The 144,179-nt window shown below is 40.0% G+C and overlaps 1 long non-coding RNA gene across 1 annotated transcript; it reads right to left on the bottom strand.

The window, feature by feature from the left end:
• Nucleotides 1–74,329: 74,329 nt before the first annotated feature.
• Nucleotides 74,330–121,835, bottom strand: LOC134297527 (uncharacterized). The gene is made up of 3 exons (XR_010004295.1): nucleotides 120,639–121,835; nucleotides 115,461–115,553; nucleotides 74,330–75,119 (listed from the first exon to the last, which is right to left on the bottom strand). It is a non-coding gene; the product is annotated as an uncharacterized LOC134297527 (long non-coding RNA).
• Nucleotides 121,836–144,179: the final 22,344 nt, after the last annotated feature.

Below are 144,179 nucleotides of genomic sequence, written 5' to 3'. Positions count from 1 at the left end.
GTGCTGGATTAAAGGGCCTCATGAGATTATTTGAGTAAGTCTGGAATGGAAAAGAAGCCACTCATCAATGTTTCACGTTAGCTGATCCCGATCAGTATAAGGACCAACTGACATGAAACATTGATGCGTGGCTTCTTTTTCATTCCATTCTTTCTTCTTTGGTCTTCTGCTACCTCTTCACATAGACCATTTTTGCCCCCATTTTCCCACATTTTCCTCCCCTTTTCCCTGCATGATGGGGGGAAGGGTGGCACCCTTTCTCCCATCTTATGTGGACAGGGACAAGGTGCCTTCTTCCCATCATGTGATAGGAAAAGTAAGAAGGGTATGCGAGGCATCACAAGCTACCCTGCACCCCTTCCCTTTCACTGGTGATTGCCAGCTCAAAGGCATAGCCCGAAAGAGCCATGTGAAGAGGGTGCAATTACATAAATTTGGCTAGGGTAACTAAGATTAATACAGTAATAGCAGCCTTGAGACTATTTTGTGGAAAGTGCCATCATGTTCATCCTGTTTCAGTACATACACAATGATGAAGCCATCCTTCAGTGAAAAATATTTATTATCTTCCTTCTTAAAGTATTTTACTGCTAGAGACAGCTAGGGAAGGTTGTCATGGTAATGAGGGTGTCCTTACTTGATTCAGGACATGGGACCCTAGTGAGAAAAAAGTTCTTTCTGTTCCTTGAACTGTTTGCATGCCTTGAGGTTATTTACTTTTTGTTTGTTTTGCTTTTGCTTTGAGTTTGATGCATCCTTCTGTCCTCCCCATTTCTGAGGGCTGTTTGTTGGCAGGCATCTGATATCTTGTATTTGTTTTGTGCATTGCAAGAACTGAAGCATTTCTGTAACTCCATCGATTCTTCTATGGAATGATATTTTATTTGGAAATAAAGTTTAAAGCAGAGTCAACAAGGAAAAGAAAAATTCACATAACAATAGAGTAAGATGCCTAAAGAAATGAAGAAACTCACTCGATTTATGTAATTCATAGCTGTTAACAAATATCATCATCATCATCATCATCATTTAATTACTTATTAATCGCCCTCCATCCACGATGCTCTAGGCGATTTACAAGATAAAATTGTAAAGGATAAAAATACATATATACAAATATTGATAAAAATTAAAATAGATTAAAAGCTCTAGTAAAGAGCCATGTCTTGAGTGCTAGGGTAAAAGGCCCTAACTCACGCATGGCTCTCATATAGGGCGACAAGGCATTCCATAAGGCAGGGGCAGAAACAGAAAAAGCTCTGCATCTGGTCCTCTCCAAGTGCACTTCTCTAGGACCCGGTACATACAGTAAGTCTTGTTGGGATGGTTGTTGCGACCTCCGATGATGGGAGAAGGAGAGACAGTCCCTAAGATACGATGGGCCCTGGCCGTAAAGAGTTTTAAAAGTCAGGACTAGCATTTTATATAGACCACGGTAATCAGTTGGAAGCCAATGCAGATGCTGCAGCACTGGTGTTATGTGGCATTTCATGGGTGTTCTTGTGAGTAGACTGGCTGCTGCATTTTGAACAATACGGAGCTTCCGGGTCGTGGACATCGGAAGGCCAACATACAGGGCGTTGCAATAGTCCAGCCTAGACGTGACCGTGGCATGGATGACTGTTGAGCCTCATCAGATAGATAGGGTGCCAGTTGCCTCGCTTGTCGTAGGTGGAAAAAGGCCTGTTTGCTGGCAGCAGCGACTTGAGCTTCCATTGTCAGCTGCGAATCTAAAACAACACCCAGGCTCTTAACGGTGGGCGAAGGAGATAGGGCAGCACCATCGAAGGTGGGTAGAAAGTGGGTCAGACCAGTTGAGCGGCCATGCCAGAGAATCTCAGTCTTCGCTGGGTTCACCTTCAATCTACTAGCACGTAGCCAGATCGACAGAGCCTCCAGACATAAGGTGAAATTGTCTGGTATTGACGTTGCTCTAGGCTCCAAGCACAGAAGGAGTTGGGTGTCGTCTGCATATTGATAGCAGTCTAGGCCAAAACAGCGAGGCAAACTAGCAAGGGTTCTAACGTAGATGTTGAAGAGAAGAGGGGAGAGAATTGCACCTTGGGGTACCCCACATAGGAGGGGAGATCTGTCAGAGACTTGATCCATATACTCCATGCATTGGCTCCGGTTTCGCAGAAATGAGTTGAACCAATTGAGGGCCTGACCGCGAACTCCAGACATGGCGAGACGGTGAATCATTAGAGCGTAATCAATGGTGTCAAACGCTGCAGTAAGGTCGAGAAGTACCAGTAGCGCTGATCCGCCGCTATCAGACTGGCAACGAAGTTCATCTGTAATGGCAACCAGGACTGTCTCCGTCCCATGGCCAGGGCGGAAGCCTGACTGGAAAGGGTCCAGGCCGGCTGTATCATCCAGAAATTGTTGCAATTGTCCCACCACAGCCCGCTCTATCATCTTACCCAAGAATGGGAGGTTGGAGACAGGATGATAGTTGGCAAGGGTCATGGGATCCAAGCTAGGCTTCTTTAGCAAGGGATGAACCCTTGCCTCTTTTAGGTTGTCCGGGAAGACCCCCTGTTCAAGAGAACCATTGATGATATTACTCAACAGATTGAGTAGACCTTCCAGGCAGCTCTTCACCAGCCAGGAGGGGCATGGATCAAGGGAACAGGTGGTTGGTTTTGCAGCAGCTAGGATTCTAGCGACATCTTCCTTGTCAAGCGGAGTAAATCAGTCAAAGATAGGCCCACTAAGCAGCCACAAAGTCTCAAGCTCACTTAAGGTATCAACTGTATCAACAAAGTCTCAAGCTCACTTAAGGTATCAACAAACCAGGTCCGCTGCTTGATCGAGAATAAAGTCAGAGAGGGTAGCAGTTTTGTTGAAAATAGACCTAGCATTGAATAGTAGCAGGGACAGGAGGGGCGTTGGTAGCACCTTCTCGGCCGTATGCCTAGGGATGGAACGCAAGTTGGAAAGAGAACGAGTTTCCAATCAACACGACCTCACTCTGGCACTTGACCTAGGACCACAGTTATCATACTTGGGAATATCACGTAGGACAGATGAAGGCCGAATCTGTTGCTGACTTTGTCTCTTTTTAGAGACCAGCATGCTATCATTCGCATATATCCCTCTCCCGATGATTACTGGGATCGTCCTCCCAGTTCTGGGTTCGTCTGTAGTGTCAGTTAGGTACCCGATGTTCAAACCACCTCCAGAAAAGGAAATGACGCAAGGCCCGAGGGGGTATGATTTTGAGCACCAGCCTGTGGGCACAGCGGAGTTGGAGTAAATGCGAAGTCTCCTAAACATCGTTTAGGACGTGCAGGTGTTCCATTGCACCGAAGGGATGAGCCCCCAGCCGCTGGGTTTTTGGAATGACCCTCTTCTGTGGCTCTATCTTCCCTGTTTGTATTAATAGTGGCCCTAACTGGAGAGGTATTCATCCTTTGTGTTGAAAGTGCCTTCGGCATTCTTGTCCTGGCCCTAAAACCAGCCCCCCAAAAAGTTCTAGTTTTGTAGCCTTTCTGCTGGGCTCTGTGTTTTGATGAACTAGGGCTTGTGGCTCTAACCAACACATGTTCAGAACGTTGACGCAGTTCTCTGTTCTGTATGTCAGCAGAAATGTTCTCTGCCCTCGCAAAAGCCCCTCTGGGTGTGATCTTACTCACTGGGGCATCCTGAGTTAGAGCTTCTTCAGTATTTTTCTCAGCATCGGCCCCCTTAAAGTTTCTTCGGCCGGAGGAGCTCCCACCGGAAACTACCACTTCATGTGGATTCCTCTCAAGAGCAGTTACTTTGGAGATGTCCTCACCGGAAATAGGGCCTTTCCCTAGATGGTGCTTCCGTCTCTTTCTCGTACGGCGTTTACACATGTGCTGTTTCTCTTTGGGACTTAGCCATAGGGAGGTCAATTCCCTTTTAACAATCCCCAGACCAGGCGCCATTTTCAAGGCCTTGATCTGAGCTTGTCTTTCAGACAAGGGAAGACAACGACGTCTGCAGCGATCTTCCAGCTTTTGGGCCTCGGTGATCGTCCTTGGATTCTTTTGCAGGATTGCAGAAATGTCCAATGGCTCTGCTTCCATCCACTGAGGCGGATCTGCCCCCATGGCCTTCCTAGATTTTTGGTTTGACCAGGGACAGGTGTTATCAGGATTTGCCCCAAAAGGGCAATATCCCCCAAATGAGCATTCCAAGACTATCGCCTCCTGGAAAACTCCCCCCGAGGGTATCAGGGGCCATGATGGTGGACTCAGAGGCTGCGATGATCTTGGCGAGGAACTTACCCCCCCCAAGGAACACCTCAGCTGGACTATCGTTTAGTAAGTACTTATCTGCCTGCAATATGTCCATGGATGCTCTTTTTGGTGATTTTGAGTCACTCAATCGATTTAGTAACACTCCAAGGCGGCCTAAATTTTCAGTAAGGCATTCGTACTCTAAGAACAAAAGGTCCAACAAGTCACGGTTTAGTTGGTTGGATCCCATCTCAAAAATAATGCAGATGTTTTAATGCCTTCTCCTCCAAATATGCTTTCTGGGAAACTAGAATAAAATAAGGAAAAGGTCACTGCACAATGAGTAGTTGGAGATAAAAATCACATTCTCTATGCAATTAGGTGTGTGTTTACTTTATGGAGCGAAATCTGTCTAATACAGTTGAATGACATCAACTGTGTCCTAGTCATGTGACATATCTGAAACAGAGAACCCCTTGTATGTATGGAGGCTCTCTGAACCTAAGGGTTCCAAATTATATGGGAAGTCCCACAGCATACAAGAAACTCTCTGGGCCCTTGCACACAGCCATATAACCTAGAATATCAAGGCAGATAATCCACAATATCTGCTTTGAACTGAATTATCTAAATTCATGCTGCCATATAATCCAATTCAATATGGATTTTATGCAGTTGTGTGTAAGGGGACTTGGTTCTTATTTATCCCTTTCAAGTAATTAAGACAACAATGGAAGCGCTTAACATTCACCTACCTCTTATTTACCTTTTTAAAAGAATGTCTCAATAGGCTTGTCATGATTTCCAAATTGTAAACATGGATATGAGGCAAAGAAAATAGTGTTATGTTAAGGGCCATGGTTTACGCTCAATTACAGCATGAACTCAGAATGAAATAAAAATTATAATACCTGTACATACATGTTTCAAGCACAGATTTTCATTTCCAAATGCTAGTACATATAAAAAGGATAGGACTAAATTCTTGCTTGAAGTGAAAAGCTACATATGAAATATGCCAGCTTTCTCATTTGCTTGTGATTAGAAGATCTGGTGTGTCAGATCATTGTGACTGAAGCTTAGGGCTCTTCCAGACATATGAAAGTTTAGAGAGCATTCAGGATATAAAATCTTGATTCCTTTCCGGACTTTGTCCTCACTCTAATCCCCTAATCCGGGCTTTCCCTGGGGGAGGGATGGATAAATGCTGTCCAGGGTCAACCAAAGGTTGACCCGGGAGTGTTCCAGCCCCCCCCCCCATCCTCCCTTCTTTGCCCCAAAAACTTACCTGAGGGCCTGAGAGCCATGCAGGCTCCTACAGAGAGCACTGTAGGTGCATCAGAATGATGCTTCAGGAGGTGGATGGGAGGAGGAATTTCCCCTCCTCCCCCCACCTCCTGAAGTATCACTCTGATGCAACTACAGAGCTCTTTGTAAGTGCCTGTGTACCTGGCAGACCCCTCAGGTAAGTTTGGGGAGGCTGGGAGGGGAGGGGATCTCCATCCCACTCCTCTGGGCTTTTGGGAGCTGCAAGAAGCAGGATGGCTGTGGGGACTGATCCAGGGACTGCGGAAGCAGTTCTGGGGGGTCAGTCTCTATAGGGCCTCACCTGTAAAGATCTAGACCTTATTTTAAGCTCTGGATCTTAAAAAGTGTTTTTAAATACTGGATTAAACTGAGTGAATTTGGTTTACGCCTGTTTGAAATGGATTCGCCTAAAACGTCATCTGGACACCTCAGGCTAATCTGGTTTTGAGCCCGAGTTTTAGGGTTATGTAAAAGAGCCTTTAGTCATGACTTACAAGAGTACCCATCACTAAATGTTCCTAACTTATTATGGGTCATAGAAACTTCCAAGAGCTGTTTTTGCTGTATTTTAATAAACCATGCTCAAATGGTATAAATATAGAAGCTACAAGTATAGGTTTTTGAAAATAGATAAATAATGTTGGAACTCTGCTCAGCTTCAGCAAGATTGTGTACTTCCCTTATGGACCAGCCAAGTGAGATTCCACTTTCTCTTCCACACATTGTGTAAATATGTGGAGGGAAGTTAAAGAGGTTTATGACATCTGCAACATTTAAAGATGATAAAGTGTGCAATCACTATATAATCCTACATATATAATGCTTACCCACAAAAGCAGAAGTAGTTTTCCCCATTAGAAGTTCAGGACTCAATAAAAAAGTCTGGTATCTCTCTCACACTGTACAATTATTGTCCAGTGGATCCTTGTTATCTGCTTGTGTTTGGTTCCATGACTCTCAGTTAACATCACAATTTTTGTATAATAAAGTGATGCCCCCTATGTAAAACTGCAAAGTCAACGTTTGCTTTTTGTTTTGTTTTTAAATATCCAATCTGTAAATAGTAGGATCTATATATAAAGAATCAATGGATGGGGGGGAGCTATATTATCTGTCCTATTTAACTACCATGTCTCCATCCAATAGATTTCTGGGCTTTGCCATTTAGAGAGATACTAGAACTCTCTGGCTGAATTTTTGAATGCGTCTAAACTGCAAATCTGGTGAGATCATCTGGTGAGGCTCTTCTCTCACTCCCGCCCCTGTCTCAGATGTGGTTGGCGGGGACGAGGGAGAGAGCCTTCTCGGTGGTGGCCCTCTGGCTTTGGAACTCTCTCCCCAGGAAGATCAGGTTAGCTCCATCACTATCCATCTTCCGCTGACAACTGAAGACATGGATGTTCCAGAATGCATTTGAATGAATAGCCCATCAGACTCAGTATCTGTTTTGTGTTTACAGATCTGCTTGGCACTTTACCTTGCTCCTCACTCTATTTGTTATAGCACTTTAAGTGGAATTGTTCCCATGTTCCACCTTCTTGCTTGGATTTTATCCTTGGACCCTGTGGAATGTTACATTAGTCTCCCTCTGCTGTGCAGAACAATTTTATGCTCAGATTTTTAAGTAATTGTGATGTTGTTTTATCTTGTGTTGCATTGTTTTAAAATCTTATTGTTTAATTATATTGTATGTATTGTAATGCTATTCTGTTGTTCATTTTTTTTTCTTGTGTAAGCCACACCAAGTCCCTCCAGGGAGATGGTGGCAGGGTATAAAAATATAATAATAATAATAATAATAATAATAATAATAATAATAATAATAATAATATCCCAAAATTCTATTGAAAGAAAAGCACAGTACTATACTTGTATATAGTGTGAAAGGACCCAATAATTCTGTTGAATTTACTTCAAGGGAATAATGTCAGTTCATGCTTAGTTCACCCATGCCTATTCTCATGTGATAGCTAATAACTGTATTGCATATGCTAGGACAAACTCTCTATCCCAGTGTCTCAGTGGACTTGTTATATTTGCCAATTGAACCCCCATCTTCCCCTCCTTCTCTGCCCTATGCTTTGTGGGTTACAGATGCATGAATATATCAATATTTCTTGCTCATGAAGAAAACCAAACATTCATCCTCTTTTTATCTTGCTCCTGTGACACTAAACTGTTTGATATTAACAATAAATCCAGAAGAAAGGACTGTGAAATATTAATCTTGCCTTTATGTATTCATGATGAGTACATGAGCAGGGTTTAATGCATTGAATATTGGTCTCTGAACCTTCCTCGCTGCTACTTTCTTCCCCAGAGTACTGACTTCTCCTAGTCCATTTTGTACAAATACCCATTCCTCTTGGTTGGGAGGAACTTTTGTTAATTGATGCAGTTAAGGGCAGGTGTGAGTCAAAGCCTGGGCCAACTGGACTATCCTTCATAAATAGAAAAGGGCAGGAGGGGGGAAGGGTGGCATAAAAGATTATGTTGCTGGCTAGCAAAGCCACTTTTTCAATGCTATTCATATTTAGAGCTGAAGGGCAAAGCTCAGGCCTTTGTAAAAGCAGGTCTCCAGCTGGCACTGTTGCTGATGGCAACAGCATATTCCCTTAAGGGATCCAGGCTGGTTCTTCTGGACCAATCAATAGCATTTGGGATTGTCCCTTCTGTTTTGGTGTATTCTTTTATAATTATTTTTTAAAAATTTCTTGCTGAATAGTAATTATTTTTAAACATATATATCAAAGAATATAGGGTAATAGTCTCAGTACTGTCTTATTAAGTGCTTATTTCCTGATAGCACTTATTTCTTGAGGACAACTGCAAACAATACAATATTTTTTCCTCAGGTTATCTGAAACATTTTCTATATAGACAATTCATGAAGTTGTTCAGGGAAGAAAGAATTGCATATCTCTCAATGTAATATATGGTAAATAAAGGCTCCCCATGCAAAGGATTGTTACCTTGACATGGTGCTGGGGCTTGAATGCCTTGATCATGACATGAGCTATTCCGTGCAGGGCCACCCAAGACGGGAAGGTCATAGCAGAGAGGTCAGACTAAATACGATCCCTGGGGAAGGTAACGGCAATCCGCCCCAGTATTCTTGCCATGAAAACTACATGGACCACTACATCCAGAGAAATGTCGGTATACCATCAGAAGACAGGATTCCCAGGTTGGAAGATGGTCAAAATGCTACTGGGGAGGAGCAGAGGACTAGTCCAACTAGCCCCAGATGTGATGACGCAGTTAGCTCAAAGCTGAAAGGAAGGCAAACGGCTGACGGTGCTGGAGGTGAATGACAAATCTGATGTTCTAAAGATCAACACGCTATAGGAACATGGAATGTAAAGTCTATGTGCCACGGCAAACTGGACATGGTTATTGATGAGATTTCAAGATTAAAGATTGACATTCTGGGAGTCAGTGAACTGAAATGGACTGGAATGGGCCACTTCACAACAGATGATCACCAGATCTACTACTGAGGACAAGAGGAACACCGAAGAAATGGAGTAGCCTTCATAATGAATAATAAACTTGCGAAAGCAGTGATTGGATACAACCCAAAAAATGATAGAATGATCTCAATTCGAGTTTAAGGCAAGCCATTTAATATCACAGTGATCCAAATATACACCCCAACCACAGCTGCTGAAGAAGCAGAATTAGATCAGTTCTATGAGAATCTGCAGCACCTACTGCATAACACACCAAAAAGAGACAATATTCTCACTACAGGAGATTGGAATGCTAAAGTGGGCAGTCAAATGACAACCAGGATCACAGGCAAGCATGGTTTGGGACAACAAGATGAAGCAGGATGTAGGAGGATGTAGGCTTATAGAATTTTGCCAGGAAAATTCACTGTGCATAACAAACACTCTCTTCCAACAACCTAAGAGACAGCTTTACACACGGACTTCAACAGACAGTCAACACTGAAATCAGATTGACTACATCCTTTGTAGCCAAAGGTGGCGGACATCCATCCAGTCGGTGAAAACAAGACCTGGAGCTGATTGTAGTTCAGATCACAAATTTCTTATTGCACAAATCAGAATCAAGCTAAAGAGAATGGGGAAAATACACAGACCAATTAGATATGATCTCACAAATATTCCTAGTGAATATGCAGTGGAGGTGAAGAATAGATTTCAGGGACTAGATTTAATAAATAGAGTCCCAGAAGAACTATGGACAAAAGTTCACAACATTGTTCAGGAGGCAGAAACAAAGTACACCCCAAAGAAAAAGAAAACCAAGAAGGCAGGATGGTTGTCTGCTGAGACACTGGAAGTAGCCCAAGAAAGAAGGAAGGCAAAAGGAAACGGTGATAGAGGGAGATATGCCCAATTAAATGCACAATTCCAGAGGTTAGCCAGAAGAGACAAGGAACTATTTTTAAACAAGCAATGCATGGAAGTGGAAGAAGACAACAGAACAGGAAGGACAAGAGACCTCTTCCAGAAAATCAGAAACATTTCAGGCAAAAATGGGCATGATCAAAAACAAAGATGGCAGGGACCTAACATAACCTGAAGAGCTCAAGAATAGGTGGCGAGAATATAAAGAAGAGCTCTATAGAAAGGATAATAATATAGAGGATAGCTTTGTCGGTGTGGTGAGTGAAGGAGGTGGGTTGAATGGGCCTTAAGAAGCATTGCTAACAACAAGGCAGCAGAAGACGACGGGATCCCAGCTGAGTTGTTTAAAATCTTGGAAGACGATGTTGTCAAGGTGATGCATGTCATATGCCAGCAAATATGGATCAATTTATATCCCCATACCAAAAAAGGGAAATGCTAAAGAATGCTCAAACTTCCGTACAGTGGCACTTATTTCCCATGCCAGTAAGGTAATGCTCAAGATCCTGCAAGGCAGACTCCAATAATACATGGAGCGAGAGTTGCCAGATGTCCAAGCTGGGTTTAGAAAAGGCAGAGGAATGAGAGACCAAATTGCCAATATCCTCTGGATAATGGAGAAAGCCAGGGAGTTTCAGAAAAACATCTATTTCTGCTTTATTGACTATTCCAAAGCCTTTGACTGTGTGGATCATAATAAACTATGGCATGTTCTTGATAGTACGGGGATACCAAGTCACCTTGTGTGTCTCCTGAGAAATCTGTATAAAGACCAAGTAGCCACAGTAAGAACAGATCACGGAACAACAGACTGGTTCAAGATTGGGAAAGGAGTACAGCAGGGCTGCATACTTTCACCCTACCTATTCAACTTCTACACAGAACACATCATGCGATGTGCAGGGCTTGAGGAATCGAAGGCCAGAGTTAAAATTGCTGGAAGAAACATTAACAACCTCAGATATGCAGATGATACCACTCTGATGGCTGAAAGTGAGGAGGAGCTGAGGAGCCTTATCACTGGGGTGAAAGAAGAAAGTGCAAAAGCTGGGTTGCAGTTAAACATCAAGAAAACCAAGATCATGGCAACCACACCTATTGATAACTTGCAAATAGAAGGAGAAAACGTGGAGGCAGTGACAGAATTTATTTTTCTAGGCACGAAGATCACTACAGATGCAGATTGCAGCGAAGAAATCAGAAGACGTTTACTTCTTGGAAGGAGAGTAATGGTCAACCTTGATAAAATAGTGAAGAGCAGAGACATCACACTGGCAACGAAGGTCCGCATAGTCAAAGCGATGGTATTCCCCATAGTAACCTATGGATGCGAGAGCTAGACTATAAGGAAGGCTGAGCGAAAGAAGACAGACACTTCTGAACTCTGGTGCTGGAGGAAAATTCTGAGAGTGCCTTGGACCACAAGAAGATCCAACCAGTCCATCCTCCAGGAAATAATGCCCGACTGCTCACTGGAGAGAAGAATACTAGAGGCAAAGATGAAGTATTTTGGCCACATCATGAGAAGACAGGAAAGCTTGGAAAAGATCACGAAGCTGGGGAAAATGGAAGGAAAAAGGAAGAGAGATCAACCAAGGGCAAGAAGGATGGACGGTATCCTTGAAGTGATTGGCATGAACTTGAAGGAACTGGGGGCGGCGACGGCCAACAGGGAGCTATGGCATGGACTGGTCCATGAGGTCACGAAGAATCGGCAACGACTATGTAATTCAGCAGCAGCAGCAAAGGCTTGATGTTTCCCCTCTGTGGTGGTCTGGACAGGCACATACCTTTATAATAAGCTCCTTCACCATTTTGCTTTCCTCATCATGTGATCCTGGCAGTATCTCAGGTGCAACAATTCCACAAATCATTCTAATTACTTTTATTCCAATGGGCCATGCTCCTTGTCTTCCAAGGGAATGCACTCTGGATTTTATTCCACACTTCAAAAGATCTGTCAAAATGTGGTAATTTTATTTCCAAAGTATATTCAGCATCTTGGAGGCTTTAACTTTTGTACTAAAAGATGTTGCATATTGTACTTTTCTCCAATAAGTCACCAAGTCACCAATTGCAACTGTCTGCCAGTTTCCATATCTTTAAATAATTTCAAAACACCTCACATAAAAGTTATGGCTATTTTTTGTTAACTTTGTCTCTATTAGAGTTTCAGAAACAAATATGTACCAAGAGAAGATTGGGATATTTATTTATTTATTTACATCATTTATATTCCGCCATTCTCACCCCGAAGGGGACTCAGGGCGGATCACATTACACATATTAGGCAAACATTCAATGCCTTTTTAACACAAGACAAAGACGAACAACATAGCTCCAAGCGGGCCTCGAACTTATGACCTCCTGGTCAGTGACTCATTGCTCTCCCGTCTGCGCCACTGTGTTCTCACCCAGTGCTAGAGGAAAGTTGGAGCAAAGACCCAAGTTAGGGATGACAGACAAAAGCCTAGTTATTCATAATACATGTATTTAAAAAAAATGAAAAGGGAAATCTTATTGCTATCAGGCAGATTCAGCATTTTAAAAATGAACCATTTAGAAAGAGAATAGGCCATGTTATTTTCTGAGGAAATGCAAAGTAAAAACTATTTTTCTTCTTTCTTTCCTGTTTCTTTTCTAAGGAATAGTACTATGGTCCACACAGAGAAGAACCAAGTCTAATACTAATACTACTACTACAAGTACTACTACTACCAATAATAATAATAATAATAATAATAATAATAATAATAATAATAATAACCCAAAAGGCCACCCTACTGGGATCTGCGTGCATCATCTGAAAATACATCACACAGTCCTAGACACTTGGGAAATGTTCGACTTGTGATTTTGTGAAACGAAATACAGCATATCTATCTTGTTTGCTGTGTCATAAAATAATAATAATAATAATAATAATAATAATAATAATAATAATAATAATTATTTTATTCCTCAACCGCCTCTCTTCATGGCTCGAGGTGGGTTACAACATTGCTAAAACATAATCGAAACACATAATCATTTAAAAACACTCTGTAGTATACACATATTAAAACATTTATATAAAATACTAGCTGTGCCCGGCCACGCGTTGCTGTGGCAAAGTGGTGGTGGTATTGGTTAAAAATTATTGTGGAATTTTTCTTTGATGTTATTTGTATTTTTTAATTAATTTTATTGTAACTTATATTTTTATTTATTATATTTTATTATTTTCTTGTATTTTTTAGTTATTTTCTGTTATTATAGTATTTTATTGTATTATTTTTTAGTGTTTTTTATTATTTTTATTATATTATTTGTATTTATTTTATTTTTATTCTTTTATTATTATTTGTGTTTTTATTATTTTATTTTATTATTTGTATGTATTATATTTTATTATTTGATTATATTATTTTTATTTATGTTTTTTAAATTGTATTATTTTATTTTGTTTTTTATTTGTTTTTTGTATTTATTTTATTATTTTTGTTTCTCATTGTATTGGGTTGCTCTGAGTTCTGTGGTGTGCCTGGTCATGTTCCAAATGTATTCTCTCCTGATGTTTCGCCTGCGTGTATGGCAGGCATCCTCAGAGGTTGTGAAATGTGTTGTAACGAAAGTAAGTGGGGTGTATATATCTGTGGAATGACCAGGGTGGAAGAAATAACTGTTGTCTGCTTTAGGCAAGTGTGAATGTTGGAACTGGCACTGAATAGCCTTGTAGCTTCAAAGCCTGGATAGTTCCTGCTTGACTGGAATGAACAAAATGTGACTCCCAGTATTAAACAAATCTGTGAAATCAGGACAGTTAACTAAAGAACAGTACTGAACAATCAGGGAATTCCAGACATGATGTACTGAGGGCCAGCTAACATCTCCCAACAAAGGATTCCTCTCTGAAGCAGGAAGTAGGCAGGCCTTGGAGGTGCAAAGGCATTCAATGGTAAGCAAGGTGGGCACGTGGAACATTCACAGTCACCTCAGACAGATCAGAGTTGTCCCATCCTGGATATCATTGCTGAGATGGAAATAAACATCCCACTTGTCTGTTTTCAAACAGATCTCATAATCTCTGAGGATGCCTGGCATAGACATGTGTGACAGTTTGGCAGCAGATAGGGTCGTGCGGGAATGGGATGTTTAATCGGCTTTTCCTGAATCCCTTCTTATTATCCAACATATTCATTTATCCAACGTTCTGCCGGGGTGTTTATGTTGGATAAGTGAGACTCTACTGTATATTTATCATCTTATATTATCTGCTTAGAACTGGATTATATGAGGCCCCTTCTACACAGCTGAAAAAAATGTGCACTGAAGTGGATTATATGGCAGTGTGGACTCAAGATAGTCCAGTTCAAAGCAGATAATATAAGATTATAAATGGGTTGTATAGCTGTGTGGAAGGGCCTTGAGTCTACACTGCCATAAAATCAGATAATCTGTATTTTATAGGCAGTGTGGAAGAGGCCTAAGTGAGGTCTAACTCTGCCTGTCCCCTGGGGTGAGTTGGTTGCTAGAAGACCAAGTGGGTGGAGCTTAGCCTTCTAACTGGCAGCAATTGGATAAAAACAATGATATCTCTCCCTCTAATTAGGACTATATTTTTCTTTTCTTTTTGTTGTCAGAACGTAGGGGCAAGGATGGTGGATTGTGCTGCCAAATTTCTAGGTTCCAGGGCTTGTACTTTTGTTGTTTAGTGGGAGGGGAGGACACCATTACTCATTTATATATATAGATATATTAAAATACACAAAACAAACATTAGACATAGAATGGAAGTTTAAAATTCATAATTAAAACTGTCTGGGTAGTCAACTTGTTATTTCATTTCCACTCCATGATATTTACCTGAGAGGAGCAGTTGTGACATGAAATACTGAGAGAAAGTGTCTGCACATGATGAAAGGAATTTTTCTCCATTATCATTTCACATACACCATGACATTTGTTCATTGTGTTAGTGGGAAGAGATTTTGGGAATGAGATATCATGTTAAGCCCTGCCTCATCCTGAGATACATGCTCTATCTCCACATCTTGAGTGCACCCTTGCACTTGAAGGGAAGATAAAATTTTGCTGTTAATAGAGTAATTTCTGCAACACCCAAAGGTTAACACCTCTAATCTCCCAACATTCCGCAGCAGGTTCTACCTCTCGCTTTAATTTAGTAACTTATCTGCTTGAAAATGAGATCAAGATGAGAGAAAGCATATTTATCTCTGGGCAGGTATAGGCAAGAAAATGGGCTTCTTCATATATTGGATACATAACATTTGCATGTAGATACAGCAACAGATTCCTAGCAGATAATGTTATCTCCACATCCATACTAAGTTTTTTTGCTAAGTCTAGTTGCATACTGATAAAAGTTCTATCATTCTTACACACACACAAAGGAATTGAAATGTTGGGTTTTGATGATAGGCCTTTGAGTCTACTTTACCAAACTGCTATCCAAAAAACTGTTTCTAGCACAAATATGCTCAATTGTAATCTTCTGGCTGTTTTTTTTCCTATGAACCTTTGAGTCTATTCTACCAAACTGCTATCCAAAAACTGTTTATAGCACAAATATGCTCAATTGTAGTCTTCTTTTTTCCCCTATGAGCCTGATTAGTTACAGTCTTTATTTTAACCTCTATCATATTAACAAGTAGGAAGTGGTCTCCTGTGCACAATGAAATCAATAAAACAAACATTTGAATTCACCGACTTTAATAGGTCTGGTGTAAAGTATGCTTAATATTACCATCAAAAATCTGTACAACTGCTCTGAATCTAGAATTGACCTGTTTACATAAACTATCTCAGATCAAACATTCCAGACAACATTTTCATATTGCCTGAAAGAGAACCCTTATTTTAATGGACTGTTGTTTAAATTAATGTAGTAGTCACCAGGAGGAGTCAAATTGATTTCCATGGGACAGAAAATTTATACCAACTGTTCTGTGGGAAGGATTCCAGGATAAAGAAACAGGCAGGCATAAACATTTTCTTCTAAATGAATTGTCCTTCTCTTATCTCAGGGTTTTCTACTGTCAAATACTATATGGGAAGAAGGTTGTTATTTTGACATTATTTATTGTAAGTTTCATTAGTGTGCCTTTATTTATGAACAACTTTGGAACATTTCTATGCTGAGTTTTTTCTTTTCTTTTTCATGTCAGGAGTGACTTGAGAAACTGCAAGTCACTTCTGGAGTGAGATAATTGGCCGTCTGCAAGGACGTTGCGCAGGGGACGCCCGGATGTTTTGATGTTTTACCATCCTTGTGGGTGGTTTCTCTTATGTCCCCGCATGGAGCTGGAGCTGATAGAGGGAGCTAATCCGTGCTCTCCCCTGGTGGGATTTGAACCTGGCAACTTGCAGATCAGCAGCCCAACCTTCAAGTCACAAGGCTTTAACCCACTACTCCACCGGGGGCTCCACTATGCTGAGTGTTGGGATATAAATAATTACAATAATTAAATAAGTTCAGTGGTATCCCATGTCTCAATAACCCACTTTTTTTATAACCCTGCTGTTTGTTTGTTTTTGTATATATTTTTTATTATGAGGTTTATAAGCAACTTGCACATTTCTTGTTACAATAATAATTCTCTTTTTCTCCATATAATAAAATACATACATGAAGTCAGGGTATTTGGGGGCGGGGGGAGAGAAAGGGTAGGTAACTTTGACTTAAAGGGAAACATTGACATAAAAGGTGAATGACAATATTGAAGCAACAGAAAAAAACAAAAACAAAAACAAAAAGACCCACAACAACAGCTTGGGATATACATGTATACAGTTTTATTTATTTATTTATTACAATATTTATATCCCGCCCTTCTCACCCAACAGGGGACTCTCAGGGCGGCTTACAATAAAACAGACATATAAAAACAGTACAATACACTATAAATCAGTTAAAAATTAACATACATAAACATTCATAAAATGCATTTATAAAATATAGATAGGCGTGTACAAGTTTAAAAGACTGGGTCTGTCAATTGAGTTCCAGCATACATAATAGTAATTAATGCTGCTGATTCTTATTCGAAAGCCGGGCCCCACAACCAAGTTATTACCTTCCTACGGAAGGATAGGAGGGAGGGAGCCTGCCTGATTTCAATGGGGAGGGCGTTCCATAGGTGGGGAGCCACCACTGAAAAGGCCCTGTCTCTCGTCCCCGCCAGCCACACCTGTGAGACTGACGGGACCGCGAGCAGGGCCTCATCCGACGATCTTAAGCTTCGAGGTGGGTCATAGCGGGAGACACATTCGGACAGATAAGCTGGGCCGGAACCGTTTAGAGCTTTATAGGCTAAAGCCAGCACCTTGAATTGTGCTCGGTAGCTAATCGGCAGCCAGTGGAGCTGACGTAACAGAGGAGTGGTACACTCCCTGTACGCCGCTCCAGTTATTAACCTGGCAGCATCCCGTTGGACTAACTGAAGCTTCCGAACAGTCTTCAAAGGCAGCCCCACGTAGAGTGCGTTGCAGTAGTCTAAACGCGATGTAACAAGGGCGTGGACCACCGTGGCCAAGTCTGGCTTCCCAAGGTACGGTCGCAGCTAGCGCACAAGTTTTAATTGTGCGAAGGCTCCCCCGGCCACCGCTGAGACCTGGGGCTCCAGGCTCAACGATGAGTCCAGGATCACCCCCAGACTGCGCACCTGCGCCTTCAGGGGGAGTGTGACCCCATCCAGCACAGGCTGTAACCCTATACCCTGTTCGGCCTTCCGACTGACCAGGAGGACCTCTGTCTTGTCTGGATTCAATTTCAATTTGTTAGCCCTCATCCAGTCCGACACAGCGGCCAGCCACCGGTTCAGGACCTGAACAGCCTCCTTAGTGACAGGTGGGAAGGAGTGACAGAGCTGGACATCATCTGCTGTCACGACCCAGGCTACAGAGCACCAATAACCATACGCAGAGGCCAGATTCTATCTAATATCTTTATTAAGGAAATATATAAAGTTAATAAAAGCGAATGTAAAGGTTAGTCCAGAAGCAGACCTTTCAGGAAAGGTCAAAATTAGTCCAAAGAAACAATGTCCAATATGAAATATTAAGGTCCAAAGTTGTAATCCAGTAACCGAAACACTCACTTTGCCAGGCAAAGTGAGGGGAGATGACAAGGTCCTTTAGTCCATGAACTTGAGCAAGGCTAGGAAATAACTTGATACTTGAAACAAGGCTTGAATCGTGGAACAAGGTAACGAGGAACAAGAACAAGGTCCGTGGAATAACTTGGTAAAATCCGTGAAACAAGGCAAGGTTTAGTCCTGGGAAACAAGGCAAGGTCCGTAGGTAAACAAAGGCTGGGAAACAGGAGCGAAGGCTGGAAACAAGGACAAGGCTTGAGCAGGAACGAGGCTTGAAACGGAGCGCGCTGTTCAGACACAACTCGCTCCGGAGGCTGACGAATTGACTCCGCAAAGTTACTCCGTGGGTAAAACACCTATATAGAGTCTAACTTTCCCGCCGAGAGCAGTTCTCTGGGAACCAGAAACGAAAGCTAATCTCTGAGACCAGATGTTTGACTCCTTAAAGATTCTCATGGAAAGCAGGCTTAATTGGCTAAATTCTTAGCAATTATTCTAGCACTCCTGCGCGAGGCCGCTTCCAAACCTCTCTGTTGTTTACAAAACTCATGGCGAGAAAACACAGGAGATGTAGCCTCAGTGTTTGTTTGACATACTTCTGGAACATAACCCTCTTGCAGGTGCAAGGTTCCCAGATCTGGCTGGGAAGAATCTGTCTGGGAAGAATCCAGTTCTGACTGGGAAGGTAAAAAACCCAAGTTTTCTTCTTCATCAGGCATCACAATGTCATGAGCAGGACTACAAGGCCCATGGGTCATCACATCTGCGTACAGATGACACCGGACCCCGAAACTCCTGATGATCTCTCCCAGCGGCTTCATGTAGATGTTAAACAACATGGGAGACAATACAGAGCCCTGCGGGACCCCACAAGTCAACGGTTGTGGGGCCGAGCAGGCGTCCCCCAATGACACCATCTGGGACCGACCCTCCAGGAATGAGTGGAGCCACTGCAGGACAGTACCTCCAAGTCCCATTCCCGCGAGGCGTCCCAGAAGGATACCGTGATCGACGGTATCGAAGGCTGCTGAGAGGTCCAGCAGAACCAGCAGGGACACACTCCCCCTGTCCAGTTCCCGGCGAAGATCATCGACTAAGGCGACCAAGGCTGTCTCGGTACCATGTCCTGGCCTGAAGCCAGACTGTGCCAGATCCAGAAAATCAGTGTCAACCAAGAATCCCTGGAGCTGTGAAGCAACCACATGTTCCAAGACCTTGCCCAAATAGGGGAGATTGGAAATAGGCCAAAAGTTTCCGAATTGAGTGGGATCCAATGATGGCTTTTTCAACAGCGGCTTGATCACAGCCATTTTTAGGCTCGCTGGAAACTTGCCCTCCCGAAGGGAGGCATTCACCACCACCTTCACCTACTCGGCCAAACCCCCTCTGGCTTCTCTCACCAGCCAGGATGGGCAGGGGTCCAGGATGCATGTGGTCGGTCTCGCCTCTCCAAGGATCTTGTCCACATCCTCGAGCTCAACCAATTGAAATGAATCCAACAAAACTGGACAAGCAGGTGCACTCGTTACATCCTCAGAGACTGCTGCTAATATGGTGTCAAAGTCGGAACGGATCAGAGCGACTTTGTCCGCAAAGAACCGAGCAAATGCTTCACAGCGGGCTGCCGAGTTATCAGGGCTCCCACCTTGATTGGTGGGAGTTAACAACCCTCTGATGACACGGAACAGCGCCGCCGGACGGTTCTGTGCGGACGCAATGTTGGCCGCAAGGTGGACTCTCCTTGCAGCTTTGATTGCCGCGGCATATGCCCTAAGATAGGAGCCTAGCCATGTTTGGTCTGACTCGTTATACTCTGATCGCCACACGCACTCTAGTTCCCTCTTCTTTCGCTTCATCGCTGCCAGCTCCTCAGTAAACCAAGGAGCTGGTTTAGCTCAGTTACTCGAGAGGGGACGCTCCGGAGCGATCGTGTCTATTGCCCTAGTCATCTCTCCATTCCAGAGAGAGACCAGAGCATTAACAGGATCACCTGCCGAGGAGGCGGGAAATTCCCCAAGAGCCGTCAGGAATCCTTCTGGATCCATAAGTCTCCTGGGACGGACCATTTTAGGTCCACCACCCCTGCAGAGGTTGGGGGGGCGCAGTAAGTCTAAACCTGATCAGGTGATGGTCGGTCCATGGCAAAGGAGTGATGGTGAGCTCCTCCACACCGCCACCTTCCTCCCATCCCTGACAGAAGACCAGGTCTAGTGTGTGCCCCGCACTGTGGGTGGGACCAGATACGAGTTGGGACAGCCCCATGGTTGCCATGGCGGCCATGAAGTCCTGAGCCGCACCTGAAAGGTTAGCCTCGGCATGGACATTGAAGTCCCCCAGCACTATGAGCTGCCGGGACTCCAACGCCAGGCCCGAGACGACCTCAGCTAGCTCAGGCAGGGAGACTGTAGTGCAGCGGGGTGGTCGGTACACTGACAGAATCCCTAATCTAAACAGTTGCTTTAATGTTCTTGTTACTTCCAGAGCTCTGGATATGGTCCTTTTGTTTTATTTTTCCTGTCTTTTAGTTTTGTAGTTACACATATTTAACTACCTTTATTTTATGTTGTTATCCCCTGGAATTTCCTTACTCAAACTTTATACAAAAGTTAATTTTCTCTTTTTGCAAGTACTGTACTTCTCTTTGGCACTCCTTGGTGTTTAGTTATTATATATGTTAGTCTGTCCAAATTTTTGATTTCCATTAACTTGATTAACCATTGGTCTACATCCGGTATTTCCTCCTGTCTCCAATACTTCGCATACGTAATCCTTGCTGCCGTCGTCATATAATTAAACAATAGTTCCTCATTTTCTTTTAACTTCAATTCAGTAATTCCTAAAAGGAAAAGTTCTGGTTTAAGTTGACAATTAATTTTTAAAAGTTTTTTGATACTTTCATGGATAGTTTTCCAATATTTTTTCGCCTTATCACAAGATTACCACATGTGGAAAAAGGTTCCTTCGTGCTGCTTACATTTCCAACAAGAGGTATTCATGTCCTTATAATAATAACCTAATTTCTGTGGCGTTATGTACCATCTGTGGAACATTTTAATCCAGTTTTCTTTCAAGTCGTATGAGTACATTTGCTTCATTTTCTGATCCCACATAATTTCCCATTGTTCCATTCGAATTGTTCTCCCAATATTGGCTGCTCATTTTATCATACATTCCTTGACTGTTTCTTCCTCAGTTGCCCATTCCAGGATATATCTATAAAGTTTTGTTATCAATTTTTTTCCCGAAGTCATTATTCTATCCCAGAATGTTTCTTTGTTCATAAAACCTTGTTTCTTACCTTTATTGAAGAACTCCCTTAACTGTCTGTGTTGGAACCATGAAATATTTGTGAACTTTGCTTTTATTTCCTCTTGAGGTCTCATTTCTGTTTGTCCTCCCACCTGTACTAATATGTCTTTATATAGGGGCCATTTCTCCATACCTGATAATCTCCTTTGACATGCTTCAAGAGGTGAGATCCATAATGGGATTTTCGGGTATATTCTTGATTTATATTTATTCCATACTTTTATTACCGCTGATCTTATAAAATGATTGCCAATTTTTTTTCTGATTTCATTTTATCATACCATAGGTATGCATGCCAGCCTGTACGTAAGTCGTGGCCTTCGAGATTTATTATCCAGTCTCTTTTTAAAGTGGTCCAGTCCTTGATGTACAGGAGAGCACAAGCTTCATAATACGATTTTAAATCCGGCATTCCCAATCCTCCTCTTTTTGTTTCGTCAATTAAATCTGTATATTTTATTCTAGATCTTTTCCCTCGCCACACAAAATTTGTTAAGTCTTTTTTCCATTTTTGAAGCAATGTCTGATTTCTAATAATTGGTAAATTTCGGAATAGATATAACATTTTAAGGAAAATATTCATTTTGATCACAGAGATCCTTCCCAAGAGTGATAAATTTAAATTTTTCCAGTTTTCCAGATTTTTCTTTATTTCGGCCCATTTTCCTTGTAATTATTCTTTAGAAGCTGTGAATTGTTGGCTGTAATTTTAATTCCTAAATAGTTAATTTTATTTGTAAGTTGTAAGACAGAGATTTCCTTCAGTTTTTCTTGTTCTTTCTTATTGATGTTTTTGGTTAGGACCATTGACTTTTTCTTGTTTAGCTTGAACCCCACTACTTTACCATATTCGTTTATTTTCTCAATCCATTTTTGAATATCTTCTATAGGGTTTTCAATTATACAAATCAAGTCATCCGCAAATGCTCTTGTTTTGTAATGTACATTCCTGATTTTAGTCCCCTTAAGATTAGAGTCTTCTCTTATAGCATTAAGAAGTATTTCTATAGCAAATATGAAAATAAGTGGGGACAAAGGACATCCTTGCCGGGTGCCTTTTTGTATTTTTATTTTCTTCTATTCTAAACCGTTAATTAATATTTTTGCTGTTTGTTCTTTGTATATAGCATCAATTGCATTTAAAAATTGATAGCCAATGTCTATTTCTTTCATTAAAATTTTGAAAAAGTCCCAATTGATATTATCGAAGGCCTTTTCTGTGTCTACCGCCATTAAGGTCATTTCTTTTTGACTGTTAGCTTCGTAGTATTCCAAAATATCAATTATTATTTTCATGTTATCTCTTAGATATCTATTTGGCAAAAACCCTGTTTGGTCCTCTTTAATCAAATCTATTAAAATATCTTCATTCTTTCTGATAGTATATTTGTAAATATTTTGTAATCAATATTCAAAAGGGTCTGTAGTTTTTGACATTTGTCGAATCCGTTCCTTCTTTATGTATGATAGTTATATTGGCTTCCTTCCATGTTTCTGGTATCTTCTCTTCGTTTAGAATACCATTCATAAGTTTCTTAAGATAAGGCATTAATTCCTGTTCAAAAGTTTTGTAATACGTAAATCCATCCGGGCCCAGCACTTTATTTGAGTCCAGTTTCCTAATTGCTGTCTTTATTTCTTGTTCATTTATTGGTTTATTTAAATTCTCTCTTTCTTTTTCTGAGATTTTTTGCAAGTTTCTCTTACTCAGGTGTTTAGTTATATCTTCCTTCTTTATTTGATCATTCTTATATAAATCTTTAGAAAAACTTTCGAACTGATTTATTATTTCTTTATCTGATCAGTAAATTTTACCTCCCTCCTCTATTTTGAAGATATGTTGTTTTTGTTTTTTCCTCCCAATTTTCCTTGCAAGCCATTTGCCTGGTTTATTTGCATTTTGAAAGTGGTCTTGTTTAATATATCTTAATTTATTAGCTCATTGTTCTAATTCTAAATTATTTTTTTTTATAATTTCAGCATTTCTAGTTCTTTTTTGTACTTCTGCTGCTTGGGAGATTTTTTAAGTTTACCTTCTATTTCTGTAATTAACTCTTGAACTTTTTGAAATTTCTAATTTTTTTGTTTATTCATCCATGAGTTTTGTCTAATAAAGTGACCTCTCATAACTGCCTTACTAGCATCCCAGATCATCTGTATACTTGTTTCCTCGGTGTCATTGATTTGGAAATATTCCTTAAGTAGTTCTTTATTTTTGTTAATTTCCTCTTCTGATTTAAAGAGGATATCATTAAGCCTCCATCTCCTCAGTCTTTTTGATTCATTGATTATTAGTTGGATTGGATTATGATCTAAGTGTGTTCTAGTCAGTATTTCTATTTTTGATATTTTAGTGGAAAGACAATTTGAGATCCAGATCATATCAATTCTTGACCACTCTTGATGCCTGTTTGAATAAAAAGTAACGTCTTGTAAGTTAAATTCTTGTTTTAAATTTAGAAACCCTTTGGGGAGATTACCCCCTCATTTCTTCTTTTTTCCCTTTGTATCTCTAGTTTTGTCAATTTCCGAATTCATGACACCGTTAAAGTCTCCCAAGATGATTAAGTCATCAAATTCCTGTTCCCAAATTTGTTCCTTTAATCTTTTAATGAATTGTGTCTTGGGACCGTTCAGGGCATAAATATTGCAAATCAATATCTTTTAATTTTTGATCTGGGCTACTATTCCTTCATTGTCTTTAAATGCCATATCCGCTAATATTTTTTCCTTGCCCTCAGGAGGGTCTTCCATTTCTGGAGATTCTTCTCCGAGTCTCTTTTTGTCTTTCTTGCCTTTCTTTACTTTTGGAATTACACCTTCAGTATCCTTTTTTAGTCTTTTGTAGAAGTCTCTTGCTTTTTCTTCAGTCATGAGCCAAAATTTCTCTTCTTTGTAGGTCACCATTATGCCTTCTATATGTTCCCATCTGAATCTAATTTGCATTTTTTTAATTCTTCTGTTAGAAACGTATATTTCCTTCTTTTAATCAAAATCGATGGTGGAATTTCCTTGAGAATTGCTATCATTTTGTCTTTGTAAAAGATGGCTTGCTTGCTGTGTTCTTTTAAGATGTTATCTCTAGTTGTTTTCTTGGTAAAGTGATCTATTACATCTCTTGAGACCTTATTTCATTTTGCAAAATTGGTAGATATCCTGTAGGTTCTATCGATCTCTCTATTCATGTCTTCATAAGTAGATTGTGTCAGTTTGGTTGTTAAATTATTTATCTTAGATTTCCTTTACTATCTTCAACTATGTGTCTGAATCTTAATTGGAATTCTAGTTTGTCTTTTTGTTCTATCATTTCCTGTTTCATTTCTAATTTTTGATTTTTGCTTACCAGATCTTCCATCTTTGGTTTTTGTTTGTCCGTTTTAATATCCAATATTTCCTGTTCTGTATTGTTTATTTCTTTCTTCATCTCTCTAAGTTCCTCAGTAATCTCATTCTTCATAGTTAGCATTTGGTCTTGGAATACTTTCTGATATACATCCTGTTTTTTAGCCATTTTTTGAATTTCTTTCATCAGTTCTTTCACCTCCTTCATCACATCTCTAAGGCTGATATCTTCAGATAATGAATATCTTCTTTGTGCCCCTTGTATTCCTTTTGCATCTTTGTTATCTTTATCCATCTTAAATCTAAATGTAGACATTGCCTTGAACAGGATTTTGGTCGCACTTATTAATTTAAGTCTATATTGTGATTGTATATTGCAGCCTCTCAAGATCTTTTGTATTCCTTTTCTCCTTCCAATCCTTATCCTCCTATCACTGATCTCATCCAGTCATTCAGATTCCCACAGTCTCCCAGCTCTATGCTCAACTCACTATTCCTTATCTCTCCACATACCTCTGCTTGGTCTTCTCTCCACTATCTGCCTCCTTATCTATTCTATATTTTTATATAGACTTTGTTTTAAATCAAATTTCTATTTTAGTTACAAAGTATTTAAAAAACTGAAAATGACTCTTAATTGGTAATTAATGGTTACAGAAGAATACCACAACATCTGTTGGAAAACTTAAAGACTGTGTCAATACACTTTGACAGAAATCAGGCTCCATAGATAAATTTCGGTTGGACACTCAAGAGTGCAGGTCCAGTCAGTCTTTCTTACCGCATTGTGCTTCTTATGTATGCTTTCAAACATTTAAGAGTTGAAAAACATGGCTGTTCTGTTGTGCTTTTGAGTCTGTTATAACCTGGTCCATATCGACATTGAAACTTGCCCTGTTTACTTTTTAGTTTGATTTCCATTCAGATTATCTTCCCTACCTTTTGTATCTATTTGATGTATGTCGTATTTGTAATAGACACTCCCTAAATCAGTTTGATTATCGCCCAGATGTTATCCTATATTGGACTTTTAATGCCTGGATGATTGTTTAACATTTTAACTATGCCGATTTTAACTATGACCTGTTTAAATTGTTTTTAAATTGTGTTGTCTGATGTCTAAATTGTTATTTTATGATTTTATGTGATTATATTGGTCTTGTTCCCGGTGTGAGCTGCCCCAAGTCCCCTGCTGGGGAGATGGAGGCAGCATACAAAAATAAATTATTATTATTATTATTATTATTATTATGTTTATTATTATTATTATTATTATTATTATTATTATAAAATGACCTTTCATTTGTAGCTGTCGACACTGGCAATGTTGCAGAAATCTGAAGAAGTTTCATCACATTTAGAAAAAACTGTCTATCACAGACAAGACTTTTTCGCATTAGTAATCATCTGGTTCATCTCAAATCCTCCCTTTCTTGTTTCTGTTGACATATGGCTTTTTTCCTGTCAACCCTGTTAGTCTTATCACAACTGAAATACCCATCTGCCAAGGGATAGTTCGACTTTAACTCTCCCAAGGAATGCAGTTCAAGTTGCCTGCTGGGTTTGCTCCTTGGTTTAGGTAAGGCCTGTTTAAGATTTCCTTAAAAACCTGAGAGTGAGCACTCTTTTCATAGATTGCCTACTCTTTTCTTAGATAGCCTTTAAAAAAAACCTGTGTCTGTTGGACTCTTTACCTTTAAAAACCTGAGTCTGTGCTGATACTTGAGTGTGGGCTAGCTGTAATTAAGCCTTGCTGCTCTGTTATTGCTGGAAGGTGAGGCGAGGCTATTGTTATTGAAAGTGTGGGCTTCCTGTTGAAGCTTTCTGAGCCAGCGTCGCTCACGCCTGATGGCGCTCGCGAACCCACCCCTACCACAAAACACGTTCTTACAGTATATACAATAAACAAAACAACATTAAAACACACACACACACAGGAAGGTGGATAGCATTCTGCCCATAACACACACGATCCTGCTCGGTCACTTCACTCACCAAGAGATGGATCAACAGCAAGTACTTTCCACCACATGCACAAGTTGCGGCATGTTCACCTTCTTTGCACAGCAACTACTCAACTACACCTGCACCAAGTGTAATCAGCTGACTCGGATGGAGCAGAGGATCCAACAACTCGAGGCCCGCATTAAGACCCTTAAGGACATTCAGGCACTTGAGCTCTTCTTGGACACTGCACAACACGCTGCTGTAGATCTGCAACCTGCATCACACCAACACCACCATGATCAGGAACTTTACGGGGAGAACAACTCAGACAACCCTCAGGCTTGGAAGGAGGTCACCCATACAAAGAGACACAGGACTAGGCAACCTCCGCAGAACTCCTCTTCTCAGCTGGATTTACATAACAGATTCCAAATTCTTACACAACTAACATACAATCAGGAAACACATCTTGTGGAGGACCACAGTTACTTAGATACCACTCAGTGGGCCACTCTTGATCAATGCACAGGGGATAGCCCTGACGGGGACAGTGCATCACCACATTCACACTTATGTAATGATGCAAATGCTCCATCCCCAATCGTAGACCAGGCACAGCAGGAACACCCTTGGGAGAGTGATGGGCTCTTGGGCGCATCTCAATGGATTGTCATTGATGAATGCACTGGGGATGTCGAGGAGGAGGACAACACTTTACACCTACATGATTCACTTCAACTGGAACACTCTTCAGGGAACATACACACTGTTTTGCACAAAAGGGACCCTGTCAATCCTCAAAGGAAACAGGTCTTGGTAGTAGGTGACTCCCTCCTTAGAGGAACGGAAGCCATCATTTCCAGACCGGATGGGATGGCTCGAGAAACATGCTGCCTCCCGGGGGCAAAAATACACCATATCACTCAGAGGCTCAGCAGGCTCCTAAAGCCCCATCACCCTCCACACCTTATGTTGATTCATATAGGTACCAATGACACCGCTAGGCATACTTTTCAAAAGATCACAAATGATTTTTGAGCTCTGGGAACAAAGCTAAAACTGTATAATGTACATGTGATCTTTTCATCCCTCCTCCCCATTGTAGGACACGGCTCTACAAGGGCTGGAAAAATAGTACAGGTCAATAACTGGCTCAGAAAATGGTGTCAAGAGGAGCATTTTGGCTTCCTTGACCATGGTCTACTCTTCCAAGAGGATGGCTTACTGGCAAGTGATGGGGTGCATCTCACACAAGTAGGAAAACATCTTTTTGCACACAGACTCACAAACCTCATCAGGCGCACTTTAAACTAGATCCACTGGGGGAGGGGAACAACAGCCTGGCGAACACTGTATTACCCACAACCACAGGGAACCGCCAAAAGGCTAAATGGAGGGCTGCACAAACACAGCAAGGACCAAGTAAAGAGAGCACAATAATCCCAAATAAACAGCTCGAGGGGAGGTCACAGGGGCTTACATGTCTTTACACTAATGCTCAGAGCATGGGAAATAAGCAAGACGAACTCCAACTCTTAGCACAGCACCACACATACGATGTCATAGGCATCACTGAAACCTAGTGGGATGACTCCCATCACTGGAATTTAACCATTGAGGGCTATAACCTCTTTCACAGAAATAGAACAAAGGGGAGAGGAGGGGGAGTAGCTTTATATGTCAAAAACAGTTACGTTGCAGAAGAAATGCAAGACTGTAATCCGGGAAACCAGCTTGAAAGCATCTGGATAAGAATCAAGGGAACCGGGACTCAAAAAGATCTTGTCGTGGGTGTCTACTACAGACCTCCGAGTCAGGATGAAGGACTTGATGAAGCCTTCTGTCAACAGCTGACCAAACAGGCACAAAGAAGAGATATAGTAGTCATGGGCGATTTCAATTATCCTGATATCTGCTGGAAAACAAACTCAGCCAAGAGTACAAAGTCCAACAAATTCCTCACTTGCCTTGCAGACAATTTTATGGTACAGAAGGTAGAAGAGGCAACAAGGGGATCAGCAACTCTTGATCTAATCTTAACAAATGTGGAAGACCTGATCAATGCAGTTGAAGTGGTTGGATCCTTAGGGGCAAGTGACCATGTGCTCCTGCAGTTTGCAATACAAAGGAATGCTGAAACTAAGACAAGTCAAACACGCATTCTGGACTTTAAGAGAGCTGACTTCCAAAAAATGAAGGAATTACTGAGCGGCATTCCATGGACGCCAATATTAAAATACAAGGGAGTTAAGGATGGATGGGAGTTTTTCAAAAGTGAAATACTCAAGGCGCAAATGCAAACAGTGCCAACAAAGAAGAAAAATAAGACAAGTGCAAAGAAGCCAGAATGGATGTCCAAAGAACTTCTAACTGAGCTAAAGCTCAATAGTGACATGCACAAGAAGTGGAAAAGGGGAGAAATCGGTAAAGAAGAATTCAAACGTATAGCCAACACCTGTAGGGAAAAGGTTCGCAAGGCTAAAGCGCAAAATGAGCTCAGGCTTGCCAGGGACATAAAAAACAACAAAAAAAGGCTTTTTTGCTTACGTTGGTAGAAAAAGGAAGAAAAAGGAGGCGATAGGGCCACTGCAAGGAGAAGATGGGGTGATGGCGACAGGGGATAGGGAAAAGGCAGAACTGCTTAATGCCTTCTTTGCCTCGGTCTTCTCACAAAAAGAAAGCCATCTTCAACCTCAGCAACATGGAATGGACGAAGGATTGGGGGAAATCCAACCCCAAATAGGGAAACAAGTTGTCCAGGAACACCTGGCCACTCTAAACGAATTCAAGTCCCCAGGGCCAGATCAGCTACATCCAAGAGTATTGAAGGAATTAGCGGAAGTTATTTCAGAACCACTAGCAATTATCTTCGAGAGTTCTTGGAGAACGGGAGAAGTCCCAGCAGATTGGAGGAGGGCGAATGTGGTCCCTACCTTCAAGAAGGGAAAAAAGAACGACCCAAACAATTACCATCCGGTCAGCCTCACATCGATACCAGGCAAGATTCTGGAAAAGATCATTAAGGAAGTGGTCTGCAAACACTTAGAAACAAATGCGGTCATTGCTAATAGTCAACACGGATTTACCAAAAACAAGTCATGCCAGACTAATCTGATCTCTTTTTTTGATAGAGTTACGAGTTGGGTCGATACAGGGAATGCTGTGGATGTAGCGTACCTGGATTTCAGTAAGGCCTTCGAAAAAGTCCCCCACGACCTTCTGGCAAACAAGCTAGTAAAATGTGGGCTAGACAAAACTACGGTTAGGTGGATCTGTAATTGGCTAAGCAAACGAACCCAAAGGGTGCTCACCAATGCATCGTCTCCATCATGGAAAGAAGTGACAAGTGGAGTGCCGCAGGGCTCCGTCCTGGGCCCGGTTATGTTCAACATCTTTATTAACGACTTAGACGAAGGGTTAGAAGGCACGATCATCAAGTTTGCAGACGACACAAAACTGGGAGGGATAGCCAACACTCCTGAAGACAGGAGCAGAATTCAAAACGATATTGACAGACTAGAGAGATGGGCCGAAACTAACAAAATGAAGTTCAACAGGGACAAATGCAAGATACTTCACTTCGGCAGAAAAAATGGAAATCAAAGATACAGAATGGGGGGCGCCTGGCTTGACAGCAGTGTGTGCGAAAAAGACCTTGGAGTCCTCGTGGACAACAAGTTAAACATGAGCCAACAATGTGATGCGGCAGCTAAAAAAGCCAACGGGATTCTGGCCTGCATCAATAGGGGAATAGCGTCTAGATCCAGGGAAGTCATGCTCCACCTCTATTCTGCCTTGGTCAGACCACACCTGGAATACTGTGTCCAATTTTGGGCACCGCAGTTGAAGGGAGATGTTGACAAGCTGGAAAGCGTCCAGAGGAGGGCAACTAAAATGATTAAGGGTCTGGAGAACAAGCCCTATGAGAAGCGCCTTAAAGAACTGGGCATGTTTAGCCTGCAGAAGAGAAGGCTGAGAGGAGACATGATAGCCATGTACAAATACGTGAAGGGAAGTCATAGGGAGGAGGGAGCAAGCTTGTTTTCTGCTGCCCTGCAGACCAGGACACGGAACAATGGCTTCAAACTACAGGAAAGGAGATTCCACCTGAACATCAGGAAGAACTTCCTCACTGTGAGAGCTGTTCGACAGTGGAACTCTCTCCCCCGGGCCGTGGTGGAGGCTCCTTCTTTGGAGGCTTTTAAGCAGAGGCTGGATGGCCATCTGTCGGGGGTGCTTTGAATGAGATTTCCTGCTTCTTAGCAGGGGGTTGGACTGGATGGCCCATGAGGTCTCTTCCAACTCTACTATTCTATGATTCTATGATTTGAAACCATTGTATGCTTGCTCCCAGAATCCCCAGGGACAAACTCTGGTTGGCCAGGAATAGCAACAGCATCCAATTCTGATTGCATGGAAATCCTAGGCCCTAACCCAGATTCATCTGATAGGTCAGGTACAGGTACAATCACAGCTTGAACAGGCCCAATCTCAGGCTCATCTGACAGCTCAGGTGCAGGCTAGGATACCACACAGAAAAGACCAGATTTGATGCCTTCTAGTTTGTTAGGCCACAAGCCTGACAAGGCAAAATCTGGCAATATCAGCCCAAAGGTATGAAGCACAACATAAGGTCTGAACAAAATGGAGATCTCAAAATGAAGGCTTCATTATATACTAGCAAAGGCTATAAAGCTAAACACAAGGCCTAAAACAAGATGGATGCTTCCCAATATAATGGCAAGATTTAAAGCCTAACATGAGGCCTGAAACAAAGAGAACTTTGCCCATATAACTGTAAGAGCTAAGCCTAACATGAGGCCAAAGCTTAACTCCTAACATGAGACATGCAATAAAATATAGGCCTCAGTATGTGATGACACAGTTAATGAGTAGAATTGCTTGTGGTTTCCTGGGGCTGAGAGAATGTGACTCTCTTCAGACAATAATTCATCAAGAATTATTTTAAAGGAAGGCGTTTTCTGCTACCTTCATATGTGGTCTAGCAATCATGACTTGAGGTTGAGATAGTGTGACTTACCCAGACAACAATTTATTAAGAGTCTATCCAATAAATGCCAAAGGCAGAAACTGCCCAAATTGTAGGATGGATTTCTGGGGCAAAGGCATATCAATGGGAACCCTTCTATCCTCTCGAAAAGAGGAGGGGAGGGAGCAAGGAGGGAAAGGTCTAATTCCCTGTTAGGAACTTGCCTCCCAACTTAAGCTGAAGAAAAGAGCACAACAGGGGGACAGAGCAGCCTCAAATACTCTGCTCCTGTCAACCAGCCCCACCAAGTCTAGTCTCCTTCATGAGGGCCTTCAAATTCCCCCAATGCAACTTAGGCTTTGCCTGCCAGTTGTGGATGGGCCAACTGGCTATTGCTGCTATTGTTGTGTAAATTGGTGGAAAGGTAGGTAATAGGCATGGGCGAATTAATCCGAATGATCATTAATCGTAATAAATTTGTATCTATTTTGGGTTCCAAACGGGGTTTCGAGGTGAAATCAAGAGGCTTTGTGGATCAGAGATGGGAAAGAGGTGTGTTTCTTGTGGGTGGGGAAACCTGCAATAAATGCTGAGTAAATACAAAATAAATTGTCAATAGCAGTTATAAGGAGGGGGTGGGCAGAGTGGGGGTTAAGCTGGGGAAAATAATCAGTGATAAGAGGTGAAACGGGAGACCTACGAAGTCTAGGAGAGAGCACAGTTGTACTTTCTGGTTGGTTTCTATGGGGCTCTTAAACCCGCTGATATCCAGGAGAGAAATTCCCCTTCCCTTCCTGGTTGGTTTCTATGGGGATCTTAAACTGTTGCTATCCAAGAGATAAATCCCCCTTCCCTTCCTGGTTGGTTTCTATGGGGATCTTAAGCATGGTGTAGTGTAGTGGTTTGAGAGTTGGACTACAATTGTGGCTTGATTCCCCACTCAGCTATGGAAACCCACTGGGTGATCTTGGGCAAGTCACACACTCTCACCCTCAGAAAACCCAATGAAATAGGAAATAACACTTTCAAACCAGGAACAGATTTTCTTATTCAGAGGCTGATGGCCATCTGTCATAGTGATTTGATGGTGTGCTATGATTTCTGTTCCTTGTTGATAAATGTCATATCCTAATTGGATCTGTCATAAAAACATGACAAAACTTGATTACACTGCCAAAACTTTGTCTTTGTGCAAGGGACATCATCCTATAAAAAATAGCACAATGTGGTTTGTTGAGTCAAATGTTCTTAAATTTGGTGAGCTAACAGTGGTAAATGTGTTCTACCATTGTAGCAAATTTCATTAGGATAGTACAAAAAATGAGGGAGAGAGAGGCCCCTCAATTTACCCCATTGACGATAAGGTTTTCTCTCATGCGCATGTGCATCCGCCATTAACGAGGTACATACAAAGATTACAAATTTTCGGAAAATTTTGATTTTTTTGCTTCAAAATTCGGAAATGACTTTAGAAATGACTTTAGAAACGAAGCCATATAGGATTAACAACGAAATATTATTTATCTAAGTATGTCAAAACAAATAAGTAGATATACAAGCCACTGCAGTTCTGGGAGGATTTCCTATAGATTTCAATCGAGTTAACCATGGATTGGAATTAAACAGTCGCAATTTCTCTATAGCCCTGGAGGGATTTCCAGTGGATTAAACATGAAATAGTACTAAACAGTCTCAGTCAAAAATCAAATCTGGTAAAAGTCTTACAAAGTATAACAAAAGTGAATTCCAGAACAATGGAAAGGGATCCGTCGTTAATCCCGGATGGTGAATGGCTGATGGAAGGCTGAAACTGGTTACGTCTTGGAAAACAGAGGTTATATGGTTGCTTACTACTGGTTTCCCGGGTATATCTCCAGTTTCGGTTGTCCTTCAGATAAGTGACAATATATTTCTAAATTCTTTTTGTTATGTTGATATATGTTGGCTCTGCTTCAGGTGTTCTTTATGAAAATAAAAATAAAAGGAAAGCTACCTAATATTGTAATCTGCCTGGAGGCTAAATGATATAGACCATATAGAAATAGACATATCAAAACACCCCAAAATATGCAGTATTTTAAATTAACACACATGCACCCCATTCTACCAAGTATAGGTAAAGGTAAAGGTTTCCCCCTGACATTAAGTCCAGTCGTGACCGACTCTGGACTCTGGGGATTGGTGCTCATCTCCATTTCTAAGCCAAAGAGCCGACGTTGTCTGTAGACACCTCCAAGGTCATGTGGCCGGTATGACTGCATGGAGCATCATTACCTTCCCGCCGGAGCGGTACCTATTTATCTACTCACATTTGCATGTTTTCGAACTGCTAGGTTGGCAGGAGCTGGGGCTAACAGCGGGCGCTCATTCCGCTCCCGGGATTTGAACCTGGGACCTTTCAGTCTGCAAGTTCAGCAGCTCAGCGCTTTAACACACTGCGCCACCACCAGGGGCATCTACCAAGTATACATGATTCAATATTTACTCACATGTCCGCAGTAAGTCTCTATTCACTGTTGTTAATCTTGTGTCACAAGCAAGTATTCATGGTCTAGTGAGGATTTAGTATCTTAACTTAATTACAAGAAACATTATTGGTAATTATTTTAGGTAAATGCTTATGGCTCCATGCAAATACACAATTAAAATCCATAATTTCTGCAATTGTATCTCAAGGCTGTTTCAAGAAATGGCTGCATGTCAAGTTGTTGGTGATAGAAAGAGAGAACCCAGCACATGAGGCTTTTTTCCTGTATTCCCCTCTCAGAATATCATTTTGACAAATTCAACAAGCCTTATCGAATCATGATGTGTAAATGCATTAAGGGAGAGTACTTAAGTTGCTTATTGCAATTTTAAAGTGATTATTGTAATGACTGGTAACCATTTTGTTCAATGAGAACCTGTCAGATTGAAAGAGTGCTATACAGTGCAAAATGGCTCTTGTAGCAACTTGTGATTAAGCCGTTGGATCGTTAAAATTCCACAAACGATGCTTTCTAAATCAGTTATAATGAACACAAACACTGCCTTTCAGAATCTCTGAGAAGACCTTTGACAGGTCATTTTGTGGATTGCTACTTGATACAGGGCTTTGATGGGTTGCTTGAATGCTTAAAAGATGCTGCTTGGCTGCTGCTGGGCATTGAGTTTTAGAAATACGACACTGAGAAAAGGTCATCTATTACCTAGGAATGAGATGATTGAAAGCAATAATGTGTAAAACTATATATTGGTAAAAGCCTGAAAGTGAGATCTGATGGAATTGATGATTTTGATGCTGGACTTGGTAGGCTCTTAAATGTCAAGCTTCCACATGCCTGTAAGATGTTATCTAACTGCCTCAATCAGCCAGAATTGGAGGAAGGATTTAGAAAATATATACCTTTGTACACTCAGGAGCCCCGGTGGCAAAGTGTGTTAAAGCACTGAGCTGCTGAACTTAATAATAATAATAATAAACTTTATTTATACCCCGCCACCATCTCCCCAATGGGGACTCGGGGCGGCTTACATGGGGCCATGCCCAGAACAATACAATATAACAAAATATAATAGAACAACAAATCATAGCACATTAAACAACACAATAAAAGAAAATATACACTACATTAAACAAGGTCAAAGAACAATAAAACCAAGGGCGGGCCACATGAACACTAGATTAAAACTCGAGGTGAGAAAGGAAGTAGGAGTAAAAACCACAGAGGACAGGATCATAAAGTGGCGGTGCGATCTGGAGGACAAATATTGAACTTGCAGACCGAAAGGTCCCAGGTTCAAACCCCGGGAGCGGCGGGAGCGGCCGCTGTTAGCTCCAGCTTCTGCCAACCTAGCAGTTCGAAAACATGCCAATGTGAGTAGATCAATAGGTACCGCTCCAGGAGGAAGGTAATGGTGCTCTATGCAGTCATGCCAGCCACATGACCTTGGAGGTGTCTATGGACAACACTATCTCTTCGGCTTAGAAATGGTGATGAGCACCAATCCCCAGAGTCAGATATGACTGGACTTAACGTCAGGGGAAACCTTTACTTTACACTCAGTTTGGGTAAATGGGAAAAGGAGGAATGATGTCAGCTGGGGCACCAAAGTGACACAGGAGAGGGCAGATTGATTACTTCCTTTCCCCCTCCCTTCTCTGATAACCCTTGTGCCCTAGCTGTCCTCATTCCAGGTGAGTGATGGTCACCAGTCATTTTGCATCCACTGGTCACTACTACAGTGAAAACAGGAGGAAGATGATAAGTGCTATCCCATGTCCCTGAGCCACCAGAGTCCAAGGAATATGGGATGGCCATGGAACAGGACTATTGGTGGCTGGGGCTCAGTGAGGTCCCTTTTTCCTAGTGTTGCCATAAGTTGAAGTTGACTGATGGCAAATCATAACAACATTGAATCAGGACAGACACATACACTTTAGCACAGCAGGTATTCACATATTTCTTCCAAGTATGTGTGTACAGATTTTAAGGTTTTTTTGGTTCATTATGTAATGTGCTTCTACGCAAGCTTTTAATCTGGAGTATAAAGAGTAGAAAGATAAAACCCATTGCCTTGTGGAGGGTCTCCATCTGGCTCCATTGCCCCAGAGCAATTCTTACAGAGTGTTTGCATTAATCTGTAACGATCTAATTACTGGGACATTCACCAGAAGTTTCCCCCCATGCTGCAGTGCATATGCAGAGTGCAAGAATTTTTTTAAAAAAAAATCAAATTTTTTAAGTTTTAAAATGCTTTATGTGCTAGTGCCAGCCACAATAACTCACCACATAGAATTCTCATGAAGTTTCACGTTTTTTGCATGTCTGGGATATAATGGGCACAGTTGCAGTGCATTTTTCACCCAAAAACATACTTTCTTCTAATTTTTAAAACAGGTTTCCCCTGTTTAATAGGGTTCTGCCCAGATTATGGGTGTGCATTGCTTGGCCATCCCTCCTATAATCCACTTCAATGTGGATTTTAAGGCCTGTGTAAATGGGGCCAAAGTCACGGATGACATGGGGTAAGCTAATAGTTATTTAGAACCTTCATTTGAATAGCAATGAAGGGAGATTTGCAACTTTATTATAAAACTGTTTGAAGATATTAATCTCAACTGCTCTCTTCCCAATATCTTTACCTTTTAAACTATGCCTTGCCTTAGTTATATACTTACATAACATTGTCCTCTAGATGTAGGCTGTAGTAATGGGCAAGGTGTTCTGTCATGATCCTCAAAATTGCCCAAGACACAAATATATATATATATTAAAAAACTCTAGAATGCACATCATATTGGTGGCTCTCTGTGTGTATACACATACAAAGGAGGCCATCTCACAATTATTCCAGAATAAATTCAAACCTATAAAAGGCAGCATTCTCCATGTTCTTGTGTGCTCAGACAAGTATCTGTTATTTTCAACAGCAAACTGCTTATGGTGGTTTGACAGAATTGTGGTATAAAAACGTATTTTTACAAACAAACACTGAAACATAAGTTATCCATTCTTTTTATTTTAATACATTTACTATCCTTTCACACAGGCATTTTTAAAAAAATCTCTTTCTTCCCTCTCCTCTCACACATTTTTTCCCTTCATAGTCCTTTTTTAAGACATGCAACACCTATTTTGAAAAATAGAAAATCATTTTCATAAAATTTGAATAATATACAAAAAAGTCTCTTTGGCTATTATCAAAAATGCATTAAGAAACCAGGTTGCCAAGTCAGGTCATTTCTGGCTTCACACCCATCTGATAAAGAATACACATTCAAAATATTTTTCCTCTGTATCTTTTACCTAGGTTGTTGTGACTGCGCCTTCGGGGACTATGGATGATGGTGGTGGGATCAGGAGAGGAAGGAAAAACCCTCGCGAGGAGGGCTCATTGGAGGAGTTGCGCAGGAAAATGATTAGAGAGCTTAATGGGGAATCTTCTGAGGAAGATTCAGATGGGGAGTTTGGGGAAGAAATGGATGCTGGTGAACAGGTGGTGGCTGAAGAAAGTGGGCACTGAATGGGCACGGCCACCGGAGATGTCTGGGGAATTGGGGCCTATGGATACGACTGAACCTTGGGTATCTTCAGGAGCAGATCCCACTTGGGCTGCTTGGAGAAAGGAGGATGGATCTTTAAGTGTGCATGGGGTTGAGTGTGGGCAGGATGATTGAAACTCCGACGAGCAATTAGGCACGCCTGATCCATGAGCCCTAGCTGTGTGGAGTTCCGACTCTGAGTAAGATCCGGGACACCTGCTGTTTGGGTGTGGGTGTTTGGACACCCAAGAGGAAGGGGAATAAATTGGAAATGTTTGGTCACGTCACTTTGCGTGTGGCAAGGTGTTGCTGAAGCGCCATTGGGATTTCTGTTCGTTCAAGAAGACTGGACTGGGACTTTGCTTCTGATGTAAGTTATCTAGGTTGCTCTGCAACGGAGGGCTGGAACTGTGTGGGTTTCCCTGGACTGCACTCTGATTACTATTTCCAGCTGCTGTTACCTTCGTTGCCTTGGCTCTTTGTGCCATTTCATGGACCTGGTTTTGATGACTGCACCCTTTTGGACCCTGGACTGGAACTCGACCTTGCTTCTGCCTTCGCCCTTTGATTGATGTCTACCCACAGCTCTTGACTACTGGCCTGCCCTCCTGACCCTGCTGCTGTCTCCTGTCCTGACCCTGGATCAACCTGACGATGCCTCTTCGCCTTTTCCTGGGAGCTCCTGGCATTATCTGCATCCTTGAAGCAGTTTGCTGCGGTTCCAGTTTATTTGTCCTCAGACCAGTTTGGTGATTCTTTTGAGAACTGTCTCTTTAAATCCCCAGAGCTGGCTGTTTGCAACAGAAAGGGCTTGGACCCACAGTGCATTTTGCACTGGCTCTAAGTTTGTTTTCCCTGGCTTTGTTTTCCTGTTTGGAGTTCCGGGTTTAGCTACTAATTGTAGCTCTTGGAAGGTTTTTGGAAGGTTCCAAGTCCTTGTTTGTTTTGTCTATTTTTCTAAGCCAACTCAATTTGTTTTAGAAGCTGAATGGAAACACCTTTTTAGTTTTATCTAAATAATTTGCGTGGATAATCCGGTTGGCTTGCTAAAACATACTTTTGATATATATTTTTGTTTGGACTGCTTTTAAACACTGATAGTTAAGTGTTTAAAGCCATCTTCTGTGTTTATGTTTACTTTTTGGCCTATCTCCTGAATAAACTCTGTTTTGTTCGCTAATTGGCGTCTGGCTCTTGACATAGGTGCCTCCTTTACTGTGAGTAATTTGCTGCTTTTGTTCCTCAGCATTTATAATTTACAAAAAGCAATTGCAATATTTTTTCTGATAATAGTTATTACATCTCCAGCTGTAATGTATGTGTGAATAGACAGATGTTTACTGTTGTCACCTGACTCTTATTATACTTATTATACTGTTCCTTCTTTTAATTTGTGAAGAAAAATGAAGTAGTAGATAAGACACACGTAGAAAACAAGCATCTCATTTTGTAGACAAGCTCTATTAACTAAATCAATCAGCAACCCTAGAAAGAACTTGTGAGAAAAGTCTACACACATTCCTGCCTCCTAACCCCAGCACTTGAAGCTATATCAAAATTGCATATTAAACTATTTTAAGACACTGCACTTACACATTCCCATGTGAGGGAAAAGGAAATTGTATGAAAATTTTCAAAATTGTATTGCTGTGATATTGTCAGCCCAGTCCAAAATGTACAAAATTATATTCCAGCTTTAGAGCTCTTCAAATGTATTTATTAAGTAAGATGTTACAAATTGTTGGCAGTGGAATAGAGATGAAGTTGATCTTTATCTTCTCATACTGTCTTTAGAAACAATAGGGAGGAACGGCTGCAGACTCACACATTTGTTGTTATTGGAAAACAAGAATCTAAATAACTCTTGGTCTACTGGGGGAAGAATAGAAAAATGTGATTCTCAATTTTGAAAATACAATTTTATTTATTTATTTATTTTATTACAGTACTTGTATCTCGCCCTTCTCACCCAACAGGGGACTCAGGGCAGCTTACAATAAAAATACATATATAAAATAATACAGAACATTCAATCAATTAAAATTAAATACATTAAACATTCATAAAATATACATATAAATATATAATTGGCGCATTTCGAGTCTAAAAACTGGGTCTGCCATTGAGTTCTAAAGCGTGTAGTAGTAATTGATGCTGCTGTTATTGTTCGAAGGCCTGGTCCCACAACCAGGTCTTAACTTAACTTTTCCCATTTAAGCAAAGAGAGCTGATTTCCAACTATTTTCCTCTGCTCTGCAACTCTCACAATGTTTTAGAGGATCATTTAATCTTCCAAAGATGCTTTTTGGATATAAAGAGGATGCAAATGAAGGGAGAATCTGCTGAAATTCAAACACTCTCTGTAACCAATGGCGTTTATAGGCAGAGTTCAACCTGTATCTTGTGTGGATACAATCTATAAAATACATTTTTTCAACATTTAATATGTTCCTCACTGACACAACTTTTAGTTTCCTTCCATTTAAAAAAGTAGAATTCACTGCTTCTCCAGCAGAAAGGAATTTTAAGGAAATCTGAATTGTAAAAATGTTGCACTCTAAGATATCACCCAACTATATATGCTAAACTAATGTCTTCATCTTTGATGACTTTAAAGATATGCAAACAAATAAAAACAAGAGATTTATTTCTTTGAGTACAAAGAACCTTTGCCTCCAGTGCTTTAAGCATCAACATGCCATTATGTTGTACATAATAGTTATTGGAGTAGTAAATTGCCTCCAAAGTATCTATCACTAATAACTTTTTAATTTATATGATTCTATGAATAGATATATTTCTATTGAAAAAGATATTCGAGATGATGAAGTAACAGCACAACACTGGATAAGCTCTAGAAGAAATATGCCTTGTAAATCTCAGAGAGAGGTTATAAAGTTATTTGAATTTTGCTAAATGTTGGCCCACATTCACCTGTTCAGATCTAAGAAGACAATATACTGCTGACAGGCATCAACTGATGAGTTAGATGCCAAGGTGAATTGCTATTCCAATTTTAAAGTATTGCCTTGAGTCTGAATGTTCTCCATGTAAATTGGCATGTTATGGTATCCATGGAATGTTTACTGATATTTCTCTGGATTGTGTTTTGGAATCAATGAAAATGCCATATGTCTCTTTGAAATGGGATACCAAGCTGTTAAAATCCAAGCAGCAAAGTTAAGTGCTCAGTTAAATTCTAATGCCAGATTGTCATAGTTTAATGTTTAAATTCTACAGGAAATTAATCAAATGGCAACAATTAAAGTTGCTTCTGTTTGCCAAGCATATATTAGAGGAGATAATACATCTTTTTTCATTGGTGGGTATACTAGTTGTGAATCCTAATTTTTGAATGATGAAGTGAATGTTAAATGAAATTCCAAGTCAGTTTTAGAAGAAGCTTACTACAGCACTGCCACCTGCCTTCTGTGGGTTCTGTTGATGGAGATTTGTGACGTCTGCTACAAGAAGGTACTACTCACATATATGGACAAACTATAATAATTTGTTTTAGACAAGTAGGAAAAAATAGGCTCTTGAATGTCTCCTAAGAGCTATACAACACAACTTGTAAATCAGAACAACACATAGCTTTAGATTGGTGTTGTTATGAACTGTGTTAAAAACAATGATTTTATACTAATTACTTTCTTGTGTACATTGCAGTGTGTGACATAGTGGTACTATTCAACTGAGTCATATGTTAGTAATCAATAGTTTGTTTGTATGCATTTGAATTATTGTGTAATTTTTCATTCTTGCATATAAGAAGATCCTTTTTAAAAAGGTTGCTGTAATTTTATTCCCAGTCAGTTATTCCAATGTAAATCTAATCACAGAATGAAGGAATACTTGGAGACACTGTTCATAATTAAGGTTAAAAAGAATTTGAATGGCAAATCTTTGGAACTCTCAGTTTGAATAATGCTGAAATCTGGCAAGCTAGGCCCAATCATTTTGAAATCTTATCCAGTTGAAAACATGATTGGTTCCATTCTTACCACTAGCCAACATTAGCCAATCCAGGCAATGCAAATCAGTTAAAAATTTGCCTTGCCATGTTTTGGAAATATCAATTAGTTAATGAGGGATGATGTCTACATCATGCAATTGCCACTTGATTTTCCAATGTGTTTACATTACTTTGTACATACATCAAATTTTGTATGGGAACCAGATGACGCACTCTACCAATTTTTGCCCTATTTCTAGAAGTGATGACGGAAATCTAATTTTATTTGTCAGGTCTGGGCAGTCTATTTCACCCACACCTTACTTTCTGACAATCAACAGTCTTTTTCCTCCTGCTGCCACCACCTAGTTTGCATAGTTAGGCCAGGGTGATCCAGCAACAGGATTCCAGCCAACAATTCTGAAAAGGAATCTACAGTTAAAAGCTGAAAACAGCTTTTCACTTTCTTCAAAAATGATTATGAAAACAAACCATTTCTCACCCAATCTAATTCCCAACCCCCCCCCCCCCACACACACACACACACACATAGAAACTTTAGAGATAAGATGATGAAGAGGTCACATGATAGCCATGTTTAAATATTTGAAAAGATGCCATATTGAAGACAGAGTGATTTAAAAAATGTGTATCCATATTTACTGCTCTAGAAATTAAGACATGAAGCAATTGATTCAAACCACAGGAAAATATATTCCATCTAAATACAAGAACGATCTTCCCAGTGGTAAAAGCTGTTTAACAGTGTATCATACTTCCTCGAAGTTTGGTGGATTTTCTTTCTCTGGATGTATTTAACATAGAGGCTGGATGGCCATCTGTTAAGAGTGCTTTAATTATGCTTTCCTGAATGGCGGTGTGTGTGTGTGTGTGTGTGGATTGGATGGCCTCTGTAGTCTCTTCCAACTCTTCTATATTATCTATTTACTGGATGTACATTCTACCTTTCTCCTGAGATGGGATTCAAGATAATGAGAACAATGAAGTTAAAAACTTATATTATAAAGGTTAAAAAGTTACTGCTCTAAATTTTGTAAAGCTCTCAAAAATACCTTTCCAAGTTCAGTGCTAAACTGTTCCTTATTACAGGCTACACCTGTTTCTACTTCAAGGCTTCATGTAGCTAAAGCAGTTGCTGCAATGCGTTTTCAAGTGGTTCATCTTTTTTGAGAATAGGTTTCTGGCACAATAGTGTATCTATTGAGAACTATTTGATTAGAGCCTCTCAGTGGTAGGCTTTGTCCTTGGAATAAGAAAGTCAAGTAGAACTCTGAGGATGGGGAAGCATATCACTTTCAAGTGCTACTTAGGAAAGCCCAAAGAAAAGAATGTGAAAATTGCTTAACTTGTTAAGAGAATTGAATGTCACTTTGCACAAAATGTTATCCTCACCACATGCTCAAACTGGCTCACTTTCCATTCTGTTTGTAGTCACGTGGGGATACTGATGTGTCAACTGGACATGCAGCAGCTATTTATAAAATCATCACAATCATACAAACATTGATGTTTAATACATGTATTTTTCAGTTCACATTTTTTCCTTTATGTGAATGTGTCTGTTATACTGTATCCATTTACCTTGGATAAACTCTGCTAAATTCCATGAGACTTACACTGCTTTGAGAGTACCTGAAGGCAAGTGAGAAAGGTCATGTGAGGTAGGAAATGTGAGGCAATTTCCTTCTCTCTACAATTACCTGCTTATACAAAAATAATTTCCAGAGGACTTTGGAAAGTACAGATCTATAAGTTGAATAGTCATGCCTCATACTATCAAGAATTGAATTTTGTTTGTGATAGAGAATGAGAGCAAAAGAGGATCACTCCCATTTTTAATATTTGGACCTCCTGACTTCATGGACATGGAGTTTATTAATTTCACTGATGCACAATTGGTCATTTGAAATTATTTGATTTTTGTAGGTCTATACCACAATACAAAAACAATGGAAAATCAAGGAGTGGAAAAATTGTGCCCCATGGCCACATGCAATCACTAAGACTGTAACGTCCATAGATTATAACATCTATAACGTGTAGTTTCTCTAGCAAAGAAAAGTGTGATTCCCCCCTCCCCCGCTTAAAAAAAAAAACTCTACAGGAATGGTAATTCACTTTTTATACTAGTTTTCAGACCCCCATAGAGGATTGTCAGATTGAAAACTAATGGAAACTCCTGCTATGCAAAAATTGTTGCTTCTCACCAGATAACAAGCAACATTCACTGAAATTGCCTCTTCCACACAAGATTACAGGGACAGAAGCTCTCCTCAGATTCCATTCCAGCAACCCTACCCTTCTACTATTTAGTGTCAAAAATATTCATTTTTCAAAACAGAAGGAGCTTGTAGTCACATTGAGGTTTTTTCCTCCCCTTCTTTCCTGTTCAGCAATTTTGCCAATCTGAGTATCTCCTTGAAGGTCCCAAGAGAAAATTGTCCACCCTGCAATTCATAATCTTTTCCTATTCTGAAGCATGATCGAAAAATGGTTTTCAAAACACTTTTCAACCTCTAAGCAGACTGTATGACAGCACTCTCTCCCAAAGGGAGCTTATTTTCAGGACCTATAAAGGCATCCTATTTGAATAGGATGTAGTTTTATTATGACGCTATACAAAATAAAAATATAATTTGTTACTATGATGTGTCTTGTGAAGATTAGATTTAAGTGAATAGTTAGATGTAGAGAAAATGTGTGTTATGGCTAAGGAACACCCGTCTACCAATTAACATTAGATTGCTACTGTTGCTTATTTGTACCAAGCTGCTGCCTAAGCTCTGTAAGGTTCATATTTTTTAGACATGGGTAATGGAATGACAAATTGTTCTTTATTTTCAAAGACATAGCCATGTTAGTCTAGAATGACAGTATGCAAAGGGCTCTTGTTACACATTAAAGACTGAGAGAATGAAGCTGGTAGCAAATGCTGTCATAGACTTAGGTCCCATCTACACTGCCATATATTACTGTTTGAAATGGTATTACAAGGTGGAGGAACTTTGGCCTCCCCTCTAGCTGCCAGCATAAGAAGGAAAACCAAAGTGAATGGGAATATAAAAAGGGCCCAGAATGTCTTTTATATAATAATAATAATAATAATAATAATAATAATAATAATAATAATAATAATAATAATAACCAGAACCAGCACCAGTCCTGTTGTTTAGGAGAACCTGAAGGACTCTAAAACCCAGAACTCCTAAAGACTGTCAAGTGTTGTGTTTGTTCAAAGAAAGATTGGAAAACATGTATCTAAGCGGAAGTGGTGGTTTGCCACTAGAGAGACTAAATTCTTCAAGCTACTCATCATGGGCAGTGAAACTAAAGTATTTTCTCGTTAGAGAAAACTTGTGGGATGTTGTGGAGAATCCTCCAGCAGCTGGGGCAAATACAGCGGAACTTAGAAATGATGAAAAATGTAAAGCAAATATTATTCTTTCTGTTGAAGATAACCAACTCACTTATCTGAGGAATGTTACAACAGCGAGAGAATGTTGGGAACGTCTGAAAAGTGTGTACCAGTCAGAAACACCTGGGATTAAAATTATTTTGACAAGACGTCTTTATAATTTAAAGTTAAAAAAGGGAGAAAGTATTTCTGAGCATTTGCAAAAGCTGAGAAATTTATTTGTAGAGCTGGAAGACAGGCAAATGACTTTTACTGAGACCCACAAGGCATTTATTTTGTTATCATCGTTAGACCAAAGTTGGGATAATTTTATTTATGCAATGCAAAACGTGCCTGAAGAGGACTTAACTTTAGATTATGTTTCAGCCAGACCGATTGAACAGGAGAAGTGTTTGGAGTTTGTTCAAGAAACATCAGCTGAGCATGAAAAGGGAAAGGATTGTGTTAAAAATGTTGGTGAGAAGGCTGCATCAGTGTTTTTTGTTAAAAGGTGTTTTGAATGCGAAAGCACCAAACATTTGGTTAAAGACTGTCCACAAAGAAGAAAGAAGAGAGAAGAGGAAAAGAGGCGAGGCTTCAAACAAAGAAAGAGTTTGGACTACTCAAGAGGAGCATACTCAAGTGTAAATACATTGATTAAATTTAAGGGACTGAGCAAAGGAACTTGGTTGTTAGATTCTGGTAGTGCTGAGCATTGTGTAAATGATATAGAGCTGTTAAGTGATACTTATAAAGCTAAAGTTGAACATGTTATTTTAGCTGATGGAACTTTAGCCAAATGCAACATGCAAGGGACTGCATTTATCCCAAGTTTAGGAAAAAGTTTTCATGAGGTATTACTAGTTCCAAATTTAGAGTACTGCCTAGTGAGTGCAGCTAGTCTTTGTTTGCAAGGTTATAAAATAAACCTGGATGATAGAGGTTGTGAGGTAGTGAAAGATGGCAAACTATGTGGTAAGGGAAAATTATTGAACAAAGTTTATGTTTTAAATGACAAGGAAAATGTGTTAAGTTTATCTAGAACAGGAAACAAGCCTTTACACCAAGATTGTGTGCACTACATGCACCGTGTACTTGGGCATTGTAGTTTTCCTTATTTACAGAAACTGGCTTCAGTTACAGATTTAAGTTTAAAACAGTGCAACAAGTTTTTTGGATTGTGCAGTTTGTTCAAGATCTAAGTTGAAAAAACATCCTATAGCTAAAAAGAGTTTTAAAACTACCAAAAGACCTTTTGAACTTATACATTCTGATCTGGCAGGACCCTTTACTCCGAGTGAGGGAGGTGCAAAGTGCATTTTTGTAATTGTAGATGATTTCATGAGGTTTTGTTATTGTATATTATTGAAATCAAAGCATCAAGTTTTTGCCAAGTTTAAAGAGTGGCTTGCAATGATAGAAAGAACATTTTCTTTTAAGTTAGGTTGCATGAGAACAGACAGAGGAGGTGAATTTATGAGTAATCAATTTCAACAATGGTTAAAAGAAAAAGGTATTTCTCATCAGAAAACTAATCCTTATTCTCCTGCTGAAAATGGAGTAGCAGAAGAAAGATAGGAGTACTAAAAGTAATGATGGATAGTATGTTGGATGATGCTAAATGTTGTATCTTCTATCTTGCATAAAGCATGTAGTGTCTGCACTACTCATAGACATGCAAAAAAAGGAAAATCCAGTTTTTCTCACCTTTCTACCTCAAACTGTATCTCACCTCAGTTTCCTGCCACAACAGAGTGGGATTGGCACTGTGTAAACCCAACCCAATCTGTGTGTATCCCAGTTACTTCCCTGGGAAACTCAGAGTCCAAAAGAAAATCTGCCACTTGCCCTTGAGTAATACATTATATCACTGATCATCTCACATTTATATAGAATTGCACACTTTCACTGATCTTTAATAATGGAAGAATGGGCGTAAATGCCAAACAAGTTCAAAAAAAAGAAAAAGAAAAAAAGAATGGGATAGAAAGTGTCTTGTAACAGCAATCAAGAAAAAGAAACTGGTAGCATAGATGCATTTGATGAAGTAGACGTAGGTCCCATCTTCACTGCTATATAATGCAGTTTGTGAAACTGCATTATATGGTCAGTGTAGGCTCATATAATGCAGGTTAACTGCATTGAACTGCACTGTATGAATGAACACTGACCATATACTCATATAAAGTCCCTTACCCAAATACCAAGTTTATATTCACTTCCAGGTCTTAGGGCTATATCACCAACCCTGTTTCCCCGAAAATAAGACATCCTCTGAAAATAAGACCAAGCAGAGGTTTTGCTGAATTGCCAAATATAAGGCCTCCCCCAAAAGTAAGACCTAGCAAAGTTTTTGTTTAGAAGCATGTCTGCCAAGTAGAACACTACGGCATGCAGGATTGGTAAATGTACGTACCATAAATTGTAGTACATGGAAATAATGGTAGTAACAAGGAATTCTTGATAGGAGTCACAGTTTGTCTGGTTATGCTGATTTGTGATGACAAGTACTGTATAGTATATAATAAATTATTATTTTTTTGTTCAACAATAAATGTGAATTCTTCTTCATTGAAAAATAAGACATCCCCTGAAAATAAGACCTAGAGCATCTTTGGGAGCAAAAATTAATATAAGACACTGTCTTACTTTCAGGGAAACACAGTATGTTGCAACATGTCATTTTCTGCACTCATATACACATCAGAACAGCCCTGCTGGGGAAAAAACCTATTTAGCCAATCATTATCTTCTGCATGTATATGGGCCTACCAAATGCCTCTTGGAAATCCACAAGCAAGACAAACATATAATAGTGAAGCCCCAATCATTGTGGCCAGTATCTAGTACTGAAAAGTATATTACAATTGGTATAGGGTGTAATGTATCACTGCAAAAAAATCTTCGCTTTAAAGGGAAATGGTTTTCCTTAGTACAAAAGAAAAGTGAAAGGAATATAAAAACCATGAATGGGGGTTAATTTCCTGCCATGGGTTGTGAGTACAAAAAGTGTTTAATGCAAAAAGATATTTTGTATAGCTTCGAGGTAAAAATTCCTGACCTTCAAGAATATTGGTTCACTCAATTTATTTGTCTCCCAGTAATCTCCACTATGCTTTCTGCATGATGCTTTTGAGGGAAACTCATTCACACTAGACAATATTATAGCCCTATTGTTTCACCGTAACATCCATAATTCCAACCTACTTCATTTCAGGTTTTTGCGGTTTAGAGAGCATCATTTAGAATCATTTAGAATTCTCAGCCAGAGAGCTTCAGTGCATCATCAAATTATAAATCCTACGATTCTATGGGATTCTATGGGATGTAGCTCTATAATTGTTTAATATCAATGGAAACTTGATCAGGATTCTAGTCAATAAGTGAATCGAGAATGTTAGCTTATGAAATGAAACATCCCCAGACACAACTAGAAAGCATGAGCTATCTATTTTTAGTCCAAGATCAAACCTGGGTTGGATTAAGGAAATGATATGGCACTAGTATTACAGTGGATTGCATTCATATCTGGAAGTAGACATCACATAGTGTACAGATCAAACTGAAATATTTTCTAAAACTATATTTAATGAGATGAACAGAAATGAAAAACATCCTTATATGTGTGCTATAGTCCAGGGGCTACTATGTTTTAAGTGTAGGTATCAGCCTTAACTAAAACACGGGGAACCAACATTGTGACCACAACAGAATAGTTAAAACTGTTAGGGCTATAAATCCTTTCAATCTTTCAAAAACCTAATTGAAAATGAAGAAATAGTTGAGTTGGGTTTTTTTGTTTTGTCAGAGTTTTTTAAAAACAATATTGTTCATACTTCTCAAAAATTGAATTATTGTTTATTATTATTTTACTCTACTGATTATAAAAGCATTGTTAGCATTTTAGATTTTGCATTTCCACAGCCTGAACACTAGCATTATCCATTACTGTGGTAAACGATATACAGAGGGTAATGAAATAGAATCCTAGCTATAAGTTTTGACTGATTGTAGAGATGAATTGGATTGAATAATCAAAAGAAAAATGCAGGCTGCTGCAAAATAAAAATAGAGCATTACTCCCCTTATGCTACATTAATTTGAGGCTATGTGCTGAACTGTTCTGCCATTTTCAACTTGCAAATACAGCATTGACATACTTAATTGCATTTATTAATAAGGCAGAATAATTTCAACTGATGGTAATTTGAATAAAATGTGGTTAGCCATTGACCTTCCACCAAGCCAACTTGCAGCCAAGATTCAGATATGATTGGCAACAGAGAAATGACTCGTGCTTAAAGTCAGTGATTTTTTTCATCAATATAAATAAATCCTTTCTAATGCTATTATTATGTTATTTCAAATTCCAGGGACAATTACATGTTATCTACAGCACAAGATATGTGGCAATATCAAAGTAAACAGTTAGGAAACATTATAGTTGTACAGTAATGGGAAGAATACTACTAGGCCTCTGTGAGGAGAAGATGGGGTGATGGCGACAGGGGACAGGGAAAAGGCAGAACTGCTTAATGCCTTCTTTGCCTCGGTCTTCTCACAAAAAGAAAGCCATCTTCAACCTCAGCAAAATGAAATGGATGAAGGATTTGGGGAAATCCAACCCCAAATAGGGAAACAAGTTGTCCAGGAACACCTGGCCGCTCTAAACAAATTCACGTTGCCAGGGCCAGATCAACTACATCCAAGAGTATTGAAGGAACTAGCAGAAGTTATTTCAGAACCACTGGCAATCATATTTGAGAGTTCTTGGAGAACGGGAGAAGTCCCAGAAGATTGGAGGAGGCCAAATGTGGTCCCTATCTTCAAGAAGGGAAAAAAGAATGACCCAAACAATTACCGTCCGGTCAGTCTCACGTCGGTACCAGGCAAGATTCTGGAAAAGATTATTAAGGAAGTGGTCTGCAAACACTTAGAAACAAATGCAGTCATTGCTAATAGTCAACATGGATTTACCAAAAACAAGTCATGTCAGACTAATCTGATCTCTTTTCGATAGAGTTATGAGTTGGGTCGATACAGGGAACGCCGTGGATGTAGCGTACCTAGATTTCAGTAAGGCCTTCGACAAAGTCACTCACAACCTTCTGGTAAACAAACTAGTAAAATGTGGGCCAGACAAAACTACGGTTAGGTGGATCTGTAATTGGCTAAGCAAACGAACCCAAAGGGTGCTCACCAATGTGTCGTCTTCATCTTGGAAAGAAGTCACGAGTGGAGTGCCGCAGGGTTCCGTCCTGGGCCCGGTTCTGTTTAACATCTTTATTAACGACTTAGACGAAGGGTTAGAAGGCACGATCATCAAGTTTGCAGATGACATCAAACTGGGAGGGATAGCCAACACTCCAGAAGACAGGAGCAGAATTCAAAACGATCTTGACAGACTAGAGTGATGGGCCGAAACTAACAAAATAAAGTTCAACAGGGATAAATGCAAGATACTTCATTTCGGCAGAAAAAATGGAATGCAAAGATACAGAATGGGGGACGCCTGGCTAGACAGCCGTACATGTGAAAAAGATCTTGGAGTCCTTGTGGACAACAAGTTAAACATGAGCCAGCAATGTGATGCGGCTGCTAAGAAAGCCAACGGGATTTTGGCCTGCATCAATAGGGGTATAGCGTCTAGATCCAGGGAAGTCATGCTCCCCCTCTATTCTGCCTTTGTCAGGCTACACCTGTAATACTGTGTCCAGTTCTGGGCACCACAGTTGAAGGGAGATGTTGACAAGCTGGAAAGCGTCCAGAGGAGGGCAACTAAAATGATCAAAGGTCTGGAGAACAAGCCCTATGAGGAGCGGCTTAAAGAACTGGGCATGTTTAGCCTGCAGAAGAGAAGGCTGAGAGGAGACATGATAGCCATGTACAAATATGTGAGGGGAAGTCATAGGGAGGAGGGAGCAAGCTTGTTTTCTGCTGCCCTGCAGACTAGGACGCGGAACAATGGCTTCAAACTACAGGAAAGGAGATTCCACCTGAACATCAGGAAGAACTTCCTCACTGTGAGATCTGTTCGGCAGTGGAACTCTCTCTCCCGGACTGTGGTGGAGGCTCCTTCTTTGGAGTCTTTTAAACAGAGGCTGGATGGCCATCTGTCGGGGGTGCTTTGAATGCGATTTCCTGCTTCTTGGCAGGGGGTTGGAATAGATGGCCCATAAGGTCTCTTCCAACTCTACTATTCTATGATTCTATGATTCTAGGTCACATAACCTTTTCAATAGCAAATGGTCTGGTAAACAATGGTTAATGGTTTTAAGAATGGAGTTAGCAAATATTAGGCCACATCAAACTAGTCTTTTCAACATGAGATAAATCATGATAATAAGGGGAGAGATTTGTTAATGATCATCTAATGACCTCTTCACATAACCCTTTCAGGCTATCCTGTTGCGTCAGCAATCACCAATGAAAGGGAAGGCACACAGGGCATGCATAAATTGCATGCATAAAAGACCAACTGTGAAGTTACCACAATCAATGTTTATCTCAGCATCTCTATGTTTCCAGGAACCCATTTCATATAATTGAACACCTGAACACCTTGTACCCATAAAGAATGAGGAGGTCAAAGGGGGGGAAGACAGGAACTACAAAGTGTTGCGTACTAATCTAAGACCAGGGGAAATGGCTTCCACATTTCTCAGTTATAGTTTCATATAGGGCAGGATTTGGTCATTGGACTGTTTGTTTGTCACCTGGGATGAAGGCAGGCACAACTACATATATATGTGTGCATATTCATATGTGTGTATATGTATATATACAGTAGAGTCTCACTTATCCAACATAAACGGGCCGGCAGAATGTTGGATAAGCAAATATGTTAGATAATAAGGAGGCATTAAGGAAAAGCCTATTAAACATCAAATTAGGTTATGCTTTTACAAATTAAGCACCAAAACATCATGTTATACAACAAATTTTACAGAAAAAGTAGTTCAATACACAGTAATGCTATGTAGTAATTACTGTATTTACGAATTTGGCACCAAAATATCATGATGTATTGAAAACATTGACTAAAAAAATGCGTTGGATAATCCAGAACGTTGGATAAGCGAGTGTTGGATAAGTGAGACTCTACTGTATGTGTGTGTGGAATTGTTTGCAGGTGCTAATTGTATCTCCAAGAATTGTATCTTCCCTGGTCCTGACAATGGAAAGTGCATGCAGGTCCTAGCAATGACAATACGATAAATGAGCAAAAGTAGATAGGTGAGGACTAGGCCAATGAGGCTACTACATCTGGTGAACATTTAAATCACTTCAGATATAGATTACAGACCTCACAATAATTTCAGCATTATGATACCAACCTATATAACTAATTACCCAGGGGATCTGTTTTCCTTATGTCATTTGATTTACTGGGATAGCCCACTGTGCATTGCTCATGCTGCCAAGATGCCTCTCACTAACTTCTCACCCCCTGCCCTCAAGAAGCCTAAACAGATGCTGATAAATAACTAACATACTACCCAACAAACCCTAGCCTTTTCCTGACATATGTGCAGATTTGTGTTTTAGTTCTAGAGAATCTGTACAACAGTGAATTCTTAAAATGAAGGAAACCACTATTTCTTTGTTTATAGAAGCATGGTGCAATTCTTTCTTATACTGAGATGGTATGAGGTTGTTTCTAAAGATTTTTTCTATATTTCCCATCTGTGAAAATGAGTGTGTTTCCTACCCTTTCTTGTTTTTGTTTTTTTATAAAAAAGGTAAGAAGCAGCAGAAAGAAACCTTTTTTATTTAATATGATTACATTGTAAGATGAAAACAGTTTGGCCATAAGTGTGAAAGGCTCTAATCAAAACAGGTTAGCTGAATCCAGTTGTGGAGGTTGTGAAGTGCTGGCTACATCTAAGCTAGATATTAGCAGTAATAGTCTTGTATTGATACCAATTAAAGGAGAAGCAGTGTGTATTAGTAGGTAATACTTCTGGTTGCTTGGCTCCCACTGAGAACACATATATTCTTACAGCTGGTGTAAAAGCAGTTATGCAACTCAAGCTTTGTTTAACAAGATACAACTGCAACAGAGTTTTTAAATGTACATTTCCAGCTATGCAGTCTTGCAATCTATAGCAATGCACTTTATGACATTGCTTTGCTCCTGTAACTGTAAATCACAATGGACAATGTACCTGTCTAGTATTTTATAGTGCAAAATATATCCTTCATAAGTACTGCTCAAAAGCTCTGAAAGGACCAGAAACTATTCTCATATCCAAAACCATCATAAATGACTACATTGGTAAAAGTATCATTTGTCTAATGCAGCCTAGCATGAAAAATATATGGCCTTATCATTTTAGTACTATTCAAAAATATTACGTTTTGCAACAATATGCATGTGGTAAGAAATTGTCTTACTACATACATATTGTTGCAAAACTTAATAGTTTTTAAAAAATATGTATGTGGTAAGAAATTGTCTGAAGCCCCCAATAGCACAGTGGGTTAAGCTGCTAAGCTGCTGAACTTGATAACCAAAAAGTTGGTGGTTTGAATCTGAGGAGTGGGGTGATCTACCGCTGTAAGCCCCAGCTTCTGCAACCTAGCAGTTCGAAAACATGCAAATGTGAGTAGAACAATAGGTACCACTCCAGTGGGAAGGTAACAGCGCTCCATGCCACACAACCTTGGAGGTGTCTACGGACAGTACCGGCTCTCCGGTTTAGAAATGGAGATGTGTACCAACCGTGATAGTTGGATATGACTAGACTTAATGTCAGGGGAAAGCCCTTACCTAAGAAATTGTCTAATGCAAATCAATTTGAACACCTCATAAATAATTGATCCTAAGGTACAACATGGAAAATGATTGAGTTCCACATATTACATTTTTTAAATTAATTTTATTTTTGTGATTTTTCCAAAGAATACAATAAAAGTGGGGGAACATTGTGGTTTATAGTAAAGTAGGAAATAAAAACAGGAAGAGAAGAGAGAAATAAGGAGAGAAACAGTAGAAAAAATAATAATATAATAACATATTACATTATTCATAACATGTGCAACACATATGTGAGATGTGGTCTAACCACTTCATGTCATGGAAAAAAGACCTATGGAAATAGCTAAAATAGCATCCCTTTGGTTATGTCAAATTGTGAATCCAGAAGCAACATCCAATATCATGCAGGCAAAGCATAATTCTCCAATCACACATTTTTCCTATCCCCCCCGCCCAAGATGATAGGTATCTGTAATGCAGTGCTGCAACTGTTTACTATCTACTTATTGGGGGAGGGGAGTCCTGGCAGCAGCTGGCTGGAAAAAGAGAGCTGGTACCATTCTCCTAAATCCCCAGAAAGCAATGCCAGCTCCCTGTTTCTCTCTGCTGAACTTCAGCCAGGAGTTTTCTGAGTTCCTTTTACCTTAATAATATGTTCTGGCTTTTTGGAAGCAGCCCAGATAGATAGATGATGGGCAAGGAGGAACTGAATATTTCCTTCTTCAAAGTCTGGAAAAGGATGCATGTGCATATAAACCAAGGTTATGTATACAGATGAACCTATGGGATTTAAGGCCAGATGCTATCTGCTGGAGTGGCTGTCTTGATATCATACTTTTAAGTGGAGAAATAGTAAAGCTATTTCATCCTCTCCCTCTCCCTCTCCCTCTCCCTCTCTCTCTCCCCCTCCCTCCCTCTCTCTCTCTCTCTTGTCTCAATTTCAAGAGCCTTATTGCTCCCAGTCCAAGTCATTAGGATGCACGACATAAAGCAAGTGGAACACTGCCTCAAATATTGGTCATCTGGGCTATCCTTTTCCTAGATATATTCCTCTTTTAACCTGCAGTTTCTTGCTTCATTCTAGACGAGGAATAACCCTCTTATCTCGGAGCAGAGATAACAGAGGAATTCTTAACACAGCCCACTCAAGTTCACAGTGGAAAATATCGGAAGAGGTGTTTGAAATCCCACTTTTATCTTTGAATGAGAATTAGAAATAATAGCAGAATTCTCCTACTTTCATACTGCTTTTGAAGTAGGAAAGTGAAATATGTATTTAACAAAGTTCTCAGCTTTGGGGTAGGGAAGTAGCTCTCTCTCTCTCTTCATTCGGTCAGTCGTTTCCTACTCTTCGTGACCTCATGGACCAGTCTGTGCCAGAGCTCCCTGTCCGCCATCGCCGCACCCAGTTCCTTCAATGTCAAGCCAGTCACTTCAAGGATACCGTCCATCCATCTTACCCTTCGTCGGCCTCTCTTCCTTTTTCCTTCCATTTTCCCCAGCATCATGATCTTTTCCAAACTTTCCTGTCTTCTCATGATGTGGCCAAAATATTTCAACTTTGCCTCCAATATCCTTCCCTCCAGTGAGCAGTCGGGCATTATTTCCTGGAGGATGGACTGGTTGGATCTTCTTGCGGTCCAAGGCACCCTCAAAATTTTCCTCCAGCACCAGAGTTCAAAAGCATCTATCTTCCTTTGCTCAGCCTTCCTTATGGTCCAGCTCTCACATCCATAGGTTACTATGGGGAACGCCATTGCGGACCTTCGTTGCCAGTGTGATGTCTCTGCTTTTCACTATTTTTTCGAGGTTGGCCATTGCTCTCCTCCCAAGAAGTAAACGTCTTCTGATTTCCTGGCTGCAATCTGCATCTGCAGTGATCTTCACGCCTAGAAATATAAAGTCTGTCACTGCCTCCATGTTTTCTCCCTCTATTTGCCAGTTATCAATTGGTGTGGTTGCCATAATATTGGTTTTCTTGATGTTCAACTGCAGCCTGACTTTTGCACTTTCTTCTTTCACCTTGGTGATAAGGCTCTTCAGCTCCTCCTCACTTTCGGCCATCAGAGTGGTATCATCTGCATACCTAAGGTTGTTAATGTTTCTTCCAGCAATTGTAATTCTGGCCTTGGAATCGTCAAGCCCCGCAAGTCGCATGATGTGTTCTGCGTACAAGTTGAGTAGTTAGGGTGAAAGTATGGAGCCCTGCTGTACTCCTTTCCCAATCTTGAACCAGTCTGTTGTTCCGTGATCTGTTCTTACTGTGGCTACTTGGTCTTTATACAGATTTCTCAGGAGACACACAAGGTGACTTGGTATCCCCATACCACCAAGAACATGCAACAGTTTATTATGATCCACACAGTCAAAGGCTTTGGAATAGTCAATAAAGCAGAAATAGATGTTTTTCTGAAACTCCCTGACTTCCTCCATTATGCAGCGGATATTGGCAATTTGGTCTCTCATTCCTCTGCCTTTTCTAAACCCAGCTTGGACATCTGGCAACTCTCGCTCCATGTATTATTGGAGTCTGCCTTGCAGGATCTTGAGCATTACCTTACTGGCATGGGAAATAAGTGCCACTGTACGGAAGTTTGAGCATTCTTTAGCATTTCCCTTTTTGGGTATGGGGATATAAATTGATTTTTTTCTAATCTGATCGCCACCTTTTCTTGATGTCTTCAGCTTCTGTTAGGTCCTTGCCATCTTTGTTTTTGGTCATACCCATTTTTGCCTAAAATGTTTCTGATTTTCTGGAAGAGGTCTCTTGTCCTTCCTGTTCTGTTGTCTTCTTCCACTTACAGACATTGCTTGTTCAAAAATAGTTCCTTGTCTCTCCTGGCTAACCTCTGGAATTGTGCATTTAGTTGGGCATATCTCCCCCTATCGCTGTTTCCTTTCACCTTCCTTCTTTCTTGGGCTAATTCCAGTGTCTAAGCAGACAACCATCTTGCCTTCTTGGTTTTCTTTTTCTTTGGGACGTACTTTGTTGCCGCCTCCTGAACAATGTTGTGAACTTCTGTCCATAGTTCTTTTGGGACTCTATTTATTAAATGTAGTCCCTGAAATTCTTCACTTCCACTGCATATTTACTAGGAATGTTTGTTAGGTCATATCTAATTGGTCTGTGTATTTTCCCCATTCTCTTTAGTTTGATTCTGAATTGTGCAATAAGAAGTTCGTGATCTGAACTACAGTCAGCTCCAGGTCTTGTTTTCACCGACTGGATGGATGTCCGCCACCTTTGGCTGCAGAGGATGTAGTCAATCTGTTTTCGGTGTTGACCATCTGGTGAAGTCCATGTGTAAAGCCATCTTTTAGATTGTTGGAAGAGAGTGTTTGTTATGCACAGTGAGTTTTCCTGGCAAAATTCTATCAGCCTGTGTCCAGCTTCATTTTGTTGTCCCAGACCCTGCTTGCCTGTGATCCTGGTTGTCATTTGGCTGCCCACTTTAGCATTACAATCTGTAATGAAAATAATGTCTCTTTCTGGTGTATTATCCAGTAGGTGCTGCAGATCCTCATAGAACTGATCTAATTCTGCTTCTTCAGCAGCTGTGGTTGGGGCGTATATTTGAATCAGTGTGATGTTAAGCTGCTTGCCTTGAACTCGAATTGAGATCATTCTATCATTTTTTGGGTTGTATCCAATCACTGCTTTCGCAACTTAACTATGAAGGCTACTCCATTTTTTCGGTGTTCCTTTTGTCCACAGTAGTAGATCTGGTTGTCATCTTTTGTGAAGTGGCCCATTCCAGTCCATTTCAGTTCACTGACTCCCAGAATGTCTATCTTTAATCTTGACATCTCACCAATAACCACGTCCAGTTTGCCCTGGCTCATAGATCTTACATTCCAGGTTCCTATAGCATGTTGATCTTTAGAACATCAGATTAGTTGTTCACCTCCAGCACCGTCGGCCGTTAGCCTTCCTAATGGCTGACTAGTTGGACTAGTCCTCTGCTCCTCCCCAGTAGCATTTTGACCATCTTTTGACCTGGGAGTCCTATCTTCTGATGGTATACCGACATTTCTCTGGTTGTACTGATCCATTTAGTTTTCATTGCAAGAATACTGGTGTGGGTTGCCGTTGCCTTCCCTAGGGATAGTATTTAGTCTGACCTCTCTGCCATGACCTTCCTGTCTTGGGTGGCCCTGCATGGTATAGCTCATGGCATCATCGAGGCACTCAAGCCCCAGCACCAAGTCAAGGTAACGATCCATTGCATGGGGAAGTAGACATTAGGAAAAAAAACAATTTTTGTGTGGGGAGCATTGATTGAACTGGTTGCCTCATTTTGGACTTTCCATACATGAATCAGATCCATAGGCCATCTGACACTGCATAACAATACAGATGCTACCTACAACACAGACTACTTTTTGTTTCTTTATATGTGGTTAAAGTATTTCTGTGAATCAAGTCCGACAGAGTTCACATAATTATGATGTCTATGGAAGTTGTCTCAAATGCTTTCTCTGCTCCAGATTTCATTGTTTCATGTTTTTGGCATAGTTTATAAGTTAGATATTATCCATATGGAATCCAATACTGGATTAGATACTGATAGCCTTTTTAAAATTGCCTTTTGAAACTGAACAATTTAAAATAATGTAGTTGAAGCTGGAGAACTGTGACATTTTGCAGCAATATAACAATTTCTGTATTACTGAATATTACTGTTGCATTGGTTCAAAATTAATTCTTTGAACATGCAATTGCAAACTACTTCTCAGACCAATTTGTGGTTTGGAATTGTGTTTATCTTTCAGATTTTATATTTTTCTGCATTTTTGTGATGCAGTTCTCTACTCCAGAATAATCAAAGTGCATTAAAATGAAACAAGATACATTTAGAAATCTTGAAAGGATTTCTAAATGTATTTTGGTGAGATATTATGTTCAAAATCAGTTAAATATGTAAATGCAAATTTGCATGCATCTTTTAAAAATAAAACTTCAGACTAATGTGGAAATGAGATTAAATGAACCCATGAATAAAAGTGCACAGAAGGAAATTGATCCATCCAGTTCTACTTGATGTTTTTAACTCCTTTGAACATTATATTTTGGAGTTCTCTTTGAATACTGCATTTTTTCAAATCACTTCCTAACTCTAAAAGGTGAAAATATGCAAATAAGTGCACATATCAAGAGAGACTAATGCAAGGATGGAATTAACTTTCAACCAGAATTTAACTAAGATATAACAAAACTAAGATCAGAACCAAAGCAATTACAGAGTAGAACTTCCTGCTCACCCACCTCATGCCCTGATTCGAACCTGCTAACAAACATCTTTTCCCCCACAAAGTAATTCAGTGAGATGGTTTAATCAATCTGAGAGGTGTGGGTACAAATAACCTATCATGTGAAACAGCATTCATGTATTTTGGACAATTTTTATAATGTCTGAGGCAAGACCACTTTGTACAATCCCAGGAAAGTATGTATTAAGATTTATTTTCCTTCCATTCTATATTGACTGTGTGTACTGTTTCTATTCTTCCCGGGCTATTTCTCATTCACATCCCATAGCAACTCCCCTGTGAAACACACAATATCGTTTATCTTCATTTTGTGGTCGAAATCTAATGTGACTCCCTTGTCTGTGTTTTCTAATGCAGCTTGACCAAGCTGGCTGAAAGTTAACTAGTCGATCAAATGAGGAAGTCTTGAGGTTTCATTAAAAGACCTTTGCGTTGCTTTGGGAATGGATTGGGGAGGGGGAAAATCCTTTAATTTCTTCCCTTAATATTTATAAACTAAAAATTCTAGTTTGGCCCAGAAAAAAAAGCTATGCCCACAATGCAAAATTATACCAGTTTGAGACCACATTAATTTCCATGGCTCAATACTATGGAATTCTGGGATTTGTTAAGTAAATGCTATAATGCTTTTTAGAGAGCTGTTGTCTTTTTAAGATTACATAGTTTCAGTCAAGCACTTTCACTCCTCTCATCACATTACATTTTTAGCAGTGCGATTAATTTTTAAAGCTATTTGAGCAACACTAATGCTAACATTCATTATGGGAACCCTAAATGGCCCAAAATGACTTTTTACACTAATTAATATCTTTCTCCTAATTCCTTTTTACATCACCATTTTCCCTTCTTTATAAATATATGTTTTAATTCTGTATACTTGGGTCAATAATGTATTAAAACAATTATAGAATTTAGAGTACATTTAGAAAACAAAGATATATCCTATTGTTATCCTTAAATGGTGGGATTTCTGTGTTGTGAATAAAAACCAAGGCAAATATTTACCATACTATGGGATTAAAAAAACCCAGAGTGATTCATTCAAAACATTCATTGGCAGTCCTAGTATAAATATGAAATCATCTATATTGTTTAGGATGGATGTTCAGGTTTGTGCTATTTGAAAGAACATATCTTCTCATGTAAACCTGCACGAGCTATGTCATTTTCAGGGGAGGAACTTCTCTCAAGCCTACCATATTCTCAGGGTTTGTTGTTTTTTTTGGGGGGGGGGGAGCATCTTCTTTGTGGCAGCTTCTTGGCTTTAGAACTTCCTCTCTAGGAAGACCAGATGACTCCCATTTTGCTGTCTTTTTTGGCAACTGGTAAAGACATTTCTTTTCCAGCAAGCTTTTGACAAATGATTATTACAAAGGAAGAGCTTTTCAATGGTACTATGCAAAATGTCCTAAAGGCGCCAGATACCATCTGATCTTGGAAGCTTAGCAGGGTTAGCAATAGTTTGTACTTGGACAGGAGACTACCAGTGAATACTACGTGCTGTAGAATGTTTTTCAGAGTAAGAACTGGCAAAACCACTTCTGACAATTCCTTGTTTAAGAAAACCTTATGAAATTCATTGGGTTACCATAGGTCGGCAGGCAACTTGAGAGAACATACTAACATTGAATGTTTTCAAACTTAGTTTTAAAGTTTTAAATTGCTTTTATACTGTTGTTAATTTGGGGCTGTTTTAACCTCAACGTTTGTATTATGATTATTATTTTGTTAAAAAGATATATTTGCTTTTATTATAGTTTTTATCTTGGATCCCCAAAGGGTAGAAGATAAATAATGGATGGGTATATTCACATAGACCTCAGGCATGTTCCAGAATACATATCATCAAGACTACATTTTTGGATTATGAAATAATAAAAACAGCACAAACACATTCTTCCAAAATAATGTTTCTCTCATCAGTGGGATGAATCCACTCAATTGATTGTACTTTTCCTGCTTGGCAAGGGATTGGACTGGATAGCCCATGTGGTGTCTTCCAATGCTATGATTATACGATTTGTTTCAACTACAATAGATTTAATATGAACTTTGTAAGTCAATATTTTTTTCATCTCATTAATTGATTGAATCACTTCTAGATGGCCTATCAAGAAACTGCTCCCATGTGGAAACATTCAATACATATACATCATACAAGATGTATATTCCAAACATTTAAAAACAATTAAATCAATAAATAAAAACAATTTCAATTGCACCCTTGGTATAAAGTGAACAAGATGGCAATATTGGCCAGGGTAAAACTAACGTAATAAAAATAGACATAAGCCAGGGGTGAAGTGTGACTGATAGCAAAGGAACCTAGGCCAGTGTTACACCACTTCAGCCTACTACATAGCTATCAGATAGAACTGAAAAACACCATAACAAGATCAATGAGCAGGAAAGGTCCAGGACAGAAGTCATGTAGTGGCCAGGGAGGCATCTAGGGATTACAGGATGATCACTTCCAAAACTTATCTAGACCCCAAATTTCTATCCAATGCCTAAAAATAGTGTCTAGGGTTCAGATTAGTCATTTCCAAAAACCTGTTGGAACCACCAAAATTTCAAGTCCTTTCGAAAAGATGTTATTGATGGAGCTAACCTTATCTCTTTGCGTAGGGCGTTCCAAAGGTGGGGGCCACTGCCGAAAAGACCCTCTCTCTTGTCCCCACCAGCCGTATTTGGGATGGCAGTGGGATCAAGAGGAGTGCCTCACTGGAGGATCTAAGGGACCGCACTGGGGCATAGGGGGAGATGTGATCATGAAGATAGGTGGAGCCTGAACCGTTTAGGGCTTTATATGTCATAGCCTGCACCTTGAATTGGGCCCGGCAGCTAATTAGCAGCCAGTGGAGCTGTTTTAGTAAGGGAGTTGTTTGGTCCCTGTAGCTAGCTCCTGTCAGGAGTCTGGCCGTGGCTCTTTGAACTAGCTGAAATTTCCAGACCATCTTCAAGGGCAGCCCCACGTAGAGTGCATTACAGTAATCCAGTCTAGATGTAACCAAGGCATGGCCAAGTCAGGCTTCTCGAGGTATGGTTGCAGCTGGCGCACTAGTTTTACCGTGCAAAGGCCCTCCCAGCCACCGCTGACACCTGAGAATCAAGCATCAGTGCTGAGTCCAGGAGGACTCCCAAGCTGCAGACCTGCACCCTCAGGGGGAGTGTAACCCCATCAAGCACAGGTTGCCACCTAATACCCCGATCGGCCCCACGACTGACCAGGAGGACCTCGGTCTTGTCTGGATTAAGTTTCAACTTGTTAATCCACATCCAGTCCAACACAGCTGCCAGACACTGGTTTCAGGTCCAGGAGGCTTCCTTGCAGTTTGGTGGAAAGGAGTAGTAGAGGTGGGTGTCATCCACATACAGATGGTAACCAACTCCAAAACTCAAGATGACATCACCCAGCGGTTTCATGTAGATGTTAAAAAGCAAAGGGGATAGAATGGAACCTTGCGGGATCCCACAGGTCAAAGGCCAGGGGTCTCACTTCCGGGTATGGCAGCATGGTGACTGGATGAGTGACCGAGGATCTCACAGTCACCAAGCTCTTCTTAGACCGGGTAGGGCAGATTTTTCGCCCCCCTCTCGGGCGGATTGAGTCCCGTGAGGCAGCGAACCCACCGAGACCCCAACCGCAGATCTTGAAGTTGATCTCCCTCAAGGAGGTTGGCTGAGAGATAGGCGACGGAGACGGGCAGTGGCAGCGGGTCGGAGAGGCTGAGGGACAAGATTGTCCGAAACAGATGCCTAGCCATACTTCCAAAGACTAAAGAAGGAACAGTTTATAACAAAATTCAATGACTAAAAGAACGGATCAAAACACAGCTACCATAAATTGGTGTCAGAAGAAAAGAAAAGAGGTTAGAAATTGGCTTAGTACTGAAGAATCTAGGGATGATTTCTTAAAATTAGGTCTTACTAATGCTTTTTAAAGACAAGATGGTATATATCCCTGTTGTAAGGAAGTGTTTATGATTCTCATGAACCATTCGGCCAACTCCTACCCACCAAGTTTGATTAGCCAAAATGGGCAAGGATCTAGAGCACAGGTGGTTGACCTCACAGCACCAAGAGCCCTGTCAACGTCATCAGGGTGAACAAGTCAAAACAAATCCAACAAAATTGGACAGACAGGTACCTCAGTTACATCCTGTGGCACTGTACTAAAACTGGCGTCTAAGTCGGGACGTATCTGAGCGACTTTATCTGCAAAATGATGGAGAAACTCGCCACATCGAGCTGTCAAGTGGTCAGCATTCCCCTCCTCCTGGTGGGGATGGAGGAGTTCCCTGACCACTCGAAACAACTCAGCCAGTCTATTATTTGCAGACACAATGCGAGTAGTTGAGAAAGCCTTTCTGGCTGCCCCCATTGCTGCGGAGTAGGCCTTAAGAGAGGCTCTAGCCCGTGACATGTTATATTTTCACATATTGGCTCTGGGATGCTTGATGTGCTGACAAATCATACAAAATCTGGGAAAAAAATAACAAAAGCATACCTGCAAAAATACAATATACAAAAAAACAAAACAGAAAAATAAACAAATTGGTGCAGCAAAGCAAATAAGAACAGTAATCAAGATGAAAAGTATAATAATTCCCAAACTTGGTCAGTCCTTAAAAAAATGCCTTTCCAAAAGGCAAAATGTGTCTCCAATGATTTCCCAGACTCTTTGTGTTTATTCATATATTGGATAAAGTGAGAGTAGATTTCTCAGCATACTGCTTTGTCTCCTTCTTGTATGACTCTGGATGCATGAGTTAATTATTTCATTTCATTAAGATTATGTGTCATATCTTCTTCCATTGGCTCATTATATTTTAAAACTTTCTGTGTACAAGCTATGTTTGAGTGAGCTTGATTGATTGTTGAGAAACTTGCCTCCTTTTTAATTTAAGGCTCAGGTTTACAAGTAGGGAAGCTTTGACCTTTTCGTGCCCCCCCCCCCCAGAGCCACTCCCCATTTTTGAAAAAAATACATTTTTGGTCAAGAATGAATGTAAATTTACCCCTGGCGAGGTGTAGGAGATAATTCTACCAGACTTCGTCTTCCCTATCCTGGATATTTTATACTCATTAGATACATTTTCCCTTTTAGGAACCTCTAGGTGTCAAGGAAAATTCAGACTGAAGAAGATTTATGGGGACGAAATACTGATTGATGAGTGAGGTTGCATATCATTCACTATAGGGCAAAGGCTGAATGATTTCTTTTAGGAATATTAAATAAATATGAATGGAATCCATTTTGTATTAAAATTTAGATGTTCTAGCACACTGGTTACTACATAGGGTCAAACAGAAGGAGTGCCTGTGAAATCGACAAGGCAATTGGAAGAATCACTGGTCAGCTAAACCTATTCTACAACTTACATAAATCATTCCACAAAAAGTAATATTGTGTTTGAAATTCCCATACCTTCATACAGAGTTTTCAATCCATCAGTGCCTGCCATTGAGTTAACTGTTTATATCATCCTCTATCTTCTTTTCTTCTCTCCTTCCTTCCCACTGAGATCCAATTTCTAAGCCAGCCCTCTGGCATTAACTTCCTGTTTAAAGCACAGAGCAAAAGATGCACAGCATATATCTCCACAAAACATAATGCTAGAAAGGCCAAATATTAGTGGTCTATTACAATAAATATTTAATTTAATGTGAGTGAGCACTGTTGAACTCAATGAGTTTTATTTTTAATAAACACAGAGACATTATTTAGGGTGATTGCATGGAATAATCTGGTGTCTATGCTTCACATGTCTATTTGTACTCATGTTTACACACTCATATGTATGAAATTTAATCTGTACTCTGCACAAATGAGCATTGCTTTATTCTTAAAACATGCAGAAAAATACATCCTTGAAACAGAGGCTCTCTCTCTCTCTCTCTCTCTCTCTCTCTCTCTCTCTATATATATATATATATATATATATATATATATATATATATTTATGAAAAAAAGAAAATGTTGCCAGTCTGAAGTTGAATACTATAATTTCACTCACAGAGAGGCACCAACTGATGTATGTTTATAGTTTTACCATCTGATAGTCCCTTAGCCTTCTATTAAATTCTACACCGGGATGTGAGAGGCCAGCTTCTCTGGAACTGGGTTTTTGATATGGCTTCCTCATTGATATGCTTGTAATACTGTATTTTAAATTTTCTGTTTCCTGTTCCTCACCACAGGAAGCAAGATGGAAACACATTGTTTAGTACAGTTTCTTCAATACAAAAGGTTGTAGATTACATACTTTACTTGTATACTTTCACAACTCTATGTCATAAAATAGGTAAAATAATAATTCTTACAATCCATGGAAAATTCATAGACAGAATGAAAGGAAATGATTGACCTGTCCTGCAGATGAGTAAGAATAGTGCCCATCCGTCCAGAAGACTCAGGGAGAATTTATACTGTAGAATTAATGCAGTTTGACACCACTTTTACTGGCTCAATGCTAAGGCAAAGGTAAAGGTTTCCCCTGACGTTAAGTCCAGTCATGTCTGACTCTCGGGGTTAGTGCTCATCTCCATTTCTAAGCCGAAGAGCCAGCATTGTCTGTAGACACCTCCAAGGTCATGTGGCTGGCATGACTGCATGGAGGGCTGTTACCTTCCCACCAGAGTGATACCTATTGATCTACTCACATTGGCATGTTTTTGAACTGCTAGGTTGGCAGGATCTGGAGCTAACAGCGGGTGCTCAAGCCGCTCCGGGGATTTGAACCTGGGACCTTTCGGTCTGCAAGTTCAGCAGCTTAGCGCTTTAATGCACTTCGCCACCGGGGCTATGGGAGTTTTAATTTGGTGAGGCACCAGCCCTTTTTGACTGAGAAGGTTAAAATCCTTGTAAAGTTGCAACTTCTCTAATTCCATAACACCGAGTCATGGAATTAAAGTGGTGTCAAACTGCATTTATTCTACAGTGTGGGTATAGCCCCCGTCATTGTTACTGATGATGTTTCAAGGTCTATCTTAAGGTCTTGTGTATAAAGTTTGCTTTCCTCAGTCAAGAATACCATCTAAAAACACTTCCAATTTATCATTGAAGAATAACATGTTGTCCCTATGACATCTTGAACTGGACCTTCATAGAAGCATGTTTGGCAGGTAAACATATTACCTCTAGCTTGTAAATGATGGAGAAAAAAGGGAAGTGCTTTCATTTACTTATTAGTTGTCAAAAATAAAATCTATTTGGTTGAGGCATAACAATTTGACATACTGAAACACTCTAGAACAAAATAGCCATATTAAAGGAGTGATTACCACAATTCCAGCAACATTATAAAGAACAAAATAATTATCATCATAAAGATAAAGTTAAATTATATTAATTTAATTATATTAAATTTGATACAAATAGTAATAAAATTATACTCAGGGTTTTGTTGCAGTGCACATGCCTGCATATGTGCATATGTGCACTCACACACATATTTAAAAAGAAACTAAATCTATACTATTTCTTTTGAAATATATTGACAAAAACAATTTAAAGTTGCTAGAGGCAGGAATGAGTGGTAGAAAAAACATTTGAAATGTAAGGCAGAAGAAAGGGGTGAATGAAGAGATGGCGAGAATACAGGATCAGTTTTCTCCATGTATTGAAGGAGGACACAGAATAGTTGTTTCTCTTTAACAGTCAGTAGACAAGAACCAAGAGTATGGGAGTTAGAACAACAGATTTAGAAGTGCTAAAGAAAAGCTACATTAGTAAAAGTGAAGAAACTGGGTAAATTGTGCTGGCTAGATTTTATGTAAAATGAGAGAGTATCTCTAGAACTGCATGCCAAAACTAAATTCCATGCTACATTAAATACCTAACATACAGCTTAAATGTATCTATTTCCATAAAAGATTGGGCAATCTTTTTCTGGACTGCAACAAATAAAGACAAGTGGAAGATATATTAAATTCTTCCCATTTGATTTGTATGTCAACTAACAACATTTACCTTGCAGTGGGATTAAAATTTAACAGTGAAAATAACAACAAAAACAGGTAAGTCAATTTTTAAGATTTGGTAAGGAAGAGCATATATTTTGAAATTTAAAATAAATAAATAAATAAAATGGTAGAAAAGTTTAAACTAATAATAGAATCATAGAGTTGGAAAAGATCACAAGGACCACTGAGTCCAACCCCCGCCATACAAGAACTCACAAAGCACTCACAACAGATGGCTACCCAGCCTCTGCTTAATAATCTCCGGAGAAGAAGATCCCACCAAACTTCCCACATCCGTGGATGGTGGGCCTACCCCTGATCAGGCCTCTGGGCTGTAATTTCAAGGGCTATGAACGTCCTCTTATGTATTTAATATAGTATGTAGTAGGCCACAATATCTGTTGAAAAAGACCAAATTGCATGGATTAATGAGCAGAGTTTCATTTGGTTGCATGGCAGCGGTTTGTGCTAGATGGCCCATGATCTTTACCAATTCTTTGATTCTATCATTTGAACAAGGAGACCTAGTTTAAATTTGTTCCTACCCATAAAGCTAACTAGAGGAGTTAAGATAAATTGCCCTTGTTCTCAATTTAACTCATAAAGTTAAGGTGAGCATAAAAGCAGAGAGTATTGAGATAAAAAAAATCCTTTTTAATTACAACACTTTTATTCACTTTCTGTTTTAATTCTATTTATTTCATTCAATTGTCATCTGTCTTGTGTCCTATTCATGGGTGGAATAGAAACTGATGGAAAGAATTAATAATTTAAAATAAAGCAAAATAATTTCAAATAAAAAAATTGGAGCTTACAAGGGTCTGCACTGTATTTCACACCCACACCTACCGCACTTAACAGAAGATAGGAGCGGGCTGTTAAGAGTCAACCACTGACAATTTAGTGCTCAGTGATGTAATTCGAAATCTCATTTGTGTATAGAATAGCTACTGCTAAACTTTGCTGAATATTCATGGTGGAATTACTTAATGAGCATGCTAACAAGTTAAGGATAACTGAAGTGTGACCATTTTTTAATCTCATACTAATAATAATAATAAAAAAGAACCCTAAGTGGCAATTTTAGAATCCTGTTCGGCTCCTTAATGGCATTTTAATTTAAATGACAATTTCCAATAATGTCCTGTCAAGACCTTTAAACAGGAATTATCACACATGCATATAATCATAGCTAGCTGATCAACCACAGTCAACTCAATTACATAGTAAGGATTCAGTCCTGTTACACAAAAGTGTCATTTGAGGAGACTGGCATAAGTTCATGTGTACTGACTGAGAGCATTTTTCTTTGCTAATTGCAGTGTAAACAGCTGTTCCCTTTTCTGGTTTAGCTCTGTTCCTGCTTGGCTTGTTTGCACACTGCATGGGGTGAAGGGTAATCCAAATGTTGAACTGACCTTTGTTTTGAATTACACATATATGCATGCTGAGGCAGTTTGGATAAATTCACTCGGCACAGCTTATTTTAGTATGTGAATACTTTTATAATGGGTAAAGATCAATTTCAGATGCTGTTGCACCCACTTTTCTGTGGGTCGATTAGGAACATTTCATAAATTAGATATTACATTTTAATATTCTTGAACTGATGTGAAACTAGGAATATGCAAAAAAAAGATCAGAATGCTGAAAGACAATTCTTAATCTTAAAATAAAATATATCAATTTTTACATCTTTTGAGGAAAATCCTTTTGGAAATATGGACAAATTATATTCAATATTTAAACTGAAGTTTACAAAACAATTTTCTTTTAAAACTGCATTTGGAAAAGAAAATGCAATTTTCCATACATATTGAAATAAATCGCAGTGTAACTTTTGCTTGGGGAGGGTCAAAATATGACAGAAACAAGGATTCCACTAATCTGCTCCATATATAGTACAGTTTTTTCCTTTCCACTTTGAGTAGAGAAAAGACATAGTGGATGAAATATTCACTTCCCAACACAAGAGCACACATCCAATAGAGTGGGAGATTTATTTATTTATTTATAGTATTTATATTCCGCCCTTCTCACCCCGAAGGGGACTCAGGGCGAATCACATTATGTACATATAGGGCAAACATTCAATGCCCATAAACACATCGAACCGAGACAGAGACAACAGACAGACAGACGCAGAGGCAATTTAACCTTCTCCTGAGGGGATGTTCAATTCTGGCCACAGGGGGGAGCAGCTGCTTCATCATCCACTCTAATGGCACTTCCTCACTTCCTCATTCCAACGTTGTAAATTAGTTAAACTTGCCTCCCCACTTTTTATAAGTGGTACCTTATTTCCTACTTGATAGATGCAATTATCTTTCGGGTTGCTAGGTCAGCAAACGAGCAGGGGCTATATTTTATTTTTAATTGACGGGTGCTCACCCCGCCACGGGCTGGCCTCGAGCTCATGACCTCATGGTCAGAGTGATTTATTGCAGCAGCTGTTTACCAGCCTGCGATCTTAAGATGGCTTTTCCCTCCCTGTAGCCTTTTGTTCTCATCAAAGTTGCTCATCCATCTAACCAAAGCAGCAATTAAAGATTAACAAAAATGCTGTGTATGTCTCTTCCTCTCTGTGTGTGAAAAGTGAAATGCTTCCTCATGATTCACTCCCACCATTGAGCTTCTTTAGTTGTCATGTGATTCATTGTGGTTTTGTTTTTTAATTTAGCAGCAAATAGATAACGTCAGCACACCGTGTGATTAACAGATTGATCTATATAAGCACTAAGGGGGACATAGGAGACAAGGGCTTGGTAACTCATATGGCTACCCATTATTGGGCAGCATAAGATGTTTTCAGAAAAGCAACAACCATGGATCTTATAGACCTTTAGAACTGTATAAAAACCAAAATAATACAGTGACAAAGATGGATCCAAGAATATCTCCAGGCTGAAAATTTGGTCCTTCAAAAGGAGTACAACCTAATCCAGAACATGCAGTCTGTCTTCTGGATGTGGAAATTACTCATATGCAAATATTCCATCATTCTGTCTGAAATTTGAAAACGAATGAAGTAAGGTGTCCTCCACTCATCTTCGGAACCAATTCAGAAGAATATTATAGTTCATGATACCAAGTGCCACTGAAATATCAAGCAAGAGCAGCAAGATTGCTTTGTCTTTCTCATGAGACATCTAATTCATCAGGGCAACTAAGACAAATCCAGACTCCAAACTGCATCTAAATGAGGACTGAAATAGAGATGATTGGTATCATACAAAAGTGTCTACAATTGTAAACAGTTCTCTTGACAAAAGTCTCAAGAAACTTACACCAACAAAGAGTGTTTGCAACTAGGAACCTCTCACATAGGAAATTTTAGCCCCATTTTGATGCTTTGTTTTGTGAGCCCCATGACGAAGTGTGTTAAAGCGCTGAGCTGCTGAATTTGCAGACCGAAAGGTCCCAGGTTCAAATCCCAGGAGCGGCTTGAGCGCCCGCTGTTAGCTCCAGCTCCTGCCAACCTAGCAGTTCGAAAACATGCCAATGTGAGTAGATCAATAGGTACCACTCTGGTGGGAAGGTAACAGTGCTCCATGCAGTCATGCCGGCCACATGACCTTGGAGGTGTCTACAGACAACGCCGGCTCTTCGGCTTAGAAATGGAGGTGAGCACCAACCCCCAGAGTTATACATGACTGGACTTAACGTCAGGGGAAACCTTTACCTTTTACCTTTCTGGCTTGGATGGGGCCTGCTGTGTGCCATCACACAGTGCATAGCAGGGCCCATCGACATTCCTCTCAAAATGGAGGGGAAGCACCAAAAGGTGGTTCCCCCACCACTCCAATGATGGGGGAAAGGGCAGTGGGGCAACATGCGTTGCCGCCCTTTCTCTCATTTGATGGGGGCAGGTCTCCACCGTATGATGGGGAAAGGAACGAAAGCATGCAGGGCACCATGAAATAGCTGTGTGAAGAGGTCCTAACAGTTACTGCCAAAGGCTTTGGAGCCTAAAGTGAATTTATTTAGGAGTATACATCAACGTGAGTTACTTTAGGGACAGCAAGCATCACTACCTCATGTAAATAAGCATCCCTCCTTGAAGTTATTAATTATCCATAAGGGACAAGGGTTAAATGATATTGTGAGGGGATTTGTTAAGACAAGCACTTTGCCAATGTCCTTAGCCTCATTAACTCAAACTGGTCTCAGAGAACAAGGCTAGACATGGTATTGGAAACCCTATTTGACCTGTCACAATGAAAGCATCTGTGGAAACAAGCACTTTCATTTTCAGGTTGCTTGACAAAAGGGTCATAATGGTCCTCTGAATAATCTAGACCTCTATTTGTTTGGGTATGTATTCCTTTTATTAAAAAAATTCAAGTGACTGCACAGTTTAATGGTTTATTCCAGGCACTGATATGGACGTCTTCCTTACTGTTTGCAAGACGTCAATTTTGCAAAAGTTTCAGCTCATGCATGCCCTCACAACTCAAAATAAACTTTGGAAATATGAGTGCAATGTTCCCTTGCACAATACACAAAACATGAAAAGGCTGGGAATTTCAACAATAATCTTTATTGTTTTATTATTATTTTAAATGTCTGTAGGAACAGTGCTTGTGCACTGTAAAAGTGTTGAAATAATTAACTGTGCATCTTCACAATGCCAAAACTTGTTTTTAGGTCTCCATGCAGTAAAGTCCCAAGATTCAATATTCCATCTAGTTGGTTTGTGTATGTGGCTGGGGAGGAGGTGCAGATGGCAGAATGTGTTTTTCTGTTGGCTTTAGTGCCTTTTTGTGCAGCTACTATAAATATAAATATCAAAGATTGTCAAAGCTAATCAGACCAACCCTTTCTCTGAAGAGTTTATTGATTGCACAGTCTTTGAAAGCTCCATATCATTTATTCCCATCCCCTGAAAAACTGGTCATGGACCAGGTATCAAAAATAAGAAAGTCTAAGGAAAGAGACATCACCAATTTATACATCCCTACTTAGCTCTCTACCAGGGGGTTGAACAGGATCTAAGATTAAACTCTGTGTATGTCTCTATTCAGCACATATTACTTTTTCTGGATAAGTTAAAATGATCATTGCTACATCACTCGCTTAATGTTATTCTGAGAAGTTTCATGGACTTCCAAGAAAAATATAAAAAAGGATGCAACTGTAAATATAAAATACCAATAATTTATGACTTACTTTTAGAAGATAAAAACTGCTACCTTATACTTAGTAGTTCAAAGGGCTTTAAAAGTATTCCTGTTTCCAGTGGTAATTGAAAGAAATCGTTTCCTCATATAATAGAGGCCATTATATATACAAAAATTATGCTAATAAGGGATTTGTGTTTGAAAGCCTCCATCTCTTGTTGATTTTTCATGGCTGCTCCCTAGCAGGCAACTGCTTTATTTTCACAGTGAGACAAAGGCTTTGTCAGATCCCTTTTGTCCTGCTGTTTTGTAATATAAAACAACCATATAAAAACATACTCCATCTATCAAATTATTGTTTTGTACATTCCTGCTGCATTTAGTCAGAACATGTGGAAAGCAGTGGATAATAGTGGGATTGCCAAATTAGGCCTCTTCATGTGGTCACTCTTTTTTATTCAGACAATGCTTCAGTTTGCGCAGCGTGGAGTATGTGCCTTCCTGTTCTTTGATGTGCAGGAACTGCATGCCACTTCACTGTTTATGGGGGCTTCTACACAGAATATCTCTATTAGCTGAGTTGTTTTAAATACAACTGAAAAGAGGAACGTATGGCAACACTCCACAGGGCAAATTGGAACACCAGTGCAATGAGTCTTTGATTTAGTCATATATTTGAATACCCATTGATGTTTTGTTTAGTTTCAGCATGGGAGTTAGAGCAAGGGTGGCTCATAGATCAAACAGGGAAGCATCTCATCCCAAAAAGGTTGCTGGGTGGGCTGTTTGATTCACGGGGTCAACAGTTTTTAATGGGATCTGAAACACATCTTTGCCATAAGTTAAAAGAATTACTACTTGCCCTGTTTCATTTCATTCTTCTAGGAAGAAAAAGCAAATGTGTTTACTGATTGCATACATCTACATTTACTGATTGCATACTGGAAGAGATATAAAGCTTTTGCTGCCTAAATATGATCATATTACACATGGATCCTCAAAATCAGAAGACAGTGGTCACCTGCCTATATAACATGATACAGTTTTCATAAGCATTGCTGGCACTTGGGAATATCTAGATGTGCTCTCCTATTCAAGGGAACAGCACAAGGGTTTTTTTATTCTTGTATTGTGATGTGTTCTCAAATTCTAGAGTAACTCTGCCCATACAGGAAGTGGAATATTCCTGTGACAGGAATAAAAGCTATTATGTTAGGGTCAGCCATGGCACGAGAAAGATACAGAATACTGCAGAAGCTACCATGTGTGACATTTGAGTACAAGTTTGTGCATCCTTCTCTCACACATTTCATCTTTATCTGAATGTCGGAGCACCAATACTTTCATGAATAGATCATAGCTGTAGTAGCTAGTGTATTGGGTTAAGGCTAGGAACATCTAAATCCCAATTCTGCTTTGTTGTCATTTTTCTTAGATCTTTTTAGCCAATGTTTTTTAGCCTAATACATTTGCAGTTCAATTCTTATCTAGGTTTAGTGCGAGGATATGAAAGAGGGGAAAAGGCATGTTTTCCTGAGCTCTTTAGAAAAAAGGTAAGAATAAAAATGTGATCAAGATGTGGCATTGGACTCCATTGTTAATTTGAAATGGATGCTCTTTCACACTGTTCTGCATTTTTCACTCTTTTAAAAAAGTGCAAATTGAATGATTTGTGTAGCAGAAACACAAGGATTTTCATCAGCCTTCTAATTTTAGCTCTCATTAAATATTAAAATAGATAACACTTGCCTGTTTATCACTTCCCAGCATTTCATTCATTGTCAGCAGACAAAGCTTCCCCAGATTATTTCATTAAAAAACAAATCATAACCAGAAAATGTAAAAAACATCATTTAGTAGCATAAGCAAAACACTTATTGTGTCTAAATGTCAAATGCCTCACATTGCAATACATTTATAGCTAAGATTCTATATGGAATTTAAACTTCATAAAAAGAAAATATTTCAAAGTTTTGATAAAAAGACACATTTGTCCTTTAATCAAGGCCAATATAGATTTACTTATGGGACTAATATTCCCATTCTGAGTTTTGCTGGCTCTAGCTGCTTCAACACCAGGTTTTTCCTCCCATTCATGTTTACACATCTCTAAGCAATGAAAACAAATAAAGTTGCCCATATTTCAACCCATATCTTGGACTCAATCTCTTTATTCCATTGACTGGTTAGCAATTATTTCAAAGAGTTGTGAGGGTAAAATGAGGGAAGGAGATATAAATGCACATTCTTTATTGGATACAAGGTAGCACATACAGAAGTAAAATAAATTAGTAAATAAATATATCTAGATGTCATTTCCAGTGTCCAACTATGTTTGCCAATACTTTAAGTTAAAAAAGAAATTATGCAAAATAGTTCCAGAGAGTTCAAATACAAAGATGTGAGTGGCACATATACTGTGCAGAAAAAAATAGATATGTTTTTGCATTAACTCAGATATTTATGTATTAAACTGCTAAGAACAGTAAAATGGACACACTTTTCATCCCTCTAGTTCACTAAGGTTATAGAAACTTTTAACTGTAAAGGTGAAATGAATGGGATTTAATTTTTAGGCTGAAAGTAAAGTAATGTCTTCTGACTGGCATGCTGTGGTAGGTACTGGGAAGAATATTTATCAATGTTTTTTGAAGCCAGATTTAAACAACATACAAAGAGCTGTCATGAACTAACAAACTTGAATGTTGGAGATGTGTATCAGTAATTGAGGTAAAACTAGCTAGAGATTCAAAGGCTGTGTTAATTCCACCCCATCTTTGGGCTCTTATAAGAATGGGATTAAATAATTCACAGTTAGTGCTGAGCATTCTAAGACTAATAGTTGAATGTGCTAATTGCTGCTCAAAGAAATGGGAAAGCAAAGAAAAGTGGAAAGAGAAGAGGAGGAAGAGGAAAAAGAGAAGGAGACTGTAATTCAAGGAGGTCCATTCCTGTTCAAATCTTCAGAAACCATATGGATGCCTGTGTGTCCAAGAAATGAAAATAATACAAATAGTGGAAGATCCTGCAGAAAGAAAAATAACAAGTCTGGTAAATGAAACCCTGAGATAGGTTAGCCTTAAGGTTACCATAAGTTACTTGAAAGCACACAACAGTTACACATCATTCAGAGTTTGTAAAGCTCATGTTACAATGAGCTTTAGAATTCTTTAGTGGGCTTTGTCCATGCTTGCTGGGGAAAGGAGGGAGATTCTAGGAGCTGTAGTAAAAAAAATCCAAATATAGTTTTGTTTGTAAAAATGGATGGAAGAATAAGGTGTTTCTGAGCACTTAAAACAGCATAAAACAATAAATCAACAGCTAGACTTTTAAAAATCATTTTCTAAATATGTGATCTTTTGACCTCATTAAATTATGGCAAATCCAGCAGAGCCCTGTGGGTTTTTTTTTCATGTCAGGAACAACTTGAGTCACTTCTGGAGTGAGAGAATTGGCCGTCTGCAAGGACATTTCCCAGGGGACACCCGGATGTTTTGATGTTTTACCATCCTTGTGGAAGGCTTCTCTCATGTCCCCTCATGGAGCTGGAGCTTATAGAGGGAGCTCATCCGCACTCTCCCTGGGTGGGATTCGAACCTGGCAGCTTTCAGGTCAGCAACCCAACCTTCAAGTCATGAGACTTTAGTCCACTATGCCATTGGAGGCTCCAGCCCGGTGGTGGAAAGTGGAACCCATCACCCCACACCCCACATTGCCTAGGTTCCTCCCACCTCATCCCACCAGGGAAAGTATCATCTGCCTGGATTTCCCCCATTGATCCAATGCAACATCGGAAGCCTCCTGTGTTGCTGCTGTGGTGGTGTATGTTGGTTTTTCAGCAGTTTTGTGATGGACCTCACCAGAAGTACTTCTACGTCGACTGACATGAGTTCGCAGGGTCCATCGCAAAACTGCTGAAATTTTGCAAAATTGCCGCCGAAAACAGCATAATCTCATCAGGTCATTAAACAAAACACCCCCTAATCAATTTCCTTATCCTTTTCTCATCTTATTTTTGTTGAATGTATTCTGGCATTACTGATGTGTGAACTATCAAAACATTAATTGCTGTTGTATCCTATATGGATCTGTTTAGGTCCTGAGTTTGTTAAAATGAGATTTGTTTGGATTAATTGACAATGAAGCTTCCACATTACAATTTTGATTTCATGGGATTAATTTATACCCCTAGTGAAAATGCAGTTTTATTTACTCCCAAAATAAGGGGGTATGATGAAAAAGGTTGGCTTGCCAATCTATTTAAGTTGGTATGGAACTTTCCATCCTTACTTGCCCTCTGTTATCTAAACTATATCTCAGTGTTTGGCTAGAAAAGTAGCTTTTTTGCTCTCATACAGTTCTAGAATGTTGATGGCTGTTGATTTAGAATCTTGTGGTGTCTCTATTGTCACCTGGGAAATCAAGGGGTGATGTCAGGCGTATTGAAACCTGCATGTTTGATCAGAGCTGATGATTGGATGTGGCTGAGCTTGTGGAGCAGGGAGCTTTTCAACTAAATCATTAGGGTGTTTGTAAGACACTCATCTGACACTGCAGGATTTGGAAGGGGATGAAACCTGTGCTATGCAATTGTAATTCTGTAGAAGATAAACTAGGGGCTATAAACGGGGTTTATTTTTAAATCACCTCAAAAAGCTTTTCAAACCATAGCTTACAAGATGTGTGAAATTGTTTACTTTGCAAAAATTTTAATGACAGGCAATGCTGCCTGCCTAGTCAGTCATTTTCAAGTTGCAAAACAGTTAAAATAGAAGCAACTTAACACTTCCTTTCCATCTGTTGTGTATGACTTGAATGTTAATTGTTAAACTATGTGCCATGATGCAGTATAATTGAAATTTTGGGATCATTTAAAATGTGTTTTCTAAAATTCAACAAGAAATTACTTAAACATAGAATCTAACATTCATTATTATTCACAAGGAACTCATATTGTTTGTAACCAGATGTTTTGAGGGCTTGTTATATTCCATATAAGACAAGGTGTTTGATCCTTAAAGATTCAGGAGGAAGCAAATGCTTAAAGTTATAACAGTGCTTTTCATACTCACAATTAAGGTGCATATAAGCACTTGCTGAGCCTTGGCCCATTTTTGGGGCTCCATGTCTAATCAGATCCATGTTGAAATTACATCTTCATATGATGGTTTCATCTCACCTTAGGTAGTCAGTGTAGATGTGTTCTCTGCCTTTATTGAATCCCACACATTATTTAAGACAATTAGCATGTAGTGAAACCCATGAATTAGTACTATAAGTTTTAAAACTGAAGGACATATCTAATTCGTATTTGGTCCAAAACACTCTGTGCAATGCTGTGAGTTTTCCAGGCTGTACACAGCCATGTTCCAAAAGCATTTTCTCCTGATGTTTCGCCCACAGCTATGGCAGGCATCCTCAGAGGTTGTGAGGTCTGTTGGAAACTAGGCAAGCAAGGTTTATATATCTGTGAAATGTCCAGGGTAGGAGAAAGAACTCTTGTCTATTTGAGGCAAGTGCAAATGTTGCAATTAGCCACCTTGCAGCTTCAAAGCTTGGCTTCTTCCTGCCTGGGGGAATCCTTTGTTGGGAGGTGTTAGCTGCCTCTGATTATTTCCTGTCTGGAATTCCTGTTTTATGAGTGTTGCTCTTTATTTACTGTCCTGATTCTTGCATTTTTAATACTGGTAGCCAGATTTTGTTCATTTTCATGTTGAAATTGTCCATATCCTTGCGAATTTCAATGGTTTATCTGTTTACTCTGATATGGTAGTTTTTAGAGTGATTTCTGGTGGCACAGTGTGTTAAAGCACTGAGCTGCTGAACTTGTGGACCAAAAGGTCCCAGGTTCAAATCCTGGGAGCGGAATGAGCACCCACTGTTAGCCCCAGCTCCTGCCAACCTAGCAGTTCGAAAACATGCAAATGTGAGTAGATCAATAGGTACCGCTCCGGCGGGAAGGGGTGATCACATTCCGGTGGGAAGGTAATGGCGCTCCATGTAGTCATGCCAGCCACATGACCTTGGAGGTGTATATGGACAACGCCGGCTCTTCGGCTTAGAAATGGAGATGAGCACCAACCTCCAGGGGAAACCTTTACCTTTACTAGAGTGATCCAGAATTTCTGTGTTCTCAAATAATATACTGTGTCTAGATTGGTTCATCAAGTACTCTGCTATGGCTAACTTCTCTGATTGAATTAGTCTGCTGTGCTTTTCATGTTGCTTGATTTGTGGCCCTGTTCCAGAGCATTCTCTCCTGATGTTTCACCCACATCTATGGCAGGCATCCTCATAGGTTGTGAGATCTGATGGAAACTAGGCAAGTGAGTTTTGCATATCTGTCGAATGTCCAGGGTGAGAGAAAAAAATTCTTTATCTGTTTGAGCATGCAGCTGTGGACTAATCTACATAGGGACCACCAAATGCAGTGCCCAAACATGAAAAAAAAAATCCAAGAGAAATAGGGATTTTAAATGCCACTTTCTCTTGGGATGGAGGTCACACATGTGGCCTAATCCCTGTGGTTTTGCAGGGGTTGTGTCCAGGTACTCACCCTTGCTGGTTCGAGATCAGCAGGGGTAGGCATTGGCACTTCTAGCCTCCCCTCCCTGCTCTCTATTTCCCCCTGCACTTACTGGGAGAAGACTCGACAAGGCCTGAAGCCTCTCTCCTTCCCCCCTCCCTTGGAATAGCAGAAGGAGGGCTTTGGGTAGGGGAGGGTGGGATTTCTCCTCCAAGACGCCCTGCTGGTTCTTCCAGGGTGGAAGGAGAGAGGCAAAGGCTGCAGGCTTGCATGGAAGGCTTCCTCTGATAAGTTGGGAGGGAAATGGGGGTCAGGAGAGAGTCCAGACAGGGAAAACACATGTCTTCCATGCCTGAAGGTTTACACAGGCATGGAAAGATGTGTTTTTCTCAGGAGGAACTGGGTTTAAAGGGCTGCTTTTAAACATGTGTTTTCTAGCTTTTAACCTGATTCCTCCTGATTGCTCTCACATTTTGGCTAAATGTTGTTTAGCCACCCACTCCCCTTTAACCTGATTTAACCCAGGTTATAATGCATGTGTAGAAGGACACCCAGTCTGCTGGATTTTTTGAAATAAAAGGAAAAACTTGAAATTGCTGTAGTTCTTTTAAGACACACTTGGAAATTAAAGAATCTACATTCAATAGTTGGTACATTTTTACTGAGATCAGAAATCAGTCCCCCATGCTGTTTACAAACTGTTGTAACCAAAGACTAGTCAATTTCTTTAGCAGTTGCAAAATACAATGTTAAAAATAGCAACACAAATGTTATCATATTTACCTCTCTCTCTGACACACACCACCTTAAAAAAAGAAAATGGGGGAAGGGAGAGGGAGAGATATGCTAATTTTCATTGAAACAAGGTGCATTCTGCTTACTAATTGTGTTATTACATGTATATGCCAATAAAAGCACTGAAGGCCTGTGTCATTTTAAAGGCTATTACATTTATTTTGACATGTGCATTCATTAGCAAAATACTAGCTGATAGATAAAATAAAAATATTAGAAAGTATGGATGATGTGGATATTTTAATGCAAAAACTTACGCACAAACATTTGTTGGGCCAGTAGAAATGAGAGGAATATTTTTTTGTTTTGCAATTTAATGCAGACTTGTGTAATTTGCATTTCTCAATCCAATTCATGATAAAAATACACTTATACTTCACTATTTAAATATCTCTGAATTTTGTGTACAAATTTGTGTATGCTAAGATAAAATGAGTACTGGCATGTAATCATTAAGGAAAATAATGTGGAAAGGCACATTGTCCAAAATGTTTATTAAAACATAGTTTAATAAGAATGAAATTTTGAAAGTAACAGGAAATTGGTGAATCAATAACTATCTAAGTTCCATGGATTCTAATTGGGATTAACAGTTGGATTTAGTGCATTGTATTAAGAAAATAAATGAATACAGGTCTAACTAATTCAGACCTTAAAAATGTGTCAAAAATGTGTTCTGGTTTCCATGCAGACTTCTGATTCTTCCTCTCATCAGAAACTAATGCAATACTAGAAAAAAATAATGTTGTAAAAGTGAGAAATTTAGTGAAAATAATATTGACAAATTCTCAATATGTAGTGAAAATAAGTACTGGTGCAGTGAGTTAAACCGCTGAGCTGCTGAACTTTCTGACTGAAAGGTTGGCAGTTCAAATCCGGGGAGTGGGGTGACCTCCCACTGTTAGCCCTAGCTTCAAAAACATGCAAATGTGAGTAGATAAATAAGTACCGCTCCAACGGGAAGGTAACAGCACTCCATGCAGTCATGCTGGCCTCATGACCTAAGAGGCATCCATGGACAATGCCAGCTCTTCGGCTTAAGAGTAGAGATGAGCACCAACCCCCAAAGTCGGATACGACTAGACTTAATGTCAAGGGGAAACCTTTACTTTTTTACTTTAGTGAAGTCCCAGATTAAACCCTGTGAAGATCTGGCACTCCTCATCTATAGATTTTCCTCTTAATGTTAAGGGGGTCTTAAATGTTCATAAAAATCATACAACTATTAGCTCTATCAAACACTGCCTCTGTTCTAAGTAATGGCTGCATTGGGTAGGAATGAAAAAAAATGATTAATAGGAATGAGAACTATAACATTAATCAAGGACACATGGCACAGCATTGTGAGACAGTCCAGGAAATATAATTCACCTGCTATGGATTCTAGTCAATAATAACCATTAGTATTTTTTTCTTGAAATTTAAAACATGGATTCCATCACTTTCTTGTCTTATAATTCCATCATGTTCTTATAATTCCTCTATCTCTGCTTCACAGAGGCAGAGAGGCAATGCCTTCTTATTTTCTTTTAACTGGTCATCCCATTATGTGAACACCTGTATGAATTTAATGGTGACTAAAATGATGTTGCCGTTTACTCTCTTTACCTTCAGAAATACACAGTGGAGTCTCTTCAATACACATAAAATGGCAAGGAACACTCTGGGGCTAACAACTGAATGACAATGTCCTTTAGGATATGTCATTGTAAATAGAGATTGTTGGCATACATCATCCTCCCATGGGCAGCGAGAAGGAATGAACTCTGCTGCTAAAGTGCATAAATCTGTCATACACCGTCATATTATAACACAACCTGCATCTAAGTTTGACATAAGAGTGACTTCGTAATTTATAAGCCAATATGAAACAGATATATCCATTAAACTAAACAGGTACACTGCAGTAGTGTGAAAGCTACCTAAAAGCAGATGTCAATATTCTCTTGCAACTTATTCAATTTATCACTTACATGTGGTCCTGTAGAAATACATTAAGAAAACCTATTTATGGTGGTAAGGATTGCAGTTTATTTACTCAATCTTTCTAGAATTTAAAAATAAATGTCATTTTGATTAGTATTTCACAAGCAAGCAACAAATGGTATATAGAGAAAAGAAACAAACAAAAAAGTAGAAAATGTATAGCAAAGGAAGAAAAGATGGAATGCATCTTATGTTTGTAGAATATAAGCCTTTTCTACACTGCCATCTAATGTAGTTAGAAATTATATGGTTAGTGTTCTGACCCCATGCTATCTTAATTATTTGAAAGGTGAACTGGTTGTGCAGGGAACAGATCAGAAACTATATAGTTGAATCAAACAAGAATTTATTAACTGACAAGAATTTTAGACTTTCTCTCTTCCTGAGTCTTTGTGAGGAGAGGTAAAGTCTTTGAGAGATAAACACAGTTCTGGTTGAACTGAGACTCTTGAATCTTTCTTTCTTCTTATTGTCTCTTTCTTATATGGTGTCTAATTGAATGTATGATCGTCTCAATATTTGACTCTCACTGGACTTGAATATAGCTCCGTCTGGACTTGAATCCAGTTTATACAGTTCTGTCTGGATATGCTATTTTATAGACTTTCCAGCCCTTCTCTCTCTTCACCATCCAGTCATGAAAAAGCAGACTCTTCCAAAAACCAGAAGTGCCTTTCCTGAGGCTCCGCCCCTGAAGGGATTCTTAAAGGGACAGGGCAATGGAGTCTTCAAATGCAAAGAGGCTGTCTAGACTGACCTCTCAAAAACTGTACATAAAATATGAATCCCTCTAACTAAAAAGGACCTAACTAGGGGTAAACAGTGAGGATCTTCATGGGGCAAGACAGTCAGTGTAGATACAGGCTGAATCTACACTGCCCTCTATCTCAGGTCCTGATCTCAGAGTATCTTATCCCAGATTATCTGGAAGTATAGACTCTTGATTTATATAATCCATTTCAAAGCAGCTAATCTGGGATCAGATCTTGGGATATAGGGCAGTGTAGATCCAGCCTCATATAATGCATTTCAAACTACATTATATGACAGTGTAGATAGGGCAGTATTTTCTCCACTATAATATTTTCATATAAAATTCAATGTATTACAATTAACATTATCTCCCCTTTCCATTTGTTTGCTGAAGATACACAAACTAAAATATTTGGTATATGATCTTTTTATCTTTATTTTGTATTGAATATTTTGTGTACATCTGAGTGGAGTACATTGGATGTTTACAGCTTGATGTACTTGGCACAAACCATTCAGTAAATAAAAAGAAAAGGGACAAATATTAACAAAGGAAAATAAAAGATTAACTATCCATAATCAACACTGAGCTAAGATGATGAAATGTTTTGTGGTTATTTTGAATTATTTTTGTGTTCTTTTAGTTTTAGTAGTCAGTTTCATAGCGTAGAGCATCCTTTGAGAACTTTTTCTCACCAGGTGGAGCTTGATGTTGCTACAGATGTTCATTATAATATTGGACAGGTCCTAAAACTATTGGTTCAAACCTATATGTCATGACTGGCTAAAATGCCCCAGTGCATTAGATTTTTGAAATGTTATTATGCAGCAAATGTCTTTATAACACAACAAACTGTGCATTTTATTTTGCCTTCTTTCTAACTTTCAATGTATATTATTAATAATAGACATTTTAAACACAAGACAGTAATTGCTTTTCATTATAGTTGCCCGAATGGAGATAACCAAATGCTGGAAATTAGATGAACTTGCATTAAACAAGTAGTGTAAAAATTGGGAATATCTCACTAATTCATCTCATTTTGTGTTTTTATGAATGTAAACAGAGTGAGGACATAAGCGTTTAACTTCTTTGCATTTCATTATTTTTTTATTTAATCTAAATATTTGGCTTGTGGGCTTCATATACTATCAAAAATACTAGAGCATTCTTTACTGTGGGACTGAAAATCTATCCTTTAGTTTTAACTGCAGCCCTTTGAATAAGCGGCCTTTGAGGGATTCAGTTATCGGAAGCCTTGTTAAAGTTAAGAACATGGCTTCTTTTGTTGAAACAACCCATCTGAAATATCGTTTTCTACTCTGCTACTGCCTTCGCTTTTACCAGCATTATAGTCTTTCTCAATAAGTTATGCCCTCTCATGTGCTATCTAAAATAAGTAATCTTAGATTATTCCTTTTGACTTTATTTGCTCTCAGACCCATTTACTTATATTTTCTCAATTTATTCACCCCTTTGTAATTGCTCTGGCTGGTTTTTAAGCAAAAGAAACCACCTAAATTCACATATTTAAAAAAATTAATGTTACCTGGCTGCTTAAGCAGCTGCAAAAATGGCATTGAGGGACACTAAGTGGCCTGAAAATACACTTTGCTTGCCCCAGTCTAACCAATCAAAAGCTTTGCAATAATTAATAAAGCACAGGTAGATTTCCTTCTGAAAAATTTAAGGTTCTGCATTAACGGAGTTAGAATCTCTACTTCTACAATTATATTGATATATTTTTCTTGAAATCTCATTGATATTATTAAATGATTTTGTATTTTCTTCCCTACGCTATCAAGGCCACTTAATTTCTCATTTGATTTTTATTTTCAGAATAAAACATTCCCTAATTAATTATCTGTCAAAACTGTCCCATTTGCATGTAAAGGGTTGAGTTCACTCCGCTTGAAACCAGATATAAGCATATACATGACAACATACTGATTTCTAGATATAAATTGATTGATTACAGATTGGTTTTGGATCCAGGCATTCAGGTCTGCTGTTGATCAATGAGCCAAATTTCTGAGTATAATCTGGGTCCAAAAATGATATATGAGGTCCAGCTGTACAAATGCCCAGCATGTTCTCAATGTAGTTCAGCCACCTCCTCCTGCAAGTGATGCCATGAATGCCACACCTTCTAAACCCCCACTGAGACCTCCTTACTCACCAATGCCCAGTGGACACTGGTTACCCAATCATGCAACAATCCCCACAAAATTGCATGCATAAAAATACAATCCTCAATAAGAAGGGAATTTGGGATAAAGTTCACAACACACTGAACAAGGGAGCCAGACCAACACTAAATATACTGTGGTGTCTGACCATAGTGAACACCCTCACTTGAGCTCCATGCCTAGCCAGCCAATGGATTCAAATCTAAGTGTTGCACCCCAAGGCAGAGCGAGCACTCGAAAACCAGACCGGAGCCAATATAACACACAAGCCATTTATTGAAGCAGAATATATATATATATATATATATATATATATATATATATATATATATATACACACACATACATACATACATACATACATACACACACACACATTTAAGGTGGAAAGTCAGAGTAAGAAATAGTCCTTAATATATTGTCAATAGCAAACCAGAAAGAGTTCAGCAATATCCAAATTGTAATCCACAAGTGAAGCTCAATAGCTACCTTTTCAGAAATCAAAGTCTGTCCATGAAACAATAGCAGGAACAAATTGTTGCAAATCCACTTGAAAAGTCCTGTAGCAGGATCAAGGAAGCAAGGTAAACAAAGCAGAGTCAAACTTGGTTCAGGAACAAGGAAGACGTGGTAGCAAGGCAAGGTCTATTCAGGAGTCATGGCTCGGTGCGGCTCGCTTGGAACTGGGAACTCGGCACGGTCAAGGAGCTGGAAACTGGAACCTCTTCTGAGAAAGGCAAAGTTGACACCGCAACAAGAATACAGTGAGGGGCACTTTTAAGAAATCCCGAGCCTGTGAAATTAAGGAGTACAGGACTCATAAAAACTTCCCATGCGAAAGTTAGCCATCCGACTTGTGAGCTAATCGTTGAGACCTTCTCACTTCCTCTTTCTTGCTTCAATCTCTAGTAACAAATTCCTTCCAATTAAAAGTCTCATCTTCACCCAGGTCAACACCATCTGGTGTGAGTAATGATGAAGAGACTTAGGAATGTTTGCCAATTAGTGGTTCTTCTGAAACCACCATATCAGGCAGTTGCAAGGTCATGGTGCCTCGGCCTGGAGCAGAATTGTCTGCAAAATCCTCAGCCTCATCTGTTTCCAAATCCATCTCTTGATGGAATACAGGCCATGATGGCTGATCTACAACACTAAGTTTGAATTGATTGCCTGTCTCTTCCCACCATCCTCAACCACTCATCCCTAAGCCATCAAAGGATTCATGAGAAGAAGACCACCCTAATGCATGCTAGGATGGTGCCTGCCATTCTATTCCTACCCCATTACCCAACTGATTCCACACATTAAGCCAGGCACCATGTTTTTGTTCACTTTAGCTTGGTCACATCAAATACTGCAATAACATTTACATTCCATTTCCTGTTTTCTTATTTCTGCTGCTGCTCAGTCATTTAGTCGTCTCCAACTCTTCGTGACCTCATGGACCAGTCCACGCCAGAGCTCCCTGTCGGCCGTCACCGCCCCCAGTTCCTTCAAGGTCAACCCAGTCACTTCAAGGATACCGTCCATCCATCTTGCCCTTGGTCGGCCTCTCTTCCTTTTTCCTTCCATTTTCCCCAGCATCGTGATCTTTTCCAAGCTTTCCTGTCTCCTCATGATGTGGCCAAAATACTTCAGCTTTGCCTCTAATATCCTTCCCTCCAGTGAGCAGCCACTGGGTATTATTTCCTGGAGGATGGACTGGTTGGATCTTCTTGCCAAGGTCCAAGGCACTCTCAGGATTTTCCTCCAGCACCAGCGTCCAAAAGCCTCTCTCTTCCTTCGCTCAGCCTTCCTTATGGTCCAGCTCTCGCATCCATAGGTTACTATGGGGAATACCATTGTTTTGACTATGCGGACCTTCGTTGCCAGTGTGATGTCTCTGCTCTTCACTATTTTGCCAAGGTTGGCCATTGCTCTCCTCCCAAGAAGTAAACGTCTTCTGATTTCCTGGCTGCAGTCTGCATCAGCAGTGATCTTCGCGCCTAGAAATATAAAGTCTGTCACTGCCTCCACGTTTTCTCCCACTATTTGCCAGTTATCAATAGATGTAGTTGCCATGATCTTGGTTTTCTTGACGTTTAACTGTGTGATGCCTCATGAGCCTTGTAGTCCTGTTCCTAGTACTATCGTGGCAGATGAAGATGAAAACATGGGGTTTTCGCCGGTTCAACAAGAGCCGGAGTCCCTTCACCTGCCGGATGTTGATGTTTGCCCTCAAGAATTCAGTAAAACAGGCCTTGGGCATTACTCCCCTCCGTTTCCCAGGAAGGAATCTTACTCTAGAGACAGAGGAGTCAGAGAAGCAAATCGGAGGAGTTTACGGATCGCTGCCAAACAACAGGATGATTAGGCCTGCTTGCCTTGGGAAATTCTAAGGAGTCATGCATCTGGACAGAGTTGGGTTTCGCTTCTCGTTCTCTAGGGAAAGAGATTGTTGGTGGGAAAACGAGACCCAATATAGGTGTTTGGCGCGGGAGATTCTTTGCAGAGTCAACAGATCAGCTTCAGGAGTGAGATCGTGTGTGGACTTTGTAACCCCAGTTCCTTGACTCCCAGATCACGTATTCAAGTTTATGCATCGCCTTGCTTTCGACCACGAACCTTGTTCCAGGATCCACGGATTACCTTGTTTCTAGTCACAGACCTAGTCAAAGAACCAAGTTATTTCCAGCCTTGTTGTCAAGCTTCATTGGACTTCTAAGACTCTGACATTTCCCCACACTATTGCTTGGCAAAAGTGTGTGTTTCGGTCAAGTGGATTAAAACTTTGAACTCTAATATCATTTATTGGACAATACATTTTTGGACTATATTTGACCTCATTTGAAAGGTCTGCTTCTGAACTATATTCTTCACTTGTTTTTATTGCCTTTATATATTTCCTTAATAAAGATATTAGATAGAGACTGGCCTACGTGTATGGTTCTTGGTGCCCAGCTGACAGAGGTCTGACAAACTGCAACTCAGCTTTTGCACTTTCTTCTTTCACCTTGGTGATAAGGCTCCTCAGTTCCTCCTCGCTTTCGGCCATCAGAGTGGTATTATCTGCATACCTAAGGTTGTTAATGTTTCTTCCAGCAATTTTAACTCCAGCCTTGGATTCTCAAAGCCCCACATGTCGCATGATGTGTTCTGTGTACAAGTTGAATAGGGAGGGTGAAAGTATGCAGCCCTGCCGCACTCCTTTCCCAATCTTGAACCAGTCTGTTGTTCCGTGATCTGTTCTTACTGTGGCTACTTGGTCTTTATACAGATTTCTCAGGAGACAGACATGGTGACTTGGTATCCCCATATCACCAAGAACATGCCATAGTTTATTATGATCCACACAGTCGAAGGCTTTAGAATAGTCAATAAAGCAGAAGTAGATGTTTTTCTGAAACTCCCTAGCTTCCTCCATTATCCAGCGGATATTGGCAATTTGGTCTCTTGTTCCTCTGCCTTTTCTAAACCCAGCTTGGACATCTGGCAACTCTCGCTCCATGTATTATTGGAGTCTGCCTTGCAGGATCTTGAGCATTACCTTACTGGCATGGGAAATAAGTGCCACTGTACGGAAGTTTGAGCATTCTTTAGCATTTCCCTTTTTGGGTATGGGGATATAAATTGATTTTTTTCCCAATCTGATGGCCAATCTTGTGTTTTCCATATTTGCTGGCATATGGCATGCATCACCTTGACAGCATCACCTTCCAAGATTTTAAACAGCTCAGCTGGGATCCTGTCGTCTCCTTCTGCCTTGTTGTTAGCAATGCTTCTTAAGGCCCATTCAACCTCACTCCTCAGGATGTCTGGTTCTAATTCACTCACCACACCATCAAAGCTATCCTCTATATTATTATCCTTCCTATACAGATCTTCTGTATATTCTCGCCACCTATTCTTGATCTCTTCAGCTTCTGTTAGGTCCCTGCCATCTTTGTTTTTGATCATGTCCATTTTTGCCTGAAATTTGCCTCTGATGTTTCTGATTTTCTGGAAGAGATCTCTTTTCCTTCCTATCCTGTTGTCTTCTTCCACTTCCATGCATTGCTTGTTCAAAAATAGTTCCTTATTGATTATTTCTAGTTTCCTGATTCATGCTTCTCACATTCCACATTTCTGTTATATGTCTTGTGAATCTTCATGTCTTTCCTTCTTTATAATATAAACAGAAATGCAATATATTTTGCCACATTGAGAAAGACTGTGAACAGCTGATGTATCTCTGCTATAGATATTAATTGTTGATAGGCAACTTCAGGGCTCCTCTTTTCCCTCCTTATTGTTCTTTATCTTTAAGCTTGATATAGATTGTACAGTCTTCAAAATGTAGACAATGTAGCCTTCACAAATCTTGCCTTAGTGCTTTTGTTGCTATGGCAACAACTTTATTTCCATATGCTTGGTGTTGATATCTAGTTAGTGTGAGATAGAAGAGTGAGTGGTTCTATATCATTTTTAAATGAGGATGTAAATTTTTCTAAACATTATCCTCACAGGCAAGAATAAATAATTCTACCATATTCTCCTCACTGTACAAAACTTTTCAAAATGCACAATTTCTAAAGGCTATATAAAATTCAAGCTCTACTCCCAGCAAAGCATGCATAGGAATTTGTACAACATTTTTAAAAATGTTCAGTTATATCTTCTGGACCCCCATGGATGGATACACAAATCTGTGAATAATCAATTACCATTATATAAAATGGCCTAGGAAAATTGTGTCCATTATATAAAAAGACAAAATCAAGGTTTGCATTATATATATATATATATATATATATATATATATATATATATATATATATTGTGCGATCCATGAAAGAAAATGGTTTAATACTCGCTTCTAAAGTAGGGGGCTGGATTCAATACACAAGCAGCTAAAGAAAACCATGTTTAAATGTCTTAACGCTTAATGTTTTATGGTTATGCTGATGATTTGTATAATTTTTAATGATTTAATTTATGGCTACATGTAATTGCTTTTAGATTTGTAATGTATTTAAATGGATGTGAGGCATTGAATCTTTGCTATTTACTAGTCCCCCAGGGGTGAAAAATGCAGTATATAAATAAATAAATAAATAAATAAGGGACCCCCAAAGGCCATCCAGTCAACCCTATTCTGCCAGGCAGGAACACAGTCACATTGGCTTCTGTTCATGTTATAGTACAGGCATATTGCTTTATTATACCACATCTCTCCATATCTGATTCTGGCTTTTCCTTAATTCCTCCTTATTATCCAACATTTTTGCTTATCCAACATTCTGCCGGCCCGTTTACATTGGATAAGTTAGACTCTACTGTAGATGTGCGATAGTGTCTGTCTTGAAAAACATGTTCTTTAAAATATATGCAAAAGAGTGTCACTATTCTGGACTATATGCTGTACAAATCAAAGGCATTTGCTATGTTTTTTTTTCTTGAGAAACTAGAGAAAGGGCAGAAAAAGTCTGTATTTTTTTATTCTATGGTGAAAGCCAGGAAATAAAAGGGAGTAGTTTTAATCAGTTCACTTGTTATCAATTAGATTGCTCAGAGATATAGAAAGCTACCTAGAAGTTAATTATAGACTGCAGATTGGAGGCATACATCTTCTACTTTCTATAAATCCATTTAAAGAATTTGCTCAATTACTCTAATATTCATAGACATTTTAGGAAGAAACCCATCATGTCTTATCGTAATGCCTCCATTAGTTCTTCCATCTAAAATCTGCAATTTAAAAAAGTCAATTGATTTCTAGTGTGCCCCAAATTCTAACACTTATTATGTCACTGGCAAAGTGTGTCTTTGAAAAAAAAACTAACACACTTTAACATTTGCTGAAAGATGTCAGATATAGTTACACGGATCGTACCTTTATGTAGATGCTAACTTTTTTCTTCAGTGATTTGAATTTGGGAGGCATGAATAGATCATTTTCTTGGTACGGTATTAGGTTTTGGGAGCTTATGGATTGGGATGTCAGGTGGCTAATAACATATTTAAAATCTCTATAAAACATAGTAACCTATCCATCATAGAGTATACATTAATTTATATCTGTTAAAACATTTTATAAATACCAAGTATTGTTATATAAATGTAACACTAAATATTAAAACATAACCTTAGATCAGGTTAACCCTTGAAGGCCTGAGAGCCTTACCTTCTATTGACACCAGCAAAGATGTAATTTTATCAGAACTTGGAAAATTTACTTTTTTAGACTGCAACTCCCACAATTCTCAAGCAAAATCACCATGCTGGATGGAGAATTCTTGGTGTTGTAATTTAAAAATGTAACTTTCCTAAGGTATGAATCCTATCGCATTTAAAGCAAACTTCACTGATTTTTTTTTAAAAAACAATAGTATCTCCATCTTAGGCTCTGCTATCAGTCACGCTCAACCTCGTCAATCTACTACCCCTCTGTTAACAGCTTTTGTCTTGCAGTATTCTATGCATATCAGAACAAGCAGACTGAAGTCCAGAGTTTTTAAAACAATTCAGACATTTCCAAACAATTCTTAGTCTCTAGGACTGCGTTAGTTTCATTGCAGAGGACTGCAACAAAAGTGAAACGAAAAGTTCAAGTCAAAGGTTTAAAATAGAAAATTTGCAATAAACATGCCCCTGAACTCAACTGAGGCTCCTCCTCCTCCCTTCACCGATTTAACTGAAATGTTGGATGGGAAGATGGAGGCAATTTGGAAAGGATCATCTGCCATGCACAAATACAAAACTAAAGCAGTCCTGAAATTTGCCCCAGACCCATCCAACACTGACCCCAGACGTCTGCCTTAACTCCTTTATTTACAGATGGCCGCACTGCACACCAGAGTCCTGTCCTATGAAGTTTCAGGTGCTGATACAAGGTCTTCAATATCACACCTAGCTCTGCCTCCTTCCCCAGAAAAAAAGACCCTAGACACAGCCCCACTTTAAAGAAATTGCAAATAAACTTGTTCTACTGCAATTGCATAGCCTTCTTATATGTTTCCCAAAAATGTCTGTTTAAAACAGTCAAATGTTAAATTGTTTTCTGTTTCTTTAGACAACTTTGCACATCCATCATTTCTATAGATTTTCTGTCTAGAATTTATTAAAAGCTCTTATGTCTACAGTAAGGACTAGAAGGACTGATACTATTTTTCCTTTTTGGAATATCCCATTTGCAAAACTGGCTTCACTTTTCTGAATTGAACCAATTTATAGCTTCCATATAAATGTGCTCTTTACTAACATTCTTGAATGGTGAGGCCAAGAGCTGATCTCTTTCTTGTATCTCCAGATTGTATACCATTTTGAAATATGTCCCTTTCCAAAACAAAATTTGCAATATAAATAAATGTGTGTACATTTGAATGGTTTCACAGGCTCAAGAGCCAAAATGAATTTTGATGGGCTATTTAGCACTCATCAGAAGCAATCTACTCTGAGTCTGAACCAAAAGTGAAAGTGATTGGAATTAAAATGTATTGCTTAGCTTTACTTTTTCATTTTCCTGATTGGAGGCCAGATTAGTACTGTAATTTATCAATGTTGCTTGAGGAAAGGTAGCAGGTCCTAGACAAGTGCTTTGGAAAATTATGGGCACTGTGATCTGGTATGCTATAATTCTTATGCCCCATGGGAAGCTTTACAGCAATGCCATACCAGTGATTTATAAAAAATATGATTTTTGGTCTTTTCCAGGAAAAAACAATGCACAAATTCTTTTTTTTATGTATCAGTGCCTCCAAACATAGGAGGCATTCATAATTGTGTTGCATTTTTCCATGGGATTTTAAATTTCAATGTATTATCAATATATAATCCTTTTGCAAAGGTGATGATTTGCAACAATATCTCTTCACACACACACACAGGACTCAAGGGATTAAAATTAATCAATGCCATATATCTAAAGGCCCTAAGGCTTTTCTCCATGATTTATACACCAAATCTCCATTAAAAAATGCATACAATCCAATCTCTTGCATGCTGTTATGCATCCAAGACAACAACCATAGGATGTAGGAAATTGTCTTATACTGTGTCAAACTATTTTTTTCATTCCAGCTGCTTCATCAAGGGCCTGTTTATATTGGTCCTTGATAACAATCGTATTCTTATAATAACGATAGTCCTATTATTCCACTTTATATATCCTGTGGAATCCTGGGACTGGCAGTTTACAGAGAGGTATTCAGAATTCTCAGCCAGGCAGCTCTAATGTCTCACTCCAAATTCCAATATTTCACAGGATGGAGCCACAATAGTTATAGAGCAATAATAGCTTATAATTCTGTAGTGTGAGTGGGCCCTATGTCTTCCAATGGTTTCCAAGGATTCCAGACAGAATATAGCTCTTCCTGGAGATCCCCCATATTCCCAGCTGCTCGTGTGTTCAATTATAGGATGAATATGCCTTTTCTATTACTCCTTCTCACCCCAACCAAAGGAAGCTATTCTGCCCTTAAACTAGTGTCTGCCATCAGTAATGGACTGGATCTGTACTAACCTGGTAAATGGGGTGAAAGTGGCATGTTCATTAGGCAGGAATGATCGTGTTCTCCATGAGTTTGTTTTATTGTAGAAAGTGGTAGTCAAGCATAGTCATACACAAACTCTAGACTTTAAGAAATCTGTCTTCAGTAAACAGGGAAAAACTAAAGCCCCTTCCACACAGCTGTATAAAATCCACAATGAATTGGATTATATGGCAGTATGGACTCAGATAACCCAGTTCAAAGCAGATATTGTGGATTATCTGCCTTGATATTTTGGGCTATATGGCTGTGTGGAAGGGCCCTAAGTATGAATGAAAAAACAGAAACCAGTACAGCTGAAAAGACTTCAGCCTGGACACAAGTCTAATTGAACTTAATCAGCTTCAATCCTAAGCCTCATCCTCTTCACCTTCCTCAAGTTGTTATATAGTTGTATATAAGTTGTTATATAGTTGTTCAGCTGTTAAGATTGTAAGGCATTTTGGGTCCCAGTTTTGGGAGTAAAGCAGGGTACAAATAAATATAATAATAATTCTGAATTACTCCAAAATTTTCCACATGAGTGGCTGGGATAGTGATCCTTTTGCTTTCTGATGATTTGGTGTACACAAACTTTGTTTCATGCACAAAATTCTTTAAAATATTGTGTATAAAATGATCTTCAGGCTGCCTGTGAGATATATATATATATATATATATATATATATATATAAAATGCCCTTCCTGTTTAAACATGGGTCAAAACACTGCTGGTTCCAAGCATTTTGGATAACAGATATTCAACCTCTATTGACCATGTTTTGCCTTATCTAGCTTCTGAAACAACACATGATTGAATATATTTAGGGTAGTATGGTGACCTCATGTACACAAAAAGTGAACATAAATCTGATGTACAGTTTATGCAAAAGGACTTTGCTTATTATGTTATATGAGAAATAGGATTTCCATATCTTTAATAGAGCAGAAGAATGTAAGATTATACTTGTACATTACTCCAGCCAGTAAATGTTAGAAAATTAATAGAAATATACAATAATAAATTAAGTATGTATTTTCCAGAAGTCATGGATACACTAAGATTGCAATAAGGGAATACAAAAAGTAATGCTAGGAGCTTTCAAAAGAAGAAATGTGGCAGGTTACAAAATTATTAACATAGAACTGTTTCTAGGATAACAGAGGAACAGGTGAATACAAAATGAAGCTTGGGATGACTAAAGATGCAATTATTTCTGTTCTTAAATGTGCTTTTTAGCAAGTGCAGCAACCAATATATATACCTACATTCTCAACCTGCAATGAAAAACATATAATACTTTTCTTGTTAACGCAACTTTACTGGTACACCCCTTTAACCCCCACAACAAGCTTTAATTTCCAATCACAGTAATTTTGTTTTTCAACAGACCTCATTTGAGTAAAATGTATCTTTGGAGCTGGTTGCAAAATTAATTCTGACTTGACATATTTCTCAGGGCAGGGAGAAGGACACTAGGAAGTATATCCATTGACAGGTTTAATCAATATCTAATTACCAGCAGCATATTACAGCAATTCAGCATAGATGAGAACCTGCAGCATTGTTTCTAAGGAAATTCCAAGGGTAAATTCAATAACAGCATGAAGATTACTTTTGCTTGTCATTTGCATGCCAGCCCTTTAAAATGAACTCTCTACAAAACTTGCAAAGCCACATGAATGTGTTCTGTGTCCAATCACCTTTGTAAAACAAGTAACATTTTAGTTTGCAATTTCTTTCTTTCTAAAATCACTTTGTAAATAGATGTGTTTTGGAAAATACTTGTTATTTATCCTTTCCTATTCCCTTCTCTTCATCAGCCATGATAGTGTCCTCAAGGTTTGAAGAGTACACCTAGATAATCTTTCATGGTGTCAGTCATTGATAATTTAGAGCTAATGGGAATCTTGAAGGGCAAGGGCCCATTTTCAGGGCCTTTGGGGAGTGCCATCCTCTTGCCATCCTCTGCAAATTTAGCAGGAGGCAATGGGTGAGTGACTGCCTTGCATTGGCTTTATGATGGTGCTACCCTTTGTTTGCTTCTCTCTCTCTCTCTCTCTCTCTCTCTCTCTCTCTCTCTCTCTCTCTCTCTCTCTGGTGTTCTAGGCCACAGAACCACTGTAGAGGGATCAAGATGGTAAGGCAAACAGTATGTCTGAAGCCAGCTTTCCTAGAATTTATTTTTGAAGCTTCAAGTTGTGTAGAGGATTTTTATTTTATTTTATTTACATTGAGATAACAGTGGGATTGCATCTGCTCTTCAATGTTACAGCAGGTTGACTTCACATTGCCATGACTGTATCCTACAGAAACATAGGATTTGTGATTTGGTGAAGTATTTAAAGTTGTATGCTGGAGAGATCTAGTACTTTAATTCAGGGGAGTGGACTAAAACACTCTAACAGAAAATTCCAAGTACTTCACAAAACAGCAATCTCAAGATTGTTTAGGGTGGATTTATGTAAGTTTAGGTGATGCGGAACAGCACCAATGATCCAGATCTATTCAAACCCAGGAGTTATTTTTTTTGTGTTGGTACCTCCAGCAAATGCACTTGTTGAAAACAGTGGGTTTTTTTCTGCAGAAGAGTAAGACAATAGTGAGCAATTTAGCATTCCCATGAAAACACTGGTCTTTCCCTGTATGGGGAGACATTTGTTTACTTTCCCTCCAAGCTGTTTATCTGGCTTCTGTCTGCAACTTGTGCAGCTTTAGCTATGTCCTGACAAACACTCCACGTGCTTCTTCTGATTTGCAGCACTGCACTGTTTATAGTGACCAGCTTCAGCACATTTTATGCCATGATACAGAATTTCTGGTGAGTTTTTAAAAACATGTTTCCAGCTGAAGATTAGAGGTGAACATTTTGTAGACACCCTGAGCTTGAACCATCTTCCAGAAAGTTTGCTGCCCCTGCAAACTAGTGTTCAGTGTCATCTCCTGAGGCTTCAGTGGATTCAGAGGATTGCAGAACCCAAAGATGACACTGAACATTAGTTTGCATGAGCAGAAAAACTTTTTGGCAAGGTGATAAGATCCTGTGCTCTTGACATATTACTAACCACCTCATCATACCTTTGGTGGTGGCTCTTGGCGGTGCTCCGTTTCACCAGCAGACATCGGGAAACCACTGCCACACACCCCACTTCGCCAGGCTCCTTTGGGAGCTCTTCACACAGGGGAAAGCATGGTGCATGCGTGGAGCATGCAGCTTCCCCCACTGAAGCAATTGCAACACAGGAAGTCTTCCGTGTTCTCAGGATGGTGGTGGCACACCGGTTCTGCCCTCTTTCACCCACGGAGTTGGCTTGATGTTGTGTGATCAGAGCCAGCTGACTCTGTGGGTGACCAGGGCTAGTTTGTCGCCAAATCCAGCCTATTATTATTATTATTATTATTATTATTATTATTATTATTATTATTATTATTCCTCACTTTATCTCCCTAAAGAGGACTCTAAGCATTAGCACAGAACCTAAAATATAAAAATATACAAAAATTAAAACAGAATTAAACACAAACAGCAGTTAAACAGCAGTTAAAAATTCAGTTAAAAATCCATCAAAACATAAAGTTAAAACCACAGCAACCCCTGACAATTTGAAAAACCTTCTTCTTTAAAAGCCTGCCTGAATAAAAAGGTTTTAGCCTGCTATTGGACAGCAAGGAGGGGCCCGTTCTGGCTTCCCTGGGCAAGGAGTTCCAGAGTTGAGTAGCAGCCACCGAGAAGGCCCGTTCTCTCATTCCCACTAACTATGTGTAGTGAACCTTACCTATTAGGCCTGGAATGAAGCCTTGGTAACAGTGAGTGAGGCAGCCTCCATTTTGTTGAGGAAGGCCAGGCAGCCATCTTGAGTGTGGTTAGAAAGGGGGAGGAGCTTAGAGAGAGATTCTTAGGATTGGCCAACCAGAGCAGATGGGAGGAGCCAAGTCTTAGAGTGCAGGAAAAAAAAAGCTCCAGGCAGTTCTGGTTTGAGGTTTGAAGAAGAGAGTTCTGTTTGAGGGTTTGAAGAGAGCAGTTTGGATCTCTTGACTCTCACTACTGGGCTGGTTAATAGAAGGACTCTAGGTTAGAGTTAATTAACAACCTAGGGGAACTCATGTCTATTCTCAGCAAATAGAGCAAGGGTTTTTGTGACCAATAGATAGATTGGTTGGTTGGAACTGTTTGAAACTAAGTGAAGTAAATCTGAAACATACAACTAAGTTAAGCTGGAGGAGTTACTACAATCAATAGTCAGAGCAGTTAAGGATTTTGGTAAAACTTCGGGCCTCACAATTAATTTAGGGAAATCAGAGATTCTACATAAAAATCTAACATGGGAAGAACTTAAGAAGGTTCAAAACATCATGGGAATAAAACTGAGGAATAAGAAGATGAAATACCTGGGAGTAGATATACCAAAAAAAATTAATAATATTATACCAATGAACTACAATCATTTATGGAAAAATATGAGCAAACAAATCATTTCATGGGGAAAGAAATTTCGAAATATCTCCTCAAGGCTAAAAATTTACAAGATGAAGATCTTGCCCAAGTTTTTATTCTTGTTCCAAACCCTCCCGGTGAATATCCCTATCTATTTGTTGAAGAAATGGGATAACTCTCTCAAAAATGGGTAGTGGGAGGAAACAAAAACAGAATTGCTAACTTCTTATATTATAGTAAACAAGAATTGGGTGGATGGGGGGCTCGCTCATTGGGATTATACTATGAGGCAAGTCAACTAGTGAGATTACTAGAATTCGAATTGGAAGGGTCAAAAAAATGGGTGCAAATAGAAAAGGAAGCAAATAATTGGCTAAAGGGAACGTCAATGGGAGAGAGAATAGATATAAAAGACCTAAAGAACATAAAAGCAGGCCCTTGCTTAACAATGTTGTCAATCTGGAAAAAATGGCAAACTAAATTACAAATAAATAAAATTGACCCTTTCCCATTAGAAACATTGGAAAATAAGGATAAGACATTTAGGAATATAATTAAGGCATTGAAGGAAAATGGTATTAAAAGGATTGGGGACCTTATGGACCCCAAAGGAGAAATATTAAAGTGGGATAAAATAAAAGATAAATGTGGCCAAGGGAACTGGATAGCATGGTTAGGTTTGTCCAGTAAAGCCCAGGCCATGAAAAGAAGAGAAGCAGGTGAAACCCCCCCCCCCCCCGATAGAATAATTAGAAGGAAATTAGAAACAGACAAAGGAATAATTGGGCTATGGTATGATGTACTAATTACCTTAACTTATAATACGAAAGAAACGCTTACAGAGATCTGGAAACAGGAAAAAAACTTCACTGAGAAACTAATTGGGTCATGGATCAATAATATTCATAAAATTAATCATATAAGGATCAAAGAAACACAAAGGAAAATAATCACAAAATGGTATAGAACCCCCCTACAATTGGCTCATATAACGGGAAGTACCTCGAACAAATGTTGGCATAAATGTGGGGGAATAGGTTCATTCTCCCACATGTGGTGGGACTGTAGAAAAATTCAAATCTTTTATAGCAAAATAAGAAAAGAAATGGAAGAAATAATAGGGAAAGAATTAATATGGGACAAAGCCAGATTTATGTCCCTCACAATAAAGGGAAGATAACAATAATTGGACCGAGATTCTAAAATATATGACAGCCGCAATATAAGCCACAATAGCCCGAGGATGGAGGGATGAGACAAAATGGAACGTAGAAATTTGGTGGTCTTATATATCAGAATATATCATCAATGATTTCATTAATCAAAGGAAAAGAAAATATACAAATTGTCTAAAATATCTAAAATTGACTGGTTCAGGAAATGGTCAGTCCTAATTAACAAAATAGATGGAGATGAAAGATACACCACCTTGAACCAGGCGTTCCACACAGTTAAAATGATACAATGATAATATATTGAATTGCTGTTCCAGGGGGGAGGGGAAACAGGGGAGGGGAGAGGGGTGGGTGTTACATTCCAAAGGATCGTTTAAAATGTCATTTAAGCATTACTTACTTTTGGTATTATGTATATTGAAATAAGACATGCATCGCAAAATTTTTGTTAATTGTTGGAATGTAATAAAAATTTAAAAAAACTAAGTTAAGCTGAAGAACATCTGTAACCAATTACGCTTATGAACCTCTCTGAAGTAATCATTTACCTGTTTTCAAGAAAATAAATTTTTGTTCTATTTTTCAACTTTCAAGAGCCTCCACTGTGTATATTTTCCATCAAGAAGTCTTAATAAAAGTTCCAGCAATACAAAAATAAAATACCACAGAAAAGCCTCATAGTGAACATCAGTTTGGGAGCCTGGGACGAAAATGGTGTGGGCAGAAAATGGAATGAAGTTTGCCTCAGACACATTTAACAACAAAAATCCTAAAGACATTTTAGGTTGGTGGCAGCTACCATTTTAAAAGAAAATCTGTTATAATTAGCCTCTCCCCACTCGTACATTTCCGTTATATTGGTGGCAGCGGTGGGATATTATAAAAGATTCCCCCCCCTGCCCCAATATTCCTTTATATTGGTGGCAGTGGTGGGATATTATAAAATACTCCCCCCTTGCCATCGTTGCGTTATACCATGCTTGAGATTGAAGTGGGACCAAGAGAAGGGCCTCTCCTGGGCTCGGGCAGGTTTTTACAAGGAGATGCAGTCAGCCAAATAGCCTGTACCTGTACCATCTAGAGCTTCAAAGATCATAACCAACACTTTGAATTGTGTCTGGCAGCCAGTGGAGCTGCTACAACAGGGGGGTTGTCTGTTCCCTGTAGCCAGTCCCAGTTAGCAAACTGGCTGCAGCTCTTTGGATGAGCTGAAGTTCCTGAGTCCTCTTCAGAGGCAGCCCTATGTAGAGCATGTTACAGCAATCCAGATGGGATGTAACTAAAGCATGTACCACCATGGCCAGATCTGTCTTCTTAAGCAAAGGGCACAGTTAGCACACAAGTTTTAATTGTGCAAAGGCCCTCCTGGCCATCGCAGATATCTGGGCCTCTAGATTCAGCACTGAGTTCAGGAGGACCCCCAAACGGTGTACTTGTGTCTTCAGGGGGAGTGTAATCCCATCAAGCACAGACCGGATTCCTATTCCCTGGTCTGCTTTCCAACTGACCAGGATTACCCCTGTCTGTTGTATGTCAGCCTGTTCAATCAGTGTCTGTTCCTTCTGTTCAGCCTGAGGCTGACTTTCATGCAGAAAATGATGTTTCACTTGAGGAATGTGGGCCTAAGCAGCCAGTCTTAAGTGTAGATGAGACAGGTTCAGATGACCCTTGCCTGAGTTTTACAGAATTACACTCTTGCAGTGATTCAGAAATTGGCAGCGAGGAGATAACCTTGAATCAAAAACAGTTTTATAACAAAGATAGAGAAATCTCAGGAAAGCTCAGATGATTGGCTCATTTATAATTAAAAATAACAATAAGCTAGTAGTCTCAGAATGAAGGAAAAGTGCATTTCTCATGGTTGGTGATTTTGGGGAGGGCTTTTATTGATTTCATGTTGCTTTAGTTTCTCAGTTGAAACAACTCAAGGTTCACGTTTTCCAAGTGCTCTCTGTTTCCAAGGATTTATGGTGTTCCAGTTGCCCATGGGATTTTATGTTGGCTTCCTGAATCGCTTTATCCAAGTTTTGCCAAGGATCTTGTTATGCTATGTTGCCTGTTTTTACCTGCCTTGCTCCATGGAATTTCTACAGCTTGATGTCATGCGACATGCGGGGCTTGAGGAATCCAAGGCCGGAGTTAAAATTGCTGGAAGAAACATTAACAACCTTAGGTATGCAGATGATACCACTCTGATGGCCGAAAGTGAGGAAGAGCTGAGGAGCCTTATCACAAAGGTGAAAGAAGAAAGTGCAAAAGCTGGGTTGCAGTTAAACGTCAAGAAAACCAAGATCATGGCAACTACACCTATTGATAACTGGCAAATAGAGGGAGAAAACATGGAGGCAGTGACAGACTTTATATTCCTAGGCACGAAGATCACTGCAGATGCAGACTGCAGCCAGGAAATCAGAATACTTCTTGGGAGAAGAGCAATGGCCAACCTTGACAAAATAGTGAAGAGCAGAGACATCACACTGGCAATGAAGGCCCGCATAGTCAAAGCAATGGTATTCCCCATAGTAACCTATGGATGCGAGAGCTGGACCATAAGGAAGGCTGAGCGAAGGAAGAGAGAGGCTTTTGGACTCTGGTGCTGGAGGAAAATCCTGAAAGTGCCTTGGACCTTGGCAAGAAGATCCAACCAGTCCATCCTCCAGGAAATAATGCCCAGTGGCTGCTCACTGGAGGGAAGGATATTAGAGGCAAAGCTGAAGTATTTTGGCCACATCATGAGGAGACAGGAAAGCTTGGAAAAGACCACGATGCTGGGGAAAATGGAAGGAAAAAGGAAGAGAGACTGACCAAGGGCAAGATGGATGGACGGTATCCTTGAAGTGACTGGGTTGACCTTGAAGGAACTGGGGGCGGTGACGGCCGACAGGGAGCTCTGGCGTGGACTGGTCTATGAGGTCACGAAGAGTCGGAGACGACTAAATGACTGAGCAGCAGCAGCATGTCTTGTCAGGATTAAATTTCAATTTGTTTGCCCTCATCCAGTCCATTACTGTTGACAGGCACTGGTTTAGGATCAGAACAGCTTCCTTGGCATTAGGTGGAAAGGAGGAGTAGAGTTGGGTATCATCCGCATATAGGTACACCATACTCCAGAACTCTGGATGACCTCTCCTAGTGGTTTCATGTATATCTTGAACAGCATGGGGGACAAAATAGAACCCTGATGAAACCCACAGGGCAACGACTAAGAGTTAGAATAGTAGTCCCCCAGCAGCACTTTCTGGGTACTACCCTCCATGGAGGACCGGAGCCACTGTAAAACAGTGCCTCCTAGTCCCATCCCAGAAAGATGATCCAGAAGGATACCATGGTCAATAGTATCGAAAGCCGTGGAGACATCCAGGAGAACCAACAGGGACACACTCCCCCTGTCTAGTTCTCTCTGTAGGTCAACTACAAAGGCAACCAAAGCTGTCTCTATTATATAGAACAGAAACCAGATTGAAATGGATCTAGATAATCTGTTTCACTCAGAAATCTCTGGAGTTAGTAGACCACCACACTCTCTAAGACCTTGCTCAGAAAGGGAAGTTTGGACACTGGTCAATAGTTGGCTTTGTAAATAAAGATCACATGACAGCCTCCTTTAGGCAAGTTGGAACTTTGCCTTATTCCAAAGAGGCACTGACTACCACCTTCACCCACTGTGCCAGTCCCCCTCTGGCCTGTTTGATCATCCAGGAAGGCCAAGGATCTAGAATACATGTGGTAGCTCTTACCTTTCCAAGGATCCTGTCCAAGTCCTCAGGCTGCACAAATTGAAAGGTATCCATCAACACTGGACAAGCAGGAGCCAGAGTTACATCAATTGGAACTGTATCAATAACAGTATCCAAGCCAAAATGGATCTGAGCAACTTTATTTGCAAGGTGCCATGCAAATTCTTCACAGCGAGTTGCCGAATGGTCAGGGATGTCTCCTTGAGGACCCTATGTAGTAACCTTCTGACCACTCGAAACATCTCCAGACAAGACAGAATCCAAACAAGAAAGAGGTCCTCCTGGTCAGTCGTAAGGCTGAACAGGGAATAGGGTTACAGCCTGTGTTCGATGGGGTCGCACTTCCCTTGAAGATGCAGGTTCGCAGTCTGGGGGTTCTTCTGGACTCATCGCTGAGCCTGGAGCCCCAGGTCTCGGCGGTGGCCAGGGGAGCCTTCGCACAACTCAGACTTGTGCGCCAGCTGTGCCCGTTCCTTGGGAGGTCTGACTTGGCCACGGTGGTCCACGCTCTGGTTACATCCCGTTTGGATTACTGGAACGCGCTCTATGTGGGGCTGCCTTTGAAGATGGCCGGGAAGCTCCAATTAGTACAACGGGCGGCAGCCAGATTAATAACTGGGGTGGCTTACAGGGAGCATACCACCCCTCTGTTAAGCCAGCTCCACTGGCTGCCAATATGCTACCGAGCCCAATTTAAAGTGCTGATTTTGACCTACAAAGCCCTAAATGGTTCCGGTCCAACTTACCTGTCCGAACACATCTCCTTCCTATCAGTCCACGAGAAAAATAAGATCATCCGGGGAGGCCCTGCTCTCGATCCCACCTGCCTCACAAGTGCGGCTGGTGGGGACGAGAGACAGGGCCTTCTTGGTGGTGGCTCCTTGGCTGTGGAACTCCCTCCCTAGTGACATCCGGCAGGTTCCATCCCTTCTGGAGTCCCAGTGAGTTTAAACCTGAACAAACAGTGATCAGTCCATGACAACGGAACTGCGACAAGTTCCTCCACACCACAATCACCATCATCCCATCCTGCACAGAAAACAAGGTCAAAAATGTGTGCGACAGCATGACTAGGGCAAGACACCACTTGGGACATACCTTGGTTGTCATGGAAGCCATGAAGTTTTGAGCCACTCCCAACAGGGCAGTCTCAGCATGGATGTTGAAATCTCCCAGCACTATTAGCTGCTGAGACTCCAGTGCCAACAGCGAGACCACCCAGGCAAGCTCAGGAAGGGAGACTGTTGAGCAGCAGAGTGGGTGGTTCACCAACAGAATCCCTATTCTGTCCTGGTTACTCACCTTTAAGACTTCCGGTTTGGTGTCGGAGCAGGCTGCTACTGCTGGAGGAGCTCCGATCCTGCTCATAAACAAATAAGACTTTTAATAGACTTCTAACGAGTTTACTTTCTGAGACGTCCAAATGAAGAAGAATAATGACAACTGTCTGATAAGTTTATATTAAGTTACTCTTATCATAAGGGAAGCTTTGAACTTAACTCTCAACATACTTCTAATTAACTCTGAAAAGCAAAAGAGGTGGGAGTGAGAAACTAAACTAAACTGACTTGTTTTGACATTCCAAGGAAGGGAGGCAGAAGCAAACACAGACTTAAAATCAGTGTAGTGGATACAGCAAAAATAACAACTATTCTATTACAAGTATTTGCTTGTAATTAGTTTTTCACCTGCTGGTATAGTCAGTTTTGTGGTGGCCACAGAGTCAAAAGCCTTTGTTTGCTGTGAGCTTACTCTAATGCTGAAGAGTAAGTAAGAAAGAGAAAGAAAGAAGGAAGATATAAGAAACAACCAAGCAAGTCAGAGCTTGAAGTTCCAGGATACTTACAACTTAAAGAATGTCAACACAAAGGTTGCTGGCCACAGGGACAAGTTCCTGGCGAGTCTGTCGCGCTGCTGCAGAAGGGGTCAGAATACCTCCAACCAGCCTTTCTGTTGCTGCCTTTGGAACTACTCGAGAGGAGACTAAAGCTCCAGGTCCCTTTCCAGCTGGGCGTGGAGCATTTCTTGTATTAGGTAATTTTGATAGACTTTACTATTTTGCCATTTTAGTATCTTTTAATCTAGCATTTTAGTATTTTTAATCATTCAGTGGGAGCCATATTTTTTGGAAAAGGCACAAAGCGCAGGAGGACTGACCCGTTCTGGTTTTGTTAGATTGAGAAGCTTTCAACCACTAGGATGGTTTCTACAAGGGCCCAGCTACGCAAAGCCTCCACTATGAACACTGTGCCTAACCTAGTGCAGAAGTCAATTCTAGAATACTATGATCCAGCAAACACTGGAAAAGAACCAGGAGCAAGTGAACACCAGCTGAATCATGAATTCATGAACTTGACTGCATTGGGCAGAGCGGGTATTTCAAAGACAATATGTACAACAGCAGAGAAAATGGATGAGGAGGACGGGGCTGTGCCTAGTGCTTGACTTTCCTTTAATGAAGGTGCCACTAATTGGTCCATTGACCCAGGTTTGATGGAACTGACCCCACCACCTCCATCGAAAAGACAATCGGCAGCTTACGTAGAAATTATAAACACTCTCAAAGATAGGATTGGCAGACTTGACGCGATACCACCAGAGAACGCCATCCCCTCATTGCATGACGTCATGCGAGACCAATGCTTCCTAGTAGAGCAGACAGCAGAAAAGTTATTTCTGAGAATTGATATGCTGCAAAGGGAAGTGTCTGGCCTAAAAGCTACTATTGGAGCCTTGGTGGGTTTGGTAGAGCTCGGGATTCTGACTGCAGCACCTCCAGGAAATTGCCCCAGCCAAGAATGTGAGGACAGTATTGGATCACCAGATTGGCAAGCTGACTGTGAACCCAAAGTAGCCAAACTAGCTGCAGAATCAACGGTTAAGCAATTAACCGACATAATGGAGGACTGGAACCTGAACACCAGGAGATGCCCCCTAGATGAAGGAAACGAGTTAGGTCCCATCAGCACTAAATCAATCTCAGTGCTTGCTTAGTCTCAATTTCTCAGATTCAAAATTCCAGCTAATAGACGAGTACCTGGAAGGCCATTCAGACACTTCCCCTTCTCCCTACATCCAAGGGATACACAACAGCAACATGAATAATTCCAAACTCAGCACTACATCCAAAAATTCCAACTACCCTGTTGTAAATGAAGCCTTAGCCACAGGAAATGAACGCCCTACCCTTAAGGCACTCCAAAAGAGACTCAGACAAATGGCAGAGAACAGAGGAAAAGAATATAGTCAACTTCCTAAAGGGAGGAACAATAAACCGGTCTCCAACTTTCACCAATCTAGAAAGAGGCAACCTGCCAGAGGACAAGTGATTATACATAACTGGCCAGTGAAGACACCGAATGGGGCAATGATATTGGCAAAGGAACACCTAGCAGAAGTACAATCTGCCCTGGGGCAATCTTTGGACTTAAACAACGGTGTTTTCTGCAAACGGCTGACACAGAATGGCCAAAGAGGCAGTATAGAGCTAACATTCCAGGATCCTGAGGTGAGACGCAGATTCTGGTCTTTATTACATATGCTCAAGGAAGATCTACTGCTTGAACTAAAGCAGGCACAAATCGAAAACAGGCCTGGGCATTCCAGATACCCAGAATTTTCTTTACATAACAAACAGAAAAGCGCACCCAGAAAGGGAAACTGGAGTGGAAGGAGATGGAGAAGTCATAGTCACAGCACCTCACCCTTCATTACATATCCAAATAACATCCAGCTACAACAAGAACATAAGATCGGATGCAAGGGACATCAAAGGCACTGGGTGGACAGACCATACTTGGGCAGCCCTAAACAAGGATGTGCCCCTGGATTTCTCCCCAGAAGCTCAGGACGTCACCACGGTGGGCCCAATGACAGAGAGAACAGGGTAAACTGGGAAACAAATAAAAGGATCAATCCTGAACACTTTCAGTCATCCACCAGATACCCCAACTGACTAGATAAAAAGCAAACAGGGCTGGAATCTCATGGAATCTGGCTGGCTGGGAAAATAAAATGGCAGATATAGAATTTATCAGAACTCTCCAGAAATTTGATATAATCTGTTTGCAAGAGACTTGGACACATGAACTCAACCCCCATTCCTAGATGGCTATAAAGCATTTAGCCAACCAGCTGTAAAGAAATCAAACAAAGGCAGAGGAAGTGGCGGTTTAGTGTCCTTTGTCTCAATAGAACTAGCCGGAGAAGCCCAGATGGCAGGATTTGGCCTGCAAAATAATTATCTCTTGCCAGTACAAATCAATACTGACAAAGGGAAGATTGTTTTTCTGTATAAATGTTTATTTCCCCCCTGCAAATGGTCTGTTAGTGATTACCAAAATACGGGAAGACTTAATGTTTTTACTTGACCAGATACATTTGAAATTTCCCACAGCATTAACTCTTATATGCGGAGACTTTAATGCCCGGGTTGAAGATGCCTCAGAGGGCTTTTTGCAACCCTTAAGTTTAGATTTGGAGGATATCGTTTTAACTTCTCATACCTCAGTGGATGCTAAATATAATCAGCAGGGCTTTAAACTTTTAAAATTTATATTCCATCATAACTTATATACCTTACATGGGAGTCCAAAGGACATATCCAAAGGTTATTATACATATTTGAGCAATCGTGGTGGCAGTGCCATTGATCACATCATGGTATCACCAGGGCTGTTTCCCCAAGTAAGCTCCTTTGATATCCTAGAATGCACAGAAAGCAACCATTTTCCTTTAGTAGTGTCTTTTGGTCCGATCTTTGAACAGACAGAATTAACAAGAACAGAAAACTTAACTGGAGAATTGCTGGGGGAAAGGAGGGTGAAGTGGTCAATTGAACTAAGCAGTTCTATAACAGAGAACAGTACACAATAACTATCTGATGAGCATACATCAAAATCTCTGCAACAAGTCAACAAACCACCTAGAGCTCTTTCAACAAACTGTAAACAAGCTTAGACCATGCGTAACAACTTTTACATATAATAAACCTCAAACCACAATGTATGGATGGTTTGACACAGAATGTAGGGCAGCCAAAAGAGAACTGGCAAATGAAATAAGAGAATCTCACCAAAAACCATCTGGAAAAAACATAGAAAATGTAACCAAATGTAGGGCAAAATATAAGAACCTACTCAAAAACAAGAAAGATGAACATGCAAAATCCAAGTGGCAGGAACCGGAACAAGCACTTACAGAATGGAAAGAAGACAAATTTTGGGAACTCGTCACCAGAGGAGTAAGATATACATCGGAAGCCTCAATCACATGGATCAAGCATTTCTCCAGCATCTTCTGCCCCAAGACAAGCACATCAGAAGTGGCAGGGCTAGATAAAGTCAATGACCTCTCTACTTTACCTGAGTGGGATGCAGTCTCTAGCAGAGAGGTAGTCTTTAATTGCATCCTTGAAACCTAAGAAAGCACCTGGAGAAAATATGCTGCCTCCAGAACTTTTCAAGGAAAACCCTGAATGTTGGAGCCCCTTCCTTGCAAGCCTGTTTACCAGCATAAACAGCTCAGGACAAATGCTAGGTGGGTGGAAAATGAGCACTATAGTTCCAATCTACAAGAAAGGTGGTAGAAACGACCCACAAAACTACCGCCCAATCAGCTTACTTAATATCACCTCAAAGCTATATGCGCAACATTTACTATAGAAACTGACAGAATGGCTACAAGAAAGACAATTTGTACATGAAGAACAGGCTGGTTTCCATAATGGATATAGCACTATAGACCAATGCTTTACTCTAAACTATATCATAAGGAAATACACAAAGCAAAACAACAGCCATGTATTTGCCGCTTTCATTGACCTGTCTGCTGCTTTCGACTCCATTAACAGATTATGGGAAAAGTTACAAAACTCTGATATAGATCGCAGACTGCTGAGACAGATCCAGGAACTATACACTAACACAGAAATGAGAGTCAGAGTCGGCAAAAATGGGTCGCTGACAGAAGCCTTCTCTACAACAAGCGGTGTAAAACAGGGATGTTTACTGGCTCCCACCTTTTTCAACATCTATGTGAATGATTTAGTGCCATGTTTAGCCAAAATTGACTCGCCCTCACCAACAATCAGGAACAGAAAGTTTTTTGTCCTGGTGTATGCAGATGACTTAGTGCTCTTATCCCTTTCTCGCCTGGGTCTCAAAAATCTTCTAAAGGCTTTCAGTCAATATTGCCAAGAAGAATATCTATCAATAAACTACTCCAAGACCAAGGTGATGGTTTTTGGAAGACACTGTCCCAGATACAAATGGACTTTAGATCAATATGACATAGAACAAACCCACTTATTTAAATATTTGGGAATTGTTTTCAGTGAATCCCTCTCCTGGAAACACCATAGGGATGCAGTGAAGCTGAACACCGAGAAAACAATAGGAGCTCTAATGAAATTCTTCTATACACAAGGTGGCCAGCTGATCGAACCCACCCCAAAAATTTTCAGCAATCAAGTGCTGGCACAAATACTCTATGGCGCAGAAATCTGGGGCTTAGATACCAACATTTGCAAAACCCTGGAGATTTTGCAGAACAAGTTCCTATGTAAACTTTATTCTCTTCCATCTGGAACACCTGCAGCTCTGCTGTGCACTGAATCGGGTTGGCCAACAGTAAAAGCAAAAATAGATTGTGCTCAGTTAAGATACCTCAAGCGAATTGCTACTCTTCATAACGATCATCTCCCAGCATTGTGCTTGGAGGAAATGAGGAACCGGCAACACACGAAATTTGGCCTAGAAAACCTCCTACTCAATTACAATCTTCCTGAATTGAATTCTGCCTGGGACATGAATAAGAGGCAACTAAGAGACTGGCTATTTTGGATTGATTCAAGAAGGACTTTGCAATCAACCAGAAATTCAAAATTCTCCCCGTGGTAACTGTTTTTAAAAACTGAACATTTCAGAGCCAGATATCTGATTAAGCTCAAACCACCGTCCTTAAGAATTGCCTTTACTGAGCTGCGATTCCAAGTAATGCCTACCGCAGTGTTAGATGGTCGCTATCATAATGTGCCATGGGAAAATAGACTATGTATCTGCAACCAAAGTCAGGTAGAAGACATTGTGCATTACATGTTAGTTTGTCCATTGTATAGTGCCCCAAGAGAAAGACACCTGGAACCCTTGTTGACTTAAGGTAAAGGGAATTGCTTAACAGAAACTGTGCATTTTCTGCTGAGTGACACAAATGACTATGTAACTCACAAAGTAGCCCTGTTTGCTCTATCTGCAAAAAAGATCAGAAAGATAGAATTAGATAAAATTGCCATCAACTGCCGAGGAGACTCAAAGGATTAAGTGGACTCACAATATGCATCTGTATGTGAACTCTTTTGCAATATTTTTTTTTAATTACTGTTAACTGGCATTGTTTTAGCTCCTTGCGGGAGCAAGATTAATGCACAGTGTTCAGTATCTTTGGAGTCTATTGCTCCGAGGGTACTATTGTGTGCATGTGTTGCTTTTTGTCATGGCCTTGGGCCTGTACAACAAACTATTTTGATGATGACAAGTAAATATACTTGAACACTGTTGACTGTGGGATGGGGAACCTGGTCGGGGGATGGAATCACAATAGACCACTGCAACTCCACCTCCCTGCCCCCAGGATTTGCCTGCTGCTGCTGCTGCACGTATAATCCAGGTGTGAAGAGGTGAGAAAGATTACCCCCCCCCCCAGTCTCATCCAGTCAGGTCTCTCTGTGATACAAACCAGGTCAGAATACTCATCCAGAATCAAGTCCTGGATGGCAGTTGTTTCCCATTTACTGACCTGGCATTCAACAGCAGCATTTTCAACCTACAGGCGCTGTCACATTGGTTATCAAGGTTATTAGATATAGGAGGCAGTTTGGAGTTAATATACACTCTATTTTGCTCCCCATTTTGTTGGTGCTGAACCTGCCCCCCCTTCCCTGTATGACTCCAATGGCTGCTCCATGAATCCAGAGATTCCCTCCCTCCTTAGAAAAACACATCCTTCCTATGTGCAGGTCTGGGCAGGTCACCAGATGACAAATACAACCTTATATAAAATCAGCCAGGCATATGTTGAAATTAAAAACAAGGCAATAATCTAAAGGACTGTCAAACTGAGGGACAGGCCCGCGCTCCCCTAAAAGGATCAAACCCATTTTGGGAAGAGGCTGCAGGTCTCCTTGTAAGTAAGCCCAGAGCCGAGCAAGGTAACAAAGCTGGATGGCAAGTACTCAGGCCCCAGGGTCTTTCCTGCACCAGGGCCCAACAAAGGTCTCCCAGACCTCTAGGTCAGTCTTTTTATGTTGTCTCCTTGGAGGCTGCTGAGTCAGCTAGATGGAATGAGGGTGTGGTTGCAGGTATCCTTGTGGGTAAGCCCAGTGCCGAGCAAGGCAGCAAAGCTGGATAACAAATGCTCAGGCCCCAGGGTCTCTCCTGTAGCAGGGCCCAACAAAGCTCCGTATGATGAGGTTGTAAGATGGATTTCTGTATGAACAGTTAGGGAAGTAACTCTGAATGTCCCATGGCTCTCATGGCTGACCTAAAGTGCAGACTAGTGACTGCATTTACATAATGCCATTCAGGCTTGCCTCAGCAATGCAATGGCAAAGTGGCAACCTATGCACCGATTTATTTGTTGTTATTTTTTTTAAAAAAAACAAACAAACATAATCTACCCTCAAAAAATAGTGCTCAAAGCAGATGTCATTGGTGAAGGATAAGTCTGAAATGGGAGAAAAGGAAGAAACTTCACATGTTACATTTTTAGTATACTTACCTTGGATGGCAAAATTGGAATACATAAGATGACTAAAGATTTGGTGTGTGTGTGTATGTGTATTTGGTAACAGTCTTTGCATATTTCTCCTTCCACACATGTGTCCTCAAATGAGATTTTGACTCCATCTTTTTAATAATATAGGCAATTAATCTGTGTACACATACACATTCACATATGCTTGTTTGCACTGTAATAGCAGTTTGTTTTGGAACTGAATTGAATTCAAAGTGTTGCTGTTCACATTTAAATTAAAACCTAAGGGATTTGATACTTGAGTGACCTTCTTCCATGCCTTCCTCTCTATGTGATCCCATCATTATCTGGGATCATGTTTGCTGACCTCATGAAGATAGGTATGCAGCCTTTTAAATGACCCAGAGGGCATGTGTGCAGAAGATAGCATTTCCAACTAAAAAGCAAAAGCACCAATGGCTAAATAAATAAACCAAAGCTTTATAATAATAGTTCATTAGTGATAGAAAAGTTTTCTAAGGGTGCAAAGTTAGCACAGGACTAATCTAGTTTCACTTTTAGTAAAAGTGAAAGAATAAAGGAGTTGAAAGAAAAGAGGTGGAACAATCCCTAATAGTACTTTTCCAATTAGTTGAATAGTTAGATAGCAGATAAGGAAACTTTTAAACACTAAAGACCATTTAATGCTGTCATTGCTGTTCTCTCTAAGGGCATGTCTAAACAAACATTTACTAGACAGCAGATTGGATCCACTAAGTGTTCCCACAGGAATTCTCCCAGCAGCCATGGAAATGGGAGGGAGTCCCACTTCACAACCACCCTTTGTGTCACAGTATTCTCTAGCCATGATATGGCATCTACCTGTTCTCCAGCTGACATCAGAGCAAGTGATGGAGAAAATGTAAGTCCCATTTTGTGGCTGGAAACCAGCATAACACAGAGAACGGGGAAGGGGACTGCCACCCTGTGTCCCTGGGTCACCCAAGCCTGTGATGTGTGATGTGTGATGGGAGTGGCGACAATTGCAGCTGGTTTCAGTATTATGGAGCAAAGTCAGATTAAGATTACTTTGCCTTGTGTCACTGTGGATCTGCCCTGTGCAGCATGTAGCCAGTACAGGGCTGATTCTAATCTACAACAACCAAAGTGGTTAGTATGGATGGGGCCTAATTCACCTTTAATAATTTAAGTACTGAGCATTGTTGCATTTCAAAAATTAAATGGTTGCACACATATAATGGAATTTTTGTCAGTAAATATTTGGTGGGCTCCACCACAGGATTTTTCTGAGGAGCTTGAGGATGTAGCCAGTAGGGTTGTCCAAATATTCGTTATGTTTCTCGTTTCGTAATTATTTCGGATTGTTCTCGTTTTTTGAAACGAGTATTGAAACATTTTCCCTGGGCACAACTGGCAATGTAATTCGAACCATCGTTGGCCCATTCTCTAATTGTTTCTTAAAATTTTCGTTAATTTTTTTTCTTCCGAATTTTTTTTTAAAATATTTTTTTAAAATTATTATTTTATTTTATTTTTGTTTCTGCAACCTAACATGAATGGGAGCCTAGCGCAGCCTAACATGGCCGCTCCCTGGCCAATCAGAGTCTTCCACGATGGCTGCCAAAGGTGGGGGCTAGCATCCTCCATGTCCACGTGAAGGATCTCTATAAAAATCCCCAACCGCAGCCGACCCAAGCCATTCTGGGTTGGGATACCGAGGAGAGAGGGTGTTTGGCGCGCACTGGGAAGCTGCTGCTTGCTTGTTTGGGGGAGAGAGGGCTAACTGGGGGTAGTGTGTTTCTGTTGTTGGTTCGATATTGTGTTTTTTGGGGGGAAAATTGGCTGGGGGCTTGGGGCAGAGTCCTTGCTGTGGCTGGCTTTAGGGAACTTTTTTTTTCCAAAGGACGTCTGCGTCCCTGCTAGTGCTGAGCTTGGGGTGCTTTCCATCTACTCCTGAGGGAGACCTTTTGCCTTTGTTTTCTTTTTTGAAATTTAGCAATCACCACATCAGCCCTTCTTTGCAATCCTGAAAGGGGGGGGGACTTGAAAATAATAGTTTCCAAAGGACGTCTGCGTTCCTGCAAGTGCATTGCTTCCCTCCCGCTCCGTTTGTAATCCCAAGCCCCCGGGCTGAGTGTTATTGCAGCAATCACAAAGACACACATTGTTTTCAAACCAAAAGGGTACATTGGAAGAAATAGTTTCCAAAGGACGTCTGCATTACTGCAAGTGCATTGCTTCCCTCCTGCTCCGTTTGTAATCAAAGCCCCCGGGCTGAGTGTTATTGCAGCAATCACAAAGACACACATTGTTTTCAAACCTAAAGGGTATATTGGAAGAAATAGTTTCCAAAGGACGTGGGGCACCCGCCAAGGCATTGCTTCCCTCATGCTCCATTTCTATTCCCAAGCCTTGGGGTGAGTTTTATTTCTGCAATCACAAAGTCAGACATTGATTTGATTCAATAGAGGGTCCACAGCAATTTATAGTTTCCAAAGGACGTTGCCAATCCTGTCAAGGCATTGCTTGGCGTGTGCTGCATTTCTAATCCAAAGTCTACACAAGTAGAAGAGGGACTTTTACAGTGATAAGAACCCAATTGAACAGGAAATAAGACTTTCAAACCAGGAACAGGTTTCTTCAAATATTGAAAAATAGTGTATTATAAAAAGTTATGAAAATTCACCAAAAATCATACGAGAGAGGAAACATTCTGCAATTTGTTGAGCAAAGAGTGTGGAATGTGTTCTCCCACTGTACCAAATTTGATGAGAATAGCTCAAGAAATGAGGGCGGGAGACCCCCAGAAAAGTCCCCCCCAGTTTCCTGTTTTTTGGCGATTGCGCATGCACGTCCGCCATTTTAGAAACATTTTAGAAACATTACGAATTTTCGGAAATATCCGAAAATTTTGGGTGAAAAATTAAGAAATAATTTCTATATCGAAGAGCCGGCACCCCCTACTTTAGAAACGAGAATTGAAACATTTTTTCCATTGATCGGACAAGCCTAGTAGCCAGGCCCCTCTGGTAAGTTTATAGGAGAATCGAAGGGCTGGAAACAGAAGGTGGGAATTTTCCCCTTTCTTCTCCAAAGCTCCTGAACATCATTTTGATGTGTCAGAAGTTTTCTCCAAGGGGCCTAAGGATGCAGTTATCCCCTCCCAGGGAAACCTGGGATTTGGGCCCTATGTGTAGCCTAAATTGCAAAAGGAATCAGGATTTTAAATTGTGATTTTGACCTGCCTGGAAGAGCCCTTAGAATGTCCTAAGAACAATTCTATCCAGTGTATACATTCTCTTCAAATATAACATTAATAGTGTGTGTGTGGGGGGGGGGGGGATTCACTGCTGTTGGCACATAGATATAAAATGGGATTTCCTTTGGTTGCATTTGACATCCATCTCCCATGTTCTAATCAAACATATTCAAAGAGACAAGCTATGCATTCTTGAACCTGATAGAAAATTGTTTTGTGTGTGTATGTGTGTGTTCTTTTCAAGAAATACTGAGAGAGCCAGTGTGGTGTATTGGTTTGAATGTTGGACTATGATTCTGGAGACCAAGCTCACAGTCTCACTGCCTTGGCAAAGACAAGCCCAATCTGAGTAAATCTTGCAAACCTGTGATAGTTCACCTTATGGTAGGTTCACCTTTAGGAAAAGAGAAGAGGAGAAGAAATAATAGTAGTTGTCATCAGAAACTACTTGAAGATACTGAACCAAATCACTACTTCACTACTTGAAGATACTGAACCACTACACTAAAGAATTCATGCAGTTTCACACGACTTTAACTGTTATGACTCAGTGCTATAGAATCATGTGATATGTAATTTAGTGAGACAGAGACTGCTAAAACCCTATCAAACTACAGCCTCTAGGTTTCTATAGCATTAAGCTTTGGCAGTTAAAATCATGTCAAACTGCATTAATTCTGCAGTATAGATGCACCCTTAGTAAAAAAAAGCAGTTTTATTCCTCTTGACCCTAATGAATGAGGTAGACCAATATTTTACCCTTTAATTTTATTACAGCTAAATATACATACCATCTGTGCCTTTGTTGTGACCTGCCACAAGTCATAAGGAGAAGGTAATAAATAAAAATGTATTATTATTATTATTCTTGTTGCTGCTGCTGTTATTATGTGTATTGTGAATATCACTTGGTAAGTATATTTGGTAGTTGATGGCTATTAGCAAATAGAAATAACTTACAAGTCTAAATGAGAAAAAAAGTAAACTGCTAGATGCAGGCAGAGAAAGAGTTGTCACAGTTTCTGAAAAACATGTGAGGAATTGATGGGGCTTTGAGATTGGAAAAAATCTACTTTTTGCCTTCGCATGGTCAAAGTGTAAATATGGACATTTTTGAATGACCACTGGTAGCTTTTTCCAAAGGGAAACTATCATTACAAAAATGTGCCCTAAATCTTCTTATTCTTTTGAGATATAGAAAATATGCAATGTGGAAGATGATATAGCCAGTCAATCTTAATTGTAAAGTTATTGGAATGTCAACATACTCACAGGCTGCAAGATGTCCAGAGGAGGGAAACCAATGTCAAAGGTCTAGAGACCATGTCCTATGAGGTGCGCCTTAAAAAACTGGGTATGTTTAGCCTGCAGAAAAGAAGGTTGAGAGAAGACATGATAGTCATGTATAAATATTTGAAAGAATGTTACAAGGAAGAAAGAGCAGCCTTGTTTTCTGCTGCCCTGGAGACTAGGACATGGAGCAGTGGGTTCAAATTACAGGAAAGGAGATTCCATTTGAACATTAGGAAGAACTTCCTGACTATAAGAGCTGTTCAGCAGTGGAACTCTCTGCCTCAGAGTGTGGTGGAAGCTCCTTCTTGGGAGGCTTTTAAACAGAGGCTGGATGCTCCTCTGTCAGGGGTATTTTGATTGTGCTTTTCCTGCATGGCAGGGGTTTGGACATGTGGTCTCTTCAAACTCTATGATTCTATTATTCTATTATATTAGAATGGAACTCTAATTAAAGGATTACTGCCAAAATATCTTAAAGATAGGATGAAAGTATTATTGCATGACTGATTTTATGGGGTGGGTGGGTGTTAAATTATTACAGCTTTGTAATTATATAGAACTATTCCATGAGCCCATTTTCCCACTTGTCTCTCATTCTCTTACCCGCTTTTCACTTTCTTTCTCTTTTGAAACCAAAAGGTCTCTTTTACATTCAGCTTGGATGTTTAGCTATAATGCTATTCTAGATCACAACAATTTATGGGGAATTGAAAAAGCAATTTTCTTGGGATAGCTAGCTATTCTCCCTAATTTTCACCTGCCAGACTCACTGGTATGAATGTTGACTCAATCAGATAAAATGCAGGCTTTAAAGATGTTTGATTAGCTGCCTGGTTTACAGTTAGCTATCCACTTTGCATGTAAACAGCCTATATATACACTTCTCTTCCCATTTCATTGACAAACTACAGTAGACACAGTAAGTTAAATCCTACCCTTATGTTACAGCATTCCTGCAGAACAGCACAGAAAGAAAATGACATATTCTGCATCTCTAAACACTTTTCATTTATGAGTTTCAGATGGTTTAATTCTGTTGTATTAGCAGAAATAAATGGATACTGGCAATAAAAAGACTTCAATCAGAGAAAAATATGTTTCCAGAAACTTAGCAACTGATTATCTTACTTTTATTCAGCAGGCTGTTTCCACACAAGAGTTGAGTTTATAGAGGCTGACGGGTACAATAGCTGGCTCAGAGCTGATTTGCACAAAGGTGAATGCAATCTAGTGATACAGTAGAGGTGTCAGGACATTTGAGAGCTAGGTAGCCATGGGAGGAGAGAGGCAAGGGAAAGAGGATACCAAGGACTCGGGGTGAGTGCTCAGGATAAGAGGGCAAAATAGGGCAGGGTAACAAAGTAACCAGCAGAAATACATATGCTAAGAAATAAATAATACAGGAAGTGAGATAGAAATGCAGCAAAGGGCTGTGGGAATGCTAGGACAGTGGTTAAAATAGGAATTTGAGAGAATCCAAAACAGTTGAGCAACAAATTCCACTTCTTCTTCTTGCTTCCTGTGTAATTGGATAAGAAGAAAATACTTTTTTAAAACTCCCTGCCCAATCTCTCAATAGACTTTCTACAATCAGACATTATATGTGTCCAAGGAATCCCCTTCCCTATTTGGAAAAGGCTAGAATTTCCATCAAACTAATACTTTGCTGAGAGTAAATGCCATTGTATTCAATAGAATTTTGCTTGGAATGGATCTCCAAAGAACGGTCTGTGTATTAATATTCCAATGGAGGAATGATTTTGCTTTTCCTATAATAGAAAAATCTAGCATTTGGAATTTACTCTTTGGGATCCTGACCCATTCTTGGTAGGAACTACTAGAGAAAAGGATGGGGAGAGTTTTCTAATAGTATGGATTCCCAATATGAAAAGTATATTGACATTGCAAGCGTACACATGTCTTCTTGTGTTCCATCAAGTTGACTTTAATATATGTTGTCCCTATAAATAAAATGTCTCTCCCTGTTATTAACAGCTGTGCACAGATCTACTTAGAAGTAATTTCTACTGATCTTATTAAAGTTGCCTTCTAAATCCCCACCACTATATAATGAAGTTTGAACTACCCTATGAGTCTACACTAGCCATATAATGTAGTTTCAAACTGCATTATGGCAGTATAGATGGGGCCTAAGTGAGACATCCATTCAGACCATTGGAAGACATTGATTCCTGAAGGAGAATTATGATATCTAACTACTTATGTTTAGTTTCATTTCACTTATCTCCTACAGCTAAAGACATTATACATGACAGAGGGTGCTTCTAGACAGCACTAAATCAGGGGTTTTAAACAGTGGCAAAAATCCCAGGACTTCAGAAGAGGTCCACATACAGACCTGTTAGTCCTGGGATTTCTGCCCCCATTGTCCAGACTTGTTGCTTGGTTCCAAGATTTAGGGACTCCCAAGATGGCTGCCATGGGACTTCCAGTGGAAACCTCAGAAGCTTTTTTTTTAAAGCCCTGGGATGCAAATATAGAGATAGGCTGCAAAAAAATCCGTTCTTTGTCCTGGCCAGAAAAACTGTGCTCTCCAGATGTTTCATGAAGTGTCTGCCAGATAAACAAACCTAATGGGGTAGGACCACTTCTGTCCAACTCAGCACTACACAATGAAAAAGGAACACACATTTTCAAGCCAGGAACAGAACTTTGTCATTATTCACACTTTTTAGAGCCTGTCTGCCTGGCCATCTGTTCAGACAGATTTGGTTGTGTACTTGAGGCATGGAACAATAGGGTGCTGTTCCATGGCTGTTTTTATTATCCACCTGCATGACCTTGGCTCTCAGTATTTACATTCCTCTCCAGCACACCCATGTCCCAATGGCCAATAGTAAGTTTTTGCCACTTACAGCATACACCCAGTAAGGAACCACATGTATAACCCAGCAACATCATCCTGTTTTTCCCTGGCACAAGTACACCACAAAACCTGTCTGCACAGATGGCCAGACAACAAGGTCTGACTGATTACAGTAATGATGGCATTCTGTTCCTGGTTTGAAAGTGTCTGTTCCTGTTTCATCGTGCACTACTTAATATGAAAGTACTTGTTGAACCCCAGAAACTTTATTTTTCTGCCACAAACTTCATTAAACAGGTGAAGGATGAAGTTACTCTTCCAAGGACAAAGTGTTTGCTTTCTACGCAAGTGTCACCTTCTTTTTAGGAACTGACCAATCAGGAACAAACATCTAAATCCCGAGAACAAACCCAGATAAAAAATTATGTGATTTCAGATTGCAGGGACATATAGATATGTGAAGATCAAGATTTATAGCTGAAACTGTGATACTCCTGCACTTGAAAATCTCACATTTTTGCCTTTTGTAGTGATTGCTACTGGGTTTACATGGAACAGTATCTGGCTACCCTTCTGATTGCAGCGGGAGCTCCTGGGATAAAGGTACTGTCTGGATGGGCCCAGAGACACATGACAGGGATGCAAGTGAATCATCATAGATTTAAGGAGAAAAAAAAATTTCAGCACTAAACATCTCGTCGAGAAAATGATTTAGTTTTGCTTTAAAAACATTAACATCATTTTTTTTGGGAGGGGTGCTGAAAACTCCCCAAATTTTCCTGCTTTTCAGGTTGTATACAAGCTCTTGCAATCTCACCCAATGGTTTGAGGGTAATTGTTTCTTGCACAGGGACACAAAAAAGACTTTCACTTATACTTGTAAAAGCTATTGATGTGATTCCCCCACTGCTGCTCAATCACATAGTCCTTTTCGACTCTTTGTGACCTCATGGACCAGTCCACGCTAGAGCCCCCTGTCGGCCGTTGCCACCCCCAGTTCAAGGTCAAGCCAGTCACTTCAAGGATATCGTCCATCCATCTCGCCCTTGGTCAGCCTCTCTTCCTTTCTCCCCCATAGCATACTACAAAATTACAGACTACAATTAAAGCATTTCTATGTATAAGAAAGAAAAAGATAGTGAAAAGGTTGTCACCATCATTGGACTCAGCGGGAAGATTTTGGGAGGGATGTCAGTGGTAAGAGGTTGAGAATGGCCATAACATATTAATGACATATGAAGTTATTGACATGTTAATAGCATCTTATAACATGTCAAAAGCATAATACATTTTGTCACAACAGGGAAAACTTTAGCAAAAGGGAACTAATTAACTAGACTTAACTGTTTGAGGCTTCTACTTCCAACAAATATAGAACACATTCATTTGGATTACAATTGGCAAGTTTTACCTATATAGCATGTGTTTTTCCAGTTGCACAAATACAGAGACTTCTTCAGAAACTCAATGTTCTCTACCTAAGAAAGTGAAAGCTTGCATTTCACAGGACAGGGACAGTGAGACTCTCAAGAGAAGCTACTTTCTGTTGCAAATGGAGTTGGAATTTCATTGTCAGTATTGTATTGCAGTACTCTAGGGTAATTTTTCAGTTTGATGTGCAGGAATTTAACCTCCCAAGCCCTCATTAATGTTAATTGGAGTCAGTGAACTAAATCCCCATGAACTGTGCTGAATATTTACCCTCCTGTCTAATAAACAGAAAATGGCTGCTGTGATACTGGCATTAATGTGTCTCCTTGTTAAAGGATAGACAGGTTTTTGAAATGCTTAAAACTTACCTTGTAAGTCATGCACTGGAGAAAAGCTAACAGAACTAAAATTGTCATTCAAAAATCCCAAACACTGAGCAGAATGTAAAATAATGTGAGGCAAAAACTAAACTGCAAGCAGTAGCTGCTAGAGAAAGGTTAGGAGGAAGAAGTCCTTTGCTTGCTAAAATGTATATTAAGGGAGAGTTATGTGGAGGTGTTTTTTGTTGGTTGATTTTATTTGTTTCAAAGTTCTTAACACAATGAAATGTATTTTGAATCATCTTTCTCTGAATTTCCATACTTTGTGTGTATGGAATTGGTAGAAGGGGGTTATAATTTATACTGATTGAGTATCCCGCATGCATATTAGAACCAGAAGAGTTTTGATTTTTTCTTTATTTTGGAATATCTGTATTTGCATGTGCGCACTAGAAGTGTGCATTTTTTCCTTTGCCTCATAATTCAGATCAAATTTGTTAAATTTTGTACTTATGAGATGATACCGATACGTGGGTGTGGCCTGCACCACAAATTTAAGAATCTAAATTTACACCATACCTTTTCATTTTAGTTTTGTAATTCTCAAAAGGCTCCCAAAGTCAGTTTCCTTTTAAGTGCAAGGAAGCAAAGCAAAGCCAAAAAGGCTGTAAGCGTGGAAGAGTCAGGGTGCGTGTCGTGTGGGTTTCTTCAAACTCCATCAATCATCTTCTCCAGGACCCTGATGAATTGGTGAATTGGCTGCCTCACCAATTCCTGTTCAATGTCAGACTCAAACACATGCGTAGCCTGAAGTCCAAACATTCATTTCAATATCTAAAAACATATTTACAAAGCATAGCAAAAGCCATCGTTCTGAGCTGGCATTTCTCTTCAGCCTCTTGCCCCAGCTCAACTCACACAGAGATAAGAAACACATTCTCCAGTTCGAAGGAAGTTCCAACCTCCAAATGCCGGAAATCATGCCTGATAGGTCATAGCAGGCTGTCAGTCAAAACTAGCCTGCTGTTAACTGTTTCATTACTGAAACACACACTCTTGCCTAACAGCAGAAACACTTGATTTACATTTCATACACATGCAACCATAATTCAACAAAGGCTGCCTCAGTGCCTTGCCTTTTCTCTAAATTAATGGAGTCTCAGCATTAGGAGCAGGAAAAAAGGGAGCAATGTATGCTGGGAACAGCACAGAACTCTGGGGAATTAAGTTTGGGAAAGGAGGAGCTCTATGCCAGATAATTAAGAAGGCCCTGCCCTAAACTACATTTCCCAGAATGCATCAGAATCAGAAAACACCAATCAGGATAGCGGAGAGAGATAATGGTTGAATCTGCAAAGAGGAAGACTGATGGATACTTCTAGTAAGTAAATCTCTGTGCTGGACTGGGAAGAAAATGTTGTTTATAAAAAATTGAAAATTCCCCAAAAATCTGTGGATAAGTGAAACATTCTGAAATTTGGTGGGCTAACAGTGGTAAATGTGTTCTACCATTGTAGCAAGTTTCACACCAATTGTTTTAAAATGAGGGAGAAAGGAGCCCTTGAAGTTCCCCAAATATTGTAAATCACAATTACTGTAACAAACTAGGAACAAATTTTTGTTACTCCCATTATAGTAATGAATTTCTCACTTTAGAAACACTTTAGAAATGAAATGCCAGCACCCCCAATTTTGTAATGACTTTTGAACCATTTAAAAAATGGATTGCGTATCCCTAGTGATTATGTTAATCATAATATGCACATAATTATGGGACCCAAGTCTAAACATGGAATTTATATTTCATACACACACACACACACACACATATACATGCATGCATACATACACAAACATACACCTTATTCATGTAGCCTGAAGGTAATTCCATGAAATATTTTTAAAATATGTTTATGCATGAAACATAATTTGTGTACATTGAACCATCAGAAGGCAAGGCTGTCAATATCCCATTCATCCATGTGAACAATTATGGATTTTCGAATAGTTTGGAATTCCTGGTTTTACTTTAAATCTGATGGAAATTTATTCATTTATTGCTGCCCTGCAGCATCTATGACTGTGCCCCATAAAACAACAGCTCTGATAATTAGGCATTTCCACAGTGGAGATGCACCATGTTGTTGATGCTCACTGAGGTTGTTGTTGGAGAATTGTCGCAATTCATGTGAGCGAAACATGTGAGCACAGCTCCCATTGGGGTTTTTGAATCTACACTCAATGTGCATAAATTGTATTTTTAATTTTAATATTAAAAATTTCAATAAAAGATGGATGCTTGATTTGGAGGTAATTCCCCCTCCCATGATTTCCTCTCAACTTTGATGGCAGTGAGTGATATTCCCATCCTTCTAGCTGGAAAATAACATTTCAAGAGCACAAAAGATATTTTTCTTATATCAGCACATATTCAATCATATCAAGATTGCTTTTGGGGAGCACAGTGTTTATCAGTATTTCCAAATGCACGTGATCCCCCCCACCATCACTACCAACACACACATCTTGATTGCATCAGCTGCTGGAGAGTATCATCAGTTCTCATTTTTAATGTAGAAAGGGCAAACATCAACATAAGCTGAAAAAAAATCCACAGCAAATGCAGCACGCACACTGTACTATGCTTTTAAAAAAAGAAACCGAGGAGGGTTTATTCTGTATCATTTCTAATCTAAGAAAAACTCTGTATTCTCACTCAGTTGCCTCCCATTAATTGGACTGCCTTTTGAATTAAGGCACATGTTATGTTTCTAAAGGCTCAGTCTCGCCACCCTGCTTACATTGGGACATCTTCAAAGGGGAGAAACTCTCTGCTTATATCAGTGGTTCTCAACCTGCGGATCCCCAGGTGTTTTGAATTGTGACCAGATGCTGAGCCCCCCATGCCCAAGATTGGGAAGTTCAACACTGCATGGAAGAAGAAAAAAAGTGGCAGTGACAGCAGGAGGGGAGGAGTGCCTACCATGTACTGTCAGAGTTTTCTACAATAATAAAACACCTAATAGTGTGGAAGAGACTATTCCAGTTATGGAACCAGATACCCTCAGAGAGTGGACTTCCACAAGAGCAACAACACAGACACAGTTCTTTCCAAAAATATGCAGAAAGGCCTTTTCTCTTCTTAGTTGCAGCAATATTGTATATATATCATATATGTATATACAAGATATACAAACTTTGCAGATCTTTCTCTTCACTCCAACAGCAATTCTCAAATGACTCTCTCCAACAACCACCATCTGTTTCTCATCCATCCTCATCAGGGAAACCACAACCTTTATACCTCTCTCATTACATCAGCCTCCACACCCTGATTACAGTGACACAGCACTTTTACATGTGATTAGGCTTGAGATATTAAGCCTGTTATTACTTAAGAAATGCCAGGTAATTTATAAATCCTGACATCTAGCTCTCTCTCACCCACCCACCCCTCTTGGTCCAGTTGCCTGGAATACCACTGTCTGCCTTCAAATCACTTCCTTCCCACTGTACTGCCATTCTTTCTGGAAAAGGGAGGGAAAGTCTGTGGACATGACTGCTGCCATCCCTGCCTCCCTTTTTCAACCTGAACAACACCAACATCCAACCAGATGATGCCCTGGATGGTAGAGGGGTAGGTCGCTGGGGAGTCTTGAGATGGATGGTAAGCAAAAGCCCTGCCTGATGTTTCCTCTCTCTGACAGTGCCCCCAAGGACTGTCTGCATCCCCCAGTGATACTGCTGCTCCCAGAGGGAGTAATAAAAAGGCGCTTCCCTTCCAGTTTTGGAGAAATATGGGCAGGACCTGCTGAGCGTCATCTGATGGTGCTCAGCAGGCCCCATCCAGGCTGTGGCACACACCATTCCAACAACAACATTCTTCTCATTCATCTATCTATCTATCTATCTATCTATCTATCTATAAATGTAATGTGCAATTTTACTATGGAGTAAACAACAAAACCAATGAACCAGATCACACCAGTCATCCAATCTATGTCTTTCAAACAGAAAAAAACCTAGAAAAATAAAGTCCAAATTAGAAGATGTTGAAAAGCCATTTTCTCCCTGGCTGCTGATCAGAAGGGTAGGCCCCAGCCCTTTTAGGCCTCACCCCATCATCTCCTAGCAACCCACCCGGCCACAATGGCGACAGGCAGAGTTAGGCCTCACTTAGGCCTCTTCCACACTGCTGATAAAATACAGATTATCTGATTTGAACTCAATGATATGACAGCGTAGACTTAAGGCCCTTCCACACAGCTATATAACCCAAAATGCCAAGGCAGATATAATCCACAGTATCTGCTTTGAACTGGGTTATCTTGAGTCCTCACTGACATATAATCCAGTTCAGTGTGGATTTTGTACAGTTGTGTAGAAGGGGCCTCATATAATCCAGTCCAAAACAAATAATATAAGATTATAAATGTAATATATACAAATTACTGTGGTATAATAAAACAGAACAATGTAATTGTTATAATCAGGACAGTAAACAAAGAGCAATACTCTGAAAGCAGGGGAATTCCAGAAAGGAAACAATCAGGGACAGCTTTATTTATTTCGTGTCAAAAGCATTATACAACAAATACATTTCAAATAATGGACATTAAAAAAAGAAATCACAAGCAACTAAATAGTTTTGGACCAAAAACGGGCAACAGCAACTGCATTGTCTGTAGCTTTAAACAACTCCTCCTCCGTACATGAGGCAGGGCATTGTGGGCAAGCATACATATGCTGAGTTGTTTGTTCAGCTCCACAGTCACACAAGGTGGAGGATTCCTCCAGGTAGTGCCACCTTGCCAAGTTGTCTTTTGATCTGCCCACTCCACTTCTGAGTCTGTTCAGAGACTTCCAAGTTGCCCATTCTTGGTTTGCCCCTGGAGGAAGACCCTCTTGGGGGGGCCATCCAGTTAGAATTGCCAGGTTTAGCTGCCCAGAGAGACACCCTTGCTGTTGCTGTAGGAACATCAAGAGGAGTGGTGGTTCTCATGAAGCCCTTCCTTGATTTGAGTCTGGTGGGAGGCAGGTGATAGCCATGCAGTGGGTGGCTTTCACAATGTTCGACCTTTTCTCTCTCACCGTTAGCAGTAACTTCCCGTCGCACGTCAGGAGGGGCAATGCCAGCTAACTTGTAGAGTTTATCAACAGGTGTAGGTTTAAGGCATCCCGTGATGATTCTGCATGTTTCATTCAGTGCTATGTCCACCTGCTTTGCATGGGCAGACTTGTGCCAAACAGGACAGGCATACTCTGCAGTTGAGAAAGACAAGGCCAGGGCTGATGTTCTTATTACTTGTGGGTCTGCTCCCCATGCGCTGCCAGTCAGTTTCCACAGGATATTATTGCGTGCAGCTACTTTGTGCTTGGTGTTCATGCAGTGTTTCCTATATGTTAGTGTTCGGTCTAAGGTGACACCAAGGTATTTAGGATGGAAACAGTGTTCGAGCTCTTGGCCTTCCCAAGTAACTTTCAGTTTCCTGTTGGCTTCGCGGTTACATAGGTGGAAAGCACACACTTGTGTCTTGGCAGGGTTAGGCTTCAGGTGGTTCTCTTTGTAGTAGCTGGAGAAATCTTTCAAGGCATTGGTGAGTTGCTTTTCAACTGTTTCAAAATCTTTTGCTTGTGTTTTGCTTGTCCAAAAGCATTGGATCAGGGACAGCTAACACCTCCCAACAAATGATTCCCCAGGCAGGAAGCAGCCAGGCTTTGAAGCTGCAAGGCCATTAAATGCTAATCTTGGTGGCTAATTGCAGCACTCATACTTGTCGAACCAAGACTATTCATTGTCATTCAACCTGCTCAACCAAGGATTCCACAAGGTAGAAAGCGGCCAGGCTTGCAAGCAGCAAGGCTATTCAGTGCTGTCCAACTTGGCCAACCAAGATTTCCCCTAGGTAGAAAACCCCAGGCTTTGAAGCCACAGGGCTACTTCATTCAACCTGGCCAACAAAGGATGCCCCTATGTAGAAAGCGGCCAGGCTTTTAAGCTGCAAGACTATTCAGTTCAATTCAAGCTGGCCAAACAAGGATTCCTCTACTAAGGAATAGCCATGCTTCAAAGCAACTCTTTGATTAAGGATACTACTCCAGCTCTCCAAACAAGGATTCCCCTAGGTATAACACAGCCAGGCACTGAAGCTTCAAGGCTATTCAGTCCAATTCAGCCAGACCAACAAAGGATTAACCTTGGTAGAAGGCAGCCAGGCTTTGAAGCAGTGATACTACTCTGTACTATTGAAGCTGACTAACTAAAGATTCAGCTAGGTAGCAAACAACCAGGCTTTGAAACAGCCAGGCCATTCACTGCAATTCTAGCAGCCCAAAAAAACATTCCCCTAGAACGCAAGTACCCAGCCTTCCAAGCGGCAAGCCTATTCCATTGTATTCAAGCTCACCAAACAAGGATTCTCATAAGAAGAAAATGGCTTTTGAGGCTGCAAGACTATTCACTGGTATTCTACTTGGCCAACAAATGACATGTGGCCGAGCACAGCTTATATATACTCTGATGGCGCAGTGTGTTAAACTGCTGAGCTGCTGAACTTGCAGACCGAAAGGTCCCAGGTTCAAATCCAGGGAGCGGAGTGAGCACCCGCTGTTAGCTCCAGCTTCTGCCAACCTAGCAGTTCAAAAACATGCAAATGTGAGTAGATCAATAGGTACCACTCCGGCGGGAAGGTAACAGTGCTCCAATGCAGTCATGCCAGCCACATGACCTTGGAGGTGTTTATGGACAACGCCGGCTCTTTGTCTTAGAAATGGAGATGAGCACCAATCCGCACAGTCGGACACAACTGGACTTAACGTGAGGGGAAACCTTTACCTTTACCTATATATCTATCTATATCTATAAGCTGTCTGCTCCCTGATTCTACTTTATGGAAGGGCAGGCTATCATCTCACAGTTCTGAAAGAATTTGTTCTGGAGAGATACAACATACAGAAAATTACTGAAGGTCATCAAAATAATCTCAGCGAAATGCGTTCTTTTTCTATCTAGGGCCAGCTTTGACAGGTTTCCTTACAGAACTAGGCTATATCTGACAACCTTATCACAGTGGCACTGTTGCTTAGGTCTGATCCCTTGCATCAAACATAACTCAGAGGTGCAAGTCAAGGAGAGAGAGGTTTCACCTTTTGGGAAAATAGAAATGTAATACACTCAGGAAATGGATTTAATACTGATAATTTCTATCACTTTCAGAGCAGGTATGTTCGGGGCACAAGTGAATTGCAGTGAGAAGTCCCCTATCCCTTCTTTTCTCCTTGTTTGTTTATTTCAATAAGTGGAGGGGAGAGATTTACACTTCACTGATGGGCATTAAATTACTGTGTAATAAGGTTATATAAACATATTATCAATATGCTCTTAGTGTGAAGGTGAAAACAAAGAGACATTTATATCTGTGCAAAGGCCAAAGACATAACTTGCCAATTTATAAATGGCACATGCAGTGAATAAACTTGTTTGTTTTCTGACATTAGACCCACAGAGTACATTAACACAATCATACCTGTCTATCACAGTCAGATTTATTAAAGCTTAGCAGCTCAGTTCTTTTCCCCAATAAACTGCCAATTAAGATGAGTGGCAGCTGGTTACTAGGCTTGCTCAAATAATTCGTTTTCCCCGTTAACCGTTATTAATTCGTTATTTTCGTTTGTTTTGAAGCAATTTTGAAGCATTGGTTGTCCACACGTCTGGATATCGCGGTTTCGAATCGCGAGAGGCCGTTTTTCGTTATGTCGTCGTTTTTTTCGTTAGGAAAAAAAAGCTTTTGCAAATCACCCAAACTCCCACCATTCAGGCCCTTTCCTTTTGCCCCTCAGCAAAAGGGGCGTCACGGGCTCAGCCAATGGGAGGGGGCGAGGGGGAAGGAGGCCGAGGAGGAGGAGGAAGACGGAGGGGGGAAATGGCCGCCACCGCTGCCGCCTCGCCTCAGCTCAGGCCTGGTGTCTCTCTGTGAGGCGAGAAGGCGGCGGATGGAGCCGGGAATGGAGAGACCGAGAGAGACAGAGAGGGGCCCGGCGGTGAGGTTTTGACGTCTATGCGAAGCTAGGCAAGTGGGGTTTATATATCTGTGGAAGGTCCAGGGTGGGAGAAAGAACTCTTGTCTGTGGGAGGCAAGTGTGAATGTTGCAATTGGTCACCTTGATTAGCATTGAATAGCCTTGCAGCTTCAAAGCCTGGCTGCTTCCTACCTGGGGGAATCCTTTGTTGGGAGGTATTAGCTGGCCCTGATTGTTTCCTGTCTGGAATTCCCATTTTCTGGGTGTTGTTCTTTTACTGTCCTGATTTTAGCTTTTCTGTAGCTAAAAATGCATATAAAATTGATTCTATAGGGAGGATAAATGATTGGATTTCAACTCCTACAGCTTAGCTTTCTCTGCCAATAATGGTACCATATCAAACTAAACCTCCCAAGATTCTGTAGCAGTGAGCCATCTTGGATATTGTAAGGGATTTTTTATTATTATTATTATTATTATTATTATTATTATTAGACCTTGCTCCCAGGAAGGTGCCTTCGCTGTGGCTCCCAACTTATCTATCTACCTTTCCACATATTCTCCACATTGTGTGTATGTGTATGTATATTATATATACATGAGCCCCGATGGCGAAGTGTGTTAAAGCACTGAGCTGCTGAACTTGCAGACCGAAAGGTCCCAGGTTCAAATCCCGGGAGCAGAGTGAGTGCCTGCTGTTAGCTCCAGCTTCTGCCAACCTAGCAGCTTGAAAACATGCCAATGTGAGTAGATCAATAGGTACCGCTCTGGCGGGAAGGTAATGGCACTCCATGTAGTCATGCCGGCCACATGACCTTGGAGGTGTCTATGGACAACACTGGCTCTTGGGCTTAGAAATGGAGATGAGCACCAACCCCCAGAGTCAGACATGACTGAACTTAACGTCAAGGGATACCTTTACCTTTACCTATATACACACACACACAAACACACACACACACACACACACACACACATTATGCAGGGACTATATACACAGTATATATCACACACACACCAATTTAACAAAGTTTCAGCCACAAAAACAAAGTTTCTGAAGTAGAACAATGACTTTCACAGTAAAGACAACCCAATTTAACAGGAAATAAGACTTTCAAACCAGGAACAGATTTCTGCAATTATTAAAAAATGGTTTATTATAAAAGCTATGAAAATTCGCCAAAAATCAGAGGATAAGGGAAACGTTCCAAATTTTGGTGAGCTATCAGTGTTAAATGTGTTCTACCACTGTACCAAGTTGGAAGAAGATCACTCAAAAAATGAGGGTGGGAGAGTCCTGTAAAGTCCTCTCCCTCTGTGCTGTTTTTGGGAATTGCGCATGCGCGTCCGCCATTAACGAATTAATTTAGAAAATAACGAATTTTCGTTAATTTCGAATTTTTTGGGGGGCCAAATTCGGAAATACCATCAGAAACGAAAAGCTGCCCCCCTCTAGTTTTGAAACGAGTTTAGAATCAAATTTTTCGTGGATCGATCAAGCCTACTGGTTACTCTGATCTACATCTATGTAAACATTTTGAATGCTTGGTTGTTTCTACCATCTTTGATTTATTTGTTAGCATTGTTGAAAATAGTTGATAATCAAGAAAATCTTTTTACTTTCAGCCCTTTGAAGAACTAAACCAAAAGCTCTTTTTTGCAGTAGGATAGATGAAAAACACATGTTGACTTGTGTCAACTAACAGTGATAAAAGAATCATTAAAAAGGAGAAATAAATTCCATTTTGAAATCTATCACCCACATAAAGTAGCCCAATAAAGAATTGGAGGGCCCAAAGAAATGAACAAGGAGGGGCACAGATATATTCATTAAAATAGAGAAATAAATCCCAAATAGATATAAGAACAATCCAATCCACTTTCCCAGTCAAATTTCACAAGCAGCATTCATTTAGTATCCAAAGACTGGCAGCTGATTCAACGAGCTAGAGACACAGTTCATTCATTCATTTTTGTTTTGAAAATCTCTCTGTGCACTTTTGATGTAACCTTAAACACAGTAGGCCTGTCTCTGGAGTGAGATGAATGATTAGTCCCAAAACCATTTGTTGCTTTTCCTTCCGTCCGTGAATTTATCTCTGCTGAGTTCTCTCGCTCCCCCGCTTTCTCTCGGTTACATTAATGACATTGTTGACTATTGGCTGAATATATGCAGCAGATAATTATACTGCTCAAATTTTTCTCTTACATAATTCAAATGTTGCTTTACTCAGTTTAAAAAGGGGTTCTTTTGTCTGTGGTGTGAGTGGGTTAGTAACCAACCACAGATATGCATGACTACAGATTTTCATTGTTATTCTATTTGAATGGGGCTTTTCCCAGTACAATCAAACCCATGCACACAGACTGGGAATAACAGTCTGCCTTTAATCTCTATCAGATAGGATATTAATCCTATCTGCAAGGACACCAACTTTCCCCCTTTGAGTATAACATACTTGTACAAATTTCTGTATACTGAGGCTGAATGTAGGGTCAATCCCTGTATTTCATATTGTCATCTCTGTTTCTCTCTCTTATTATTCCACAATACCTTTATGCCTTTGGTTCAATTCCAACTGTATTCTGTCTCAGAAAGCAGAAGTATGGGATGCTAATAAGCTCTCGCACAAAAGAAAACATTTACGGGAAAGAGTGAAGTGCTACAGATTATACAGCTAATTTATTTATCATTTTTGTACTCTCGTGGAGTGTTGATATAATCCTGTCAAAAAGCATCATCAACATTAAAAGTTATCCTAACAAAATTCTCTGTCTCTGTCAGATAGACTGTCCCCCTATTTCCTTCTTTCTGATGTGTACAGAAAGGACTCACACAGCAGCACATCATCAAAATATCTAGTGATGTACTAGTTTTTCTAATGAGTTATTGGGTATTTCTTCCAGGGACAACCTGATTAAAAGCACTGACAGTATTTCACTACAATTCAATGGAAGAGGGATAGTTATCTATCAACTACACAATACAAGGAAATTCAATGTTTTCCACCTAAGGCTGGATGCTATAGAATCCTAGGAGTTAGTTTACAATGCTTTTAGCCTTCTCTGCCAAAGAGTGCTGGTGCCTCACTAAACTACAAATCCCAGGATTGCACAGGATTGAGCTATGGAAATTAAAGTGATGTGCAGCTACATTAATTCTACAGTGTAGATGAACTTTAAGATAGAAATGAATAGCCTCACCCTGGATGTCAAAGAAATTTATTTCTTTTTGTTGCTTTGTTGTTGTTTATTTGATCAGATACCTTCAACTCTTCGTGACCTCGTAGACCAGCCCAGGCCAGAGATCCCTGTCAGCCATCATCACCCTCAGCTCCTTCAAGGTCAAGACAGTCACTTCAAGGATACAATCCATCCACCTTGCCCTTGGTCGGCCCCTCTTCCTTTTCCCATCCATTTTCCCCAGCATCGTTATCTTCTTCAAGCTTTCCCGTCTTCTTTTGTTGCTAATGGTATTTAAATTTTACTGTCTGGATTTTACCAGTCTTTGTCAGACCTAGAGGCCACATTCCTAAAAAAATTGATATTCATCCAGACAATTTTAACTGACAACAAAAACATCTTGATAAAAGTAGGCTTTTGATTCTAACATTATAAAAATTTAGTATTATTTTTAATACCTTTGCCTGTTGAAGAAGATAGGGGAGCTTCTAAAAGGTGCATGACATATTTTGTTAACTTTTCTGGTCCAAAAAGGGTATCACTATTCTACAGATTTTTGATGCTTTTTCATTACTTGGTGTGTAAGTTAATTCAATTTGAGCAATGGGGTGGGGTCATATGGATTGAGGCATAATGCTCCAGTTCAAGATTGCTTTTAGTTAACATTTCCCCCCTTTCCATTCTGTGGCTATAGTTAGTCTTGCAGCAGCAAAGCTATATTGGTATATTTCTTTGTCCTTTTGGTTGTTGTTTTTTCTGTCTAGACCTAATAGGCACAACCCTGGGCTTTTTTTATCTTGTTGTGTTGCATTTTATTTGTCTCTTTGATTACCTTATCCCAAAATGCCCATAGACTCACAGGTCCACCACATATGGAAGAATGTCCCTTTCTGCTTCTTACACCTCCAGCAAATTCCTTGTTGTGATTTGTCTATTTTTGCCAATATTGCTGGGGTGATAGAGCATTATAAAACATTTTATATACATTCTCCCTAATGGATCCAGATAGCGTAAATTTTAATCCTTTATTCCATAAGTATTCCCATTTGTCTAATTCTGTTGGTCTTCCTAGGTCCTTGGCCCAGGATATTGTCACTGTCTTGATTCTGTTGTCTTCCATGTTATAGCTTAATATACAGTCATAGAATCATAGAGTTGGAAAAGACCTCACGGGCCATCCAGTCCAACTTCTTGCCAATCACATTCAAAGCATCCCTAACAGATGGCCATCCAGCTTCTGCTTAAAAGCCTCCAAATAAGGAGCCTCCACCACACTCCGGGGCAGAGATGTGCAGCTATACTGACACACAGCTCAGTGAGGAAGTTCTTCCTAATGTTCAGGTGAAATTTCCTTTCCTGTGGTTTAAAGCCATTGTTCCATGTCCTAGTCTCCAGGGCAGCAGAAAACAAGCTTCCTCCCTATGACTTCCCCTCACATATTTATACATGGCTATTATGTCTCCTCTCAGCCTTCTCTTCTACAAGCTAAACAAGCCTAGCTCTTTAAGCTGCTCCTCATTTTTTTTTGTGTCAGGAGCAACCTGAGTCGCTTCTGGTGTGAGAGAATTGGCCATCTGCAAGGACGTTGCCCAGGGGACGCCTAATGTTTTCATGTTTTTACCATCCTTGTGGGAGGTTTCTCTCATGTCCCCGCATGGAACTGGAGCTGATAGAGGGAGCTCATCCGCACGCTCCCCGGGTGAGATTCGAACTTGGCAGCCTTCAGGTCAGCAACCCAACCTTCAAGTCACAAGGCTTTAACCCACTACGCCACCAGAGGCTCCGGTAGCTGCTCCTCATAGGACCCTTGATCATTTTAGTTGCCCTCTTCTGGACACTTTCCAGCTTGTCAACATCTCCCTTCAATTGTGGTGCCCAGAATTGGACATAGTATTCCAGATATGGTCTGACCAAGGCAGAATAGAGGGGTAGCAGACCTATTTATGCAGGCCAAAATCCCATTGGCTTTTTTTCACCGCTGCATCACATTGTAGGCTCATGTTGAACTTGCTGTCCATGATGACTCCAAGATCTTTTTCACACGTAGTGCTGTTGAGCCAGACATCCCCCACTCTGTATCTTTGCATTTCATTTTTTTTCTGCAAAGTATCTTCCATTTGTCCCCATTGAACTTCATTTTGTTAGTTTCAGCCCATCTCTCTAATCTGTTAAGACCATTTTGAATTCTGCTCCTGTCTTCTGGAGTATTGGATATCCCTCCCAATTTGGTGCCATCTGCAAACTTGATGATCATGCCTTCTAACCCTTCATCTAAGTCATTACTAAAGATGTTGAACAGAACCGGGCCCAGGACGGAATCCTGTGGCATTCCACTTGTCACTTCTTTCTAGGATGAAGAAGATGCATTGGTGAGCACCCTTTGGGTTTGTTTACTTAACCAATTATAGATCCACCTAACCATAATTTTGCCTAGCGCACATTTGACTTGCTTGTTTGCAAGAAGGTCATGGGGGACCTTGTTGAGGGACCTACTGAAATCCAGATATGCTACATCCATGGTGTTCCCTGCATCTACCCAGCTCGTAACTCTATCAAAAAAAGTGATCAAATTAGTTTGGCATGATTTGTTTTTGGTAAATCCATGTTGACTATTAGCAATGAACGCATTTGTTTCTAAGTGTTTGCAGGCCACTTCTTTAATGATCTTTTCCAGAATCTTGCCTGGTATTGACCTGAGGCTGACCAGATGGTAATTGTTTGGGTCATCCTTTTTTCCCTTCTTGAAGATAGGGACCACATTTGCCCTTCTCCAATATGCTGGGACTTCTCCTGTACTCGAAGAACTCTCAAGGATGATTGCGAGTGGTTCTGAAATAGTTCCTTCAATACTCTTGGATGTAGTTGATCTGGACCTGGAAACTTGAATTTGTTTAGAGTGACCTGGTGTTCCTGGATGACTTGTTTCCCTATTTGGGGTTGGATTTCCTCCAATCCTTCATGCACTCTATGTTGCTGAGGTTGAGGATGACTTTCTTTTTGTGAGAAGACTGAAGCAAAGAAGGTATTAAGCAGTTCTGCTTTTTCCCTATCTCCTGTCAGAATTTCCCCATCTTGTCCTCTCACAGGCCCTATCGCCTCCTTGTTCTTCCTTTTCCTACTGATGCAAGCAAAGAAGCCCTTTTTATTGTTTTTAATGTCTCTGGCAAGCCTGAGCTCATTTTCCGCTTTAGCCTTGCAAACCTTTTCCCTACAGGAGTTGGCTATTCGTTTGAATTCTTCTTTAGCGATTTCACCCCTTTTCCACTTCTTGTGCATGTCTCTTTTGAGTCTTAGCCCAGTTAGAAGTTCTTGGACATCCATTCTGGCTTCTTCACACTTGTCTTATTTTTATTCTTTGTTGGCACTGTTCACATTTGTGCCTTGAGTATTTCACTTTTGAAAAACTCCCATCCATCTTTAACTCCCTTGTCTTTTAGTTTGGCCTTCCTTTGTATCGCAAACTGCAGGAGGACATGGTCGCTTGCCCCTAAGGATCTTCCCACTTTGACTGCATTGATCAGGTCCTCCGTGTTTGCTAGAATGAGATTGAGAGTATCCAATCCCCTTGTTATCTCTTCTACCTTGTCTGCAGGGCAAGTGAGAAATTTGTTGGACTTTGTACTCTTGGCCGAATTTGTTTTTCAGCAGATATCAGGATAGTAAATTCGCTCATGACTACTATATCTCTTCTTTGTGTCTCTTTGGTCAACTGCTGACAGAAGACTTCATCGAGTTCTTCATCATGGCTTAGAGGTCTGTAGTAGACACTCACAACATGATCATTTTGAGTCCCAGTTTCCTTGATTCCTATCCAGATGCTTTCAAGCCGGTTTCCTGGATTGCAGACTTGCATCTCTTCTGCAATGTAAATGTTTTTGACATATATGGCTACTCTCCTTTGTTCGTTTTCTGTGAAAGAGATTATAGCCCTCAATGGTTACATTCTAGTGATGGGAGTTATCCCACCAGGTTTCAGTGATGCCTATGACATCGTAAGTGTGATGTTGTGCTAAAAGTTGGAGTTCGCCTTGTTTATTTCCCATGCTCTGTGCATTAGTGTAAAGACATGTAGGACCCTGGGACCTTCCCCTTAGCTGTTTATTTGGGATTATTGTGCTCTTGGTAATTGGTCCTTGTTGTGTTTGTGCAACCCTCCATTTAGCCTTATGGCGATTCCCTGTGGGTGTGGGTAAAATACTGTTGGTTAGGCTATTGTCCCCCCCCCCCCCTCCGGGGGACCTAGTTTAAAGTGCGCCGGATGAGGTTTGTAAGTCTATGAGCAAAAGGGTGTTTTCCTACTTGTGTGAGATGCACTCCATCCCTTGTCAGTAGACCATCCTCCTGGAAAAGCAGGTCATGATCGAGGAAGCCAAAGCGTTCTTCCTGACACCATTTTCTGAGCCAGTTATTGACCTGTACTATTTTTCTGGCCCTTGTAGGACCATATCTTACAATGGGGAGAAGGGATATGTATTTATATAATCTGGAGACTAACCCTGTATTTCCCTTTTCCCATATTCTTTCCAATTCTGGTTTTGTTAGGTTTTACAATGTACTGAGTCATGCACTGCTAATGGGCTTCTATTGGGGAATCATTTGGGGAATGTGTTTGGGCCTACTCTAGGTGATTGTCAATGATGCAATCCTGAGTTTGGGTTGGGTCAATTAGTTGGTAACCAATCAATGATTACTATGTGTAATTGTATTGTATATAAGGAACCATGTTCAGTGTAATTTCCCTCTCCCTTTCCTTTTGATGTTGTGAAGTCTATATGCAATTAAACCTGTCTGCAAGAACAAGATACTGCGAAATGTGGTAAGTCTGTAATATCATCTAGACTAGGGGAAAGACAGTAGTAAAAACTGACAATGGCCAGGCATGTGCTCAAGTGTCTACTATGGAAGCAGACTGGAAGACTGAAAGTACTGAGCAGGTGTAAGCTACTGGAAGGCGCTGAGACTCTGCAAGTATAAAGTTAAGTCTTATCAGGTTTTATAGTTGCAAATCCCACCCTCACATCTGGAAGACAGTTGTGCTTTCAATTAAAAATTTTAGCTGCTCTTCACTTTCAGTTTTACACTAAGAATGTGGTGGAAATTCAAAGAGCTACTGAATTCCTCAGCATTTTCCTTTATTATGTGGCAACGCTATCTTATTATTTATTTATTTATTTATTTCCAATATTTATATCCCACCCTTCTCACCCAAAGGGACTCAGGGTGGCTTACAACACTGGCACAATTAGATGCCTATACAAAAACAATCAACAATGCATAAATCAGTTAAAAACAATTAAATACAATATAAAATTACAGTATATAAATTTTAAAAATATATATGCTCAGATCCGTTCATCCGAAAACCTCGTGCCTTATCCATAGGTCAGTCTGTGTCATCTTTATTGTTTATTCATTAAAAGCCTGGGCAGATAGCCATGTTTTTAGGGCTCTTCTAAAGCCCAAGAGAGTTGGAACTTGTCTGATCTCTCTGGGGAGGGTGTTCCACAGTTGGGGAGCCACCACCGAAAAGGCCCTGTCCCTCGTTCCCACCAGTTGCATTTGCGAGGCAGGCGGGACCAAGAGCAGGGCCTCTCCAGATGATCTTAAGGATCTTGCTGGCTCATAGGAAGAGATATGTTCGGACAAGTAGATTGGGCCAGAACCGTTTAGGGCTTTATAGGTCAAAACCAGCATTTTGAATTGGGCTCGGTAGCATATTGCAGCCAGTTGAGCTGTCTTAGCAGGGGGGTAGTACGCTCCCTGTATGCTGTCCCAGTTATTAATCTGGCTGCCACCCATTGTACTAGTTGGAGCTTCCGGGCCGTCTTCAAAGGCAACCCCACGTAGAGAGCGTTGCAGTAGTGTATATCTGAAAAATGACCATTGGTGGGCCACATATTTAATTTTACGAACTAAAGTAGTAAACATTATTCAATAAAACAATGAGGATGCTTGACTCTTTAGGGATTTTCAGTTTTTGAAAGCCATCTTGTGACATGAAGATAGCATTTCCCTGAGTTCTAGATGCAGATATGAATTATTGCACCTTTATATTGTTGATCTAAAATGTTACACATTCCCTTGAAATACAAATATTTTTATTTGTTATCCTTAGCTGAGAATGATAAACAGCATCCACTTCAACTTTGTAAATCTAATGATATAATTCTTTGATAACTTCAACAAAAGGTTAAGCAAATTTGCTTCTGACTACTAAATGTCATCTTTCATATCTTTATCTTACACATATTGATTTTCATCTAATTTATTTGTCTACAGAACTCCAGCTCATGTTTCATTTCACAGCATTCATTTCTATGATGGGAGGGTATACGCAAATGTTAGGAGAGTATAAATTCTGTATGTCAAATGATTTTTTTTTGCTAATTAAATTAGATACCAAACGACATAAGCTATTATGCAATTTATTTATTTATTTAGCCAATATATCAATAAGTATGTGATTTCCCAAGCAATACTCCTTTAAATCAGGAAAATAGTAACCACATGCATTTTCCTTAGATAATTATAAATAGTATTTGTTGGCATGTGGTTATTTTTTGAGGAAACTAGCAATAGATTAATTTTGCCTCCAAACTGTGCTTTTATTCAGAATAAGCAGGGGCACAATAACATGTCCCTGTTCACTTTAATCTATCAGGAAAGTGTAATAATTAAATTTGTCTTGCTGTGGATCCCTTGATGAAGTATTCATTACCTGCTCTGTAGCCTCCCCCTCCTCCAGCTTCTGTTATTCTTACATTTCAGTGATTTTCATTTTCTAAATATTGTTCACTTTTCTTTAGGGCACAAACAGCAACTTTCATAATTCCTGGTTTCACACATCTTCAGTTAAGGCCAGTCTTTCAGTTTAAAAGCAAAGTTAAATTTTAAATCCCATGATATGATATCTTACTTTGAAATTCAGCATTCAGGTTACTTGATTCTATGACCTGAGATCCTCCACTGGAAGATGTATTGCAAAGATCCACAACATTCCCTTCTTTTGGAGTCTCTTTTCTTCTGTAGGCTTTTATTTCCATTTCCCTTCCATTGAGTAGCCAGTGGAGATGACTAAGGAGGTCTGTAAGGAGGTATCTGGCCCTACCCATAGAGCTGGGAACACACTAGATTTGGTTTCTGCCAAGGACGAGAGGAAAGCGGTGGTGTGGAGGAGGTGACCATTGCTCCATTGCCATGGACCAACAATCACCTGATCAGGTTTAGACTTACTGTTTCCCCTAACCTCAGCAAGGGTGGAGGACCAATTAAGATGGTCCATCCCAGGAGGCTTATGGATCCAGGAGAATTCCTGGCAGTTCTTGGGAAATTTCCTGCCACCTGGGTAGGTGATCCTGTTGATGTTGGTCATTCTCTGGACCAGGTTTTGGCATTGGCCAGGGAAGCTTTCACACAATTAAAACTTACACGCCAGTTGTGCTCGTACCTGGGGAAGTCAGACTTGGCCACACTCTTTTTACATCCCAAATAGATTACTTCAATGTGCTCTACATGGGGTTACCTTTGAAGACTGTTTGGAAGCTTCAAATGGTCAAATGGGCAGCATCCAGATTCCACAGTGGCATACAGGGAGCACACAACCCTCCTGTTATGCCAGTCTGCTACCAAGCACAATTAAAAGTGCCGGCTTTAGCCTCTAAAACCCTAAATGGTTCTGCCTCAGCCTACCTGTCCCTCTATGAATCACCTCAAAGGTTAAGATCATCTAGAGATGCCCTGCTTTCGATCCCACTCCCCTCGCAAGCGCTACTGGTGGGGATGAGGGACAGATCCTTCTCAGTGGTGGCCCCTCATCAGTTAAACTCCCTCTCTAATTAAATCAGGCCAGCCTCCTCTTACCTGACCTTCAGGAAAAAAACTCACTTTCCTATTAATATATTGTTCCACCACTTTCGATCTATCATGCTTCTTTATATAAAATAAAAAATACTAATGACAAAAAAAAGATGTGGCTGTGGGACCAAACATTCAACCAGTAATTGAAGCAGTGCAATAATAACGAATTAATGGACTATGATTTGAATTTGTGTGATTTTAATTGATGTTTTAATCATTAGTGTTAAAATTGGTGTTTTAATTGTATGGATTTTAATTGTATTTGTTTAAATTGTATTTGTTTATTTTGGATTTATATGTTCTGGCATCAAATTACTGCCTGTTATAAGGCTGCCCTGAGTCCCCTTCAGGGTGAGAAGGGCAGGGTACAAATGTGGGAAATAAACAAATATATAATATGTTTTTGTATAACTGGCATGGAGTGGGTTTATTGCTGGAGAGGAGAAGCAACCCTAGAAATTAATTGCTAGATTTGTCCTTCCCTATTTCAGAATTTGGAACAAACTTGTGCTGTGTATTATTATGGCTTCATGACATTTGGAGGTTTCTGTGCATTATATCAGCAACATATATACTGATGATGAAATGTAAAATACAGTAGATGATAAAAATAATGAAGTATTGTTTAACTTTAATTATACATTTTTGCTATGAAATGCATGCAATTGATAGAGCTAAACCATCTGTTAATTCTTTGAGATTTGCATTTTGTGTAATAATTGTTGTGGTGCTATTGTTTTGTATATTTTCTGATCACTAGCTGTTGAAGCAGTGTAATCATGGAATGTTTGCCAGGTCAACAGGTGAACAACAAGAACATATGACTTTAGTAAGCAAACATCAAGTACACATATAACCTCGGATAATAAACATGTAGCTATAACTTGTTGAGGAACCAAATGATTAAATATAAAATCCAAACATGTTTTCAGGTTATTTGGCAGCAGAAAAAGAGATTACCAAATACTCTTTGAATAGCTCCAGCAATGTGTGAGTCTCAGCTGCCAATTATAAAGCTTTAAGAAGCATAGCTAAATATGCTTCTTGGAGCATGTCAACATGCAAAGTACAGTAGAGTCTCACTTATCCAACACTCACTTATCCAACGTTCTAGATTATCCAACGCATTTTTGTAGTCAATGTTTTCAATATATCATGATATTTTGGTGCTAAATTCGTAAATACAGTAATTAAAACATAGCATTAATGCTTAATGAACTACTTTTTCTGTCAAATTTGTTGTATAACATGATGTTTTGATGCTTAATTTGTAAAATCACAACCTATTTTGATGTTTAATAGGCTTTTTCTTAAACTCTCCTTATTATCTAACATATTCGCTTATCCAACATTCTGCTGGCCCGTTTATGTTGGATAAGTGAGACTCTACTGTAGCGTCTTTAATGAAAGAAAAGTCTTTACATTTAAACGTGGTGATACTGCTCTTATTTTCAAACCATGGAGTACTAAAACTTTAAATATCAAATATGCATAGCATGAATAATGCCACATATTGGCATTCAGGCTGCCTACTAAATAACACTGAAATCATTTGTCAGTATCATATACAGAAACACTGTTTCTACTCAGCACGATATAAGAAGTGTATAACTCCCTGCCTATTTGCAGTTCTTTATAGTATTTTATGAATGAGCATAAAATGTATTGAAACATTGGGTTTGATTTAATTGCAATAAAATAGTATGTTATTTTAAAACAGTTTTTCTGGATAGAATACTTTTACCCCAATAAATTTTTATCAATACACCTTTATTTTATTTTTAATTTAGTTGATTTTGTTGTTATAATTCGGTGTAGCCTTAAATCCTAATTTGGGAAGTAACATGGGAAATTTTCTGATCTGATGCGGATAACAATGTGGCCAGCGACAGTCATTTGTCTAAACTATAAAGTAAAACAGAGTGAAAATTAAGAATTAAGAAAGTTAGTTCTGTATACCTTGAATATTATGCAGTCATCAGTATTTAGAGCACCAACAGAACTAAATTGAAATCTGCCAGGTAATGCCTACTTACATAATTACTTATATTTATTTTTTTATTTATATGATATTACTATGTGGATGCCTTAAACCTACACCTGTTGATAAACTCTACAAGTTAGCTGGCATTGCCCCTCCTGACGTGCGACGGGAAGTTGCTGCTAACGGTGAGAGAAAAAAGGTCGAACATTGTGAAAGCCACCCACTGCATGGCTATCACCCTCCTCCTACCAGACTCAAATCAAGGAAGGGCTTCATGAGAACCACCACTCCTCTTGATGTTCCTCCAGCAACAGCAAGGGTGTCTCTCTGGGCAGCTAAACCTGGCAATTCTAACTGGATGGCCCCCCCAAGAGGGTCTTCCTCCAGGGGCAAACCAAGAATGGGCAACTTGGAAGTCCCTGAACAGACCCAGAAGTGGAGTGGGCAGATCTAAAGAAAACTTGGCAAGGTGGCACTACCTGGAGGAATCCTCCACCTTGTGTGACTGTGGAGCTGAACAAACAACTCAGCATATGTATGCTTGCCCACAATGCCCTGCCTCATGTACGGAGGAGGAGTTGTTTAAAGCTACAGACAATGTGGTTGCTGTTGCCCGCTTTTGGTCCAAAACTATTTAGTTGCTTGTGATTTCTTTTTTTTATTTCCATTATTTGAAATGCATTTGTTGTACAATGCTTTTGACACAAAATAAATAAAATACTATGTGGATCATGTGTCTGGGCACTAGATTTTCTGTTTGAAAATCTTAGTACATCTAGTATCAAGCTGTAAATGTTATCTTTTGGCCTCTCTCCTCTACCTCTGATGGTGGAAGAAGTCCATACCACAAGGAAAAGGACTCTAGCTACATTTATTTCTCCTTATTCTGGGGACCTGTCTTATATTATTGTCAAACAAACTATTCATCAGAGATTCCAGACAAAATACATGTTGCATTCCATGTTACCTTTAATCGAGATAGAGATAACACAAGCAATAGATGGGGTGTGTAATGTGATTAAGAGTGCCCATTGGATTGCGGTGATAAAAATGAATGTACTTCCAAAAATGCTATACTTGTTCCAAAATCTTCCCATTCTCAGAAACATTAAAATTTTTAAAGAATGGAACAAGGATTTACTAAAGTTTGTGTGGCAAGATAAAAAAAAACCCAAAATTAAATAAACAAACATGATAGATGTGAAACAAAGGGGAGGCTTTGGCCTCCCCGACCCTAAGCTTTATTATGAAGCATGTGGACTAGTATGGTTTAAAGAATGGACAACATTAAAGAAGGAAAGACTTTTAACACTGGAAGGTCATGACCTTAGAGTTGGATGGCACTTGTATCTATGTTATGAATGAAAAAGAGTGGAAAAACTTTGGCAATCATTTTATAAGATCTGATCTTTTGAAATATGAGAAGGATATAAAGAGAGATTTTACACAAAAATTCCCTTATGGATTTCTTCTTTAAAGGCGAGACAAAGAAGGTTGCTGGGCTGGTTGCAATGGCCAACTTATAAAGAAATGTTGATAAAAAAGAATGATACATTTCACCTTAAATCACAAATCAAATATTTAAGAACTTTTCTTGGTTCCAATACCTTCAGTTAAAAGAACAATACAATACAGAGAAGAAGACTGGTTTTATTGACAAAGATTTTGGGAAAAAGTGATGAATATGGAGAAGAAGACGATAACAAGAATATATAATAAACTTCTGGAATGGTCCACCAAAACAGAATTGGTAAAAAAAACTGTATGATAAAATGGCCTACTAACATTGGGAAATCAATTAAATTAAACGAATGGGAACTCATGTGGAATAAAAAATTAAAATATTCATATGCAATAGATCTAAAAGAAAACTGGTACAAAATGATATACCGATGGTACTGTGATGACTCATGGGCCTTGTAGTCCTGTTCCTAGTACTATTGTGACAGACGAAGAGGAAAACATGGGATTTTTGCCGGTTCAGCCAGAGCCGGAGACTCCTCACCTGCAGGATGTTGATGTTTGTCCTCAAGAATTCAGCCAAACAGGCCTTGGGCAGAACTCCCCCCGTTTCCCAGAAAAGAATCTTATTCCCGGGAAAGGGGAAACAGAGAGGCTCATCGGAGGAGTTTACGCATTGCTGCCAGAAATCAAGCTGATTAGGCTTGCTTCCCTTGGGAAATTCTAAGGAGTCACACATCTGGACAGAGTTGGGTTTCGCTTCTCGTTCTCTAGGGAAAGAGTTCTGTTGGCGGGAAAACGAGACCCAATATAGGTGCTTAGCGCCAGGGATACTTTGCAGAGTCAATTGTTCAGCTTGAGGAGAGAGATCGTGTGTGGACTTCGTAATCCCAGTTCCTTGTTTCCCGGATCAAGTTTCCAGCCTTGCCTTGTCTCACGGACTTCCTTGGACTCTGTTCATGTTTCATGTTTGCCTCGTCTTCTAGTCACGGATCCAGCCAAGAATCAAGTTTATTTTCCAGCCTTGTTGTCTAGCTACATTGGACTTTAAGGACTCTGTTGTTTCCCCACACTATTGCTTGGCAAAGTGTGTGTTTCGGTCAAGTGGATTAAAACTTTGGACTCTAATATCTTATATTGGACAATACATTTCTGGACTATATTTGACCTCATCTGAAAGGTCTACTTCTGAACTATATTCTTCACTTGTTTTTATTGTTTTTATATATTACCTTAATAAAGATATTAGATAGAGACTGGCCTCTGTGCAAGGTTATTGGTGCTCTGCAGCCTGGGTCCTGACAGGTACGTGATGCCACAAAAGCTAGGAATAATGTACAAAATCTCACTAAACAAATGTTGGAAGTGTGGGGACCAAGAAGGAATGTTCCACTACATGTGGTGGATGTGTAAAAAGGCGAATAATTATTGGGAAATAGTTCATGCAATAGCTTAAGAGATTTTAAAAGTTAAAATACAACTGAGACCTGAATACTTTTAATTGAGTATGATAGATGAGGAAGAGAAACTTGATCGAAATGAAGATATTCTGTTGGTTTATTTGACCACTGCAGCAAGAATGGTCTATGCCAAGAAATAGAAACAGGAAGAAG

The sequence above is a fragment of the Anolis carolinensis genome, chromosome 3 (assembly GCF_035594765.1).
Source record: "Anolis carolinensis isolate JA03-04 chromosome 3, rAnoCar3.1.pri, whole genome shotgun sequence".
NCBI classification, from domain to species: Eukaryota; Metazoa; Chordata; class Lepidosauria; order Squamata; family Dactyloidae; genus Anolis; species Anolis carolinensis.
The sequence above is the reverse complement of the archived record's forward strand: the minus strand, read 5'-3'. Positions and strand labels throughout refer to the sequence as shown.